Source organism: Gymnoscopelus microlampas, assembly GCF_963454915.1.
Source record: "Gymnoscopelus microlampas genome assembly, chromosome: 20".
NCBI lineage: Eukaryota > Metazoa > Chordata > Actinopteri > Myctophiformes > Myctophidae > Gymnoscopelus > Gymnoscopelus microlampas.
In genome coordinates this window covers 27,275,176-27,419,354 of record NC_139957.1, presented here as the reverse complement: position 1 = coordinate 27,419,354, position 144,179 = coordinate 27,275,176, and the positions used below count along the sequence as shown (strand labels likewise).

The following is a 144,179-nucleotide window of genomic DNA, read 5'->3' as shown; positions in this document are numbered from 1 at the left end:
CCATAACCTTTTACAGAGAACAGGCCATAGCCTGAATGCAAATGTGGCATTTTCAATTGAGAGTCAATTTCTGGCTATAGAATCACTTCATTATAGTGGATAGGACACAGCTTATATATATATAACATTCTGTAGAATGAAATAATTTTATCCAAACAGTGGGCCTAAATTGAGATTATTTGTTTTATTATTAATTGTATTCCTATTATAAGAACTACTCTCTAACAGAAAACAAATCTTAGTATAGGCAAGCTGATATTGTTTGTTTTACTTGCTCATCTGCTGAAGGTAGTGGCACAGACCCCAGTAGTTATTTCCTACTTTTGTTCATTTATCAATCATAGGCCATTTCAAGATCACTCATATTCCATTCCCCAAGCTTCTTGGAAAATGAATAGCAGCTAACACATCATATGTTTTTACTTTGATGAAATATTTGCCCCTTGTCAAAAAGACTACAAACAACAGACAGCATTAACAGGGATGACACCTGTCTGTTGTGGGGGGCAATAAATATTTTGAAAATCTGTGGAATAATTTAATTCTATGTACGGTATGTACATAGAATCACTTTGTGATTTGCTAAAATGTAAAGTGCGTTATAAATTAAATGTATTGTTACAGTATAAATCTTTAGTTTGGGAGAGTTTTTACTTTAATAGGTTTAAGAAAAGATAGGAAAAACGTTCCTGTTGCTTCTTGCCCACCTCAGCCGCATCAAGCAGAGACGAGGGCCCACTCCCTCAACGAGCATACTTAGAGAGTTACAAAGATGCTTTTGGGGGAACCCAATCTGACATCTGGCATTTGTCTGACTGAATAAAATAATAAGAGTTTTTAAAAAAAACTCAAAAAAGGTACAGTAGTAGGGCCTGGACGGCTGGCGTAGCGGTCCAGGCACCTAGGCTCCAAAGTAGCCTGACAACACGTCACGATTCGAGTCCCGATCCGGATGGCCTTTGCTGCATGTCACTCCCCATCTCTCTCCTATCCTATCAATAAAGGCATAAAAAGACCAAAAATAAATCTTTAAAAAGGTACAGTAGCTGAACACTGCTACAATTTAGTGCATCAACTGTACTTTGCATTGTGAAATAATGTTTAGAAGACAAGCATGCTAATGAATGCAAGAATAAATACTACAGAGACCTACAGAGACATAATAATAGTGACAAATTGAATAGATTTAGTAAGGAGGCAGGCACTTTGCTGAGCTGTCCTTGTTGTGACTCATAAGTGTTAGGTTTTATGTGCTGATGATGACGTGGGTGGATGTGTGGGTGGGGAATCAATGCTTAATTTATTCTCCACCCTATGATAATTGCATACCAAAAATAGTAGATCTATAAGCTCACAATGCGTCATGGATGTGAGTCATGTGACATGTTCTGAGCTTGTAGATTAGCTATTTAATTATTTTATTAGTATAATTCGGGCTGAGGCGAAGGAAACTGTAGAGACATGGCTGGTGTTCCCCAATAACCTTGTCATCAATTTATTTTAAGCTGCACTCAGTTGGCTGTTGCTTGCTTAAAGTTAAAGTTTAACTTCATTAAAGCCTGATTTATACTTTGTTGTACGACCATGTCGCTCTCCGAATTAGGCTTTAATGTAAGATGCTGGGACAAAAGAGATGACCTTCTGAATGAACAAACAAAAATGAACAAACTTTTTCTTTAACTTCATTAAGGAATACTCTATTATTTAACTGACTGTTAAATAATATCGCTGACCATGTTCAATGTCATGTGGTCATACCATAGTTCTCACATATTTACTACATATACTAGATTCGGATTCGGGGGCCATGCAAGTCGGGAGCGATGGAAGTCGGGAATACACGCTCACTAGTTGTACCTCAACTCAACTCAAATTTGATTTAAAGAGCACATTACAATGACCAAGGCCAACCAAAGTGCTATACAACACATCAAAACAACAATGTTACAATTCATACAGTGCAAAAATACAATATAAAAATACAAAATACAAGCGGCAATTAAAAAAGCTTAGCAGAAGATAGTGAGGTAGAGACAATAGTTGTGGTGTAACTGTGTAACTGTGTGTCAGCTCCATGTGCATCACGTTCTGTTTCACACTGCCGCTTTCGTTCGCTGTGGCTTCATTCACCCATGAGCACAGATCCTGTACTATTCCGGTCCATTGCAAACGCAGCCACTTATATTAGGTGATAGATATGTGTCCAAAACTCACAAATCAGTACAGAAAATACTAGATGTATAAGTCTTATAAGTTTGCTGGCCCTGGGTAGGCAACCCGGCCTGGCGGAGACCTGCATGTGCTCCAAGGAGCACACTGTTTTAGTTCAAGTTTTTCTTTAGCTTTAATAAGGTTATCTGTTTTGTTTTGTAAAATCTCTTAGTATCTAGAACGGCACTGTATAAGTTTGATGTATTATTATTATTATTATCATGTACCTTCACGCCAGAAATATCCATGTTTCTATCTAAACTATTTGGGGCCAAGCAACGATTAATCAATTCAACTTTCACTGCAATTGGCAGATTCAGATTGATACAATATTGTGGCTATTTTCCCTCTCTGGTCATCTGTTGCTATGGGCTAGGGTGAGGCAGAGTTCGAGAGCTGCCATGCTCATTAGAATCCTGCCTGCACTTTGCCTCTGGTATTTCCTCTGGTACTTCCACATTGGCAGGCCATTCTGTCTAGACCATTGTGTCATTACCATGGAGAAAAAGGTAATATGACTATGGGAGGCGATGTCTTGCACAGATCAAGCATACTCAAGGTCACAAAGGACAATTTCTATGGTTCCCTGTCACTGATAAGACCTTCCAATGCAACTACAGCACTGACTGCGAGAGATTTTTGCACATATAGATCCAGTCACGCACTTACTAGCAACTCATATAGGCTTCCCACAATCTGAACCATGGCTAAGGGCATCGGGATACACCTTCCATAATCTTGCGTAGCCAGATCAGAGACAGATTTCCACCTACTGATAAGTTTGGTGATGACTGGATAAATAACAGTGAATGTGCAAAAAATGGGAGGAAAAAAATTGGGAGAAAGAAAATAAATATAACTCCACAGAATCAGTGCAAAGACTTTATGGTGGTCCTTCATATGGGATGGTATTAGGATTGGTTTTCAGCAGTGGGCGTAGGTTTGTTACCTCTTGTTTTCAATGGCGTTCAAGCCCATTCAATTAATTTAAATGTCATCAGATGTATCCGTAGGCAGAGATCTCTGATTGTCTGGCTACGCAAGACTAAAAAATCCGTAACCGCTTTTATTAAATTGTGGGGGGAAAAAAAGAAAACTAGAAAAAGTGCTCCTCGGAGCACAGGTCTCCGCCAGGTCAGGTAGGTTATTGTGGGACAGCAATGGTCGGAAATCAGTCATTATAGAGGTGAGTGGAATCTGTAGAAGTTGAGGGATTAATGTTGATGAAGGTATTGCACAGACATGCAAACTTTAGATGCCAATCTTAGCCAATCAGGATGGAATGAAAATCAGACAGATCCGTCTTGATCATAATATGATCAAGACGTCTATATAGATAATGTGTGCCGATTTGCGTGATGTTTGGACAAAATCTGTAGGAGTTTTGTTTTACAAAAATCAGCCTGCTGGTGGCGCTATAATAGGCCAATGTGAAAAATGTGGCATTTCTTTCTTGGCCTATTGGGAATGTGGGCAACTGGTTCTGCTCTGGCCTCCAGGGAGTGTGCGTGCACAGTTTCACGCCAATCGGTCCAACGGTGCCGGAGATTAGCTGTTAACAGACGGATGGACGAACACACGGACAGGGGCAAAAACATAGTTTCGGCCTGGCGGAGACAAACACAAGCTCACACGAATCACATTGCGACATGTTGTGAGCTTGTAGATCTGCTATGTTCAATATTTTCAAAGATTCTTGAACGTTTTCGTCTATAATGACATGTCCCTGTCATGTTATCCAGGTTGAAAGTGGATAACATGACCCATCAGGTCTACACGGGTGTGAATCTGCCAGTGTATGGCGCAGACATGTTTCCTCCTAGACCTTCTTATGCTGCTCCTTGGTTTCATGAGAATGATAGCTTCTGGGGCAATCTCTAGTTCCTTGGTTTCACTTCAGCTCAGCTGCAGCTGAAAATTACCCTGCCACTGCAGTGCAATGCTTCAGTGCTTGAAACATTTTTGTCAGAAAGATTAATCAAAGCCAAAGTCTGTAACATTGTTCCTGCCCAAAGTGAAACTTTATCACTTCAACAGCACGGGGAAATTCTTGTTCCCTGAAGGGAAACATTTATAGCTGACAACTAAACAGAATCAATATTTCTGTTAGGGAGAGGAATAGAAAACAAGTTACAAATGGAAAAAGTTAACAGCGTCTGACAAGAGAGAGATAACTACTACTAGAGTATTGGGGATAAATTTGTTCTCAATAGCAGGTTTACTTATAAAGATCTTCCAGCAAGCCAAGGAGACTGTGATGAAAAGTGAGCTTGAGGGAGAAGAACAGTCCTGTTGACCAGTCAATATGACAGATAGGACTATTTGCTGGCTTGTTTGTTGCCTCACGGCCACTAATCATCACAGGCTAGCACGGTTGCGAAGGCCACCGACCCTCTTGGTGGTAATGTAGATGATGGAAGGCAGGGACACTGCTAGTGACTTTGAAAGACACCATCTCCCTGATGGAAATAGTGTATTTCCTTTGATTTGTACTCACTTTCAACCAGACACTCTGATCTATAGGGTAAACAGTTATAAGCATCGTTACAAGCATTGTTACATAACCTTTGCGGGGATTAGCCTACTATGGTTTGAAGCTGTAGATTATTTTGTTTCGAATACCTTTAATGCAGATCTTCTAATGATGACAAAATGTCAATGTCATTCTAAAGTACTATATTTATAGATTGAACAAAGACACATTTTGATGCCGAGCCCTATTAATTGAACTCTCCACAGACATCTCCCTGCATCTAAAATAGGTACAGTAGGAAGTCCACAGTGGAGGTGACAAGGGACAAAGTAGGCCAAGGACTCGGAAACACAGAAAATAGGCGCTGACTCACTGAGGGACTGGATCATCTTCGATGTTTGAGAATAAGTAGAAACTGAACAATGTGGGTTAACAACAAACGTAACAAATGTAGTTCTACAGTACTTTATTGACCCCATGGGGAAATTGATTTGTCCTCTGCATTTAACCCAGCCCAGGGGGCAGACACTGTGAGCAGCCCCCGGGATCAGCTCGTTTGGTTGGTGCCTTTTAGGAGTATAGCCCTAATCTGTGTCTCTTTTGGTGTGGGAGGAAACAAGGGGGAGCTTGCAGACCTGGAGTACAGGCAGATATACGGCCCAGGCAGTTTTACAACCAGGCACTTTCACGCCCAGACCTCTGCGTTATCAGAAAATAGTTTCTGTAAGTGTGAAATTAATCAATATTGAGCAACTGCATGGCCTATTTCTCGCCCAAAATGTTATCAGGAAATGATTCAATATCGATCAACTGCATGGCCTATTTCTCACCTAAAATGTTATCGGAGACTATTTTCTGATAACATTTTAGGTGAGAAATAGCCCATGCAGTTGCTCAATATTGATTCATTTCACATTTACGATTTGTTAACATTCGGGAGCAGAGGTGCATTTCATATCAACATTTCTAGAAGCGGCCTCAAAGTACTCTCATTTACTTTCATTGTCAAGTACCACCATGTGCAATTTCAAAATAGATTAACCAATTCCCCCCTATTGGTATGCAACTCGGACAGCACTGTGCCATTACACCGAGCAGAGTGACTGCCCCCCGTCTTATTCCGGCATGCCCCAAGAGGCTCAAGTTCACTTCTGTTGTCGCACCTGCCTTGTTTTGATTTAAAATGTCATCAGAATCAAAATGTTACCATTAACCATTTTTGTTGTTCTTTATAGGTTAAATAGTTACAGTCCTTGGTTATAGTCTTCCGGTTTTGACTTGGCTCTACACCTTTGGAGCTTAAGGGATAGTTCACCCAAAAAGTTACTTATTTTCTACACACACTCACCACATGAATCCTTGAATTCATGGGAGATTTTTTTGTTTTCGTCACATTCCTAAGCCAATAATTTGATGACCGGCGGAGTCTAGGAGACTCTTGTCGAACTCCGCCGGTCATTTTTGGGGTAAATTGTCCCTTTAATATGGTTATTGTGTTCTGGGTTGTGAAACTGCCTGCGGTGTGTACTGTATCTGCTTGCTCCAGCCAGGTCTGAGTGAACATGGGGAGAACATTTATTTAAACTCCACAACTTCATCTTGCTGTGAGGCAAACTATGTCAAACAAATAGGCCCACCAATGTGTGAAGAGAATAGAAGGTTCTATTGTCTCAATCATGGGATAATTAATCTTGAACCCTTGATTTAAGATCAGATTTTAATAGCATAAAAAAAAAGAAAAATCACACAAAAAAAGGCATATATAATAACATATTTCCCTCTCTTTAATACTGCTGGTTCATCATATTTAGATGCATGAGATTATATATACTGAAAAACATACACCTAACACACGCCCTATTGTGTGTTTATAGTATATATGTAATTGTAAACAAACGACTTTATTATTTCGAGAAGGGTTAAAAAACTACAGTCTAAGTTTCTCATTATTTGGAAATTACCATTTTATTTGGTGTCCCTACATTGCCACCTCATGGTGATTCAGTGCAACTGCATGAAAATGCAAAATGGTAGGCTGCTTCGTTCTTCTCTGATGCATATTCCAAGTAATTCATCACTTTTTCAAAATACCAGCCCATATTTATTTACATTTCAAAACAAGACAAACAAGACATCCACATTACAGCAGGACACAAACATACACATGGTGGTAGTAATCCTCACTAACAATGAAGTATAAATTAGCCTAAATGGATATGAGGTGGCATAGGCTGAACTAAAGGGGGAAAAATATAACAATTTTGTTAGGTTTGTGAATTATAAAGGTACCACTAGCAGACTTCTCGCTCCCTTTCACATGGTTTATAGGTTCAACAGCTCAAGTAAAAGACTACATATAGTTTAAGTTGAGTGAACTATGTCTAACATCACAATAACATAGTGCTCAGAAATAGACATTGTGCAATGCCAGGTTACTGAATATTTTATCAACTCCATCTACAGTACAAGAATGATGTTACAGAGAAGGCTAAAGGGTATTTCCCAACAGATGGGCATATTCTCTCACACTGCAAAACTACATTAAAAGAGTCACTCACCGGTGTTCCATGCGTAATTACACGTATAGTAATTGAAAGAGGAATTATAGTAAAAATATCAATCATTCTAACTTGATATAGTTGGACCTACAAACGACAGGCGAACAAAAGCTACTGGGGCGTAAAAGTCACTGTGCAATTAACACTCTTCAGCAGTAGGGGCAAATTCTGAGAAAATGTAATGTGGGTGAAATTGTGGCGGGTGGGCAGATTAAAAAATGGCTTTTGAAATGAACAATAACAGGGAATAAAATCAGGCAATAGGTTGTAGTAAGGCGTCAACAGGAAAACTCGTCATCATGAGTCACACAGGCGTCATACTCGCTTTCACATAACCCTGAATACAGAATATTAAAGCACACATGCAGAGTTTAGGAGTCTGTATGTCAAAGGAAAACCAGTGACATGGTAAGGTAAGTAAATTGTTTCTTTTTTCAACTTTGAAGAGACACCCTTTCTAAGCCACAGGGAAGTCACTGTATTAATAAAAAAAAACTGTACAAGTTTGTTTCTGGTGTAGTCTTCAACAGACATCAACAGCAGCACGCAGTAGATACATATTTCTGTCACACAACAGTAGAACAGTCATTCAGCAAGGTCTTGCTTGTTTTTATGCATCACACAAATCACTCCAGCTCAAACTATGTCACACACACGTATAGGCTTCCGAGTTGTGAGAAACTGTCATTTTACCCAGTGGCTCTTAAACTTAAGGTTAAAGGAAAACCAAATAAAGGAATGAAATTAGCAGTTTTATGGGTGCGGTGGAGTGGTTTATGAACAGGGAGCAACAGATATGATGCTGTGAACAGACTAAAGCATTACCAAACTCAATATTTCAATGAAAGACATTAACAGGCTCCAAAGTTTCTTCCATACAAGGTGTAATAAGTCATCACTGTTTGTTGGCTAGATCTTTCTGCTTGTACATAAAATGTTTTCAAGTATGTTGGAGGACTTTTTACATTAATTAAAAAAAAAACGTTTACTTGCATCTTCTCTTCTATAGAAAGTTTATATTTGTAAGAAAAAAATCCCAGTATACAACTTGACTCTTGCAATAGCAGTACAATTACTATGCTCTTTAGAGAATATAGCCTGCACAAAGGGCAAGTTATTGGCAGCAGTTAAATCAATCCGAGTTATGGGAACAAAGTAACTTCAACGTGAATAACTTCCTGTACCATTGTGCTAAGGTATCGTATATTTCAGGGAGACTTCATTGGATATGTGTTGATAAACTGACTGTTGACTGGATCAAGAGTAGGCAATTTCCCTTTCCATTGTACTAGGACAGTGGATTTGAATCATTTCTTTGTTAGTTTTGGTTTTGACCGTTTGACCTTGTGAATTTTCCTTACATTGCCATTGGTCAGAGAGGCCAAGCTGGGTCTTCATGGGTACACATTTCCACAGGCCAAGGCCTTTTAACAAGCAGAGACATTTCATAGAATGAGTGGAAACAATATATATTACACTTGCAAAGCTTTAAAACAAATAACCCAAAACAATAACCCTTGAATAAACAGCTTGTTGAGGTAACTTTTCAAGCATCATTTCAAAGCTATTGTCCTGTCCCGACTTACATGCTGTAGCGCTGAGAGACGGGAAGATTAGCTACTTCCGTTTCATGTCTTCTTCCTTCAGGGTAAACTTTTTCCGCAGGGCCTCTGAAATCAGAGTGGCGGAGTCCTCCTCTCTCAAGGAGGTACAGCCTCTGTTGTAGTTGTACCTGCATTGACACAGAGCAGACAAAACAGGTTGTAATCCAAGGACTGATTGATGGTGATAACATTTATTCAGAAGCCATTTACCTTCAAATGCTGCCCAAGGAAGCGCATCAGTATAGAAGATTGTTCTGTACTGTTGTGCTAGTGGTTGGACCAACAGGGCACCGCTCAGGACATTGTCTTAAGCAGTCATAAACAAATATGAGCTATGAGACACTTAAACCACTGGTATCGCTTACCTGTCCTTGCTCATTTTCATGCGGTTCATATCTTTTAGGATATCCATGACATCGGCAAAGCTGGTGGACTTGGAAAGCGACACGGTGTCCTCCTCTGCCTCTCGGAAGTCCATGCTGGGCCTATCCAGGTCAAAGGTCGCAGAGGCCGTCATTGAGACAGGAGGCAGGGGGTCGGGGACCAGCTCCGACACCACAGAGACGACGTCGTCTTCCTCATCTTCCTCCTCGTCCTCCTCTGTGACATCACTGATGACGAAGGAGGCGGCAGCGGTGGCTGCTGGGTGGTAGGGTGCCGTTTCGAAAGGAGCCAGGGAAAAGCTCATGCTGGTGTCGTCAGGTGAAAGCAGGTCAGGGGTCAGCGGGTTGGAGCCTGAACGGGAAGAACAGAGTGGGGCGAGAAATTGGTAGGTAGGTTTTCTATGAATTAACAAAAACATTAATTGGATAATCAATGGTGAGACATTCAGTCACTGAGACAACATGGCATTTCAGATGTCTGTGATAAAAGGCTGAAGCATGGGAAAGGTGGTGAGCAATCAGTAACTCTCCTGGAGTCACTACTACCACGTCATGTTACGTATTAGTGAGTTATTTTCGCTATACAGTACTCAACATAACAATGACCCTAACAATTAACATGGTAAAAATAACTTGCTTAATAACACAGATGGTTGATCATGAGAGACTGATCATATTACACACACCTCCCAAAATAGTCACACAATCTATTGCTTGGATGCATATAATAGATATGATGCAAATTCAACCGTATCTTTTTTTTTCAGTTGACACATTTAGAGCTGAATTACCGTATATTTCCAAATAGTGGCCCTACCGCAAATAGCCACCTGGTTCCTTCTAAATGCCCGGGGTCTGACACCATTTTGCGTATTAAACGGCCCGTCCAAATAAACGCCCCGTTCCTTGCAAATGCCGGGGCTATTATTTGCAGTTTCTTCAGCCTAATTTGGGTCCATGCAAAGCCGGGGCTATTATTTGCAGTTTCTTCAGCCTAATTGGAACTGTAACCAAATAATGGCCCGGTGCAGGCCGGTGCAAAAATAAATAAAATCCTGCTGCAAATAGCCGCCGGGTTTCTTTTAAACGCTCCACGATCCAAATCGATTTTGCGTATTAAACACTCAAGCTACTATTTGGAAATATAAGGTTTTAGGTCCCTCTGCTTGTTCGTCGTTTCTGCAAGTGTGGCCACAGTTTCACCCATTAGGCTTTCATGCCAACTCCAACTCATCTTTTTAACTCGGCAAGGTGATTGAGCAATTGTTCAGTAGAAAGGGCTCATATAATATCCTTTCCAAATTGTATTAGCCTTTGGTCGTGAAGTTAAACTTTGTAAACTACCTTCTTATTCTCATTACACATGAGAGTAGGCTATTTACTTATTAGTTATAACTAATAACGTTCAGCGGATCCATCGCGTGAGGAACTCGCTTGCGCTGATTTACAAGTTGTCACGTGGGTCCATTTGGATGAGTGATGACATTTTTCGTCTGAAGTTAGATGAATCGCACTACAGAATTGACGTATGCAATATACACAATCCTGTACTCCCAAATAAAGTCAGGAATTTACGACCAACAGGTTAGTGAATGAGGCCTGATGTTTTGTGCTAGGCCTATTTGACCATTACGCATTTTCAAACAACCCTGAGGTGCAACGATTATCGATGACCAAATGATGCAAACACATCTTACGCAGAAAACCCATCAAAAAAGCGTTGCACACACACACAGGTTTTTGCACGACTGTTATCGCCAAACCAGGACATCTGGTCATCCTATATGCAATGTTTTTCTATGAGAATACACACGGACAAGCATTTTTTCCCCCGCCCAGATCTTCACGTGTGCGAGCAGAGCTGCCAGTGAGAGCGGCTGGATTCATTTCCATGGAGTAGAAGAAAAGCGGTGTCCATGCGCTTATGCTTGCGCATCCTGTTGGGTGTCGTGCGTTAGTTGTTAAGATGTTTGGGAGAATCAGAACAGCTGAAGTGCCTCTTTACACGTATTTGACCCAGCACTGAAACAAAGTCTTAGCATAACTATTAACATACTCTGAGGGTTGATCATGCCAGGCTGATCCTGTTACACGCCTAACAAAGCAGCTTCATGGTCAAATGTGGTCTTCAAATTCAGGTTACATGGTGGACAAGCATACAACTCACAGAAAGATTAACCACAATTATCTAGTTGGGCTTCTTACCGGATTCGGTTGCGACGATCTTGGCAATCTGTGAACGTAGTCTGCTTAACTCATCCTGAAGAGCTGTAGTGCGGTTCATTGCCGTTACACCAGGCTTCCTTAGCCCCTCCACCTTCTTTCCCTCACGGCGGAAGTTGGGTACAGATGAGTTCCTATGGAGTACCAGGAGTGGTGTGGGTCTCCATTCATGTCTCAGAGGACGCGAGTCACTCCTGGAAACAAAAGCAAAGAATGCAAACCATGGAATAACACACTAAGCCAATCATCATTGAAAGATGATATTGGAATCACGTCCAATAATAACCTCTGTGTCGGTTGGGGCTAGACTGGGTCTAGACTAAACTTACCGTACTCTAGCATACGTTTCCTCTTCATCTGCGGCAATCCAAGCTATGTCTGCCAGGGTAGGAACCATGGGGCCATCCATAGGTCTTAAGGGGGGCAGGCCTGGCAGTTCCTAAAATCCAAGGTTAGATGTTGAGGGACAACGTCATAATATAGTTCGAAATTTGTAAATGTCATGGCAGATATAGGATATTATCGTCTTTATATAAGTGATTCACCATAGCCTATATGTACTAAAATGAAAAATTAAACATACCTGAAAGCATGCCCTTTGTGGAGGTTTAAGGGGAAGAGTGGAGCCTATTCTCCTCACCACACTACGGGTGGATCCATGTGGCTTGTTTTGCCAGATAGGAATAACTTCCTAAACGGGTGAAAAACCAGTTAGATACCACGCTACATTCCCATGTCAGCTAATAGGCAGGAAATATCAGCCATCTAGGAACAGATCAAGAGGCTGTGAGAGAGTGAGTTAAACTTACCGTTTCCGTTTCCATGGTTAAGAATCTGGGTCCACCTTTGCTGGTGCTTAAAGTGGTTGAAGATGGATGGAGCAACTCATTAAACAAACCCCACGTCAACCCTCTTCTATGCCTTCAGTATGGGGCAGCCAAGTCTCAGAACATCTGTTTTGAGCAATAGGCAATACATTTATCTATTACACAAAACAACCAAGCTAATGTGTAGTTAATGTGAAAACCCTTGCTCTTATCGTCAAATATTGACTAGAATAAATTGTGTTAAGCGACCAGTGTTTAGGTTGAACGAGTGACCCTGTGACTAGCGACTTTCAGCCAAACCACAGTCTGTGGTTGTCTACTTGATATTCTGTTGAAAACAGCTAAGAGCAAAGATTCTCTCACTTTTTTCATTTCAAGGACTCCCAGTTTGATATGTATTAGAAATTAGAATACTTGGCCCCTTTGATAAGATTTTTATTTTACGTTTTATCTCTGGGACCCATATCTATGACCAACATCATATAGTCTGTCAGTTGGTACAACATGCCTGTGCTGTCTATGATCTGTAGGAAGTAACTATCTACCTACATAGAGAGTAAAGGAATACTGTCATCACTCTACTGAAAAGATAACAGTGGAACACTGATCAAAATAGCCATTCCTGTGCATGTTCTAGTTGCCTTTACATGTAATTTATATTCATTCATCCAACCTTTATTTATTCTCAAAAAGACATTGAGGTTGCCCTCATTTGCAGTGTCGTCGAGATACATCACAGTACAATTTCATTTTCTCATCAACATTCACATCAATGATAAAACAAAACAGAAACGTTCCCCTAATGTGTGATACAACACAAGATTAAAAGCAGTTGCAGACATTTGTGGGTAGGTCTAGGTCTGCAATCAAATTAAATTGACCGTATGTTATGGGAGAACAGATCTTTAATTTCAGCTGTAGTGTAGGTCATTCCAAGTGGTTGGGGCACTAAAACAAAAGGCTGTTTTTCCAGTTCAGAATTTACTTTGGGGACCTTTAGCATGAGCCAGTCATTGGAGTGTGACCTATACGTTCCAGGATTCCATTCCAACAGAGATTAAATATACAATGGTAAAGTCCCATCAACTACCTTAAAAATACCAGTACCTGTACTGGTACCAGGTACCAGTGTTTGTTTCACCTGTCAGCCAAGGAAGGCCAACCCAATCTATCATACAGGACGCAGTGAGGAGTCCTATAATGTTCACCAGATACAAATCGCAGAGCAGCAGAATGATAAACATATGGTGACGAACATATGGACAACTATCAATCGTTTAGCTGGGGATCACTTGGACGTAGAGAATGCTACAACTGTCCTCGTGAATGCCCTTAGCTTGGTTCTTCTAATACAGTGGTTTTCAACCAGTGGTCCTTGAGGAGGTTCCAGGTGGTCCCCAGCTAAATGATGGAGTATTGGTAACCATATGGACCCTTATAGATCTTAAACTCTAGAGTTTAAAGTGAATGGTCCATTTGGTTTCATTTTACTCTCTCAAGAGTTAAAGTATTGATAAACATCTGCATTACTTCATTTGCAAGAAGTCTACACAATTATAGAATGTAGAAGAATTGTTATTTTGTTCAACGTTTGCCTGTCATCTCTCCAATGGTACCGACAGGCATCAATACAGCAGACAAAATCTCATCCACCGATAACAAAATATGCTTAGTCTTGGGTCTTGAGTCTAAATCTCATCAAATGGTGGTCCGTGGCTCAAATCCCGAATAAATAATGGACCTTAATAGGAAAAGGGTTGAAACCACTAATTACAGTATCAAAAACATACTCATCTCTGATTCATCCTTGGAGTCTTGTTTGATAAAAAGTGTCACGTACCAACAACACTGGTAAGTGACAATCTACTATCTCGGTGTTTTTTTTTTTACGGCATGCGAACTCATTCACGTTGTTATTCTGTACGCGTATTATAAGTAAAACAACCCATACTATGGTAACTAACTACGATAACCACCAAAGTATGCATTCGGCTGAAATAAGTCGCCAGTTCTAACAGGGTCACTCGTTAAACCAAACAACACCATCCCCCCTTCTGACAACAGTTACCGTAGGTTAACCTAGCTAGCTGAGCAAGCAACAGTAGCATCTGAGACCGTGGCCCTACCGGTGACCCTCTGCCTTATTACACTATGTCGTTGTTTTATTTGGCACAGCGTTCCGTACTTCTTCGACAAAATGTGAGTAGTATCACTAGCACATTACTTACCATGTATGATACAGTATCTGAAAGATGCAAAGCAGCAGATTATACCACAAAAACACCTTCCCCTCTTCGTCTTTCAACTCTATGTTGTCGTCTATTTTAGGCCGGAAGCTAGGGGGTCTTCCATTTCAGTGTTGCCAGATTTTGTAAGAGAAATAAGCAACCACGTCTAGAAAAACAAGCCCAAAAGAAGCAACTAGGGAGGCCATTATGAGCACTTTATACATTGAAAATAACAGGTCTACAAGCTCAGCTTGTAGATCTGTTATTTAAAAAAACACAACACAACACAACACAAATCTGGTACGGGGGTCCCTGGCACAAAACGTTTTCAGATGAAAGACATGACATGAACATATTTGTGAACCACTGGTTAAAATAATTAAACAATTCTGAAGTAAGCCTAAATAAGCAAGTACACTTTAGAAAAAAGCCCAAAAAACCGCAACTACCAATATTTACGAGTTACAACAGAAAAATAAGCCCAAAATCGCTTATAATAGAGGGACATGGCAACACTGTTCCCCTTTTGTCGTGTGATTGGTCGTAATTCTTCTTCTTGTGTCATTTATGGCATATGCTACTAACAGCTGATAGTGCATAGCGCCACCAACCGGGCAAGAATGGACGATGAACATCTGTTTCAGCCCAAAATAAAAGGAGAAAATAGAAAAGGAGATTAATTAAAAAGCATGTCCAGTGCTAATAAATCCGGACATACCCTGTCTTAAAGGTAGGCTATGTTAATTGAACAGCTTTAATATATGCCTCAAGTAGGCTACTGTTTAAATAAGCTTGCATTTTCGAGAAACCTTCCAGAAAAGAAAATATTTCACCGAATGGAAAAAATGTTTAGTTACGCCACTGTCTGCGCCCCCTACAGATCTGGTCAATGGAATTTTTCAATTTTTCCTAAAGCTCATGGAGAAACAGAAGATAAGAACTACTTAATTTAATAAACTTCTTAATGGAAAGGGTAGAGGCGGATGACACTAAAGGTTTTTGCTGCCATCACCATAACTCATGCTTTCCCATTTTGGCGTGAGTAAAAACAGCAGTTTCACAATGTTTCTCTCAGTTAGGCCTAAGTATAAAGTAAATAAAAACATTATTTAAGATAATACAAAAAAAAAGATTAACACATGTAATCACACAGCATTCTGCATGATCACAATCCAGCACTGCCACTCTCCACAGCACCACTGGTCCTTTAATGGGTGGAGCATGGATGCTGAAGAGTGTTGCCATAGTTTGTGAGAGAAATAAGCAACGGGTCTAGGAAAACAAGCCCAAAAAGAAAAAGAAGCAACAAAAACTCTTGCAATAAAATGTGGAATATTTCAAACTAATATTTTTGAAACATTCTAACAACACAAATGCTCCCTGTGGCACAAATCGTTTTCATGAAAATATTTGAGAACCACTGTTTTAAATAATAATTACAAAATGTGGAAAGTACACTTTAGAACCAAAGCCCAAAAAATACAAATGTTTATAAAGCAATTTAACAGAAAAAGAAGCCCAAAGTCGCTTATAATAAGCCGACACGGCAACACTGATGCTGAACACTGACTGACCGTGGTCTGCAGTGATATCACTGCAATATGAGGCGTTCATATGGTTGCATCAATAAGTCTCCATCCCCAAACAAACCGAGGTCAGTTTCTATTATTATTCTGCGATGTTGTCTATAAACGCAATGTTGTTCTTTATACCAGAAGCTCGTGTCTCTTATCTCTTAATGGGAATGAAGCTGCTATACTGTAATGTGTGTACTGTAACCATGCAGATAGGCGTCGCATGTCATCCTTTCATGTTAACGAAATGCTAACGTTAATATTCGCCACGATATGGTGGACCGTAGCACTTCACTTGATAATGATCTTCAGGCCTAAGTTCTAGAGAAATATGTAGGGCCAGGTAGGTCTGTCTTTGCAGTCCTTTCAGAGGTCTCTGGCGGAAATCACTATTAAAGTTGCATACATTTTGGCTGTTGAAGGATCACAGGTTCCGGTTGAGTTGTCTACCGCTGCTGCAGCTGTGGCTGTGCACACAACGTTACATAGTTTCATGTTAATTCATATTCTGTACGCATTATATTCATTGAATGCTAATAGTGATCCTTTTTTTATTTTTTCATTTATCATCAATCATTGCTCAGATACTCTGATTGTATACTAGTATGCACTGATTGACAATTTGATTAAATGGAAAAACTTAGGTCCATTACTTTTAAACCCCATATGGTTTGAGGAGTCCCTCAGGGCTCTATACTAGTACTTTTCTGTTTTATGTTATTGTGGGGAAAGCTTTAGCAGAAAATAGCCGATCGACAAGTTCACAATGTGACCCCTTGCGTAGCATTGTGAGCTTGTATATCTTCTATTTTCAGCGAAAGCTTTTTCCACAAAACAGATGCTGGGGTTTAAGTGGTTAAGTGAATAGATCATGTTAAAGAGCTGGGCAGCCATTGGCTGAGATTTTCTCCCATAACAAATCCATGTTTTCAATTCCCCTGGCTTTTACGCTGTCTCTCAGTTGCATCAGGTGCTTTAGCTGAGGCATGTTGGGCATGGAGATCAAGAGGAGGTGGAAGGATGATACTAGCTGAGCCCCTACTCACTGCTGCTCACCTCGGACTATAGGACCAAGACAATGGCTCAATCTGTGAGGAGGCCCGAGGTGCTTGGAGCCTTGGAACATAAACTCCAGAGGGACAAGAACAGAACCAGCTACTTTGGCAATGTCAAGACCAGGTCAGGCTCAATGTTAGGCGGATTATTGTCATAACAAAACACAGCTTGTTACAGGATTGGCTGGCTTTGACTCTACATATTTGGGTAATTCTCTCTCGCTCTCTCTTAACGTTGAAATGGTGAAAGTAGGAGTGTTGTGTTAGCAAAAAAAATCTATCCTTTTCGGCAGGCATACCTCCTTCCAGCGATGACCCAGACACTCCAACAAATGCATTACGTAGGCGATAACTACATGATTGCTTTGCCAGTCACGACTCTAGCAACTCCTACTCTCTTATAAATAACTCATATCAGAGTGTGAACACAGCTCTGAGCTATCATTATTCTTTATAATATGCCCACAATAAGCCTACCAAATCTACAAATACTTCTTAAATGGAAATTAAGGGATGATATTAAGCATATTTGTGTGTATATGTACACAAGAGCAATGGCATTACATAGTTGATCTTGCTCTTTTGCTTAGGTTGGGTTCCAAGTTGCCTGCAGGTGTCAGACAGCCACCAGAGTTCACCAAAGGCCCATACAGGTCTACACAGCAGCAGGTTCAAGCTGTCAACGATGCCACAGACAACTGCGCCATTCACCACCACCCAAATGCAGATCGCACCCTCAACCGTGTCCCCCATATCAGAAACCCTAAACTGCGGCAATACTACCTGCAAGGTACTCAGGCAATGTGTTGAAGTTTCTAACTAGGTCAGGACCTGGATTATTTGCATCAGGAAGAGCAATAAAGTAGCTGGTGGGATGAACATCATAGTTGATTTATAACTGACCAGTTTGCATTTGCTTATCTTGTATTAATTTTCATATGTGGCATATGCAGACAAAGGCAGGTATTGACTTATTGCTGTGCATGACTTCACATACACTGATAATGATGTACACTACAATGCACCAAAGACTAATAGGAAAACATTGTTTGACATGACATGAACAGGGGGAAACACACACACACACACACACACACACACACACACACACACACACCAACACGGTCTCATTCCCAAGTCGGCCACACACACACACACACACACACACACACACACACACACATATACCCACTATGATGACACTCAGAGCACATGACTGTCACAGCTTCATGCGTATCATGAATGACATGTGGTACCGCTGTTGACAGTCATGAGAAGACAACTGGCTAAGTGTATAGAGTGGGTTATGTTATTACTGGATAGTAAATGTCCTATGCTGTAGGTAAATGGATAGGTACTGTAGATGCACTGCAGGGGACACAAGCATTAATATAATATTAGCAAGTTGGAGAGAGAGTTTAGAGAGAGAAAAGGACACACTGTTCTTTGCCTTCTCAGGAATTTCATTGGAGCAGAATAATGTCCCAGTGAAGCCAGGGTACGAGAATGGACAGCAAAATGACAAACCGAGCAGAGAGGTTAGTAAAAAAATCTCAAAGGCCAAAACCTTGCTTGGTATCGTTTGATGCTGTGTTCATCTGGATGAGATCATCTGTTAAATGTCTAAACTGTAATCTATTGAGTCCAGCGAGGAGCAGGTGCAGCTACTTGAGATTATCGCTGCATCTCTTGTGTCATAGTATGTGCAATGAATACGTAACAATCTGCAGGCATGCGCAGCAAACAGCCTCATGCCACTGATCAGATAATAGCTGATACACCCAATATGTTGTAAGTGCATAAGGTAATTTATGGAGAGTCTGATAAACAATGTCCAAGGTTCATGGAAGAGCTGGGTGTCTCAGGAGAGTCTGAGTGGCCACAGCAGTTCTATCACCATGGGTAAAGAGGGTCTATTTCAGAATCTCTACCACAAGTACACCAGGAGGAATGTGTATTCTAAGGTATTGTCAAACATATTACTGTAAATTGATGCTGTTGTTTTCGGCATTGATAAAACAAAATCATGAAGAGCGTTGATTTGTGGCCTGTATGCTGTGAGTGATACTGAAATCTGCCTTGGTGCTCATATTGCGAAGTTCCTCTTTGGTCAGATTTGAGATATTAGGCTTTTTGATTGACATGCTTTTGTTTGTTTGCAAAATTTGTCAATATTTTAAATTAAAAAAATAATAGAGCATCTATGTACTATGTTAGAATCAAATTATCATGCATGTCTTTTAAACAATGAGGTTAATAATGATGTGCATCCCGCCTATCTATAGATGTAATTATTTTACATAAATATTTCTAATTCTGAGAAATTCTGGGTTTAGTCTACCAAGCGAAATTGTCTTAGAAGGGTCTTAAACAGTGTTGTAGGAAATCACACATAATGTAATTACACACACATTCACACCTACCCATACAATGTTCCCACAGCTACTCTATGTACTATATATGTATTATATATATGAACACAAAACAAATCTGCTAATAAAGATTTGATGATTGATGATATGCTTCTTGGGAAGATTGGGGAATTTGGTTTTATATTCATGTGTGTTGTCTTCACAGAACAGGTTTGTTGGGACTTTGGGGAGTTTGGTTTTGTATTCATGTGTGTTTTCCTCCAAGGGGCTCCCTGCGGACACCGTGTTCAGCATCAGTTCTCACTTGAATCCAGATCCCAGTTCGTCTTCACATGTGTCCACCTTATCATCTACCCTCATCCCTAGGCAGGTATGGGTCAACTGTAATGATGCTTTTGTAACTACATACTTCACACTTTACAGGAGGTGCACATACTCTTAAAATGCATAAAATATGATATGTGGAAATAGTCTTGTCAAATTTGTTTGTTTATTTTTTTTACATTTACATTTACAAGGCTGACTAGTGCTATTTTTCTATTTTATTTCTCTTGTTTGTTTTTTATGCTTCTAAAATGGAATTGAAATGCAAAACAAAACCTTTGCCTCGACAAGTCTGCCCTCTGCCGTCACTTGAACTATTTATGAAGTAGACACATGGTTAAGAAGTTAGTCACCCAGCCTCCCCCGCCCCTATGTGTCAAGACTAGAAACAAACAGACGGGGCATGCAGGAAGGTCAGTGGAAAGAGGAACTACTACTAAGTCATGAGATTGTGTTATATTCTTCTCTTGTCATGGCTGCCTTTTTGAAGCAACTACGTGTCCCAAAAGAAAACAAGACCCTCACCAGCCAAGGCTCGTCTCTATCAGAACTCAATCCAGACCCTGATCCTGAACTGAGGCTACAACCACAGTTAGCAGTAGCTGATCCTGGCTGTTCCCACTCCCCCTCACCAGATGCGGAATATGACAAACTACTGGTAAGAAGCAAAGTATTTTCTAACATATTTACATAGATGCAGAAGCTCTCCCTAAAGAGTGTTATGTAGTGCTAATGGTAATAAACAGTTAAATAATAGAAGGTGAGCTAAGTGGGAAGGGGCAACCCACAACAAGCAAAGTGTTCACATGTAATACTATATATTCCAGTTTTTGCTAAGGATTTGTTCAAATCAACTGAAAAGAATGTTAGAACTGACCTTGGTTTTCTTGCAAGCATGTTAACTTTATGCTTAGTCTGCATTGGTTTCCAATGAGTGACCAATTTTTTTTAGATCACTCTTGGTTTAGGGCATTATACAGCTCAGACTTGCTTTTAGATTGTGAATCCTTGAGTCGTCTCACGTCGTCTGGGACCGGTCTATCAACTGTTCCCAGAGTTAAAACAAAACATGAGGATCTGAGACTTGAATGCTTTTAAATCCAGGCTAAAAACGTGTATGTTCTCCATGCCATTTAAAAAAAACTTCAAGCTTTCAGTTTAATCAACACTTGTTTCTTCTGATGTGAAATGCTGAATTTTAATTTGTGAATTAAAGTCATAATTAGAACGGAACTGTTTTGCAAGACCTTGACAGGTGGTTCAAGTCACGCTGGTGTGTGTGTGTGTGACAGTTGTTTTGTGTCTGTTGAAGACAGACAAAGCTACATCAGAAGGATACATGATCATATGCACTATGATACACTTGATGATGAAGAGTCTGTTGCTTAGTGTGAGAAATAAAACTATAATTGCACTTTGTGTTTTATTCCTTATTTTATATATTCGTTTTAAAATGTGTTAAGCATTTAAATGCCTTTCTTTGCCTTATGTAAAGCACTTTGAATGGCCTTTTGTGTGATGTGCTACACAAATAAACTAGCCATGCATTGCCTTGCCTTAGTTTGGAATGAGTCAGGTTGTTCTGCATCTCAAGGTCACTAGAAACTGTAAAGTTTAAGTTGTAGCAACTATTGTAATTCAATAGTTCAATATAAGCCCATGTAGCTGAACAAAACAAAGTGGCATTTATCAATACATTTAGGATCAATATAGGTCCGGAAAGAAACAACTCTTAAGTGGTTAACCCTAACCCATTGATTGAATTTTCAAGGTGCTTCTCTTTGCTTTTTAAAGTTTCACAGTCAGCATTACAATAGATGTACTGTATAGTGTTTCTGTAGGGAGAACACTTAAACATGCATCAGGCTTGTTAACCATTTAAGCCCTATATACATCATTGACCTGCAGGGGTCTATATACTTTGCCCCCTCCTTTTTTCCATCTACACCAAAATCTCGTAACTGAAGCAGATCTTCAAGCTGACAATGTTTTGGCACTTTTTAAGCTTGAAAATCTGCTATTTTCGCTGTTTGTGTTTGAAATGTTTGCCTATTTCTTACTACATGTTCACCTATAATGATATTGCCCAGAATAGGGACGGTAGGGTTCAAGACTAGAAATCTGTATACTGTAATAGCAACAGGAGTGGAATGATTGAATTTTAAAAAAATCATCCACTGGGTTTGGAACAGGCTGATATAAACATTTTAGGGATGGAAAATCATTGCAAAACATCTATTATGAGAACTATTATGATTCATGCATTATAAATATTTTGGTTTAAAAAAACAAAACAGAAATGCAATATAAAGAGCTAGGCCTGTATTACTTTGCAACTCTGTGCCTTTCTAGGCTTACAGTTTTAGGATTAGTAATAGCTGTTGAACTAAGACATGCACAATCAGAATTTTGCCAACAGCATTGCTATACCGGACAATATTGTGAATCAATCGAAAGATCACTTTTGGATCTATGTCAAACCAAGCACTTTTTACTTCATATGCTACCATAATAAACATTTATTTTGTTTCTGACAGGATGTGGAGGCAGTACCAATGCCTGATGGACAGACGTGCCTATTGGCTCTTCCAACAGAGTGCACCGAAGGGGAGGGGCCAACGGTCATGCCATATCTCAAACTGTTCTGTCGCTATATCACTGACCGCAAGGTGAGTTTTTCCCTCTGTTATAGCAAAATAAGCAACTAATTTCAAGTGGGGGAAATAGAATAGAAACATGGATTGTTGGTAGCAAATGTATTGTATGAGAAATGTCTTATAAAGCCACTGACGGAAATGAAAGAATGAAAAAAATATTGTTCTATTGTAGTAGTTCATCCTCTCTCTCTCTCTCTCTCGCTCTCTTTCTCTCAGGGTGTGGTATCTGGTGTCTTGCTGGTGACGTCTACTAAGATCTTCTTTGATCCGTGTAAGACACATCCTCTGGTTATGGAGCATGGCTGTGAGGAGTACCTCCTGTCATGTTCAATCGACTGCCTGGCATCTGTCACCTTCTTTTCAGATATAACACATGTTCACTTCAACCCTTCCCAGCTCAGGTTAGCATGGAATTGCAGTTAGAAATACTCATGCATACACGTACACACGCACAGTACACGCATGCGCACGCATGCGCGCGCACACACGCGCGCGCACACACGCGCGCGCACACACGCACACACACACACGCACACACACACACGCACACACACACACACACACACACACACACACACACACACACACACACACACACACACACACACACACACACACACACACACACACACACACACACACACACACACACACACACACACACACACGCACGCACACACACGCACACAAATATACTATACACAAATACACAGAATGAGAATTGTCTCTGTCAATATGGGACGTAGGCTCAGCGTAAATATTGTGGTTTCGGTAGACCATGACAACCATTGACATTGTAAGTGAAGTGCATTTTTCTCTATTTCCAGGTGGAAAGGACCAAAAGGTGTCCAGAAGTCCAAAGCTGAGTGCCTCCAGGGTAGCTCTTCTAACCATGAAGCAGAGGCAGTCCCAGCCCTGGTGTCTGCAGCTATGTCAAAAGTGCAGTCCACCCCGGCTCTGAGTCTGAGCAGAGAGGTTTCTGAGGAGGGGACAGAGACCAGAGATATGGCAGAGACTGAGAGGCAGCTGGATGGCAGCCCACTGGAGGAAGAAGGAGCACAGTCTGCAGGAACACTGGGGGTGGCTGTTCTTAGCAGTGCCGCCTCCTTCTGCTGTGGAAGCCAAGATGTGGGCAGTAAAGTCAAAATGGAGCTGTTAAACACCGACAAAACAGAGAAGGGTTCTTATGTGAAAGATCAGACTGCAGGTGGGAATAATTGTCGAATCTAAACTGAACAGTTTTGTCTGTATTTCCATTCAAAATAAATTGCCACCTATTTGTGTGAGGCAGGGACTTGCAATGCAATGCAAAATCCTCCACAGAGCATGCTACATGGGTGCATGGCAGGCAAAGTTTTACTCCAACATAAGCGATGCATGTTATGTAATAGATGTAAGCAGTCTCCTGCAGACCTTGACCACCTGCTGTGGTCATGCCTGAAGCTAAATAAATACTGGGATAAGATATTTGAATTCTATCAGAAGGCTTTCAGTTTGACAACAGATCAAAACCATTTTTTTAAAATGACAGCAGTACTGCTATGCACTTCACGTTTTTGTTATAGGTGTCTCGTTTGACTGAAGTGGAAACATGGCTCTCGAGCTTCTATACATGATCATGTAATGCAGAAAATTATGTTCTCTGAAAGGGTCCTTAACACTATTTAAAAATACAGCATTTCTGTTGCGGGACATGTTATCACAAGACATTGACCTTTACTCCTTGTCTTTCAGTGCCCCAAAGACTACCTTCATGTTGTCCTGGGGATCTGATGTTTATCCGGCTGCGGGTCCACCAGGCTGCAGGGAAGAAAAAAACTATTGCAGGCCTTCGGTTGGGGACAGCCAAAACCCTACCCAGAAGGGACTCCTGGTTAGCCCTCTCACAAGAAAGGTACAGTAACAGCAAACCATTCTGTGTTGATTCAGACTGTCTAGCATTTGGTTGTTTAAGAGCTAATATAAGTGCATTAATGGGAGAACTGGACCAGGATGAGTATCATATTACTGATTTGGTTGTATAGCAGATTAGGTAAGAGGGTAGGTGTTTTATTATTTAGATTTTTTTAATCACTGTATATACTGTAACAGTCACTATAATGCTCGCACCTAAGATTTTGTATGTTGAGGTTTATCCTACACAAATTAACTTTTGACTGAATCCATCAGCGTAGTGTTGACTCCTCTACCCCTAGATCTGTTGCGTCTTAAAAAACGTGAATTGTAGGAATTGGATAACTCAATACAATTTTTTTTTAAACTATTAACGTCATAGACAGACGTCACTGAACATGAATGTGCTAGTATTGCCATAGCCTCAGCCAGGCAGTGTCATCTTGTGTATTGCCCAATGTCTCATCATGTTGACATAACTATAGGACTTGTTTGTCATTTCAACAATTTCTCTGTGCCAAGGATTCACAGCCCGTAACTGTATCAGGGAAAGCACTGGAGGCGGAGTTCCTTAACAAATTCCAGATCTTGTGACTGATACTAAATGTAACGGTATGCACTGTTTGTTCCCTTCTTTCTTTACTGTAGCTCAGACGAGCTGTACGCCTACCTAGCCCACTGGCGGCCAGACGTATGTATCCTGGAGGGAGGGGGGGCAGGTGGTGATGGTGACGAAGAGGAGTTTGTAGTGATTGAAGACAGAGAGGAAGAGGCAGACAAGGAGGAAGAGGTTTTCCAGAGCCACTGGTGTTCAGGGGACGAGTGGGAGGTGAGCGCATTAATTCTGGTCCTGCTGTGATTTTGGACTGACTTACTGAGTGATACTAGTCTGAGAACACCAGAAGTATGTCAGCTTGTGTGTCTTTGTTTAAAAAAAACAATACTAATAGTACTGCTAATAAATAATAATAAAAATAATAATAATAATACACCTTATTTGTATAGCATCTTCAATACTCTGCTTAAGCTCAGAGTGCTTAAGTAGGAAAGATAGATTAAAAGGATACAAACAAGAAAATAAGCAGAAAACTGTTCATTCTTAAGTAAAGCACATAATCAACCAATAACACATTTTAATCTAAAATGTCTTAACAATTGTGAGAAATGGTGCTATAGAAAGACTAGGTAAAAACGTATGTTTCTAAATGTCGGGTAAAGATTTCAATAGAGCCTGCCTCTAATTTCTTGAGGTAAGGTGTTCCATATAATTTCAGAGCATACAGTAAATGAAGAAAGTGAATATCCAATTTTCTTTTTGGTAGGGTTATGCACATCTAGCAAGCCTTCTGTGTGATGTACTGTAAGGGCTCATATAGGTACATGAAAAAACAGGGAGTCTGTGATTTAGGTCGGCCCTATCCTACCTGTTGAGAGCTTTATATAAGGACTTTAAATTTGAGTTTATTTTAGCAGCAGAGTGAGTAAGCCATAACCTTTCAATGGACATTTCAGGAAGATCCGTAAAAAGTACATTGCAGTAGTCCAACCTACTTAGTTAATATATAATTAGCTTTTCAGCCGAATGGCTTAGTTAGGAATGGTCATACTTTGGCGATATTTCTGAGATGAAAGAATGTTACTTTGGTCACTTTGTTTGTATTGGAATATAAACATCAAAACTCTAGTCTAAAATATGAGTCTAAAATAACACTTGGGCTTGTTACATTGCGAAAGAGCTCATCTATTTTTGTTTTGGGGCCAACTGAAAAGATCCCTGTCTTATTCTCGTTTAATGTGAGAAAGTTATTGCTTGTCAAGCATGTGTCGGCAAACAAGAAAAATATAAAGGAAAATAAAGCCTGGGGTTAAAAAGAACTAGCAGACAGAAATAATTACCCCCCCCATTACAAGCAGGAATTGTGTGGAGAGGTGGAGTCCATGGCAGAGGATTTAGAATGTGGAGGACTACCATTCTGTTGTCCACAGAATGGTAGTTGTACAGATTTCATCTGTCTGTGAAATAAAATATCTCAAATAAGCAGCCTTTGATCACCTTTAAAATATACTGTAGAATCCTGATGGTCCAGTTGTTATAGAGCATAGAGCGTTTTTCCGCCAGCAGAGTGTGCAAAATAAATTGTGTCTTCAAGCTCTTATAAAAGTCTTGTTTCGTATTTTATATTTTCGTATCACGTTTTGACGATTGATTACATTGATAAAACTGGCAGTGGCAGTAGTAATTGAGTAAATTATATATATATATATATATATATAAATAAATATATTCTTCATCTGTTTCAGATGGTGTCAGTGGAGGAGAGCTTGGCCAAACCAACAGTGGTCATTGACAAAGACCCTGAGGGACTGAGTGAAATTGTTGCTCAGAGCCGCATTTTAGAAGCATCACTTATTAGAGAGGTGAGTCACAGCAATACTGTAGTACTGTAGTACAGTGGTTCTCAATGTGGGGGTCTGGGGAACCAAATGGACCCATAAGGGTCTTTTTGGTTAAATGTGTACACAATGAGTTAACACACACGCACGCACGCACACGCACGCACGCACGCACACACACACACACACACACACACACACACACACACACACACACACACACACACACACACACACACACACACACACACACACACACACACACTGCCAGAATGAATAAAATAACTTGTAAATTAGGATGTTGAACCACACCATTGCTTGCTATTTCATTCTCAAGCAGTGTCTGAGACAGGGCGGAAGTTGTCTCCTATAATATATACAGTATAGGTAGAGCCTTTGGACCACAAGGTCATGGGTTCAATCCCGGGGACCGCCAACTCAGCAGCGTATGAGTAGCATGGCTTGGGTGTGGCAAGTTGTGCGCTAAGTACTGGGAGCTGATGGTATGTATCCGCCTCAGCATTCCATCTCCCAGGGGTCTAGCGCATTGTAACAGGGATAGTTCTCGGCTGATACCGACAATAAACCTCTCCGACCTACTTAAATCGCCTTGTTTGCTGTTGTTGCATCGTTTGTATTCTCTGCCTCACCCCCTGTCCTCTATCCATCCAGCTATGTGCAGAATTGCCCCCAAGGACAATAGGCCACACCTGGCATCTGTCATACAGCACGTCCTGCCACGGTTCCAGCCTCAAGACCCTCTACAGAAATCTCAGCAACACTGACTCCCCTGCACTAATTGTTATCAGGGATGCGCTTGATCAGGTAAAGAAAAAACCTATATATGTATTTATATAGGTACCTCCTGAGAAACTGCTTTTCACTTAATAGTTCTAGTGGTCACAATGGATTCAAAGACCTAAAGACATTTTTGAATTAATTTCATTAAAACTGTTTACTGTTGCAGGTGTTTGGAAGTTTCCTCTCCCATCCCCTGAGAATTAGTGAGAAGTTCTATGGCACAGGGGAGACTTTCCTCTTCATGTTGCATCCCCGCTTCAAGGTCAAGACACCGTCTTCATTGCTTAGCTCTTCTGAGAGAGCACAGATTAGATAATCAACCAATACACAATACACATAACTGTTTTCAATTCACTTTAAATTCTAAAATCAGTTGGGACATGAATGGGACACGGGTATCACAATATACACATATTCAGTTTTAGAAAAATGCACTACTTCATTTGATGCAGTAAATTGCTCCTCTTACTAGTACAGGCATCCATATTTCTAACAAATTGTAAAAAAAATAAAAAAAAGGTCCAGTGTTACATTAATAATAGATGGTTAACCTGAGCTTTCTTGCACATTTACAGGACTTATAAACTATATTGACTCTATCTCTGCTGTCCCTATTTACAGTGCTTCAGGTGGACTGGGGAGAACTCCTTTTTCATCAAGGGAGATATAGATTCCTTTGCCGTTGGTGGTGGCAGGTAATGCATTTTCTGATCGATGCTTATTCTCCATCCTCAATGTCAATGCTTATTGAACAAAGCCTGATGCAACACCTTGTATTGCATGATAAATTCAGTATTTGAGTATGGATGGATACAAAATTAAACTAACCCAGTTAAAAATATACTTTCTCAATCTTTGTGTCTCCCTGTGTCTTACTCCATTTCCCTTTCTCTGGCTGTTTCTCCTCAGCGGTCATTTTGGTCTGTGGCTAGATGAGACTCTATATTTGGGACGGAGTAGCCCCTGTTATACTTTCAATAACTGCTGCCTCTCTGAAACCGACGACTTCCGGGTCATGGAGATGGAGGTGTGGACATTCAGATGAGGAGACCACTTGAGCTTTGTCTTCTGATAGACTTTAGCAAGACAGCATTCATCAGTGAACATGCATTATGCATGTGCACCAACATACAAAGGATCATTCGATGGTCACAGCAACTTTAAAATATCAACTGCAATTGTTGGATTTGCCTCTTTGATCCAGTCATTATGGCTTTTAACCATATGAACTGAACTGAACTGAACTGAACTGAACTTGGTCTCCCTGAATGGGTTCTAGTCATGAAGAATTACATGGTAGACTCATTCCTGTGGGTATGCCAACCAAACTGAGGAGTGCTGAATTAATCTGAAACCAATTCTTAGAATGCTCATTTTTGAACGGAGAGGGGTATGGGGCTCAAGAAGAGTTTGCAATTTGCACAGGAATGCTACTTTTGGAAGCAATTCGACCCATTTCACTTATTCCTTAATGTACTAGGTATGTAAACTTACACCTATTTCTTTATTGGTATCGTATATCACCTACATCATTCAACTACAGCATATCTGCAAGGTACAAGATCAACATACATGCTTCATTCCTACAATGAATTTTCCACTCTGAAAGCCGATGTGCATGTACACGGTCCAGAAGTCCATACACACAACTCTTCTTCATAAGCCTTTTTGCACCAACTCTTCTCTTTGTGGCTTATAAACTAGGGTGTCACTTTCCGTATAAAAGAAGAACCTGGAATTAACCTGAAAAACTTAAAGAATTCCCCATTGAAGGCAATATCCCACTTAAAGGACATTTGGACTTTTTTGAGGCATTTGTTACCATAATATCCCTATACTGCACTTTTTAAAAATGTTTTAAGCGTGTACTGAACACTTTATCCAATAGATTTTAAATATTGGTAAAAAGCATGGGCTCTCACATCAATCCCATGCTTTTGAAACTACGTCGGGGAACAGATACACTATTAACACTACTACTAAGTCTATGGAGAGCTCATCTGTAGTCTGTAAAATAATTGAATGCAATCCAGTCATTCACCAATACTCAGCTGTGAGAGGCACTCACAGATCCTCTGACTTTCTCATATTGTATAATACTGTAGATTAAATAATAAAATTAGCACAATAAGACAAACAATGACCAATGACTTACTTGTCATTGGTCACTTACTTGTGATATGTCCGGTATGTTGCCCTGAATAATGTATGAATAATGTTGCCATTTGTTGTGATAAATAGTTTTATTTCATGTTGTTCAGAAGTTACTTTCCACAAAAGCTGCAAAAAAAATAATCAAATCACTAATTCCAATGGACCAAGAATGGTCTTAAGGCATTTCAGAGATCACATTAAAACTGTTAAGTTCCCATCAAGTCCATCTTTACCGACTGAATTTCAATAAGTGTCCTTCATCACAAATTTCTACTAGTTAAACTTACTACTCTCTTTACTCGTAATAAGAATTTGTTAAAAATTAGAAACGTATAGGAAGAAACAACTATTATTTTCAGTGATAGTAAAGAATTAGTGGCCATCAGTGGCCTCTTTTGGCCTATAAAAAGTCAGAGAGGAAACGGGGACAAAGAGATGGGGTTCAAATCTATCGTGTTACATGAAAATATCCTTGTGTACAACTTACAAGTAACTTACACAACGTACAAGTATTTCTCCTGAATATTATTTTGCTCAGCAGCTAGTCCACTGTATATGTACATTGTCTTTGGTGTGGGTAACATCATGTATGACATGTGGGCTATTATCTCACATTGGAAAATCTACAAAAGTATAAAAAACAACTGTATAACACCTTTTATGTGCCAGCACTATCCAGTCTTGTTTTTCCTTCTGCTTTTGCTGTCCTGGTGCAGAGATGTTCCCTCAAGAGGCCTCAGCAATGACATCAGGCCTTGCCCAGCCCACAGAAAGCTTTCAGGCAAGGCCTTCACAAACTACTTCAGCTCAATGGCAGGCAACAACTGGACCCTCCCTGTCCCTTGGATTATATGACTAGCAGCAAAAGTCAGAAACACACGCTGGCTATAGTTCTGTCTCTTAATATTGCACACGCACATCATTGTGTTATACAAAAATAAATGTGGAATGTTATGTTGCAAGCTTGCATGATATGGGAAAAACACAGGTTCAAGAATGACTTGGCAAACATAAGTTTAAATGGTTAATAACTAACTATAGCTGGGTGCAGGGCTACAGTACAAGCAGAGACACCATAGTTGAAATACAGTATGTCAAGCTTTGTTACTATTTAGTGTGCATGGACTTTGTACTTAGTTAAAAAATACTGCAGTGACAAGTGACAACAGTAAATCTTACAAAATATAATTTTAACTGATGTCTTGCTTGCACCGTTACACAAACCGAATACTGAGCAAATTAAAGGGCCTGAATAAATATTAGGAAATAGAAGAACAGGATGGGAAGATACAGCAAAACAAGTTTTTCAGCTGCCAAAACTATGGGAAATATATCCCTACACAAAACTGGAGTTTGTTCGTAATCTTTGATCAGTAACTAACTACTTCCATTTCCTCCAATTTACTCCCAGTCATGTTGTTTCTTCTATAAACAAAAATACACACAGCCACAAACACACATTAATTTGCTAGGTACTCCTTGGCTTTCTCCAAGGCTTCCTTGAGGAAGGTGATGTATGTTGAAGTGGACGGGTCCTCAAACCCCGCTGAGAAACTAAATGTGGCTCCTTCCTCTTCTGGCTTCATGGCCGTCTGGTCGAGGAAATAATTTGCATTGATGTGGTGGACCTAAAAATCATTAGAATCACAGATAGAAATTATATCAAAGTTGGACTGCAACTGTCGATTATGGTATTAACGACTATTTTATCTATTCATTTTTTGATTAATCAAGGAGGATGTTTTTCATGGCTTAGTAGATATTTAGTAGATGTATTAAATATTTTGCTATTCTTCGGATATTTCTGGAAAATTACAATACTTACAATAGTGCCATTGGGCAGTGCCACCATCATTTCTACTGGGAAGTTGTACTTCTCCAGATGTAGACGGGCCTTTTCACTCAGGAGAGGATTTTTCCCATCAGCCTGAAAAATCAGAACAGTAATAGGAAATTGAGAATGTGAGTTTTTGTTCGTTTTAATTTAGAGTTGTTTTGAGTATAATGTTTCACCAAGTCCAACCATCTGACGTTTAACCACTTAAACCATATACCATATACTGTAATCGTGGGGGTCCCCCAGGGCTCCATACTTGGCCTGTTCCTTTTTTCTCTCTACACTATATCTCCTCGGCAAAAATAGGCGATCTACAAGCTCAACACACACAAATGTGACGCGTTTTGAGCTTGTATATCTGCTATTTTCGCCCCGAAATAGGGACGCTATGGTGTGGTTAAAACCCTCTGGCGTCTGGCATTTTATTTAAAAAAACTAATTTTGGTGATGGTGGCATGGCCGACCTTAAGGGTTTAAATGTGTTTTTCTGTCATGTTTGCTCACCTGCATGTCCTCTAGCTCTTTGACCAGGGACCAGCTGCTAATGAAGCTCTGGTTGAGCAAGGCCAGAACGGGCAAACTTTCCAGGACTGTCTCCCGGAGAGTTCGCCCCGAACCTACATGGAATAAGGTCAGGAACAAAAAGGTCAGGAACAAAAAGCTGAGAGGAGCATACAAAGTTAACCTTTTAGGCATGGCAAACAACATGCTGTTGTGTTGTCAGCATATCAGATTTTTTGCTCCTTTTTAAATTTGAGTATGAGGCAAGACAGAATTATAATGACGCCAACACATCCCCATGGTTCTCACACACACACACACACACACACACACACACACACACACACACACATCTCTCTACACTGACCCATCTGAAATAAAGCATAACATGCCAAATATAAATCTTTAAAATGTCAATAAATAAAAACTAAAAACTGAGTATATTTCAAGTATTTATTCTGTAATTATCTCACCTCAGCAGGACTGGTCATCTAATGCACCCCAAAGGAGAATGGAGTGCACTAGCTTACTTTCTGCTTGTGCTTGATTAAAGACTTCATAAAAAGGTAGGTAAGGCACCTATGAGGCAAACACAATGACACAGTTTCACTGTAAGTGTACACACAAGTGTGAAACAGAGTGGTTGTAGATAGAGCTGGAGACAGTAAACAATTCAGACCAGACCACAGATGTGGGACAGAAATGTACCTTCTTAAAGGGGTAGAAGGTGACCTCCAGATGTCTAACAGCCTCCTGGTGGCTGATCTCTGAGGTCCAGTGGATGTCCTCAAAGATAAATTGGATGGGCTCACTCCCTTCGCCCCGGCTGTCGATGATGTTACCCTGCTCATCCTGGATGAATGCGGGAGTGGATGGACCAGTGGACTGTAGCTCCAACTACGAACACACACAGATAGCACTGAATACAACGCAACACAACACAAAACAATCTCTCCAAGATGTGCACCATATAATTAACCACCTAAGCCCTATTTTATAATTCACGGTATGGTAGTGTCGCACAAAAATAGCTGATCTAGCACCATGTTGCAATGAATGCAATGCATTGTGAGCTTGGATGATGCCTATAATGACATGATACCCAAAATAAAGACACCAGGTTTAAAGTGGTTAAGCAAGGCGGATGTCATACCACAGGATATAACACTGTTATACAAGCACCAGCCATTCATAAGAAGGCAGAAATGTGTGGTCAGCTTTTACCTGTGGCAGGTAACCAATGTCCACCTCCATGTTGCTACTTTCACTGGCCCCGTATAGCCACTCCATATCCACATTCAAAGACCTGGGAGACCAGAGGACATGTTACACTTGAAATAGTGGGGTGTCTGCTTCTATGTCAGTGGTTCTCAAAAGTTTTCATGTCAACGACCCCAAAATTTATATGTATTGGGCAACAGACCCCATTTGAACAGATTTTGTGCCAGGGACCACCATAAGAGAAGATTTGAAAGATGTCAAACTTATTACACATTTTTAAAGATTTTTCTAAATGCTTCCAAAATAGCCGATCGACAAGCTCACAACATGTCGCATCACAACGCGTTGTTAGCTTGTAGGGAAATTTCAAATAGCCAATGAATAAATTAGGATTAAAGTGTAAACTGTTCCTCATTTTCCTGGGGTCCCCCCTAGAACCCCACTCAGACCCCTAGTGGTCCTGGGACCCCACTTTGAGAACCACTGCACATGAGTGTGCACCTGTGTAAGACAGCATACTGACAAGACTAACCTGTCATTGGGTACATAGAGGTGGAAGTGACGGACATGGGACGCATCTCTGGACAGGACGATGTTCCCAGTGAACTGGCCTGGGGTGAACCAGAAGGGAAAATCTGGAACATCATTCAGCTGGAATTCTGCATGAATCCTGTGGAATGTGAAAGCAGTGTTGTTACTAAATAGGCCTCCAATATCTTGTAACAAGACTATCCCATGAAGAAATTCATCTATAATATTGAGGTGATAAATAAATGCACTACTCATTCCACTGCCAAGTCAAAACCCATTTATGCTACAATGGTATTACACTGTATAGTCAAGTCTGTGAAGAAATCACTACAGTCTTCTCCTGATTTAGGCTCAATTTATACTCCAGCGCACAACAGTGTTGCTTGCCGACAAGAATGCTTGCCAATCTTCAGGCTAACAAGCTGAAACCTTGAAGATCAGTAGACACAACTCTAAATGCATTGCTCTGGGTGGAAACAATTGGAGATTTAAAAAAAAACCTGCACTGCAGAACCAATCCAAATCTTTAAGGCGGTCCTTATTGGGGTGGTGACAGGATTGGTTTCCAAAGCAGTGGGTGTTTGTTAGCGGCTGTTCTAGCAACTAACTTTCATTTAGAAGTCGGTAGGTGGAGATCTCAGATCTTTTGGCAATGCATAAGTAGAAGATCCATTTTTTGGGGGGCTAGCGACCACATCATTGTGACGGAGTATAGATAAGGCATTGCTCCTCACCTGAAGACAATGTCATAGTAAAAGTCATTGCTGGCACGAATGCAGGCCACTGTGCCCTGAGGAGCAAAGCGTGACTTGATGAAAGGCCGAGGGTGGAACATACTCAGCAAGGTGTGGATGAGAACCTGCACAGGTAGGGGGAGAAAAAGTGAACTTATATGTAGACATTTAGATATGTATAACCATGTTCTGGCCAAGTATTAAATAGAACTAGGCTTTCCAAAATACCTCTTTGCCCTTCGGTGTGGGAGGGTGGTAACGGTTGTTAGGCAAGTACCCGGTGAAGATATTGAGCTCACTAGGAATCACCCACCAGGTGTCTCCCACATTGACCTTGTTCTTTGGGGGCAAGAAGGCCCGAAATTGGCTGGCAGGGAAAGTAGAGGAAGGCACTGCTGGGGTCTTCCATGACCGCAGTCCACTCAGAGAGCTATGAGCAACCTGGGAGAGACAGAAGCCAGGAATCACTTACTATAACCAATAGTTTAGAATAAAGCATTTTATCATAATGATCTATATTGTATTAATCTATGATGAAATAAATTTAGTAAGACAGCAGTCCAGGCCAAGAGTGGTCTAATTTTACACTTTCAGAGTCCTGTACAATAGGATACATGATGGGAGCCCATATGCATAAGCCTGCCTGGTTAGTCAGGTTAGTTTCTCGTCTTACCCCAAGGAACCCATCTTTGCTTTTGGTCATGGTGTCTAGAAGAAGAGGTTCCATTTTGGCCTCCAGTGTCAGAGTCTCTCCATTAGGGTCATGGCTTTCTTCTTCTTCAAACTCCACTGGAGCTGCGAGCCCTGCAGACAGACAGATAAAAAGGACCACAAATCAATATCAGAGTAGATGGCTAGTCAGAGTGTACTTTAGAAAGAGAAAGATGGAATCGATCACTCACACACACACACACACACACACACACACACACACACACACACACACACACACACACACACACACACACACACACACACACACACACACACACACACACACACACACACACACACACACACACACACACACACACACACAGAGAGAGGGGGATAGAGAAGAGACAATGGGTAAAGGCAGGGGATGTGATGACTGTGGCAAACCTGTGAGTTTCTCAGCAATGGGTTTAAACTCCTCGGGGCTGAGAAACAGGTCATGATCGGTGTCCAAGGACGAGAACAAAAAGAGCCCCTCTGCACCCAGGGCCTTGAGGCCGTCTTCCTATTGGAGGAAAGACACAGAAAAGGATTGTCCTTACTCATTACACATGCTCCACAGAATTTCAATGGCATGTGTCAAAACTAGCGCAAAATGGCCATATTGGTGGATAATCAACAACATTTTTTGTGCCTGACGAAAAACAATAAATAGAGGCAACAATGTGCCAAAGAGGGAGTGAGGACTTATTGAATAATTGTGACAGTTGGACTGACAAAGCTATGGCACTGAGAGGATGCGACCAAATGAGGAATATGGTACCAATCCTGCTCAAAAAGGATATTTTCTCAGTTCACATGAGAGGTTTTCATCTGTTCTACTTCCTATATGGTCCAAGATCAGCAGCCTTCCTTCTGTAAATTTTGGCACAGACGCCAGATAGCCTACTGCACTGCTGCAGGCAGCGGTGGCCTAGTGGTTAGAGGGGCGGCCTTGATACCGGAAGGTCCCTAGTTCGATTCCCCAATTCATCACATCAATCATGAATCACCGCTGAATAGCCCTTGAGCAAGGCTTCCATGCAGGGTCCGGCTGGAAACAAGCTTCGTGCTTAGTCCGACACCCTGGGTAAACAACAAACTTTGCTTTTGCTTTACTGATTCTCAATGTGGGTTCCAGGGGTTTCCCAGCTAAAATAGTGATTGATAGTTAGGAACCAAATGAACCCTTATTGGTCTGTAATGAGTGTACAAATAGAATTTGTAACATTTGATCTCCATTTGTACACTCTCAGAGTTCAACACCCATTTTAATTACTACAGTCCATTGTATTAAATTGTATTGTATTTTCATGTCCAATGTATTTGTATTTAAGTTCATATAATTACTAAATGCAGTTGAAGTTGGGGTTTTGAGGTTTTTAGTATACTACTGGTGAGAGAGTGCAGGTACGCCCCCTGGAGTGAGAGGGTAAATGCTGTCTGTGGCCCTCTCCATCAAAGTTGCCCGCAGTCGCAGCCCACCCCTCTAATATCAAACTGGGGGTCATTGATGAGAATCACTGGCCTACTACAGTACCAAGTAGATATGCCGTTTTATTGTGAGACCACCCAGTGGTGTGTTCAAGGCACAGTGACTGCGTGCATGTTGTAGCTTGTACAATGGAGGGAAGGGGGAGGTACAGTGTTGCCATGTCTGCTTATTATAAGCGACTTTGGGCTTATTTTTCTGTTAAGTCGCTTGTAAATATTCGTAGTTGCGGGTTACGTTTTTTGCGCTCGTTTCAAAACAGTTGATTATTTGGGCTAGTTTCCTAATGTTGTTTAAACCAGTGGTTCTCCAACATTTTCACGTGAAGGACCCCCACATTGGGATATTTGTCCACTCCACGCCACGGACCCCCATCTGAAATTGCGCCAGGGATCCCCGTACCAGATTTCTTTAGTAGTTGCTTCTTTTGGGCTTGTTTTCATGGACCTGGTTGCTTGTTTCTTTCTCAGAACCTGGCAGCACTGGGGAGGTACAATTAGAACTTCAGGGTAACTTTTGAAGGCAAACAAAGTCTGTATTGGAATAGTGGATGTCTGGCTGACGCCTCCAGCAGCTGTGCCAGACATCCAGCCCCCTAATAAAACGTGAAGTACAAATACCCCGCAGAGAGTTTGTTCAGCTACTGACAATACGTGGCAAAGTGCCGATGTATGTATGCTATGCAGTATTATCTATCGCGTATCAAAAGCAGGGCAGCACATGATGATATACATACATCTCTCTCTACAAATTGCCACGATACACATTTTAAGTTGCCTTAAGAATAAGAAGCCTAAAAACAGTTTGCCCTACACATGATAGCTCCAATCGGAACCTCTCTCTGTTCCAAATGGGACTACCCTACACACAATGTTTTAGTATAGCCTAGTAGTAATCATATAAGGATCTCAACCTTCACTGTAATAAATAAGAGATGTGATCTCACATGGCGTTTCAGGAGGAGCGTGTCTTGGTAATACTTGATCCCAAAAGCAAGGACGGGGACACCCGCGACCATCAGCAGAGTCCAAATGAGTCCGGTGGTGATCCACGATCTTCTTGTGCTCCTGTCTGAAGGGATCCCAGCAGCACCGTGCTGGTTCTCTGGTGGAGTCACATTGTTTTGGTCCTGGAGGATCCTCCTATCCACGTCCGCGGCCATCCTAGTACCCAGCTATTTAGATGAAGACATGGGTGGCCGAAAAACGTTCAATAGAATAGTTTCTTCCTCGCGTAATAACGTAAACGATGGCTAAGGTCTCATCATTTGGGCAGAATGGGCACGTCGTCTGAACTGAACCAGGCGCCTTTCCTCGCCGCTTGTCTGACTGACAACAGCTACAAATGTAACCACAAACCAAACCTTACAGTGTTGCCAGATTTTGCGAGAGAAATAAGCAACCAGGTCTATGAAAACAAGCCCAAAAGAAGCGACCAGGGTACATGAGCACTTTAAACCTATACGCATACAAGCTCACAGTGAGCATGTAGATCTGCTATTTAAAAAAAAACTCTTGCAATAGAATGTGGAATATCTGGATTTTTTTCACACAACATTCCAACAACACAATGCTCCCCTGGGGGCCTGGGCACAAAACATTTTCATGGAAAATATTTGAGAACCACTGCCTTAAATAATAATTACATTTTAGCACATTAGCTCTGGACCATAGCGTTAGAAGGAGTTAAGGAGAACTCCTTCTAACGCTATGAACCAGAGCTAGGGCCACATGATCAGATCTACAAGCCCACTGCGACACGGTTGTGTGCTTGTAGGTCTGCTATTTCCCCCCCAAAAATGGGGAAAATTTTGAATGGTACGGGGGCCTCTATGGCACAGTGGCACACAATGGTTTCAGAATGGGGCTATGCGCTGTCGCTACGGACGAATACATATTAATTATCCCAGTGAGCCATAGTCGAATATTAGACGTCCGTGTTTTTAAGACCTAAATTAGCTGGTCTAGAATCGGTTTATAATGTAGACCGAATTTAGCCGACTGAATTTAAAGCATTATTCCATAAATATTGATTAAAAAACAACTGTAAGTTGCATAACTGATCACCAATTATTGGACAAAAACAATTTGAATAGCCATTGATCATACAGTATAGTTTAAATTTAGCCAAGATTTAGACGTTTAAATCAAAACCATATATAAACGTCTACATTTAGACCAGTTTTAAACCATGACATTTATTTTATTTTTTAGACATGTTTTTGAAAAAGGGTTTTATTAGGACGCTAACAGTATGTTTAGAAGTGATAATATCTCACTATTATCGCTTAAATAATGGCAGTTTGCATTAATGGTGATAGGCCAGTAATGCAAATAGTCCTTTAAAATATATTTCTATAACGGCAGTTCGCACTATTTGCGGTCGAGGACAGCCTAAATCAAAATAAACTCGACGTGACTGCACACTGCATACAATTAAACGTTATTTTAAAAACACTGATTTGTGTATCAATGGTGATTGTGCAGAATTAACAGTCAACCTGTGAATATAAGTACAATGTCAGTCTGTGTGAGACAGTCTGTGAATAATATTTTATTTTATTTTAGGCAGCTATCTCCTCTGTGCCTTAATTGTCTGAAATTGCACCCTTCTACCATAATGGTATTAATTTAATGATTCTACCATATGAATCTGTCAATCATATTTATTAATGTAATTCACATTTTCACCCTTTATTCTCAGTAAAATATAATATAATAATATGTCAAAAATATGTAGGTATTTTTTTACTTTACTGGAGTATTTGCAATTTTCAGTACTTTTACTTCTCATCCATTACATCTCAGAGGCAAATATCATAATTTTACTCCACCACAATTATTTGAAAACTTTATACTAGTTAGGCCTACTTTGTAGATTTTGATTATTATCACTAAAGATACATTAACCACTTCAGCCCTATAAACATTGCCGCCATTTGAAAATAGCAGATCTACAAGCTCACAACGCGTTGCCACGCAACGCGTTGTGAGCTTGTAGATCTGCTCAGTGTCCACTCTTCGTTACGTCACCGCCCACGCCCATCGCAGGTGGCTTTGCGGGTGAGATCAAAGCCAGAGCGCCAGCAGCGTTTAGCCCCGCCTCACCCCCCCACACACACACACACACAGAGCGGCAAATACGAACGAGCGTTTGTGACGCAGCTCTGTTTAAATGTTTGGACGTAAAAAAGAGTGTTAAAAAGTTAACTAAACCACTCATAATGTAACATTATTCCACATGGACGTCGAGTAGAGTTAACCAGGGAGGTGGAACAAGCTGTTCAAACGCTAAAACAAGACAATTATCTCCAAGCAGGTGAGTTTTTTTTTATGGAATTGCGAGTAATTTCACAATTGCAACTAGTAGGATGTGTGAAGTGAATATATAATATGTGTTTTATTGAGCTGTGTTTTATTAGGCAAAACAATGTAAAACATCACAATTACATTTATAATACTTTGTCTAAAAGGCCTTGTTTTTTTCCATTGAGGTCCTTGGTATTCATTTCATGACAGGCCTAGTCAGTGCTGGAAAGTAACCGAGTACATGTACTCAAGTACTGTAGGCTACTTTGAGTACAATTTTGAGATATATATATATATTTTTACTTTACTCGAGTATTTCCAATTTGCAGTACGCTTACTTCTACTCCACTACATCCCAGAAATAAATATTGTACTTTTACTCCACTACAATTGTTTGAAAACTTTAGTTACTTTGTAGATTTTGATTATTATTACAAAACCTACAGTAACCACTTAAGCCTTATATATATATTTCGGCCATTTGAAAATAGCAGATCTACAAGCTCACAATGCCTCGCGGTGCAAGGCATTGTGAGCTTGTAGATCTGCTCATACAGTAGCAGCCCGCTTTGCGGTGAGAGATCAAAGGGACAGCAGGTGTTTGCCGCCTCGCTCGCTCGCTCGCTCGCGCTCTCTCTCAAAGCAGCAACAGTTTAAAAGTGAACTTTAACAACTCCTAAAGTAACATTAGTCCACATGGACATAAAAGAGATCAGTGTTTATTAGGCTGGTGAAGAGCAGACTGTTTAAAACACAAGTGAATGAATTCTCCATCCAGACAAACAGGTGAGCAGTGATTCTCAACCATTTTAATATCAAGGACCCCCAGTTTGACATGCATTAGGCTACGGACCCCCATTTAATGCCATTTCTATCTCTGGGACCCCACTACTGTAAAATCTATGTTAATGTAACTCTGAGAGTGTACAAATTTACCTCTCAGAGTTACAGACCCATAAGGATCCATTTGGTTACATTTGTACACTCTCAGAGTTACAGACCCATAAGGGTCCATTTGGTTACATTTGTACACTCTCAGAGTTACAGACCCATAAAGGTCCATTTGTTCCTAATCTATCATTTAGCTGGGGACCCCGTGGAACTCCCTCAAGGACCCCTGGGGTCGCCGGACCCCACTTTGAGAACCAATACACTAGGCAGTGTATGTTGTGACTGGCTCTCGCTCACTTGAATTAATTATTTCTTTCTTTCTTTCTTTCTTTCTTTCTCTCTCTCTTTCTTTCTTTCTTTCTGTCTTTCTTTCTTTCTTTCTCTCTTTCTTTCTTTCTTTCTTTCTGTCTTTCTTTCTCTCTTTCTTTGTTTCTCAGAGTGGAGACACAGACTGTGCTGAGGTCGTTCTTGTGTCCTAAATGCCCAGAAGACTGAGGTTCTCACAATAGAACATCCTACCAGAACATCCAGCTCTACACAGAGGTTATCTGGTGAAGCTACCTGAGATTTCTCTGTGAGTTTTTCTTTTTTTCTTTACATATACATATATATATATATATATATATATATATATATATATATATATATATATATATATTATATTTCCAATTTGCAGTACTTTTACTTTACTCCACTACATCTAAGAGACAACTATTGTACTTTTACTCCACTACTATTTGCAAACTTAAGTTACTAGTTACTTTGTAGATTTTGATTATTACTAAACATATATTAAACACTTCAGCCATTTCGGCCATTTGAAAATGGCAGATCTACAAGCTCACAATGCGTCGTGATGCGACACATTGTGAGCTTGTAGATCTGCTATTTTCAAAAGATTTGTATCCATTTGAAAACTTGTGAAACAGGACATTGTGCATAATGAGTACTTCTACTTTTGGGACCCATTAAGACCTGAAGCCGATTCTACATGTCTCCTAAATCCCTATTCTATAATATTCTGAAAAATGTATGTTTCTATATCAGTGGTGCTCAATCTGTTTCATGCCAAGGACCCCCAAAATTAAAGATTTTGAGATGGGGGTCCGTGGCCAAATACATATAATATATGTATTTGGCCACGGACCCCCATCTCAAAATATTTTGTTCCAGGGGGTCCCAGAAGCAAAGATTTGAGTTAAAAATGTTCGCTTTAAAAATATATATATATATTCAAAGATTTGCACACATTTTCACGATTTTTCAAAAATAGCAGATATACAAGCTCATAGCGCGGCACTCAGTGCCGCACTATGAGCTTGTAGATCTGCTATTTTTGAATAGCCAAAGTGTGAAATAAAGCTTTTTAGCTCAAATCTAAAAATGGTACAGATGCGTTCCAGGTTTTAAAGGGTTTTAAAGTGCATTTTGATGCCAACACCTTGTGGTGTGACACACACACACACACACACACACACACACACACACACACACACACACACACACACACAGACAGACAGCTGAGTCAAATGACTAATTGACATCACCAGCTGGTTTGGAAGTGACAGATCAATTGTGTTGCAATGTTTCCTCTGTGTGCATAATGACATTTTTGCCAGACCCAGGGGGTCGGCCTACATGAGGCTTTGTCGGTCGGTCGGTCGGTCTGTCCCTCTTTTCCTCTGCACACACGTCATGCAAAGCCATCCAGATCTCAACCACTAGGGGTCTGGCAGTACCAGGTCTCCTGGTTCCCTTGTTAAAGCAACACACAAGGACTAAAAGGGTTTTAAATGTGTTTATTGAGGCTGTTGACCCTGTGAGGAAGTTATATGATGTGTGGGTCACGTGTCTCTCCTCTGCAGAGCTGGTAGGGTAATCCTGTTGATCGGGAAAGGGCTGTAGAGCGTTGGTTCTCAAAGTGGGGTCCGGGGACCCCCAGGGGTCCTTGGGGGGGTTCCAGGGGGTCCCTAGCAAAATGTGTTGATATAGAATCACAATCATTTTATTTGCAACCACTTTAACCTTTTATACTTTGGCTATTTTAGAAAAATCGTGAATATTTGTGCAAATCTTTGAATATAATATTTTTTTAAAGCAAACATTTGTAACTCAAATCTTTGCTTCTGGGGGTCCCTGGAACAAAATATTTTGAGATGGGGGTCCGCGACCAAATACATATCATTTTGGGGGTCCTTGACATGAAAAAGTTTGAGAACCACTGCTGTAGAGAAGGAGGAGGGATGTTCATATTTGTATCATGTTTTGTCTTTTTATAATTTGTGAATGAACTGGGCCTGTGTGTGACATATAGTGGGATTTGTTTGGAAATTCCTTTATGATTAAGAGTCATTGTGTAGATAACATAATAGTTGAGTTAACCCATTCAATCCGGGAACACAACTGTGTCATTTTAAGATTTCTTTGGCTATTCAAAAACAGCAGATCTACAAGCTCATAGCGTGGCACCGAGTGCTGCGCTATGAGCTTGTAGATCTGCTATTTTTGAAAAAGATATTGTGAAAATTTGTCAAATCTTTGAATATGTATATTTTTTAAAAGCGAAAAGTCAAATCTTTGCTTCTGGGGGGGTCCCTGGAACAACACATTTTGAGATGGGGGGTCCGCTGGTTCCTATTTGTCTCTCAAGCAAGGTGGTTAAGATCATTGAAGGCTGGCTGAGCTTGTTCATTTGGAGCAAGAGACGGCCCAGGTTAAAATTATCAAAATTACAAGTTCTGTCTGGCCCTGAGGGTGGACTAGATCTTATAAAGTGGTATCAGGCAGCTGCACATTAGGCTCTATGCACAGCAGCCATATTGGGAATGAATTGGGCCCTTTCCTTATTTCCTTCACAGGTGTTGCCAATAATACTAATTAAGGCTCTGTTCCATTTAGTGTGGCACAGTGGTTGTCTTATTTTCAAGGACCCCCATAACTCTGAGAGTGTACAAATGGAACCAATTGGACCCTTACGGGTCCAATTGGTTCCATTTGTACACTCAGAGTTACACACAAGGGGCCATTTGGGAACCAAAATGGTGTGTTTCTAGTGAGCCAACATGCACAATATCAGCACCCTGACCAGAATGGAACAGAGCCTTCATTAGTATCATTGGTAACACCTGTGAAGGAAGTACGGAAGGGGCCCAATTCATTCCCAATATGGCTGCTGTGCATAGAGCCTATTGCGGTTTGTAGCGGCCTGGTTAAAGGGTGACCAGCCTTCAATTTGGCTAGATATTGAAACTGCACAGTGTGATTGTCCTCTCCGGCATCTCTTGTTTCTTACAGACCCTAAAACAGTGAAGAAACTTTGTAAAACCCCAATTGTTTCCAACACGCTTAGGGCGTGGAGGGTGACGAGGCTCCTGGAGGGCCGAGCCAAAATAACATCACCTCTCACCTCAATTCGGGGGAACCCAGACTTCCCTCCTGGCCTTAATGACCCTGGGTTTAATTCTTGTAAAGATGGTGGTATAACAACATTAGGAAATGTGTCTGAGGGTCCTATACTCATGTCGTTTGATCAAATACTAGAAAAATATGGTCAATTTTTTTATATTTTTTACAGGTGAGGGATTTCATTCTCAGGCGCACACAACACTATCAACTAACATAGGTACCTCTCCAATTGAAAGAGCACTGACTATGGATTTTACAAGGGGTTTTATTAGCATTCTCTATGGCCCGTTAAGATCCAATGTGACTGTTAACACCCTGGATACTAAGAGGAACTCAGAGTTACAGACCCATAAGGGTCCATTTGGTTCCATTTGTACACTTTCAGAGTTACAGACCCATAAGGGTCCATTTGGTTACATTTGTACACTTTCAGAGTTACAGACCCATAAGGGTCCATTTGGTTACATTTGTACACTCAGTTACAGACCCATAAGGGTCCATTTGGTTACATTTGTACACTGTCAGAGTTACAGACCCATAAGGGTCTGTATTTGGCCGGTATATGTATTTGGCCACGGACCCCCATCTCAAAATATCTTGTTCCCGGGGGTCCCAGAAGCAAAGATTTGAGTTAAAAATGTTCGCTTTTAAAATATATATATATATTCAAAGATTTGCACACATGTTCACGATTTTTCAAAAATAGCACATCTACAAGCTCAGTGCCGTGCTATGAGCTTGTAGATCTGCTATTTTTGAATAGCCAAAGTGTAAAATAAAGCTTTTTAGCTCAAATCTAAAAATGGTACAGATGCGTTCCAGGTCTTAAAGGGTTTTAAAGTACATTTTGATGCCAACACCTTGTGGTGTGTGTCACACACACACACACACACACACACACACACACACACACACACACACACACAAACACACACAAACACACAAACACACAGACAGCTGAGTCAAATGACTAATTGACATCACCAGCTGGTTTGGAAGTGACAGATCAATTGTGTTGCAATGTTTCCTCTGTGTGCATAATGACATTTTTGCCAGACCCAGGGGGTCGGCCTACATGAGGCTTTGTCGGTCGGTCTGTCCCTCTTTTCCTCTGCACACACGTCATGCGAAGCCATCCAGATCTCAACCACTAGGGGTCTGGCAGTACCAGGTCTCCTGGTTCCCTTGTTAAAGCAACACACAAGGACTAAAAGGGTTTTAAATATGTTTATTGAGGCTGTTGACCCTGTGAGGAAGTTAAATGATGTGTGGGTCACGTGTCTCTCCTCTGCAGAGCTGGTAGGGTAATCCTGTTGATCGGGAAAGGGCTGTAGAGCGTTGGTTCTCAGAGTGGGGTCCGGGGACCCCCAGGGGTCCTTGGGGGGGTTCCAGGGGGTCCCCAGCAAAATGTGTTGATATAGAATCACAATAATTTTATTTGTAACCACTTTAACCTTTTATACTTTGGCTATTTTAGAAAAATCGTGAATATTTGTGCAAATCTTTGAATACAATATTTTTTAAAGCAAACATTTGTAACTCAAATCTTTGCTTAGTTCTGGGGGTCCCTGGAACAAAATATTTTGAGATGGGGGTCCGCGGCCAAATACATATCATTTTGGGGGTCCTTGACATGAAAAAGTTTGAGAACCACTGCTGTAGAGGAGGAGGAGGGATGTTCATATTTGTATCATGTTTTGTCTTTTTATAATGTGTGAATGAACTTGGCCTGTGTGTGACATATAGTGGGATCTGTTTGGAAATTCCTTTATGATTAAGAGTCATTGTGTTGATAACATAATAGTCCAGTTAACCCATTCAATCCGGGAACACATCTGTGTCATTTTGAGATTTCTTTGGCTATTCAAAAACAGCAGATCTACAAGCTCATAGCGCGGCACCGAGTGCCGCGGTTAAAATTATCAAAATTACAAGTTCTGTCTGGCCCTGAGGGTGGACTAGATCTTATAAAGTGGTATCAGGCAGCTGCACAATAGGCTCTATGCACAGCAGCCATATTGGGAATGAATTCGGCCCTTTCCTTACTTCCTTCACAGGTGTTGCCAATATAATACTAATTAAGGCTCTGTTCCATTTAGTGTGGCACAGTGGTTGTCTTATTTTCAAGGACCCCCATAACTCTGAGAGTGTACAAATGGAACCAAATGGACCCTTACGGGTCCATTTGGTTACATTTTTACACTCTCAGAGTTACACACAAGGGGCCATTTGGGAACCAAAATGGAACCAACATGGAGTGTTTCTAGTGAGCCAACATGCACAATATAAGCACCCTGACCAGAATGGAACAGTATATTTGAACTGGGGACCTCCCAAATAATCATATGAACTGGGGACCCCCCCAACATAATCATATTTGAACTTAGTTTTTTAGTTTGACTCGGTTCCACAGATAAATATGACAATAGCCCATCTACAAGCTCACAACGCCTCGCACTGCGAGGCCTTGTGAGCTTGTAGATCGGCTATTTACAAAATGTTTTCCTTTCTTAGGTAATATTTGACAATCTGGCCAATGTATCACAATCTTTTCATAGTATTTGGTTACTTTGGACGCAGTGATTATTAGTTTATTTTTATCTGTCATTTTAGAGGAATTAAAAAGGTCTTAAAAGTCCTTAAATTGTTACTTTATAAATGTGCAAATACCCTGTTTACACTTATACTGTATGTTGGTTTGTTTACTGTTGAGTGAGAACATAATGTTGCACATTAAGCTTACCATCTGGGGTAACCAGACCCCCCAAAATAATTTGGGGGGTTCCCCCCTGGGAGTCCTGACCCCCAGTTTGGGAACCATTGTTCTACTACTCAATGCTCAATCTATGCATTATCATTGTGTTTTGTAATAAAATGGAATCATTTACAGTAATACAAATGTTTAAGACAATTTAAAAAAATGGTCTTATGATGAATCTGAATGCCCTCTACATGCACAATAGCTTAAATGTGCTCAAAAAAATAAAGTTTGACTTGATACACTAGGCTGTGTACAGTATGTTGTGACAGGATACAATATACATATATCTGGCTCTCGGTCACTTGAATTAATTGTTTTTTTCTTTCTTTTTTTCTTTCTTTCTTTCTCAGAGTGGAGACACAGACTGCGCTGAGATTGTTCTTGTGCCCTAAATGCCCAGAAGACTGAGGTTCTCACAGAGATGGCGGGAGACGCGCTGGAAGGCTCAACCCGAGGATGCCCTTAGAGATCTCTCTCTATCCATGGCTTCGTCTGCCTGGGGGGGGATTCCTCCGTGCGGTTGACCCTGGTCTTTGGTGGACCTCCACTGTGGCTCGATTGCTGAGCGATCAGATTTCTGGTCGCCGTACGGTGGTCTCCACTGGTGGTCTCCGCCAAAGACATCGGCCCGGCGGGGGTTTCCTCTGAAGACACCTCATAGTAGGACCTAATTTTAGGAACTAATGTTTCCATTTCCTTTGCTGGATGCTGCAGTTGCTTCATGCTGCAGTCTGTTGGATGGTGCTTGTGGCGTATGCATGTTGGATGCTGATTGAGTCGTATGTGTGCTGATGTGGTTAAAGATGTTGCTCTGCTGCTTTTTTTTTTCAGGTTGTGGAATCGACAATTGTATATGTATTTATTATTTTCAGGTTGAATCTAGAAGGTAGTTTTTTTCAGGGTGTAGTACGACTATGTTGGTAGTGTAACCCTAACCCTAACACGTTTCTTTCAGGTTGGAGTATGACTATGTTGGTAGTGTAACCCTAACACGTTTCTTTCAGGTTGTAGTATGACTATGTTGGTAGTGTAACCCTAACACGTTTCTTTCAGGTTGGAGTATGACTATGTTGGTAGTGTTGTGGCTGTTATTTTGTGTGTGTGTGTGTGTGTGTGTGTGTGTGTGTGTGTGTGTGTGTGTGTGTGTGTGTGTGTGTGTGTGTGTGTGTGTGTGTGTGTGTGTGTGTGTGTGTGTGTGTGTGTGTGTGTGTGTGTGTGAGAGAGAGAGAATTTGCATTCAATATATTTTTAGACATAAGCCTCTGTAAATCCAGGCCTGGACCTGGTCATTTCGTTCACATTATTATTATTATTTTATGAACAATCTAATGAGCATTTTTCTTTCTTTCTTGACCCAGATTGGACCAGGTGCTGAAGACGATGAGAGATTATCGCCTCGACATACTAGGCCAGGGGCATTCAACTAGATTAGACAGGGGCCCAAAATTGTTAAATGAATTGAGGTCGGGGGCCACAGGCCTATGAAAACAAAAGAAAATAACCAAATGTTCATGGTTAACCGTTTAACCGGTAACTGTTAAGACATTTGTAACCAGATAATACCAACGGTTAAATGGTTCATATTTATTTTTCATTTAATTGTTAGTGCAAATTCACCCCCCCCTCCCCGACATAAAGTGGTGCCTGGAGGCAGATGCACAGCAACCACATAAGACTGCAATTCTGCCTTAAGTTAAACACAGGGAAATAAAGTACCATGCGCACTTCAAGAAGCTGACAAGCTGACATAGACCTGAAGGCTGTGGGATTGGGAGGCATGCGTTAATCCGACAGACCTTTTCTCCGACTATGTGGCATCCGCGTGTGGTTAGGGTGCGGGTTTGGTTCGGGTTTACTGTTTAATGTCGGAGGAATGCGCTGTCGGACTAACGTATTGCACCCGTGGGATTTCCCTTTCAAAACATTTCACAGAATAACACCATGTTTTGCAGTAAAACTATGATCTGAATTCAAATGTTTTCTTCAATCAAAAATCTTGCAGTTTGATAACTGAGGTAATTATGTACTATGCATGATAATGCAGCATGGCAGATCTACAGCAGTAGGAATACATTTCCTGACACAGAGTGGAGGATCGTCCCCAAATATTCTGGAATACAACTGCTTCCAATAATGAATTAGTCAAATCAATTAAGCATGTGTCACTCCTCCAGCGCAGTGGGGACTGGGAAATTAATTAATAGTTGATAACACAATATACTATTGTAATTTCCCCCAAATTATCATCAACATTGACCATCATCTTCAGTTTAAAAGTATATAAACAAGTTCTCACTATAAACCACATTGTTTCAGAGGACATAAGACACTAATAACAAATACAATATAAATACTGACCCATAAAGATGAATGCCACTAATGCCATAGTCATAATCTTATCATCTGTACCAACCAAGTGTAGCCAGTGTTGGGAAAGTTCACTTTCTACATGAACTAGTTCAGTTCATAATTACACATTTTTAACTAAAGTTTATGGTTCCAAAAATGAACTATTTAGTTCATTTATTGTTCTTTTTTTTTCAATACGTTGCTGCGAGCTATTTGTAAAAAATATTGCCACAGCCTTATTAAACCACAGACAGCAATTATTTTCCTGTTTTAACACCTACTAGTACTAATAGTAATACTAGACACACACACCTCCCCTCTGCAGTGCTCTAAAGTTAATGCAGTCTGTCTCATTCCTCTCCAAAAGCCCTTGATGGAATATGAATAAGGATTACTGTGATTATGGTAAACTCACATTTCCTATCGCACACACCATACCTGTAACTTTAACTAACCCCCCCAAAAAAACATGTTTGAATTTATTTTATTTTTTTGGGAAAAAACATCCTGTCTACATAAGTGTCCTATCCGTCCTGTCTATATAAGTGTCCTATCCATCCGTCTTGTCTGTGTAAGTGTCCTATCCATCCTGTCTATATAAGTGTCCTATCCGTCCTGTCTATGTAAGTGTCCTATCCATCCGTCCTGTCTGTAAGTGTCCTATCCATCTGTCCTGTCTATGTAAGTGTCCTATACATCTGTCCTGTCTATGTAAGTGTCCTATCCGTCCTGTCTGTGTAAGTGTCCTATCCGTCCTGTCTGTGTAAGTGTCCTATCCGTCCTGTCTGTGTAAGTGTCCTATCCGTCCTGTCTGTAAGTGTCCCATCCGTCCTGTCTGTGTAAGTGTCCTATCCATCTGTCCTGTCTGTGCAAGTGTCCTATCCGTCATGTCTGTGCAAGTGTCCTATCCGTCATGTCTGTGCAGGTGTCCTGTCTGTGCAGGTGTCCTATCCGTCCTGTCTGTGTAGGTGTCCTATCGGTCCTGTCTGTGTAGGTGTCCTATCGGTCCTGTCTGTGTAGGTGTCCTATCCGTCCTGTCTGTGTCCTGTCCGTCCTGTCTGTGTCGTGTCCGTCCTGTCTGTGTCGTGTCCGTCCTGTCTGTGTCGTGTCCGTCCTGTCTGTGTCCCGTCCGTCCTGTCTGTGTCCCGTCCGTCCTGTCTGTGTAAGTGTCGTGTCCGTCCTGTCTGTGTAGGTGTCCTATCCGTCCGTCCTGTCTGTGTAGGTGTCCTATCTGTCCTGTTTGTCTAAGTGTCGTGTCAGTCCTGTCTGTCTAAGTGTCCTATCTGTCCTGTCTGTCTAAGTGTCCTGTCTGTCCTGTCTGTGTAAGTGTCGTGTCCGTTCTGTCTGTCTAAGTGTCGTGTCCGTCCTGTCTGTCTAAGTGTCGTGTCCGTCCTGTCTGTCTAAGTGTCGTGTCCGTCCTGTCTGTCTAAGTGTCGTGTCCGTCCTGTCTGTCTAAGTGTCGTGTCGGTCCTGTCTGTCTAAGTGTCGTGTCCGTCCTGTCTGTGTAAGTGTCGTGTCCGTCCTGTCTGTCTAAGTCTCGTGTCCGTCCTGTCTGTGTAAGTGTCGTGTCAGTCCTGTCTGTGTCGTGTCCGTCCTGTCTGTCTAAGTGTCGTGTCCGTCCTGTCTGTGTAAGTGTCGTGTCCGTCCTGTCTGTGTAGGTGTCCTGTCTGTCCTGTCTGTGTAAGTGTCGTGTCCGTCCTGTCTCTGTAAGTGTCGTGTCCGTCCTGTCTGTCTAAGTGTCGTGACTTGAATTAATTGTTTTTTTCTTTCTTTTTTTCTTTCTTTCTTTCTTTCTCAGAGTGGAGACACAGACTGCGCTGAGATTGTTCTTGTGCCCTAAAGAAGACTGAGGTTCTCACAGAGATGGCGGGAGACGCGCTGGAAGGCTCAACCCGAGGATGCCCTTAGAGATCTCTCTCTATCCATGGATCCGTCTGCCTGGGGGGGGATTCCTCCGTGCGGTTGACCCTGGTCTTTGGTGGACCTCCACTGTGGCTCGATTGCTGAGCGATCAGATTTCTGGTCGCCGTACGGTGGTCTCCACTGGTGGTCTCCGCCAAAGACATCGGCCCGGCGGGGGTTTCCTCTGAAGACACCTCATAGTAGGACCTAATTTTAGGAACTAATGTTTCCATTTCCTTTGCTGGATGCTGCAGTTGCTTCATGCTGCAGTCTGTTGGATGGTGCTTGTGGCGTATGCATGTTGGATGCTGATTGAGTCGTATGTGTGCTGATGTGGTTAAAGATGTTGCTCTGCTGCTTTTTTTTTTCAGGTTGTGGAATCGACAATTGTATATGTATTTATTGTTTTCAGGTTGAATCTAGAAGGTAGTTTTTTTCAGGGTGTAGTACGACTATGTTGGTAGTGTAACCCTAACCCTAACACGTTTCTTTCAGGTTGTAGTATGACTATGTTGGTAGTGTAACCCTAACCCTAACACGTTTCTTTCAGGTTGTAGTATGACTATGTTGGTAGTGTAACCCTAACCCTAACACGTTTCTTTCAGGTTGGAGTATGACTATGTTGGTAGTGTTGTGGCTGTTATTTTGTGTGTGTGTGTGTGTGTGTGTGTGTGTGTGTGTGTGTGTGTGTGTGTGTGTGTGTGTGTGTGTGTGTGTGTGAGAGAGAGAGAATTTGCATTCAATATATTTTTAGACATAAGCCTCTGTAAATCCAGGCCTGGACCTGGTCATTTCGTTCACATTATTATTATTATTTTATGAACAATCTAATGAGCATTTTTCTTTCTTTCTTGACCCAGATTGGACCAGGTGCTGAAGACGATGAGAGATTATCGCCTCGACATACTAGGCCAGGGGCATTCAACTAGATTAGACAGGGGCCCAAAATTGTTAAATGAATTGAGGTCGGGGGCCACAGGCCTATGAAAACAAAAGAAAATAACCAAATGTTCATGGTTAACCGTTTAACCGGTAACTGTTAAGACATTTGTAACCAGATAATACCAACGGTTAAATGGTTCAAATTTATTTTTCATTTAATTGTTAGTGCAAATTCGCCCCCCCTCCCCGACATAAAGTGGTGCCTGGAGGCAGATGCACAGCAACCACATAAGACTGCAATTCTGCCTTAAGTTAAACACAGGGAAATAAAGTACCATGCGCACTTCAAGAAGCTGACAAGCTGACATAGACCTGAAGGCTGTGGGATTTCCTTTTCAAAACATTTCACAGAATAACACCATGTTTTGCAGTAAAACTATGATCTGAATTCAAATGTTTTCTTCAATCAAAAATCTTGCAGTTTGATAACTGAGGTAATTATGTACTATGCATGATAATGCAGCATGGCAGATCTACAGCAGCAGGAATACATTTCCTGACACAGAGTGGAGGATCGTCCCCAAATATTCTGGAATACAACTGCTTCCAATAATGAATTAGTCAAATCAATTAAGCATGTGTCACTCCTCCAGCGCAGTGTGGACTGGGAAATTAATTAATAGTTGATAACAAAATATACTATTGTAATTTCCCCCAAATTATCATCAACATTGACCATCATCTTCAGTTTAAAAGTATATAAACAAGTTCTCACTATAAACCACATTGTTTCAGAGGACATAAGACACTAATAACAAATACAATATAAATACTGACCCATAAAGATGAATGCCACTTATGCCATAGTCATAATCTTATCATCTGTACCAACCAGGTGTAGCCAGTGTTGGGAAAGTTCACTTTCTACATGAACCAACTGGTAGTTCCTCATCATTGCTGCCACTTGTAATGTCTCATACATGGTTCTCACGTTCCACGGATGGATGGATAGGATACTTCGACCGACGGGGTGGATGGATGGATGGGACACTTCGACCGACGGGATGGATGGATAGGACACTTCGACCGACGGGATGGATGAATGGATAGGACACTTCGACAGACGGGATGGATGGATGGATAGGACACTTCGACAGACGGGATGGATGGATGGATAGGACACTTCGACCGACGGGATGGATGGATAGGAATCTTCGACAGACGGGATGGATGGATGGATAGGACACTTCGACAGACGGGGTGGATGGTTGATAGGACACTTCGACAGACGTGGTGGATGGATGGATAGGACACTTCGACAGACGGGGTGGATGGATGGATAGGACACTTCGACAGACGGGGTGGATGGATGGATAGGACACTTCGACAGACGGGGTGGATGGATGGATAGGACACTTCGACCGACGGGATGGATGGATGGATAGGACACTTCGACAGACGGGATGGATGGATGGATAGGACACTTCGACAGACGGGATGGATGGATGGATAGGACACTTCGACAGACGGGGTGGATGGATGGATAGGACACTTCGACAGACGGGATGGATGGATAGGACACTTCGACCGACGGGGTGGATGGATGGATAGGACACTTCGACCGACGGGGTGGATGGATGGATAGGACACTTCGACCGACGGGGTGGATGGATGGATAGGACACTTCGACCGACGGGATGGATGGATAGGACACTTCGACAGACGGGATGGATGGATGGACGGATAGGACACTTCGACCAACGATGGATGGATAGGACACTTCGACAGACGGGATGGATGGATGGATAGGACACTTCGACCGACGGGATGGATGGATGGATAGGACACTTCGACAGGCGGGATGGATGAATAGGACACTTCGACAGACGGGGTAGTTGGATGGATAGGACACTTCGACAGACGTGGTGGATGGATGGATAGGACACTTCGACAGACGGGATGGATGGATAGGACACTTCGACAGACGGGGTGGATGGATGGATAGGACACTTCGACAGACGGGGTGGATGGATGGATAGGACACTTCGACCGACGGGATGGATGGATAGGACAATTCGACCGACGGGATGGATGGATGGATAGGACACTTCGACCGACGGGATGGATGGATGGATAGGACACTTCGACCGACGGGGTGGATGGATGATAGGACACTTCGACAGACGTGGTGGATGGATGGATAGGACACTTCGAAAGACGGGGTGGATGGATGAATAAGACACTTCGACAGACGGGATGGATGGATGGATAGGACACTTCGACAGACGGGGTGGATGGATGGATAGGACACTTCGACAGACGGGATGGATGGATGGATAGGACACTTCGACAGACGGGGTGGATGGATGGATAGGACACTTCGACAGACGGGGTGGATGGATGGGTAAGACACTTCGACAGACGGGATGGATGGATGGATAGCACACTTCGACAGACGGGGTGGATGGATGGGTAAGACACTTCGACAGACTGGATGGATGGATGGATAGCACACTTCGACAGACGGGATGGATGGGACACTTCGACAGACGGGATGGATGGATGGATAGGACACTTCGACAGACGGGGTGGATGGATGGATAAGACACTTCGACAGACGGGATGGATGGATGGATAGGACACTTCGACAGACGGTGTGGATGGATGGATAGGACACTTCGACAGACGGGGTGGATGGATGGATAGGACACTTCGACAGACGGGATGGATAGGACACTATCGACCGACGGGGTGGATGGATGGATAGGACACTTCGACCGACGGGATGGATGGATGGATAGGACACTTCGACAGACGGGGTGGATGGATGGATAGGACACTTCGACAGACGGGGTGGATGGATGGATAGGACACTTCGACAGACGGGTTGGATGGATGGATAGGACACTTCGACAGATGGGGTGGATGGATGGATAGGACACTTCGACCGACGGGATGAATGGATAGATAAGACACTTCGACCGACGGGATGGATGGATGGATAGGACACTTCGACAGACGGGGTGGATGGATGGATAGGACACTTCGACCGACGGGGTGGATGGACGGATAGGACACTTCGACCAACGGGATGGATGGATAGGACACTTCGACAGACGGGATGGATGGATGGATGGATAGGACACTTCGACCAACGATGGATGGATAGGACACTTCGACAGACGGGATGGATGGATGGATAGGACACTTCGACCGACGGGATGGATGGATGGATAGGACACTTCGACCGACGGGATGGATGGATGGATAGGACACTTCGACCGACGGGATGGATGGATGGATAGGACACTTCGACCGACGGGATGGATGGATGGATAGGACACTTCGACAGACGGGGTGGATGGATAATAGGACACTTCGACAGACGGGGTGGATGGATAATAGGACACTTCGACAGACGGGGTGGATGGATGGATAGGACACTTCGACAGACGGGGTGGATGGATGGATAGGACACTTCGACAGACGGGGTGGATGGATAGGACACTTCGACAGACGGGATGGATGGATGGATAGGACATTTCGACAGACGGGGTGGATGGATGGATAGGACACTTCGACAAACGGGATGGATGGATGGATAGGACACTTCGACCGACGGGATGGATGGATGGATAGGACACTTCGACAGACGGGATGGATGGATGGATAGGACACTTCGACCGACGGGATGAATGGATAGATAAGACACTTCGACCGACGGGATGGATGGATGGATAGGACACTTCGACAGACGGGATGGATGGATAGGACACTTCGACAGACGGGATGGATGGATGGATAGGACACTTCGACCGACGGGATGGATTGATGGATAAGACACTTCGACCTACGGGGTGGATGGATGGATAGGACACTTCGACAGACGGGGTGGATGGATGGATAGGACACTTCGACCGACGGGATGGATGGATGGATAGGACACTTCGACAGACGGGATGGATGGATGGATAGGACACTTCGACCGACGGGATGGATGGATGGATAGGACACTTCGACAGACGGGATGGATGGATGGATAGGACACTTCGACCGACGGGATGAATGGATAGATAAGACACTTCGACCGACGGGATGGATGGATGGATAGGACACTTCGACAGACGGGGTGGATGGATGGATAGGACACTTCGACCGACGGGGTGGATGGACGGATAGGACACTTCGACCAACGGGATGGATGGATAGGACACTTCGACAGACGGGATGGATGGATGGATGGATAGGACACTTCGACCAACGATGGATGGATAGGACACTTCGACAGACGGGATGGATGGATGGATAGGACACTTTGACCGACGGGATGGATGGATGGATAGGACACTTCGACCGACGGGATGGATGGATGGATAGGACACTTCGACCGACGGGATGGATGGATGGATAGGACACTTCGACAGACGGGGTGGATGGATAATAGGACACTTCGACAGACGGGGTGGATGGATAATAGGACACTTCGACAGACGGGGTGGATGGATGGATAGGACACTTCGACAGACGGGGTGGATGGATGGATAGGACACTTCGACAGACGGGGTGGATGGATAGGACACTTCGACAGACGGGATGGATGGATGGATAGGACATTTCGACAGACGGGGTGGATGGATGGATAGGACACTTCGACCGACGGGTTGGATGGATAGGACACTTCGACAGACGGGATGGATGGATAGGACACTTCGACAGACGGGATGGATGGATGGATAGGACACTTCGACAGACGGGGTGGATGGATAGGACACTTCGACAGACGGGATGGATGGATGGATAGGACATTTCGACAGACGGGGTGGATGGATGGATAGGACACTTCGACCGACGGGTTGGATGGATAGGACACTTCGACAGACGGGATGGATGGATAGGACACTTCGACAGACGGGATGGATGGATGGATAGGACACTTCGACAGACGGGGTGGATGGATGGATAGGACACTAAGACAAACGGGATGGATGGATGGATAGGACACTTCGACAGACGGGGTGGATGGATGGATAGGACACTTCGACAGACGGGATGGATGGATGGATAGGACACTTCGACAGACGGGATGGATGGATGGATAGGACACTTCGACAGACGGGTTGGATGGATGGATAGGACACTTCGACCGACGGGGTGGATGGATGGATAGGACACATCGACCGACGGGGTTGATGGATGGATAGGAAACTTCGACAGACGGGATGGATGGATGGATAGGACACTTCGACAGACGGGATGGATGGATGGATGGATAGGACACTTCGACAGACGGGATGGATGGATGGATAGGACACTTCGACCGACGGGGTGGATGGATGGATAGGACACTTCGACCGACGGGGTGGATGGATGGATAGGACACTTCGACCGACGGGGTGGATGGATGGATAGGAAACTTCGACCGACGGGATGGATGGATGGATAGGACACTTACATAGACGGGATGGATAGGACAATTCGACAGACGGGGTGGATGGATGGATAGGACACTTCGACCGACGGGATGGATGGATGGATAGGACACTTCGACAGACGGGATGGATGGATAGGACACTTCGACAGACGGGATGGATGGATGGATAGGACACTTCGACAGACGGGGTGGATGGATGGATAGGACACTTCGACCGACGGGATGGATGGATGGATAGGACACTTCGACCAACGATGGATGGATAGGACACTTCGACAGACGGGATGGATGGATGGATAGGACACTTCGACCGACGGGATGGATGGATGGATAGGACACTTCGACCGACGGGATGGATGGATGGATAGGACACTTCGACCGACGGGGTGGATGGATGGATAGGACACTTCGACCGACGGGATGGATGGATGGATAAGACACTTCGACAGACGGGGTGGATGGATGATAGGACATTTCGACAGACGTGGTGGATGGATGGATAGGACACTTCGACAGACGGGATGGATGGATGGATAGGACACTTTGACCGACGGGATGGATGGATGGATAGGACACTTCGACAGGCGGGATGGATGAATAGGACACTTCGACAGACGGGGTAGTTGGATGGATAGGACACTTCGACAGACGTGGTGGATGGATGGATAGGACACTTCGACAGACGGGATGGATGGATAGGACACTTCGACAGACGGGGTGGATGGATGGATAGGACACTTCGACAGACGGGGTGGATGGATGGATAGGACACTTCGACCGACGGGATGGATGGATAGGACAATTCGACCGACGGGATGGATGGATGGATAGGACACTTCGACCGACGGGATGGATGGATGGATAGGACACTTCGACCGACGGGGTGGATGGATGATAGGACACTTCGACAGACGTGGTGGATGGATGGATAGGACACTTCGAAAGACGGGGTGGATGGATGAATAAGACACTTCGACAGACGGGATGGATGGATGGATAGGACACTTCGACAGACGGGGTGGATGGATGGATAGGACACTTCGACAGACGGGATGGATGGATGGATAGGACACTTCGACAGACGGGGTGGATGGATGGATAGGACACTTCGACAGACGGGGTGGATGGATGGGTAAGACACTTCGACAGACGGGATGGATGGATGGATAGCACACTTCGACAGACGGGGTGGATGGATGGGTAAGACACTTCGACAGACTGGATGGATGGATGGATAGCACACTTCGACAGACGGGATGGATGGGACACTTCGACAGACGGGATGGATGGATGGATAGGACACTTCGACAGACGGGGTGGATGGATGGATAAGACACTTCGACAGACGGGATGGATGGATGGATAGGACACTTCGACAGACGGTGTGGATGGATGGATAGGACACTTCGACAGACGGGGTGGATGGATGGATAGGACACTTCGACAGACGGGATGGATAGGACACTATCGACCGACGGGGTGGATGGATGGATAGGACACTTCGACCGACGGGATGGATGGATGGATAGGACACTTCGACAGACGGGGTGGATGGATGGATAGGACACTTCGACAGACGGGGTGGATGGATGGATAGGACACTTCGACAGACGGGTTGGATGGATGGATAGGACACTTCGACAGATGGGGTGGATGGATGGATAGGACACTTCGACCGACGGGATGAATGGATAGATAAGACACTTCGACCGACGGGATGGATGGATGGATAGGACACTTCGACAGACGGGGTGGATGGATGGATAGGACACTTCGACCGACGGGGTGGATGGACGGATAGGACACTTCGACCAACGGGATGGATGGATAGGACACTTCGACAGACGGGATGGATGGATGGATGGATAGGACACTTCGACCAACGATGGATGGATAGGACACTTCGACAGACGGGATGGATGGATGGATAGGACACTTCGACCGACGGGATGGATGGATGGATAGGACACTTCGACCGACGGGATGGATGGATGGATAGGACACTTCGACCGACGGGATGGATGGATGGATAGGACACTTCGACCGACGGGATGGATGGATGGATAGGACACTTCGACAGACGGGGTGGATGGATAATAGGACACTTCGACAGACGGGGTGGATGGATAATAGGACACTTCGACAGACGGGGTGGATGGATGGATAGGACACTTCGACAGACGGGGTGGATGGATGGATAGGACACTTCGACAGACGGGGTGGATGGATAGGACACTTCGACAGACGGGATGGATGGATGGATAGGACATTTCGACAGACGGGGTGGATGGATGGATAGGACACTTCGACAAACGGGATGGATGGATGGATAGGACACTTCGACCGACGGGATGGATGGATGGATAGGACACTTCGACAGACGGGATGGATGGATGGATAGGACACTTCGACCGACGGGATGAATGGATAGATAAGACACTTCGACCGACGGGATGGATGGATGGATAGGACACTTCGACAGACGGGATGGATGGATAGGACACTTCGACAGACGGGATGGATGGATGGATAGGACACTTCGACCGACGGGATGGATTGATGGATAAGACACTTCGACCTACGGGGTGGATGGATGGATAGGACACTTCGACAGACGGGGTGGATGGATGGATAGGACACTTCGACCGACGGGATGGATGGATGGATAGGACACTTCGACAGACGGGATGGATGGATGGATAGGACACTTCGACCGACGGGATGGATGGATGGATAGGACACTTCGACAGACGGGATGGATGGATGGATAGGACACTTCGACCGACGGGATGAATGGATAGATAAGACACTTCGACCGACGGGATGGATGGATGGATAGGACACTTCGACAGACGGGGTGGATGGATGGATAGGACACTTCGACCGACGGGGTGGATGGACGGATAGGACACTTCGACCAACGGGATGGATGGATAGGACACTTCGACAGACGGGATGGATGGATGGATGGATAGGACACTTCGACCAACGATGGATGGATAGGACACTTCGACAGACGGGATGGATGGATGGATAGGACACTTTGACCGACGGGATGGATGGATGGATAGGACACTTCGACCGACGGGATGGATGGATGGATAGGACACTTCGACCGACGGGATGGATGGATGGATAGGACACTTCGACAGACGGGGTGGATGGATAATAGGACACTTCGACAGACGGGGTGGATGGATAATAGGACACTTCGACAGACGGGGTGGATGGATGGATAGGACACTTCGACAGACGGGGTGGATGGATGGATAGGACACTTCGACAGACGGGGTGGATGGATAGGACACTTCGACAGACGGGATGGATGGATGGATAGGACATTTCGACAGACGGGGTGGATGGATGGATAGGACACTTCGACCGACGGGTTGGATGGATAGGACACTTCGACAGACGGGATGGATGGATAGGACACTTCGACAGACGGGATGGATGGATGGATAGGACACTTCGACAGACGGGGTGGATGGATAGGACACTTCGACAGACGGGATGGATGGATGGATAGGACATTTCGACAGACGGGGTGGATGGATGGATAGGACACTTCGACCGACGGGTTGGATGGATAGGACACTTCGACAGACGGGATGGATGGATAGGACACTTCGACAGACGGGATGGATGGATGGATAGGACACTTCGACAGACGGGGTGGATGGATGGATAGGACACTAAGACAAACGGGATGGATGGATGGATAGGACACTTCGACAGACGGGGTGGATGGATGGATAGGACACTTCGACAGACGGGATGGATGGATGGATAGGACACTTCGACAGACGGGATGGATGGATGGATAGGACACTTCGACAGACGGGTTGGATGGATGGATAGGACACTTCGACCGACGGGGTGGATGGATGGATAGGACACATCGACCGACGGGGTTGATGGATGGATAGGAAACTTCGACAGACGGGATGGATGGATGGATAGGACACTTCGACAGACGGGATGGATGGATGGATAGGACACTTCGACAGACGGGATGGATGGATGGATAGGACACTTCGACCGACGGGGTGGATGGATGGATAGGACACTTCGACCGACGGGGTGGATGGATGGATAGGACACTTCGACCGACGGGGTGGATGGATGGATAGGAAACTTCGACCGACGGGATGGATGGATGGATAGGACACTTACATAGACGGGATGGATAGGACAATTCGACAGACGGGGTGGATGGATGGATAGGACACTTCGACCGACGGGATGGATGGATGGATAGGACACTTCGACAGACGGGATGGATGGATAGGACACTTCGACAGACGGGATGGATGGATGGATAGGACACTTCGACAGACGGGGTGGAAGGATGGATAGGACACTTCGACCGACGGGATGGATGGATGGATAGGACACTTCGACCAACGATGGATGGATAGGACACTTCGACAGACGGGATGGATGGATGGATAGGACACTTCGACCGACGGGATGGATGGATGGATAGGACACTTCGACCGACGGGATGGATGGATGGATAGGACACTTCGACCGACGGGGTGGATGGATGGATAGGACACTTCGACCGACGGGATGGATGGATGGATAAGACACTTCGACAGACGGGGTGGATGGATGATAGGACATTTCGACAGACGTGGTGGATGGATGGATAGGACACTTCGACAGACGGGGTGGATGGATGGATAGGACACTTCGACAGACGGGATGGATGGATGGATAGGACATTTCTACAGACGGGGTGGATGGATGGATAGGACACTTCGACCGACGGGTTGGATGGATAAGACACTTCGACAGACGGGATGGATGGATAGGACACTTTGACAGACGGGATGGATGGATGGATAGGACACTTCGACAGACGGGGTGGATGGATGGATAGGACATTTCGACAGACGGGATGGATGGATGGATGGATAGGACACTTCGACAGACGGGATGGATGGATGGATAGGACACTTCGACAGACGGGGTGGATGGATGGATAGGACACTTCGACAGACGGGATGGATGGATGGATATTACACTATGGACCGACGGGGTGGATGGATGGATAGGACACTTCGACAGACGGGATGGATGGATGGATAGGACACTTCGACCGACGGGATGGATGGATGGATAGGACACTTCGACCGACGGGATGGATGGATGGATAGGACATTTCGACCGACGGGATGGATGGATGGATAGGACACTTCGACCGACGGGGTGGATGGATGGATAGGACACTTCGACCAACGATGGATGGATAGGACACTTCGACAGACGGGATGGATGGATGGATAGGACACTTCGACAGACGGGATGGATGGATGGATAGGACACTTCGACCGACGGGATGGATGGATGGATAGGACACTTCGACCGACGGGGTGGATGGATGGATAGGACACTTCGACCGACGGAATGGATGGATGTATAAGACACTTCGACAGACGGGGTGGATGGATGATAGGACACTTCGACAGACGTGGTGGATGGATGGATAGGACACTTCGACAGACGGGGTGGATGGATGGATAGGACACTTCGACAGACGGGATGGATGGATAGGACATTTCTACAGACGGGGTGGATGGATGGATAGGACACTTCGACCGACGGGTTGGATGGATAGGACACTTCGACAGACGGGATGGATGGATAGGACACTTCGACAGATGGGGTGGATGGATGGATAGGACACTTCGACAGACGGGATGGATGGATGGATAGGACACTTAGACAGACGGGATGGATGGATGGATAGGACACTTCGACCGACGGGGTGGATGGATGGATAGGACACTTCGACCGACGGGGTGGATGGATGGATAGGACACTTCGACCGACGGGGTGGATGGATGGATAGGACACTTCAACCGACGGGGTGGATGGATGGATAGGAAACTTCGACAGACGGGATGGATGGATGAATAGGACACTTCGACAGACGGGATGGATGGATGGATAGGACACTTCGACTGACGGGATGGATAGGACACTTCGACCGATGGGATGGATGGATGGATAGGACACTTACATAGACGGGATGGATGGATGGATAGGACACTTCGACAGACGGGGTGGATGGATGGATAGGACACTTCGACCGACGGGGTGGATGGATGGATAGGACACTTCGACCGACGGGGTGGATGGATGGATAGGACAGTTCGACCGACGGGATGGATGGATGGATAGGACACTTCGACAGACGGGATGGATGGATAGGACACTTCGACAGACGGGTTGGATGGATGGATAGGACACTTCGACCAACGGGATGGATGGATGGATAGGACACTTACATAGACGGGATGGATGGATAGGACACTTCGACCGACGGGGTGGATGGATGGATAGGACACTTCGACCGACGGGATGGATAGGACACTTCGACCAACGGGATGGATGGATGGATAGGACACTTACATAGACGGGATGGATGGATAGGACACTTCGACCGACGGGGTGGATGGATGGATAGGACACTTCGACCGACGGGATGGATAGGACACTTACATAGACGGGATGGATGGATGGATAGGACACTTCGACCGACGGGATGGATGGATGGATAGGACACTTCGACCGACGGGATGGATGGATAGGACACTTACATAGACGGGATGGATGGATGGATAGGACACTTCGACCGACGGGGTGGATGGATGGATAGGACAGTTCGACAGACGGGGTGGATGGATGGATAGGACACTTCGACTGACGGGATGGATGGATAGGACACTTCGACCGACGGGATGGATTCATGGATAGGACACTTCGACAGACGGGATGGATGGATGGATAGGACACTTCGACAGACGGGATGGATGGATAGTACACTTCGACAGACGGGATGGATGGATAGGACACTTCGACCGACGGGGTGGATGGATGGATAGGACACTTCGACAGACGGGGTGGATGGATGGATAGGACACTTCGACAGACGGGGTGGATGGATGGATAGGACACTTCGACCGACGGGGTGGATGGATGGATAGGACACTTCGACCGACGGGATGGATGGATGGATAGGACACTTCGACCGACGGGATGGATGGATGGATAGGACACTTCGACAGACGGGGTGGATGGATGGATAGGACACTTTGATCGACGGGATGGATGGATGGATAGGACACTTCGACCGACGGGATGGATGGATGGATAGGACACTTCGACCGACGGGATGGATGGATGGATAGGACACTTCGACCGACGGGATGGATGGATGGATAGGACACTTCGACCGACGGGGTGGATGGATGGATAAGACACTTCGACCGACGGGATGGATGGATGGATAGGACACTTACATAGACGAGATGGATGGATGGATAGGACACTTCGACCGACGGGATGGATGGATAGGACACTTCGACCGACGGGATGGATGGATAGGACACTTACATAGACGGGATGGATGGATGGATAGGAAACTTCGACCGACGGGATGGATGGATGGATAGGACACTTCGACAGACGGGGTGGATGGATGGATAGGACACTTCGACAGACGGGGTGGATGGATGGATAGGACACTTCGACCGACGGGATGGATGGATAGGACACTTCGACCGACGGGATGGATGGATGGATAGGACACTTCGACAGACGGGATGGATGGATAGGACACTTCGACAGACAGGATGGATGGATAGGACACTTCGACAGATGGGATGGATGGATGGATAGGACACTTCGGCAGACGGGGTGGATGGATGGATAGGACACTTCGACCCACGGGGTGTATGGATGGATAAGACACTTCGACAGACGGGGTGGATGGATGGATAGGACACTTCGACCGACGGGATGGATTGATGGATAGGACACTTCGATCGACGGGATGGATGGATGGATAGGACACTTCGACAAACGGGATGGATGGATGGATAGGACACTTTGACCGACGGGATGGATGGATGGATAGGACACTTCGACAGACGGGAACGATGGATGGATAGGACACTTCGACAAACGGGATGGATAGGACACTTCGACAGACAGGATGGATGGATAGGACACTTCGACAGACAGGATGGATGGATAGGACACTTCGACAGACGGGATGGATGGATGGATAGGACACTTCGACCGACGGGATGGATTGATGGATAGGACACTTCGACCGACGGGATGGATGGATGGATAGGACACTTCGACAAACGGGATGGATGGATGGATAGGACACTTCGACCGACGGGATGGATGGATGGATAGGACACTTCGACAGACGGGATGGATGGATGGATAGGACACTTCGACAAACGGGATGGATAGGACACTTCGACAGACAGGATGGATGGATAGGACACTTCGACAGACGGGATGGATGGATGGATAGGACACTTCGACAGACGGGATGGATGGATGGATAGGACACTTCGACAGACGGGATGGATGGATGGATAGGACACTTCGACAAACGGGATGGATAGGACACTTCGACAGACAGGATTGATGGATAGGACACTTCGACTGACGGGATGGATGGATGGATAGGACACTTCGACAGACGGGGTGGATGGATGGATAGGACACTTCGACCGACGGAATGGATGGATGGATAGGACACTTCGACAGACGTGATGGATGGATGGATAGGACACTTCGACAGACGGGATGGATAGGACACTTCGACAGACAGGATGGATGGATAGGACACTTCGACAGACGGGATGGATGGATGGATAGGACACTTCGACCGACGGGATGGATTGATGGATAGGACACTTCGACCGACGGGGTGGATGGATGGATAGGACACTTCGACAGACGGGTTGTATGGATGGATAGGACACTTCGACCGACGGGTTGTATGGATGGATAGGACACTTCGACCGACGGGATGGATGGATGGATAGGACACTTCGACAGACGGGATGGATGGATGGATAGGACACTTCGACAGACGGGGTGGATGGATGGATAGGACACTTCGACCGACGGGGTGGATGGATGGATAGGACACTTCGACAGACGGGATGGATGGATGGATAGGACACTTCGACAGACGGGATGGATGGATGGATAGGACACTTCGACAGGCGGGGTGGATGGATGGATAGGACACTTCGACAGACGGGATGGATCGATAGGACACTTCGACAGACGGGATGGATGGATAGGACACTTCGTCCGACGGGATGGATGGATAGGACACTTCGACCGACGGGGTGGATGGATGGGTAGGACACTTCGACCGACGGAGGATGGATAGGACACTTTGACCGACGGAGGATGGATAGGACACTTCGACAGACGGGATGGATGGATAGGACACTTCGACCGACGGGGTGGATGGATGGATAGGACACTTCGACAGACGGGATGGATGGATGGATAGGACACTTCGACAGACGGGATGGATGGATGGATAGAACACTTCGACAGAGGGGATGGATGGATGGATAGGACACTTCGACCGACGGAGGATGGATGGATGGATAGGACACTTCGACAGACGGGATGGATGGATAGGACACTTCGACCGACGGGGTGGATGGATGGATAGGACACTTCGACAGACGGGATGGATGACTGATTGGTCTCTGCAACGTCCTCTGCAGCCCCGTATCCAGAACCCTGTATCCATAACTTTGTATCCAGAGCCTGCAGCCCTGTATCCAGAACCCTGCCGATCTGCCGATCACATAATCACCTCTTAGTCCTGTACAGACCACCATCGGAGGCCGGCCTCTTTGATGTGGGACCCGAGATGAGGGCGTGGCTGCACGACCTTGAGCTGGACATCTAATGATGGTAAACGAAAGAAGAAGAAGCCTGAGTCTCACTTCTCCTTGTAATATATTGTAATAAGTGTAATAATGATTTATTTTTGTTCGTTATATATTGTAATATATGTAATATCTATTTACTTCTGTTTGTAATATATTGTAATATATGTAATATCTGTTTACGTCTGTTTGTAATAAATGTGACGTCCGTGTAAGTCTGAAATGTATCCAGAGCCTGCAGCCCTGTATCCAGAACCCTGCCGATCACATAATCACCTCTGTGTCCTGTACAGACCACCATCGTAGGCCGGCCGCTTTGATGTGGGACCCGAGATGAGGGCGTGGCTGCACGTTATTGAGCTGGACATCTAATGATGATAAACGAAAGAAGAAGAAGCCTGAGTCTCACTTATGTTTGTAATATATTGTAATATGTAATATGTATTTACTTCTGTTTGTATTATATTGTAATATATGTAATATATATTTACTTCTGTTTGTATTATATTGTAATATATGTAATATATATTTACTTCTGTTTGTAATATATTGTAATATATGTAATACGTCTGTTTGTAATGTATGTGGCGTCCGTGTACGTCTGTTTGCAATCCCCCCCCCACCCCCAACCCCCCAATCCCCACCCCCCCCCCACAGAGGGGGGAGTTGGGGGTGTCCCCACTCTCGGCCTGCACCTTGTCGTGGTGAGTGGGCTTTAAACCAAGACAGGCCATTTAACCCATTAAAACCGGGAAAGGATCTGTCATTTTGATTTTAGATTTTGAAAAAACATTTTCAGATGGGGGGGGGGGGGGGGGGGTCAGTGGTCAAATATATATATATATGTATCAATTTGGGGATCCTTGGCACGAAAAAGTCCCAGAACCACTGATTTAAACTCGCTTCCAAAAGCTGAGTGCCGTACATCGGAAAAACGTTGTACAAATGACCTTTAGTATATTGTGATATAATGTATATGGACGTCGCGATGCGACGCATTGTGAGCTTGTAGATCTGCTATTTTCAAAAAATATTTTTATGCATTTTATACATTCGAAAACTTTGTGAAATGGGATCTGCATAATGAGTACTTTCTACTTTTGGCACTTTAGTACATTTTGAATTCCGGACTTTTACTTTCAACAGCGTACTTCTACATTGCAGTATTGATACTTTTACTTAAGTAAAGAAATTGAGTAATGTTCCCGCCACTGCCTGTAAATGAGTCAAAGAGGTAAAAGACACTGGTATGGCACTCCTGGTTCACTAGGACGGGGTTCAAGTCCCTGAGGTGTCCTGATGGTTACATTTAGGTTAAAAGTGTATTTGTAAGTGTAGTCATTTACAGGTACCCCCCAAAATAATCACATCTGAACTGGGGACCCCCCACCCTGACCAGCACTTGGACTTGGAGATGTAGGCATTACATTTAGTTTGACTCGGTTCCATGGATAAACATTGTGAAAATAGCCGATCTACAAGCTCACAACGCCTCTCAGTGTGAGGCGTTGTGAGCTTGTAGATCGACTATTTTCACAATGTTTGCCTCTTTCTTACGTAATATTTATCAATTTGGTTTTAAAAAGGTCTTTAAAGTCATTAAATTGTAACATTATAAATGTGCAGATACCCTGTATGCGCTTATACTGTATGTTGGTTTGTTTACTGAGTGAGTAAACAATGTTGCCCATTAAGCTAATCATCTGGGGACCCCCTGGGGGTCCCAAACCAGTAGTGTGTTCTACCGTTACACGCTGTATATGCCGTATACAGTCCAGATTGTTTTGGGGAAAAGCGCATACAGTCTAATAACCATTTCATTGAAAACGTGCGAGTGTATACCCACGACCACGCGCATCGTATCGTATACCCTCCGAAAAAACTTAGAACACACCACTGTCCCAAACCCCAGTTTTGGAAACACTGCTTTAGAGGTACTAATGTTGTTCCCAAAACTAACTAACAAACTGACAAACTTACTAACATATTGACTAACTAACTAATTTACTAACTAACAAACTGACAAACTGACAAACTTACTAACATATTGACTAACTAACTAATTTACTAATTAACAAACAGACTTACTAACTAACTAATAAACATACTGACTAACTCACTAACTAACTCACTAACTAACAAACATACTGACTAACTCACTAATTCATTAACTAACTAACAGACTCACTTACTTAGCCTGGCATGGCCAGAACTAATATCACTGCGTAGATCATTTATTTTTGCAATGGCAGATTCGTCTGAAACCAGGCAACACTGACTGACTGACTGACTGATTGCTGACTGTGAGGTTCAATTCATAAAGGTCTCACAGGTAATTTTATTACCTGTGTAGGCCCTATAAAGAGAAGAATGCATTCGCCATCTGTTTTGAATAAGGGGTGTCATGTTTTGCAATTAATTAAGCTTACCTAGACTATTTCTGTTATTAAGGTTTTGTGATTTCTCTCAGACTGTGCAGGGCAGAGGCGTCTAATCTCTGAGTTAGGGTAACCGCATACCCTCGGATTAAAACTATTTCTTAATTCCATTTAAAGATGTATTTACACTATAATTTATAACTATAAAGCCGATAAAGTATAGTTTTGGACCATGACGGAGGCGCGCCGACTCAGCAGACCTTGAGGCTGAGGAGTCGCGCCCGAGCGCCTCCAGGCGCGAGTGCCCGCGACGACCAGCCGATGGGCTGCTAGTCGAATCAGCGCCGTCCGAGTTATGTACCGATAGGGACAGAATCGTAAATCTTTTTGGTGCGGACTGCGTTTGCCCCACTGACTGCGTTTGTCCCAACTGCCACTCAAAGTGACTACTGGCCAACTGCCTGGATGAGGCAGACTATTTCTGTTATTAAGGCTTTGTGCTTTCTATCAGACTGTGCAGGGCAGACTGACTGACTGACTGACTGACTGCATGGGTTAGAAACACAACATGGATCTAAATCCATTGAACTAATACAGTGTATTTTATTCAATACTACTGTATGCCCCCCCCCCCCCCCCCCCCCCCCCCCACAGTTAGACGCAGTCCAGTACTGACTCGAGCCAGGACCCCACAAGGTAAATTCTATTGATTATAGCAGAGATCACAATGGTGACTGTTAATAAGAAATTTAATTGCCTTTTCTCACCAACCCCCCCCCCCCCCCCCCACCAATACAGTTAAACGTGGAGGTAGAGGAGCTGTAACCCCACAAGGTAATTTCTGAGTACAGCGTGGATCACAAGGGTGATTGTGAAGTGTGTCTTATATCATACATGACTAATGGTTTAAGTAAGATGTGTAATTTCTATGCCTTTTCTCTCCCAGCAGATAATCGATGGCACACACCACCACCACAAATTAGGGCACCAGTCCAAATCAGAGGCAGGACACAAGGTATACATTTTGATAAGTATAGCAATGGTCACAATGGTGCCGGTGTAAGTTTGTAAAAAAAAATGTTTTACTATCCCCCACCCCCAACAGTGGATACTGACAAGACTCTGGTCCGCACCAGAGGCCGGACTCCCGAGGGTACATTTTGATTCACTCTACTGATTTATAGTAGTATGGGTGTAAGTAATATATACTTACACCCATACTACTGTGTGCCCTAAACAGTTCGACGCAGTCCAGTGCAGACCAAGGCCAGGACCCCACAAGGTAAGTTTGAAAGATTATAGCAGTGATCACAATGTTGACTGTGTAAATAAGACATTTAATTGCCCGACAGTCGGCGACTGAAGTTTTCGTCATCAACAGATGATATTCGCAGTACAGAGAAAAATGTTTTACATTTTATTTGATTATATAATAGATCTGTATGTGAAAGCTGTAACATTAAAACATTTTTTTTTTTTGCAGATGACAGCAACATCCGGCTTACTAGACTAGCCAGGGATGTTCTCTCACAGAGATCAAACTGTAAGTGTAGATGGCAAGGCTGACAGATTTTGAGATGGCATAGCAAAGATTTAATTTGGATGTATAATTTAATTGTTTTCCACCCCAGTGGACCGTGGCTATAGTTTCAATCAAAAAAACAGGACTATCAAAGATAGATTTGTATTTGCTGTAACAGTGATGACGATGGTGTAATTAAGATGTGCAATTTGATTTGTTTTGCCCTCAACAGGGCATCGCACTCCAAGTCGAAGGAGTCCAAGGCAAAGGACTCAACAAGGTAAAAAAGTATTTAGTTTCACAGTGATATACAGTGTAACTGGTGACTTTGTAAGATGAGTTACTTCCTTTACCCCCTCCCCCAACAGAGACTCCTAGCCCTCTCTCAACAGAGACTCCTAGCCCACCAAATAGACCGTCAGTCTTCAGAAATGGCCAGACCCCACAAGGTACAGATTGACTATAGCAGTAATCTTAAATAGTGATGTCGCAAGTATGAAATGTAATTGGCTTGTCTTTCACCATCAGGAAAGCGTGTTGGAAGTAGAGGGCCAAAAAGTCCCAGGATTACAAAAGGTACATTTTTATCAAGTTTGGCAGTGATCTTACTGGGGGGGAGAGAGGAAGATTTTGATCTTGGAAAACAATTAATTTTATGTATTGACAAGCCAAAAGTAAAGCAGCATCACATAGCCAGCCACACCAGACTCTCAACCTTTAATACAACATTTATTGTTTCATTCTATAATTTAACAGCAAAGAAGAAGGTGTACGACTACCCTATGCCCGAGAAAAGTAAGAATGGAATTATTTTAAGGTTTTAAAATAATTTGAAATAAAGTGGTCATATCTGTTAAGGCAAGTGTTTAGGTTAATATTTTGTTTTTTTACTCAGAGTTTCAGAAGGTCGTTGTGGAGACGCTGTTGGAGATCCTCGATGAATTGAGGACACTCAACAATCGGGGAGAAAGTGATGATGAGGGTGGAGCGTTGCCAATAGACGACGAGGAGGAGTTCAACCTCATGTCTAAGGAGCTGGAGAAGCAACGATTCCGACGTTCAATGGTAAATACAAAAAAGTATATGCTTTAAATAATTTGAATTCAAAACGATTACATCAATGTTGATAATTTGTAATATCATACAGATTTCAAAGCTGTCCCACATTGGGGGGTACGACGTGAGGGCATGTACAAGAAAGATCCTGGACAGGTATGAATACAAATTGAAGTTTAATAACATGACACTGTAGAAAAAGAAATATAATGTGGGGGGGGATGTGGTAGTCAGTGTATTATTGCTGTTCCGTATACATTGTCTTCATTACAAGCTGCTAGCGCATGCTGTTGAGAATGTATCTGCTTTTAAAAAAAATCTGTTTCAGACTTTTCACCAATGGCCTGATGCGGAAATACAATATGTCCGGTGGTGGGCAGCAAAAAAAGAGGGCGTTCAAGAGTACAAACTTCTTTTCCCTCATCCAGGGTAAATAGAACAATTGTCTGTGCTAGTTCTTTGTTGATGCTTCTTCATGTTATAAATGTGTGACTGACATGATGACATACATTAACAAATGACAATTTGTCTGGACTATATGTGGCAATCTCTGTAATGGCTACTGTCAAGTCTGAGAGTAGATATTTGTCATTGTTTTGATTGCAGAAGCTGTTCGGCAGAATTTTGCAGAGGCAACGGAGGCCCAGGTCAGCGCCTCAATAGCCGCCCACTTCAAGCAGGCGCCAGCTCGAAGTGGCGGGGGGGTACAAGAGGCCAAGGACAAGGACCCCAAGGACCCCAAAATGACTATCGATGTGTGTGTGTGTCATGCATGCATGTTCCTAGCCTTGTGTGTTTCTTTGTTGCTGCAAGCCATTTCATAATGTTGCTGCCACACTTTTATTCTCCTGGTCAATCATTTTCAAGATTTTTAAGCCAGGTCACTGCTTTGAAATGCAGTTTTTGCTTTGTTTCACAATCTCTGTGCTCTTTGGCCACTTTCAAGAATTGATCAACCTGTGAGGATTGATAGTGATAATATCACAAGGATTTTTAACAGGCTCTAAAAAATACCTCTTTCAGGACAAAGATATACTGTAGGCCTAACCTTTCAAAGTGGAATGTGGAGATATATTTGATGAGTATTGTATGGTGAGAAGAAGAATGCCTTAGATTTGTCCCTGGAGGCAGTGTTCAAAGGCATTAACTTACAAGTTATGTTTGCTTTAGCTCCCAGAAGACGCACATACCGCCGTGTTTCTAAATCCTATCTAAAACTTAAGGCAGTTCTAATTCAATTTCAGAGCACAGCATGTTTTCACAGTTTTGGGCAAAGTGCATTTGGGAAGCTGGCTGCTGCTTGCCTGCTATTTACGCAGATGCAGAGTGTGTGTAATAAACTGAGTGTGTGGGGAGGGATCATGTGTATGATAGTTAAATATATATGTGTGTGTGCTTGTCTATAGCAAAGTATAGTAAAGTTCAACAAATTGTTATATTTGGTTTGGTTCTTGACTCTTACCTGCACCTCCATTGTTTCACTCAATATGAGTAGAAAAATAAGTTAAGGAATAAAAAAGTTCAATTTTGAAAAATTGTTGAAACATGTTGTGATTGAAATGTAGTTGAGGGATAGTCAAATCTTAACATAAATACATTTATTTATATCCTGTTGTACAGTACAAATGACATTAGTGTTACACTCAAAGCTGTTTAAAATATCCATAAAGATAACAATGTAAATACATTGTCAGAACATCCTGGGACTACATTACCACATTTATCAAGGTAAGGATAACAGGTTAAATTTGTTCCCTTTAGTATTTTTTTTTTAAATAGAGAAGCTGGATCTGCATTAAATATTGAGGCTTTTAAATGAATATATGTCTTGTAAAGGTAGTCTATCTAATGCTAATACGTTTAGATCTTATTTAAACGTCTGGGTTTAATTATAAGTATTCATATCCTTATAATTAAATGACGTCTAAATAACGTATGGGGTATACATTTGATATAAAAATAAACGTTTAACAAACGTCTAAATATAGCTTTAGACGTATATTAGCTGAGCTGAGACGTCTAAGAGGTATATATATATAGACGTTGAATAGACGTCTTTTAAACGGCTAGGCTAAACCTATACCGCTAAAAAAAACTTTCACCAGTAGACCAATTATAAACCTGTTTTAGCCTAGCCGTATAGGGGCCATTTAGACGTGTTTTATACGTCTATTAGACCGAAGGGATTAGACCAGTGGGATTGCTTAAACAATAATTAAATCATTAGGAAAACAAGCCCAAATAAGAAAGCAATTACACTTTATAAACAAGCCCAAATCGAAACCACCAATATTTACGAGTAACTTTACAGAAAAACAAGCCCAAAGTCGCTTATAATAAGCAGACATGGCAACTGCAAACCTAACTGCAAGACATGTAACCTATCTTAAAGGGCCAGTGTATACATGGCAGGAATGTGAGTTTGGTTAGTCATCAACCATAATTATGTTATTCCGGAAATGTTCCCCCCCCCCTAAAAAATCATGCCTCAACTTTAGTCAATGCTGTAGAAGTAGAATTTTGCGATTAGCTTCAAATAGAATATTTAAATGGTTTAATGAAAATAATACAATAATAATGGCGGCAACTTCCACTCAATATCTTATTTTAGTTTATTAACATGTGCAGAATTCACATTCTCTACATACAGGTCATGTTTACATCTACATGTAAAATGTTGCAAAATAACCAAATAACCAAAATGAGGCAAGGTTTTCTTAGTTCTGGATGGGAGCCCAAGGCATAACATAACTGAAGGAGAAAAGACATATCTATCACAGAAAGCATTTAATGAAGCATCAGACATTTGGTGGCATATTCCAATGTATCTGTGATTGAGTAAATCAGTCCATTAGTTGGTGTTGTTTGTTCTTAATCCATTTCCTCTTCCACAGACTGTGTCTTCACTTTGGGCCCAACTTTGGGGGCGATGTAGGAGCCCATACCTGCTGCTCGATCTGCCTCTGCCTGGGTATAAGGTTCCTCTCTGAGCTCTTTTAGCCTGGATGGTGCAAAGAGTGAGTTATGAACATCTTATGACTCCTCAGTTATTCTTCTTACAATTATAATATAATTATTATTACCATGCCTTCAATCAAGAGTTGTAATGTAGAATGTAGTAAATACATAGGGGATATTACCGTCTTTTATGTGCTTTCGTTTTAAAGTGCTCTTTCAAGGTTTTCATGTCAGCAAAATATCTCCTGCAGGGCATAAAAAGCAAAATGTTAACATTTATGTATGTCACATCTATGCGGATTCCCTGAAGAAAATATTGGTCTCTTTATAAATAACCGTACTCTTCTGCATCGTGGCTATGAACCGCTGTGTGACCTCTTCTTTCATATTTATGCTTTTGCACCGTAGTCAGCACCTCTCTGCACTATTGGTGAGCACACTCCCTGCTTGTTTGTTTGCCAATATCTACGCCACAAAATATTTGAACCCATGAAAAGTGAAGAGAAGTGCTGCATGGACACAATATAAACTTGATGTCAAAAAATGGCTGGACTGGAGGTGCTCTTTGGTGCAGTAAATTCAGGAAGCTCTGAGATATATTAAAGTAATTTTATATTTAACAGTCGAAAGGCTTCCAGTGCATTGCAAATATATATATGCCCAAAATAGGGATGCCAGGGTTAATGTGTTTCAATAAGGAAAACACTTACGCGCAATGTAAACAGTAGTGCTGGGCACATCCTGTCACATCAAAGTCTTCCTCCTGATTGAGCAGCTTCACTGCCGTCTCAGGCTTCATATCAGAGTGGATCTGATCCAAGTCCTTGGTCCTGCGCTTTGTCTTCCATTTCTTCCCTTCTTTCTTGGTCTTGTGGTTTCCTGTTTGCGTGGACTTCCCCATGGTTCTAGGCAGGAAAATGATGTAAGTAAGTATGAGGCAAAAGACATCCATGTATGGTAATCTTATTCCAAAGTATGACTGATTATTGTGGCACAAGAAGACATCCATGTAATCTTATTCCAATGTAATGACTGATTACAATTTTCATCGGAGAAGGAAAAATTGCTACTAAATGTCTTTTAATAGGTTTGTTTGATACAGCAGATAACGATGAATAGTATACAAATAAAAAAGTAGAGAGGGTATCAAATGGAAAGTGATGAAAAGTAAAGGAATGATGGAGAGCATCCTGCGAAGGTTATAAGGAGTCTGACGCTGATCTGAAAAGTTGAAATAACTAGATAAAGAGTTCCAGGAGGATGCAAAGTCGATCTCACTGAAACAGTATTTTGGCTGAACAGTCTCCTTCCTCAGTAAACATCGTGCAATTTCCCCCTTATCCGCCAGCTAGCCTATGTTGAAATTCTCTGCCAGGACACTCTTTCCAGACATAATCATAACACTGTGCACTAAAAATTAACGGATTCAGGCTACAGTCATGAAAACGTTAGAAAATAGCTCAATGAAAAAAAGGGTAATGAGTAAATAATGAAACCGGAATAACATTGAAGTTTCGTTACAGCTACAGCAGTAAATGCCTACTTAGCCCTGAATGGCTGTGATATTACACGAATTTCAGGTATTCAAGAAATGTATGTAATATCACAGCCATTCTAGGGCTAATGCTAGCCCTGGTCCCGCGCACTAACGCTCTGGACCAGGGCTAGGCTAATGCCTATACTAGAATAAGACTGCATACGCATAACCATGCTTTTTATGATCAGGAGACTTTTCTTTTTATCGAAGCCGGTCACCGATCAATTTCTTAACGTACTAGTTTGTTAAACTTTGTAAGATACAAATCGCTGATTTTGCTAAGCTAACAAAATGATACACTTGCATGAAAGTTACACCAGACGACCTAGCCCTGAACAAGCGTCATGTGAACCATGGCTACAGACGACCAAACAACAGAACACACACAACACGTCTATAAAATGGACTTTTAAATGTTATAATTCACACTATATTTACAGAACTGCAAGACCGAAAACATATGCCGTTAACTCTTTATATTTCAATATTTAACAGTCAGGGGTCTTTGCTGCAATGTGTTTTGGATTTGCTTACCTTTAACACACGTGTTTATCGAAGAGGATTTATTTCCGGTTCAAAGGGAGAAAAAACAAAAACAAGTAAATTGCACGCCTGGAGAGGGCAGCACACACACGCTTTGGCAGTGGTTTGTGGAAAGACTGATGATGCGAGGTTAGGCAGTGGTAAAAAAAAAATACTCACATTTTGTACCTAAGTAAAAGTATCAATACTGCAATGTAGAAATACTCTGTTACAAGTAAAAGTCCGGAATTCAACATTTACTTGAATAAAGGTACAACATTATTGGTATCAAAATGTACTTAAAGCAACAAAAAATAAAGTACTCATTATGCAGAATGTCCCATTTCACAAGTTTTCAAATGTAAAAACATCTTTTGAAAATAGCAGATCTACAATAGCAGCTCACAACGCGTCGCATCACGACACATTGTGAGCTTGTAGATCGGCTATTTTCAAATGACCGAAATGTGGATAATGCCCACTCATACAAATGGGTATAATGTATGTTTTGTAATAATAATCAAAATCCTAAGTAACTAGTATCTAAGGTTTTCAAATAATTGTAGTGCAGTAAAAAGTACCAAATTTTCCTCTGAGATGTACTAGAAGTAAAACTACTGAAAATTGGATACACTCAAGTAAAGTAAAACCAAATACCACACAATTGTATATAAGTATACTTGAGTAAATGTAGTAGTTACTTAGTTTCCACCACTGCTATTTGGAATATGAAAACGGCAGAATACAGTACTAAATTGTCTTTCTCACACGTTAATTTAATATTTGCATTGGTGTCTATTTTATCCACACACAGTGTGTAATACTGTTGTAGTAAACAACACGGTCAATGTGCGTCAATTCAACTTCATATACATACAGCTCCGTCGGAAATGAGTTGCTTCTGCTTTCAAAATAATACTAATATATTTACAAAACACAAAAACATAAAAGGTATAGTACTAAATATCAGGATCATTCACAGAGTGAAAGTCCAAAAATCATTATAAAATGTGTATTAATCAAAAATCATGTTACATTACTTGACTGAGGTAATCTCTGCCTTTATTTTTATATAAACATATTTATATAAAATATGTTGATAATGTTTTATGAAATAACTCAAATTCGTGGGACACTTGCAGCAACCAAAAATAATGTCACACTCTCTTTTACACATGCAAACTTGTCATGTGACAAATAAAAGTGAATGAAAAAAGTTAAGTCGGAGTAAATAGTATTATCATGGTACTTGGTTATACAATGCAATTGCAATGGGTAATATAAGTTCAGACTTCTGGTTTTATTAGACTTATCTTATTTACTGTAAATAGTTTTGGAAAACTGCTAATAATAATCAAGATCTACAAAGTAACTAGTAACTAAAGTTTTAATATAATTGTAGTGGAGTAAAATTACAATATTTTCCTCTGAGATGTTGCAGTGGAGTAGAAGTAGTAACAATATACTCCAGTAAAATAAAAATACCTCAAAATTGTACTTAGGTGCAGGACAGTTACTTTACACCATTGGTATTTATTTTGACGGGAACTACGGGAAGTTGGGTTTTTATTGAAGCTGGTTTGACGCCAGTGTGGGGGGGCATAGATATCTATGGTGGGGGGGTTCACATCATGATCACATGACAGAAACAGAAAGCAGGGTTGCCAAGTCCGCTTATTATAAGCGGGTTTGGGCTTGTTTTTCTGTAAAGTTGCTTGTAAATATAGGTAGTTGCGGTTTCGGTTATTCTGGGCTTGTTTAAAAGTGTATTTGCTTATTTAGGCATGCTTCCAAATTGTTTTATTATTATTTAAACCACTTGTTCTCAAATATTTTCATGAAAATGTGCCGGGAGCATCATATATATTCATACATATTCCACATTTTATTGCAAGAATTTTTGAAAATAGCAGATCTACAAGCTACAAGTTGTGAGCTTGTAGATCGGCAATTTTCAAATAGCCGATCTACCGGTTAGAACCGGTAGAACCGGTTGCTTGCTTCTTTCGCACAACCTGGCAACACTGGAAACAGAAAGCTGCATACGCGCCGTGGCGGAGTGCGAAGATGGCGGAGAACAGCAGCGTTGAGCCCTCGGATCATGAGCCCGAGGAGGAGTGGCGGGGCGACCGGCCCCTGGACACCGCCGAGGACACTCTGGTGGCCATGGAGACCCTGCTGGCCACACTGAAAACCTTCGAAGACGTCCTCAGACAACAGGACATATCATCGGTGTCTTCCACTGAATACTGCGACAACTTCTGCCAGGTAGTGTTGTGTGTGTGCGTGTGTATGTGTGTAGGTGCGTGCGTGCTTAAAACCCAATGCTAACCCTGTGGCTAAAAAAGCCTGGGCTTTAGTTGCACAGCGGTGTCCGTGTTGCGTGAAAATAGCCGATCTGCAAGCTCACAACGCGTCGCGCTGCTATGCACTGTGAGCTTGCAGATCGGCTATTTTCGGCTTGGTAATAACACATAGCGAGGTTGTTTCGCTTTCTAGTTTCTGCAAGCTGCTGCTACACGACGACTGCGGTGTTGCCAGGTTTCGCGAGAGAAACGAGCAACTGGGTCTATGAAAACAAGCCCAAAAGAAGAGAGCCCGCCTTCTCCCCTTTAACGTTTTGCAATTTGAAAATAGCCCATATACAAGCTCAAAACAAGCTTTAAAAAAATCTTGAAGAAAAAATTGGAATATTATAGAAACAGTTTAACAACACACTTGTATGGGCAGTCCCTGGGATAACATATTTTAAGATGGGGTGGGGGGGGGGGGGGGGGGGGGTCCTTGACTTGTGTTTGAGAAACACTGCATTAGGGAACAAGCCCAAATAAGCTACTACACTTACGAGTACCCAAAAAACCGCAACCACCAATATTGACAAGCAACTTACCAGAAAAACAAGCCCAAAGTAGCTGATAATAAGCGGACATGGCAACACTGGACGACGGCCTGGCCGAGCACTTCTTTGGCCCGCTAGCTTCTTCTACCGGGATCAACAATAACAACAATACTTGTTTTTCTTTTACGGTTTGCAATCATGCACATCAAATAAATCATGTTTTTTTGCCATATGCGTTGGGCAAATAACGTTCATGCATTGGTGGTTAAGCTTCTTACGCAATGTTGACAATTCTTACGAAGCCCTGTTTGTTTGGTTTTTTTGCTCGTTTGCAAAACTGCAAAATGTGCAATTTTTTTTTATAGTTGAACTGTCAACTAGGGTTTAATAATGGACATCTTCATAATATTTCAAGCCGTGCATGCACGTCAGATAACAATAAACAAAATGTGAGTTTTGCAGTGTACTGAACTGGAGGAGATGTGCATGTGTGGGGCGGGGCGCACATTATGCACAAGTAGCCAGTTATCCCCAAATCATGTTTGAAATAGCCAATGGTGGATAAATCTACTTAAAGCAGTGGTTCTCAAACTTTTTCGTGCCAAGGACCCCCAAATAGACATTTATTAGACCGCGGACCCCCATTTGAAAAGATAAGCCCAATTCATATAGTAAAATCAATGTTAATTTAACTCTGAGAGTGTACAAATGGACCCGTTACCAAATCACTCAGAGTTACAGACCCATAAGGGTCCATTTGGTCCCTGTCCATCATTTAGCTGGGGACCCCCTGGAACCCCCTCAAGTACCCCTGGGGGTCCTCGGACCCCACTTTGAGAACCAATGACTTAAAGCACCAAAAAAAAAGAAAGTCCTCATTATGCTGAATGCAGTAGGTCCCGTTTTCAAATATATAAAATGTATACAAATCTTTTGAAAAACTTGTAGATCGGCTATTTTCAAATGGCCTAAATGTATGTAAGGCTGAAGTGGTAAATGCATGTTTTGTAATAATAATCAAAATTGTACTTAAGTACAGTACTTGAGTAAATGTACCTAGTTACTTTACACCACTGATTATTATTATCATTATTGAAGTGTCAGTTTAGTCGGTTATTTAAAAAAACTGCAGTATAAGCCTTATGAATAAGCTCTAACTAATAATGTATGCACTGACTGTGCAGTAAAACAGGTTGGTTGAACTAGTTCAAATGGGAAGCATTCCTGTGTGATGTCATGAGTCATACCTCTTGGGGGTCTCCAGAATTAAACCACGTTCGGCAGGTCTCCTGGAGGAAGGCTTGTATATTTAGACTGAGGGGAATTAAAATAGTAGCTGTTATATAGACTAGAACTAACCTTGGGCACCAAGGTGTCTGCCACCTGGCAAATGAGACTCTTGGGATACTGATGGAGCCGGGATGCTTTGTGTTTACCTTTCGCAATAAAGGCAGTGGTGTAAAGTAACTGATACATTTACTCAAGTACTGTACTCAAGTACAATTTTGAGGAATTTTTTACTTTACTGGAGTATTTTCAATGCTTTTTACTTCAACTCCACTACATCTCAGAGGCAAATATTGTACTTTTACTCCACTACAATTATTTGAAAACTTTAGTTACTTTGCACTACATTTGACAATACATCTCAATCCCATATATTGAATACGTATTTTATATCTGCCATCTTTTATTTAAACAAGAGAAAGAGGAACTCTTAATTTTGTATTTCTTTTTTACACTATGTACATTTGATGGGTTAAAAATATATATTATTGTTATATTACGATTTATAAATGTAACTGTAGGTTGTGGCTTACAAATAAATTCACCCACTCCTTTACACTTGTTAACTTGTGATGTGACAAAGTGAAGTTGATTTGAATTGATGGCACCACAATAAAGTGAAGTTGAGTTTAAGTTCTGCACCAAGACTCGTTTGACAGGTTGCGATCCAAACATCATTTAGATATTCAGATGCTGTTTGTTTTGTCTGCTGTGCTGGACAGTCTGGGGTTGTTGTCCTTTGCCTTAAATGCCTTAAAAAACTTCATAAGAACAGTGTTGGCGTAACGAAAAGTTTCTCTGGGAAGATAAAATAAATACAAAATGATATCTATATACTGTACACACACACTATTTGTCTTTGTTGAGATATGCAGTATATACCTTTTTGTATTGTAGGTCAACAGCAATAGCCTTAGCCCTAAGTAACTTTCACATTCTCTTAATAACTTTCACTTTCATTTTGTTGTAGAGACAACTTCAAGACCTCTGTGCAGTGTCAGTGTGGTTGATATGCGTTTAAAATGTATTTGTTTAAAGAATCTCTCACACTCAGCAGTAGAAACGTTGTCTCTCCTGTGGGGGTTCAAATCATATAAATCTTACAATTGAAGCTTTAAATGGTATTTTTTATACCCAATATTATATCTTATGTCTATTATGTCTCTAAATTGACAGTGATCTTTTTCACCAATAAGAAAAATGTACTTTACAATAAATATGTTGGTGTAGCCTAACTTGCTATAAAATAGAATGTGTACATTTTGCTAGTTGTTTGAACATGAATCATCAAATTGAAGATTATATCAAATACTTTATATTATCAGGCAAATCTGGAAAATGCATTCTGGAATAATCAAACTGAAAACATTGTCTTTGTAAACGGCAATGAGGTTAGCTTTACTTGTTTTTCACATTTGTTTTTAATAGTTAAACTCAAGTTACTTAACCCATTTAGACCTGAGGCCGATTTTAAATTTGCCTTCTAAATCCTGACCCTTTTCAAGTTTTCTGAAAAACATCAAATATTTATTCCAAAATTACAAAAAAATATGTTGCTATATACTGTACATAGCAACAAGAATCCCAAAAGGGGTTCCTGGCTTGAAAGGTATGGTTACGTAATGGGGTTCCAGGTCTAAATGGGTTAATGATGACAAAAGCCTTGCAAGCAATTACAATGTGATTTAAAAAAAAAATTCTAATGACACCCAAGCCTGCCTGTGTCAGGTGTTTTTATAGTTAGTAGATGCCTTACATTTGAATACCCTTAGGCCTAATCAGGAGAACCTCACACAAGACAGAACGTCAGCTGGGAGCAATTGGGTCTAGACTGGCATCTCTCATGGGTGTCCAACCCCTCTCATCTAATCTTGCCATCTTTGTGACTCTATCAGTGATAAACAAATGCAAAGTTCACTAATAAGTCTAAGAGTGTAAAAGCCCTGCTAGCTACACTGAACTGGGCCAAAGTGTTTTGAATGAACCAACATTTTCATCCTTAGAACCCTATGCTCTCACTAGTGCAACTAAACATTTGGGTCGGGGGAGGTTAAGATTAACAGTACTGTGTGCGGGGGGGGGGAGGGGGCGTGCGCTGCCCTGCTGCACTCAGGAAGTTTGACGGCCCTTTAGATTTTCAGATCCTGTCTACAAGTGGATGAAGGTAGCATATTACATTGCTATACCCATGACATCCTGCTCTTGTGACCTTCATCTAGTGAGCATACCTTACCATGTCATACGTCTTGTAGCCACAACATAACAAACTGATCTGAACATGGGCAACTGACAGCCCAATTAAAAATGAGAAACTATCTGTGTTATATACTTTTGAGGGGCACTTGAACACAATGTCCAGACAAATAGAGATATCGTTGCTGTCCACATATGTCCAAAACGGTTCATTTTCAAGAAATAGAAAAAAGAACCTGTGTTCCCCCATGGATCCAAACAAAGTAGTTATTATTCAGTCACAAGCACTTGTTAATACTTTCATTGGTTCAATATTTATAAAACCCAGAGACACAGTTAATTACTTTTTTTGTTAAAAAAAATAGTTCTATGAGCTCACAAGCTTGTAGATCTTCTATTTTGCTACTTTTGTGTGATACTGTATTATGACGAAGTAGGTCACTCATTTACAACACAAAACATAAAAAGTTGAAATATGGAGATACGTTAAGTTTTTTTTCCGACAGCAACGATCTACTATTTGACTAGTTGGCTGTTGGACAGCTAGACAAATATTATGACCCAACTCTAATGTCTGTGTTTGTTTATAGGCACTAATGCACTATGCTGGGAGCAGAAACTCAGTAGAACATGGTCTGCCTCTGCTGGAGGTCTACTGCCTGTCCATAAACTGCTTTGCTGCCGCCAGGAACCACCTCACCCCAGAGTCAGACAGCGTGGCCCTCGTATTGAAGAGACTTGCTTTGTGAGTACTAATGATTTTGACATTAAACAAGGTTTCATTATGAGATGAAATATACTTTAGGCTGTCCCCGACTCAGTATTTATCTAGTTGAGTCGGGAGTTTAATGCGACTCGTCAAAGTCAACTTTTTTTTATTTAGAAAATAGGTTTTTATGACCTTATTGGAGTCTACAATTGCAAGTGGAAAGTGGAACAGAGCCATATGAATATTGTTTTGAACATTTAAAAGCAATGAATCCGTTAACTACATGACGACAGACTGCTTCTTTTAATTGCCAACAATCCTGTGTAGGACTATATACAGTTGGGAGCACAACGCTACTGTATCAAAGAGCTATTTTGCAGATACAGTAGTCGCTGGTGCAGGTGGTCTCGACTGACTATTCGATTCGTCGACTTTCAGGGGACAGGCCTAATATACTTTATTTATTTCTGAGAGAATACACTGGTGATAGCCCTTACTAGATATATGTATATGTATATATTTGTATATATATATATTTGTATATATCCTCATACCGATACGATAACTAATATTAAAGCTTAATATTATTTATTTTAATGAAAATAACAATATTATTGCTATGTGTAATGTTACACAAGGCTGTAATACACACAGCACTTCTCATTAAATAGCAAATAATGTACATAAAAGGCATGTTATTTAAATTCAAAGCAATTTATTGTTGAACTGTAGGTTAGTAGGCTCCGTATCTCTCTAATAACCCAACTCGTGGAATTCTGGGAGAAAACTAAATTGTCTGCTGAATATTGTAGAACTGTTTTATTACTAATAGACGGGAGTGTTTTTGAGATATATAAGCTTATGTGAATTATAAGCAAACTTAAATGCCCCTGTAGTGTGGTAAAATTGCAGGGTCCATTGACTGGGGACCTAATTATGCATGCCTGAGGGAACACATTTTCACTTTTGTGCTTACAGGAGCTGTTTTGAATTGCTGCTGTCAGTGCCTGAAAATGACATCCCGTATGAAGCTTGGGATCAGTTTCACCATGCTGTCCAGGTAAAGTACCCGTTCTTCAAAACGGTAGATAGAAGAAATTGTAAAGAAAATATTAGTGATGATGATGCACCGAAGTGAAAATTCTTGGCTATAATAAGGAATCACTTGGCCGAATACCAAAATACCATCGATTTGTTTTGCTTTTTAATTATATCTTTATTCGCCAGTTTTTTATACCACTGCTCATGGCTGTGACGCTGTGAGATCGCCAAAAATGTCCCCCATTGTTATGGAAAATATGCACCAAACAACAATGCCCGTTTTTCACTTTCCCAAAATGTAAGCGTTTTTTCTATGTACCATTCATCCTAAGATATCATAACATCATAGAAAAGGTAAGAAAACCGTCGCCGCCAAAATTCCCCTTTAAAGCATAATATATAGCAATCAGTAAAGTATTCATTTTTACTTAAAAATACAAATTATAAAAATAAACGGGATGTATTCGATTCTCCTTAAGTTAAGGACCTTAACCACTTGCACCCCAGGAAACTTATTCTGGGGGAACATTCAGCAAAAATAGCCGATCTACAAGCTCAAACTTGTAGATTGGCTAGATCGGCTGTAGGTGTAAACGTGAAAAAAGTATGGTTGTAAGATGCATTTTACTAATTAAACTATTATGTTTCCTAAATAATGAATTGCATGTTTTGAAAGATCAACCCTAGTTTTGTATAAATCTATTTGAATAGATCACTCCGATCTAGCACAGTACCAAACTAATTTGGTAATTAAATTCAAGTGGCATCTCCGCTACGCTCAATATTGTACTTTGCTGTAACCCACACATGCATTTGCGTCTCCACACGTTCATAAGGCAAACCCAACGAACGAAAGTAATCCAATAACTCGTCAGGATAGATCAATAAAAAGAATCCATAGCAATCGATTATTGCCAATAATCTGACAGAAGCTATAAAAAAAAATCTCACTGGTATAAAGACTCATTGATAGATATTCCTGTATGTTCTCTCCACTGATTGTGGCATGCAGTTATACAGGTATATTCCACAAATAGGCAGAGGCCTAGCAAATTGATAGCCCATATGGTCTAACATAGTCTGACTTCACAAATAATTAGCATAACAAATAGCCAATCTGCAAACTCACAAGCGGTCATGATGAAGTTGTGCAACCTATTTATTTTCATTATTTGATGTACAATGAAGTATAGGGCTTAGATTTAATGGCAATGTGTACCGAAGTTATTGTAATGCAGGCTATTAAACATAAGGCAAAATAAACACATACGAATGGAATAAGTGTGAAAAACTCAATGGTTTGTGATCAGATTGACAGCTTAATGAACAGTAAAGGCACCAGGATGAGTTAAGAATAAATCTCCATGGTAACTAATGTGGCATTGCTTTCATGAAACCGATTCATGGATAAACATATCCAGGATAACTGGCTAAATTAATCTGACGAGATAACTCGGCTGAAACCGATTAATCGCTTAACCAAGATAAATTCATCCAGGATGGCTGATAAATCCCGGGTTCATCTGGCATCTAGGTTTCGTGAAACAGGTCCCTGGCTGTCGCTGCCCAGCTTAGACGGGAACTCCCCAGCCGACACCCTGGTCAGAACAAAAGAATCACCCGTGGCCATTGATCTGCAAAATGGTTGATTGAATCAAGACAGGCCTTCAGGTCAATGTGCCACTCACACCCTAGCTTGACGTGACCAGTCAGAACAGTATGGAGCAATATACTGCAAATATTATACAAATGAACAACTTCATATTTCCCATTACACCTGTAAAATGGGGTTGTGGCATTAAAACATGTATATGTATGTATGTAGATTGATATCTATATATATATATATAGATAGTAACTTACTGACTTAGGACTACTGCAGATAAGAGCAACTATTTTGAGCAGTGTCACGAAACCCTCATTTTCAAATGCAGTTTAGGCTGTGAGCTACAGCTCTTCTGGTGCACTCTTTATGTTGGGACGGACCCCTCGCTGTTGTTACGCTAAACGGTAACATTGAGTGACGTTCGAACATTGTCGTTGCAAACTTTGCAAATAAACTTTGTTTGCACCGTGTAGGTTTTGGAATGTCAAAACCAGTTCCGAATTATTTAGGGACCAAATCCTCTGTGTTTTTGTCAGTCCATTGATTGCTTCTGCCACTGCGCTGCCTACAGCAGCCAACACTGAAAAAGTTTATAGTTGTCGACCTGTCCAAATCCCCCATTCTTTGTTGTTGTTTGTCTGGTGGCAAGACTTTTAAATTCCATCCCCACCGGAAAATAATCATGTCATTTGAATCGGGTGCAGTACGTTAGTCCGACAGCGCATTCCTCCGACAGCGCAGCGCTCCGACGTTTCAATACTAAACCCGAACCAAAACCGCACCCTAACCCTAACCGCACGCGGATGCCACATTGTCGGAGAAAAGGTCTGTCGGATTATCGCATGCCTCCCATTTGAATCGCAGGAAAAGCACTGCTGTTTTTCTGTCATGTCATGAATATAGAATGTGTTTTGGCTCATTTAGATGAGCTGGTGTGATCATCTATGTGCTCAATGTAGGTACACATTCTAAGTAAGTACCAATGTGTACAGCCTGAGCTCAGGCTGTACACATTGGTACTTCAAAGACCGTCAGCCATGCGCAGTTTGGTCCAATAAAGACCACTAAATAAATCCAGTGTTTTGACAGCAGAAGTAATGCCTGAGTCACTGTGGAAGCATGAGCATAATCTTTACCTTCTGTGTATTGCAGCTTGCACATGACAACTTGCTGCACTATGGGAGCACAGACCTCCAAGCCTTGCTCCAAATCACCGGAGAGGGTGGAGCATGGTGCAACCAAGTCCTTACTGCCCTGTTCACCGGTCAGCATATCAGTCCAGAAGAAGGTTGGTATCTCACTTGAATGCCAAGATTTAGATTCTGATATGGTGTGTGGGAGGTGGTTTGTAGTGTCTGTGACATTATTTCACCCTATCCCATATTTCTCATTGCCTTTCTATTCTCCCTCTCTCCCTAGTTGATGCATACATAAGCTTAGAGGGGGAGGGCTTTATGGAAATGCGAGTGAAGCACCTGGAGAAGATGGGCGAGGTGACCAAGGCAGTAGTGCTTGCTAAAGCCTGTACTGACTGTTGCCTCATCTCCAACCAAGCCACTTTCCGTCATACCTACGTTTCCCTGCTATGCCATCTGCTGCCCAGTGAGGAGGCCATCACAGAGGTATTAATGACATCTAGGATGGGAATCATGTAAGGCTGTATCAAATAGTTTGATGCTTAATTCATAATGTTGACATTCAAATTCTTAACCAACCTTTGAAAATGTTTGCAAAACACTCTTTTATTTGATCAATTAACAATTGCTGAGCCTCCTTCAACTTCTTTAAGTCCAGTAGTCCACAAGGTTCCTTGTTTTACTGACTAACATCTGTTAATGTCATACTGCATGATTACTGCCTAACGGATGTTAGGTTAGGCAGTAGTAATCATGCAGTTTGCAACTGTGTAACTCTCTCAAGTGTCACTTGAGAGAAAAAAGCACCGTCCCCAATTAAAGGATCTACACCATGATTTTTCTTTCTTTTTAAATATTTAATATCATATTGTTTATGTTCCTCAAACGTTTTTTTTTTCTTCCTAAGTTGGAACTGAAAAACAGGAGGGATTGTACCGCTAGTGACGTCACTTTCGGGGCCAAATCAGTTTGGCCTGTTTTGAGACCAATTTACATAAAACCCCAGATATGCTGTTGAAAGCCTGAGTGCTCAAACTGGAGTATGTTTTGGCATAGAAGAGAGGAAGGGGAGACCAAAAACACACAAAAAAGAAGGAAAAGTTAAAATTCATGGTGTTTAAAACAAGGTAGGGTGGAGGCACCTGCATTTGTAGATTTGGCCGTTATCCAGTTTGTGTCCTTTCAACTGCAGTTTTCACTTGATATTTGATCGTCTTTATTTGCAGTCTGACAAATTCATTTTTGCTAATAGAAGTGTTTTTAAAGAGCTAAACAAACACACTATAGCAATGATTACTATCAGAATATGGAGCTTAAATGTAAACAAACCTTTTTGTTTTAACAAAAATATTTCACTTGGAGCACCTTGAAGGCATGAGTGGAGAGGAGTGACTAAGTTCCCGACTGTACTAAACAGCAGTGCTTGTTCTGCAGATGCACGTATTCCTATCAAAAGGTAGCGAGTTGATTCTGGTTATCTCGGTAACACCCGTCAGGGTTCCCACGGTCATGAAATTCCTGACCATAGTATACCATTCTATGCTTAATTCTTTTGTAATACTATATGTACATTAACACAGTAACCCTTGCGGCATAGCATACTGTAAGTAAGAGCCTCATTATTGTGTCATATAGGCCTAGAAATCAAGTCAAATATTGTAGAAATGTTTTTTAAATGAATTGGTAAAAATGTGTGGGAACCCTGACACCAGTGCAACGGTTCATTGTTTGCATCCAGGTTGTGCTCCTGAAGATAATGTGTCAACTAACTCTTAATCAATGTACTCTCAGGCATGAGAGACGCAGTTGATGATGTACTTTGACTTGTCATTTTAAGGAGATCTCCTTAGTTTCTTTTATTCCAGGAGGGGGCACACTATCTCCATCTTTGATAGCAGCAGCTGTCGGATTGGCTTCAGTTTTGTCGTTGGCTGCCAATATCTCTGAAGACAGTAGTGCATATTTGGTGTTCTTCAACTGTTTACCCCTATACCAGGGGGTCTGTAATTCTTGGCCAGCAGTTATTTTAGAGACCTTATTTACCATACCATAGGGTTAGGCCAGACCATATTTTTCGCTTCTCTCTTATTTTCCATGTGAGTTCATTGTCTTTGTCTCGCTTGATCAAATTCCCGCTAGCAGAACAGGATTTACAGAAGGGACGATGACATAATTCACCCGTTGGATGTCCTGCCAGTTTTGTACAGTATAAGATGCCCACATCTTATTTTACTTTTTAATTTTTTTTAATTTTACTATCAGACACGCAAGATGTGAGCAACCTCTTGTGCCTATTATTTTTGTTCCCCATCATGTTGTGCAGTCCTGTGAAATGTGAATGATATTAGGATAGGCTAGTGGCAATAGTGTTTTTGGCGGGGAGAGTAGGGAGTAAGAAATAAAACATTAAATAAGCATATCGGAGAGAAAATAAAAATATCAAGATATCTATATACACATAATATAGGAACATTACAAATAATATTCCTGGTGATTTACCAAGGGTCACACACCTCAGAGAGATTAGTAAAAGGCTTGTTAAAGTAAATACTGTGTGGCCTTTTCAATTAAACAAGTTAATTTTGATATAATCTTTCACTGGTATATTTTTCCGCTGAATTCCACATGAACAATTTTTTGCCAAAGTTTCTGCCCCTCGACACGGAAATGTACTGGAAATGCATTTATTTATGTATTTTAAAGTTGAGGCATACTGGTTCTATCCTCTGTGTTAGGACCCTGCAGCTTTGGAGTGGTACTTTCCCAAATTAGTTAACAGAATTCTGGGAATCGCAGTTCTAATCGACAACAGAGCTACTAGAGGTGCTGTCAATAAGACAACTAAAATGGATGTTACAAATTATGACTTGAATCAATTATTAAGTTTCAAACCATCTGTTTTGCTCAATATCTTATTGTCATTTACCGCTTTGGAAGATCTGTCATCACCAGAGGAAGAGGATTTCAGATTATTAGTATTTTTTTACACACACATACACACACACACACACACACACACACATCTTAACATTCTTATTTATACTTAGTTTCATTGTATTTCTAAAGTTTTACTTTCAGTTTTTTTGGGGGCTCAAGAACAGCAAATCAAAAACCAGCACACAAACAAATGCTCACAACTGCCTGCCTCTTGTCTCATAACAGATATCTAGACTTGACTGTAAGGATGTGCTGGAGATCACATGTAACATGGAGACAGAAGGGGAGGAGAATACAGCCTTCATTCTGTGTACCACTTTCCTGACACAACAGCTTCAGCAGCAAAGCCTTTACTCCTCCTGGTGTGTACTGTGTATAATATGATGTCGTATTAGGTTTGTGGTGTGTGAAAGCAAGTCAATACATACAGTTTCTATGTTTCCTCCATGTTTAGAAAGCCTTCATTTGGTGTATTATGAGGTGTAGTCATACAGAGCTGGTTACATGTGCTGATATGTCGTGGGTGTGCTGCAAAGTATAAATGAAAGCCTGAGTGATACTTTGTTGCACGTCGGTGTTGTGAGCTTATTTTCAGTGCACGACACTATTGTACAACAAAGTCTAAATCAAGCCTAAGCCTGACTGTGTTTTCATCTTGTCCAAAGGGAGTTGACACTGTTGTGGAGTAAGCTTCAGAGGAGGATTGACCCTTCCTCGGAATCTCTTTTGGAGCGGTGCCTTCAGCTAGGTGCCATTGCCAAAACGGTCGACCATTTGTTGTACCTGGTCCGAGTTATACGAACAGAGGTAAGAATAGGAAACTGTTTTTCCATTTTGATATTTTGGTTAAATTATGAAGCATCTCTGACACCTAAGCATGGCCGTAGATCCAAAATGGCTTATGTTCCATTTCTGGTGTATCCACAATTAAGTGTGTTTCTACGGCCGTGGGTCTAAATTTTAAATGAAATGTATTCTATTAAGTTTTAAGAAACACTGTTCTAGTGTAATGAAATGAATAGGACTTTGGTATTTAGTGTCCTGAGCGTAATGACCGTGCCAACAGTATGACCATATAACCATTTCAGTTATAATAGTTGATGTCTTCGATCTCCGAACAACTGCTGGATATTAATAAGATGTCACTCTCTTTTCAGGCAGAAGACTTGGGACTAGCTTCATCAGTGGAGCTTTGTGTTAAAGCTCTCCAGCTTCCAAAGCAAAATGACTCGGATACGAGGATCTCTGTCTGCAAGACAGTTTGCGGCCTTCTTCCAGGTGACCTTGAGGTGTTGCGTGCCTGCCAACTCACAGTATTCCTCCTTGGCCCTTGTCAAGAGATCTTTGGCTGCCTTGAAGAACTGTACCTGCGCCCCGACCAGAAGTATGACCAAGAAAATGGAATTATCCCAAACTCGCTGCGCTGTGAGCTTCTCCTTGCTCTCAAAGCGTACTGGCCTTTTGACCCTGAATTCTGGGACTGGAAAACTTTGAAATATCACTGCATCTCCCTCCTAGGGCTGGTGCCTGAGTCAGAGGGAGAAGAGGAGGAGGGTGGGGTGGAAAGCTTGACAGGCGTTAAACATGAGCCACTGCAACAAACACAGGAGATTGTAGAACCTGAGCATCAGAAGGAGTTATGTTGCAATATTGATGATCAAAATGACAACATGGATGTCAAAAAGGAATCGTCTGATAAGGCAGAAAGTTTAGGTGAATCGCATCAGACCAAGAAAATGAAGTTATACTGTCGGCTTTGCAAGAAGTTAGTTTCTGAAAAGCAAATCCTTACCCATTCCAGACGGCATGAGAAAGACAACGGCCACAAGTGCCCAGTCTGTATGGCCAGGTTTCCCAGCAGAAAGGAGCTTGTTCCTCACTTGAAACAACACATGCAGAATCCAGTAAAGAATTCTACAAATGATGGAAAGAAAAAGAAAGATTTGCAGAAACAGATGGAGGAGGATGACATTGAGCCAGGCGAGATCACCATTGACCCCTCTGTTATGCTTTATTACCAGTCCACACATGATCCGGATGTGCTGCAGCACCTTGTTCAACAAACGAAAAATGTCCATTTGAAACCGGTGGATGATGATGAGCATGTCACCTTTGATTACATCCACAGTCACTTTAACTTGCAGAACCGGGATGAATATCCATGCCCAGGCACTCACTGCACAAAGATCTTTAAACATTCCAAGTACCTATCTATCCACTTGAAGTCTGAGCACAAGGAGGATGACAATGTGAAACATTTCCTTGAAATGAGAGATAAGCGGGAGAAGTGTGCGTTTTGCAGACGCCATTTCATGTCTGCTTACCACCACCGCAAACATCGCAGAGTGCACAACAGTGATAAACCTTACATGTGTGTGGTTATAGGTTGTGGTGCTCAGTTTGAATCTTCTAATGAACTTGTCACGCATAAACAGACACATGGCTATCAGCTGAACTACCAGTGTGAGCTCAAAGGTTGTTATGTTACTCTTGCTGACTTGGGACAGATGTACCACCATGAAGCGCAGCATTTCCGAGATGCAGCATTTAACTGCACTAGTCCAGAATGTAACAGGTTCTACTTATCCAAAAAAGAATTAATCCAGCATTTAGCCACACATAGCATTGTTTTCTCTGAAGATGACTTTGAGAAACAAAGAGCTAAACAGAAACTTCCTCAGACAGTCACTGAGATGCCCAGCTCTAAGAAGTGTGTGGATTCTAAGACAGAGGAGTTGGTCAATGGTGACAACCTAACCTCTCACTCAACCAGTTGTGCCTCCTCATCGCAGTCATCCAGCAGCAAAGAGCCCAAGGGTATGATAACCTCAGTGGCTGTGTGTTTTGATGGAAGCAAGTTCACCTGTGGATTTGAGAAGTGTGGCATGACCTTCTCCAGAGCCAGAGATGTCCAGAGACATCTGAAATGTGCCCACCCAGAGCACCTCAAGTTGGAGAACAAAGAACACAAACATGACAAAGAGCGAGGCTCAAAATCCAAAAAGATAAATTCGGGAACTCCGCTGAACACTGAGGAAAAGGTAAAATATGATCTTGCAAATCCAATTCCATCCACTGAGGCAGGGAAAGAAAGAAAAGTAACCCCTCATCTCGGCCTCAATGAGACTTCAAACCTTGCACACACTGATACTCTAAGGGAGATACTAACTGGACTCAGCAAATTGGACCTGAACTCTTCTACCTGTCACAATGGCCCATGTGAGCCCTCTACCTCAGAGAACAATGTGTCACAAGACTCTCTCCACCAGGCTATCATGGCCAATTCCCCAGTTGTATTGCTTCCTAAGAAGCCTCCACACGTGGGTGAGGAGAGGGTGAACCTAAAATCAGAGCAAGCATCAGAAAATGGCAAAATAAACAATGTTGAATTGCCTGGCACTAGGCCATATGTCTGTGAGTTTCAAGACTGTGACTTCAAAACTGGACTGAGTTACAGCTTATCGCGTCATTATAACATGGTGCATGGCCGCACCAGGAAACAGGCCAAGGAGATGACTTCTTTTAAAACCACTTCCTTTAGACCCTTTGTGTGTCAAATCTGCTCTAAGACTCATAGAGCGATGCGTGCATTGAAGGATCACTATATTAAGGTCCATAATCTTAACAAAGCTACAGTGGGCATAGTAGACAATGTGTCTGTAAAGATTGACAGAAGTAAAACCACAGAGCCTAGAAGTAAAACCACAGAGCCTACAATGCACACATCTCTATCTTTAGTTAAAGATAGACTTAAAGTGAAGAAAAAAGAGGTTCCCAGCTATCAGCAGAGCTACAAAATAAGAAGGCCAAGTGTGACGGGAAGAGAAAATGTGAAAAACGTCGACAATCCCGCTGTTGAGGAAGGAGAGGATGAAGCAGAGGTGGGGGATGGAGAGCAGGGTAGTGGTGACGGCAGTGAGCAAAAGGTCGAAAATGAGGATGGAACTTCATACCAGGGCAGAGCAACAAGACGGTTGGTATCTAAAGGTAATTTGTGTTATATATTATCCAAATTCAACAAGCCTTTCCATTGTGTAGTTAAGGACTGTGATGCTGCTTTCTCAAACCAGGGAGGGCTTGTCCGACACCTACAGAGTGTGCATCACTATAATCGCTCACAACTCTTGCTGGAAAATGACTTGGATGTCCATCCCACCTCTGAAGAAAGGAAGGACCCTGGAAAAAAGAGGCCTGTCTTACACTCAGACGAACCTCAGCCCCAATACAAATGTCACTTTGCCAACTGTAATGCCTCTTACCACCTGAAAAGCAGCCTGGTGCGTCACACTCGTGACTTTCATTGCCAACCACCAGAGCCATTGCGATGCAAGTATGAAGGCTGTATGCGAGTGTTCATTAATGCCAACGCACTTAAGAAACATCTTCTGTATTCCCCCAATTGTGGATACTATGACTCACTTGTGTTGCGTCTGCAGAGCACTCACAAGAAGTCAATCAGTGGATGCCAAAAGAAGCTTATAGTTGCACCCCCTAGTCCCCAGAAAGAAGAACCTCCATTAGATAGTCCTGAGTCTGAAAAGGATGCCCATTCAGAGGTGACCTGTGAGGAGGATGTTGAAGAAAAAAAAATTGATATCCCAAGTATAAAACCGAAATCTAAAAGAGATCTAAAGAAACGCTATGACTGTTTTATCTACCGATCTCATGAGGAGGCATTACAGATGTGCCAAGACCCATCGATGATCTACCCATGCATGGTTCAGGATTGTGATTCGGTTGTGAAGTATGTAAGGAGCATTCAACGTCACTACGAAAGTGTTCACCGTATGCATAAAGATTATTTCTCTCAGAATGAGGACAAGCTTGTTATCACTGCAGAACAGTTAGAGGAACTGATACAGAGGAAATCAGCCCGGTCAACCTCTACTGCAACATGCGCACCCAATGGGGTTCGTAAAATGGAATATCAGGCAGAACCAGACAAACCAGGGGGACTACCCACACCCATGAGCCTACATTCCATCAATACAGACACATTGGCTAAGAATAACCATGAGACATTGGGCTTCCCAGAGGAGGAGCCACTTCCTGTAGAGAGAAATAATGTCCTGGTTGGTGCTGATGACGTGCTATATGGTGAACCAAGCACTGGTGGGCACAATGAAGAGCCAGCTGCCACAACACAAAATGGTTTGTTCCGTGAGGAGCGACCAAGAAGGCAGAAATCTAACATGCCTCTTCCTGCTGACACTGTTGATCTCTCCCCACCATCCTCACTACGCATCACTATTGATGAGTGCTTCCAAGGCGCATCGGTCAGCAAAGATGGCAGCAATGTGCCCAACCCTCCAGTGCGCCAACCGCTGAAACGTAAAAATGAGATGTCTGAGCAATCCTCCAATCAGAAGGATGCCCAGCCTCACTGCCCCCCACCTCGTACTTTTGACATTGCCACCTACAAGCCTATAGGCTTTGAGTCCTCTTTTCTCGAGTTCATACAAGAGACCAGTCCTATGGATAAAGAAATGACATCGCTTAAAAAGCGTGACTCTTTCAGACGCGGTTTTTCTGTCAAGGAGAACAACCGGTTGGGAATCACACTCAACCGCAGCAAATGCACTCGCCCCCCACTAGTGAAGCCCCTTGCCATGACTGGGGATTTCACATCAGTCCAAAATCTGAAATCCATTCTGGACAAAGCCCTAGCCGGGTGTGGGGACCTGGCCATTAAGCAGCTTCAGTACCTCAGACCCGTGGTGGTCCTGGAGAGACCCGTGGTGGGCCCGGACAGACCCGGGGTTGTCATGGAGAGACCCGTGGTGGTCATGGAGAGACCCGTGGTGGTCATGGAGAGACCTGTGGTGGTCCTGGAAAGATCTGTGGTGGTCCTGGAAAGACCAGTGTGCTCCCTGCCTGATGTCTTCCCTTCAGATTCTAACAGTAGCAAACTACTTTTTGGAAATAATTTACATTAGCACCTTTTTAACATTACTGAAAAAAAGCAGCTTCTTTTATCCTACTTTATGTCACAGTATTATTATATTTTTTTCCCTTTCAACAATATTAGCGAAATGATCGTATTATACTACTTTTAAGTTGCCAAACTGAAGACATTAAAGGAGGAGTTCACCCAAAAAATTACTTATTTTCTATCGATTGCACACCCCATGAAGCCTTGAATCCATGGATTTATTTTTGTTTTTGTGGCATTCCTAAGCCAATAATTTGATTCCTGTCTCCTACCGGCTAATGTATCCGGTAGGAGACACAAAGTAGATTATTTGTGTCTCCTACCGGATACACACCCGGTCATCAAATTATTGGCTTAGGAATGCCACAAAAACAAATCCATGAATTCAAGGCTTCATGGGGTGTGCAATTGATAGAAAATATGTCATTTTTTGGATGAACTCCTCCTTTAACTCACACAAGTGAGTACCATGTATATTTTTTTAAATATCATGGCACTGTTTTTTTTTTCAAAAGGTATGAAAATGACAAAACCCTTATTGATTCTGAATTCACATTTCAGTTAACTCATAATTATCAAAAATGAAATAGGCTTACATGTTGTACAAAAGTTCAGATTACTTATAGAAAAACAGGTCAGTAGCCTAGCCTATGGCAATGACTTGTTTGAAAATGTTATTCCCACTGTAAAGTACTTGGGGAATATGTTGAATTTCCATTTTACTTTGTATCAAGACAGTGTTTGGGTGCAGTTGGCAGATATTGCCTGAAATGTATGTAACTCTTTATAAAAAAAATAAATGTTTGAACAGATCCCTTTTGGAATTTATTTCATTTTCTTTATATGGGTAAGAAGCAAATTTGTTAGGTGGTCATAATCGAACAATGTAAATATAGCATTATTTCAATTCCAAGTTGTTCCTAATTTATTCAGATTAGAATGCATTTCAGACCGTCATTAAATTAAACCAAATGGGGAACTGCTGCTATTCTTTACCCATTGTCATCTGCTCCTTCAAGGGACCTTTTTAGCAGACTTGTGAATTGAATGGATGTATTTGCCTTAAACACACGCTGGACGAAGCTGTTTGATCTTGGCCATCTGGACCTGCCTTCGTAACCACTCGTGGTTGTGCATCTGGTCAAGTGCTTTCATCCAAACATCTCGTAGTACCATGATGGTCTTTATTTTTAACATGGGTGGTACTAAAGAAAAAAAGATCCTTAACTCTGGCAGTGTTGATACTGTACACATCAAGCTACACTACAATGACACATTCAAATTATAATTGACTCAAAGTTTTAATGTTTTCATCCACTGGACATGACACAAGGTTATATTTTTGTCCTCGGTGTGATAATTCCCGTTATCTCTGGCCTTGAGATTGACATTCCAGGGATTTTGCATGCATTCCAATAATCCATTGGCATGAAAGTGGTGTCTTGATGATTGTGAAACCTTCTTTATCTGGACTAAATGGGCTTCTTTAATTACAATAGGATATGTGCAAAGGAATCATCTGTAGACATGCATCCTCTGCATGACAATTTTTCAGCGGTTCTGGGTGTTAATCATTAGATGGACGGAATTTATTGGTATATTATTTAACATTTTTGTATTTGAGTTCAGTTGTAAACAAATGTTCCTTCGCTGGGTGAAAACATGGGTGGGCGCCTGTATTCGCTAGAGATGGTGGTGGGTAATTTGACTGAAAAGATAGGTTTGTGAAAATATTCAGTTATTGTGAAGCATGGAAATGGTCTCATCTGTTTCAGACACTAAATGGAGACTCTTGTGTCATTCATGAGTACTATGAGATATAGTTTGCACATGAATCTCACTAATTTTTTTGTCCCCTAATAAGATTATTAAAACATTGAAAAGTGTTATGTAGAGTTGAGACATAGAATAAATATTAGGCAGCAGGAGGAAAACATTGGCCCTCACAGAGACTGAACAAAGGACAGAAAATATAAATACAATGTTATGACCCAGGTGAACTTAAAATAATGAATGCGGAAACATAAGGTGACACATGGGTGACATCTAGTGGACAGTCCAGGGACACCTACCACTGCTGTTCGTTGCTCGTCATCATATCCATGTCTGTTTTTTCAGTCCCCTCAAACCTGGAGCTGCACCTAGAGTTTTCACTGTGTAAATTGGGGTCCCACAGATGCATATTGTATCAAACTGGGGCTCCTGAGGTAAAGAGATCCCAGATGCCATCTGGAACCATAGTATTGAGTGTATCACTATCCATACTTCACCATTTTGTATTAGACATGGTCTTATTCAGTTTAAGGCCTTTCATCGGTTACACCAGTGATTCTCAACCATTTTAATTTCAAGGACCCCCAGTTTGACATGCATTAGGCTACGGACCCCATTTAATGGCCTTTAAGCAATGTTAATTTAACTCTGAGAGTGTACAAATGGAACCAAATGGTCCATTTGGTTCCATTTGTACACTCAGAGTTACAGACACACAAGGGTCCATTTGGCTCCTGTCCATCATTTAGCTGGGGACCCCCTGGTACCCCCTCAAGTACCCCTGGGGGTCCCCGGACCCCACTTTGAGAACCAATGGGTTACACTACTCAAAGGAGAAACTGGCTAAAATGTATCCATACATAGACTCCCAATTAAGTGCCCAAGATGTAGACATAATTATGTTCTGGTCCTGTCAATCTTTGACAGACATCTGGTAGGTGTGAGGGCTGCTCTGCTTGGCAAGATACAAAAAAAGATTTATTTTTACTGAGCGGTGGCAGTGGGCTTCCATAATTTGGATATCCGCTGTGCTTCAGAATCCAAAGGTAAGGCTTCCACTTATTTGTTCCTATTGTCTTTCTCCCCCTGGGAGGTTGCTACCATGCAGCAAGTGGCCACTGGGGGTCCAACCAGTAGCAATTTACGTATATATATTCTCCTGCTGTCCCTATAAGGGACCTTATCTTTCTGTACCTCCAGGCCAGGGAACATATGGCTACCCTATAGCCCCAGGCTCAGGTGCTGATTTTCCAGCAGCGCAGCCACCTATTATTGATGAGGTTTCCAGAACCTTCACACCCAACATATTTTAGGAATATGGTGGCTGGGGCTCTCCGCAGAGAAGGGGGAATAGGTCATCGAGAAGGGATAGACTGTCTAGACAGGACTGATAAGAGTAAGAAAATGTAAGAGAGTGTAGTGAGAGAAAATGGGGTAATGCTGAAGGACTGAAATCTCACACACTTGATGTGCACCTTCTTGAACCCTACTGATTTTGTTGATCCCATGATCCTGTAATGCCACCCTTGGGCCACAATTCCCACTATATTTCAAAGTGCTTTACATAATGCATAAATGTAAATTACATTTATTTAAAAGCATAGTTAAGATGAGTAACTGTATATGTGCAAATGCAGAGGATGAACTCCACAGAGGATGAACCATGACCTTATTTGCACTCAACATCTTTTTTTTATTTTTTATAATTTTTATCCCACGATTTTGTAACCCACATTTTTTCACCCAGTGCCAATTGCCTATGTAATCCTGGGCACTACCTACCCTCTGCCAGCCTAGGGAGAGCACAAGCTGAAGCTCATGCCTCCTTCAATGCATGAGGAGCAAGCAGGCCGCTTCTTATCACCCGACAGGGGGGAGTTTCCCTGGTTGGACATAGCGCGTGGAAGGAACACGTTATTCCAACCAGTTCCCTTCTCCTCCATCAGGCGCCCCGGCTGACCAGGGGGAGGCAGTATAATGACCAGGATTACTACATGTTTTTGTGAGGGTATTAAGAGACACGGGGAGAACATGCAAACTCCACACAGAGTAGGCCCTTTCACCAACCCCACCTAGGGTATGGGCGCCGATGACGTGGAGGAGAGAACACGCCCCCAGCGCCCACAGCGTCCCTGGCGGGAATCGAACCCAGGACCTTCTAGCTGTGAGGCGACAGCGCTACCGTGCACTCAACATCTTAATAGAATAGGCAGATAGGAGGAACAATATGATTTTGTCTACCCCATTGCCTTTCCACCAGTACAGAAGTGCAAAATATTGGGTTGTGGGAGATAGCTATTGGGTTGTGTAATTGTATACAGCAACTCTAAAATGTCAATGTACCGGTAGGCTATACAACCTATTTTAGTTAAATGTTAACTTTTAAACATAAATCATCTTTGGCCACTGATGTGTCAACAGATATGAGAAAATGATGAACAGCAGCAAATAGTAAATGCAATTGTTAATCCAGTAAATATTCTTTTGTCACCTTTAACACACTTCCCATTAATTAATATGATCTTGTATTTGACATAGAAAGGCATGTAAGCAATCTAAACTATATAGGCTCATTATATAAATCTATATTATATAGGCTCAAAGATCCAAGATTAAGTTTTTCATAAAATCATTTATATATTTCATCCTAAACGAGATGATTTAACCCAGTGGTTCTCAACCTTTTCAGGCTGTGACCCCCAGGGACCCCACCCTGACAAGCATTTGGAATGGTATTGTGAAAATAGCCGATCTACAAGCTCACAACAGCTCACAGCGGGAGACGTTGTGAGCTTGTAGATCGTCTATTTTCAAAAAAAGAAATTGACAATTTGGCCAATGTTTGACCATTTTTCATAGTATAGTTTGTTGATTACTTTCGATGCAGTAGGCTAGGCTAAGTGGTCTTTTTTCTTTTATTTCTTTTTCTTTTTTTGTGGGTGAACTTAAAAAGGTCTCGAAAGTCCTTAATTTGTCACTTCACTGTCTTCTGGGGACCCCCCAATCCCCAAAATCATGTGGGGAGGTCCCGACCCACAGGTTGAGAACCACTGATTTAACCAAACGTTTCCAGCGGAACCAAAGTGATTGGTCCTTTGTTTCAATAGCGACAGAATTATTGACGCACTTTTCCGGCGAGTCCGCATGAATGGGGCTGAAGCATAGGGCTGAAGACGAGGCTCTCACTGGAATGGGAACTGGACGCAATAGTGACCAAGTTCATACTTTTCACCTAATGTCTAGAAATAAAGTGAAGTCAACAGGACTTTACGTCAACTAAAACCTGTCTGAAAATTGCGTTTGTGTGTACACGTCAAGTGGGGAAGCAGGCACTTATTGTTAGCTGCTGGCTAATGCTAATAAACATTCAAGCTAGCTAGTGTTAGCTTACAAAGCTAGCCAACCCAGCTTGAATAACATAGGCTCAGAACAGACAAAACAAGATGATTGAAACTTTATGTGACCTACCAGTGGAGAAACAGATATTTTATGCTGTGCTGGGATTCTCGTGGACGGTATACCTATGGGAGGCATACCTTTCGTACAGACAGGTAAGTTCACTGTCAAAACAGGAGAGTACAGGCCAATGGTTCAAAAAACTTTAAAATGTCAGTCTCCCCTTATTTCTGACAGTATAACGGTTCTATTTGTATGCTGTCAGAGTTACAGACTTGTAAGGTTCAATTTAGATAGAACCTCATCAAGGAACCCAGAGAGTCCCTGGAATCCACTTTGAGAACCACTGGTATAGGCTACGTCTGGTTGATCATTGACAGATCATGATGTGATCCCAATTAAACCACAATAACACAATTCGAATCAAATAACTAAATGCTGACCAAGCTTTGTGAGTTAGGGAAAAGACATCTTGACAAATCAACAATGGTCGTCTTCACAATTTGTCAAAATGCCATTCTTTGAAACTTAATGACATGCCCAAAATAGGGATCCTTTATTATTAAATTATCCATTATTTTAAAAGAAATTAAATCGATTGGTTCGATTGCACCCCTAATGTCTTGTCTGTCTACCTTTGTAACCTCACAGAGGAAGATATACAGAACAGTCACACACGTCCCCCAGGAGCTGGGGAAGATTGTGGACAATGAGACATTTGAAAAGTCACGGTTGTACCAGCTGGACAAGAGCAACTTCAGTTTTTGGTCAGGACTCTACTCTGAGACTGAAGGAACGGTAAGGTTTGACTTTTGCCAGTGTTGAATTTGATAGAAGATCTACAAGCTCACAACACCCAACATGTTTTTAGCTTGTAGATGTAGTATTTTCGGTGCACGACACCGGTGCACAATGATAACGACAATGATATCATCAATTCAAGTTTACAATCACTTGCCCACGTAGTTTTATAGGATATTATCATCATAACATTCCTGTTCTGTCCTGTAGCTGATTCTGCTTCTTGGAGGAATCCCCCTCCTGTGGAGTGCGGCTGGTTCTGTGACAGCCTGGGTTGGATTTGGTCCAGGATATGAGATCACCCAGTCCCTTGTGTTTCTGACCTTGGCTACCCTTTTCAGTGCCTTCACTGGCCTTCCGTGGAGCATTTACAGCACATTTGTCATTGAGGAGAAGCATGGCTTCAATCAGCAGGTAAACTGTCCTTAAACATGTACATATGACCTCATCCTGGCCTCTTGAAGTTGCTGCCACGTACAGTGACTATAGTACAGTAACTAATTTAAGCTTTGCAAACAGCAAAATATTTATGTAACATGCTTTGCAGACTGTGCTAACAATAACAATACAGTATATAACAAGATAATGATATTTAAAAAAGTACAGGTTAAGAAAAGACAAATAAAGGTCAAATGTTTTAGCGGCAATTGTGAGTGTAAAGAAGATGAAGGGAGAATAATTTACTAGACGGATATATAGAATATGAAGTAGGAAGTGTATACAAGTACAATTCTGTGCAATAGCACATTGAAAATACATCATATGTGTTGCACAACACAATTATTTATGACGAGGTATAAATGATGTTGCGGTCAGACCAGATTTGGTTGTGTGAAATAAGCAGGAGGAGAAGCTTTCCTTGAAAGATGTAAACATTTTTGTAAGAATGAAAAATCAATCCTTCCTACTCTCGGTTTCTGGTTGAGCATTGTTGATTGACGTCATTTTGCAGGTCCACGTTCAGCCGGATTGTCCTCTAAATTCAAATTATTGTTTTTTGCACTGGTTTGACTGCATGCTTAAGGCATCATTATTTTTTGTCCTTTTTCTTATTTTCATTTTTCACATTGCTGTATCTTAGACAATGGGGTTCTTCCTGAAGGATGCTGTAAAGAAGTTTGTTGTCACCCAGTGTATCCTGCTGCCTGTGACATCTCTGCTCCTCTACATCATCAAGATTGGTGGAGACTACTTTTTCATCTATGCCTGGCTCTTTACCTTGTGTGTTTCTCTGGTTAGTGATACTTTCACCTCACCAGCCTTGATCGTTGTGTTGAAATGGACAATATTCTACCAAAATCAGTCAGATGCTCCAGAAGCTCACTGGGAGAACATTGAAATGAGCTGAATTCTAAGAACAAAGCAAAGAAAATATGTCTTTCGTGATTTATAGATGCTATCATTTGGATATAGTTTTGAAGCTTCTTAATGATGCAAGGTGAAGTGCTAGGTGAGAAGAATGATTTAGAAGGCAACACGCTAACCTGCTGTCAATCAATAGCAGTAATTCTTGCTTTGGTGTGATGTTTTCCTTTGTTGACAAGACTAGTAATAGAAACCACATGAACATGCATCAGATTAGCAGTGGATCAGCTTTGTGTAATGTCAGTGTTAAAGGCAAACTGTTAACACAATTGATTTGATCTTGTCTGTCTGTTCTGTGTTTTCTCTCAGGTACTTGTAACCATCTATGCCGACTACATAGCTCCTCTGTTTGATAAATTCACTCCATTGCCAGATGGGGAACTGAAAACGGATATCGAAACCATGGCCAAATCTATCGACTTCCCCCTCACGAAGGTTTATGTAGTAGAAGGTATTAAACCCCATGAACCCCCTTTACACCAGTACGCACACAAGGTGCTCCGATTGATCGGCCAGGGACCGGCAGATAGTTCATGTAAATGTGTGATCGGGATAATAATGTCTAGGATCAGTTTGCGCAATCGGATTAATGAAGCACTGTGATTTGACAAAGTATAAATCAGGCCTGTCTCTCACAGGTTACGCTACACCCTCCTGCTCGCAAAATCGTGATTGGAGCACCCTTAGTACGCACCTATACGTAGATGGTGAAAAAATCTGACATTGGCTTCAACTTTGTTGAACACAAATTCTAAAATGTTTACCATATATTTAAATGTCTGTTCCATCTTCTAACATCCTTAAAGGACGACTTCACCTATTTTCTTCTTCATATAGTTGGTCCTCACTAACGCTCATTATAAGATGGTCCAAATTCTTTCTACTTGGTCTGTGTCTCAGAGGAGGACTGTAGACAGTTCAGAAACCCGCCTACCAGTGACATCGATGGTGAATCCCATCTAATAGAAACTGCAGGTTTTCTATTATATTTCTCACGTTAATAGAATTTTTAAATCTTGTTTGAAAAAATAATCTGCCTAACAATGATGTCACTGGTAGGCGGGTTTCTGAAGGGTCCACAGCCCTCCTATGAGGCACAGACCGAGTAGAAAAGAATGGTACCATTTTATCATCATGAGCATTAGTGAGGACCAATTATATGAAGATAGTTTGAAAATGGGTGAAGTCGTCCTTTAAATGGGTAGACCTACCCAATGTAGACTGAAACTAAACTACTATTATTCTTCCAGGTTCCAAGCGTTCCTCACACAGCAACGCCTACTTTTATGGATTCTTCAAGAACAAGCGCATTGTGCTGTTTGACACTCTGCTGGAGGATTACTCTCCTCTGAATAAGCCCGGAGAACAACAGCCAGACCAGACAGAGGCTAATGACACACCCAGCGAGCCCAAAGCCAAGCCTAAGGTTACAATGCAAAACAATATATTGTCATATTAGTCATCATGCAACTTCTTACTGCAAGACATACCGCACCATTAACAGTACAGTAAAGTAAACACACAATCAGCGATGGCAATATAACCTTTATTTCATTGTCATGCAGAGGATACACAATATTCTTTTGGGGTGAAGCCCAAGAACCTTAAAAACCTGTCCTGTTGCCATCTAAACAGTATTTCTTATTACCTGGCTGAACCTGAATGGGATCATAGCCGGAGAAAGGATAATCCAATTAATAAGTGTGGAATATTCCAATTTTATTTTTGACCAGTGCAGTAGCAGTTGTCAGAGTACTTAGTGCAGCACCTGTTATCAGAGTACTTAGAGGCCAGTCTATTCCTACCGTGAGCATTACAACAAAACAATACAAAAAGTTATAAACAATTATCATTTTTCTGTTTTTATTTTATTTTGATAAATGATATTTTTGTGATACGTTTATTATTATTACACCTTTTCTGCTTGACTTGACCATTAGCCTGAAAAGAAAGTGTAATTTTGATAAAAGTTGAATTTTATTTGATGTATGAAGTATGTACTACTTTAATGTACATTTTTATTTGCTTTTCTGTTTCTAAGAACAAAAAGCAAGGCTGCAACAACCCTGAGATCCTTGCAGTTCTGGGTCATGAGCTGGGCCACTGGAAGCTTGGCCATACTGTCAAGAATATTGTCATCAGTCAGGTGGGTTTTCAGAATAAAGGATCCTTTATAATAGGAAAGGAAGAAAATGGCACACATTGACTCATATCATTGTCAACACATTTTCTGTAAAAGGAAATCGTAATTTCTGTCTCTGGTTAGAGTCCCAGCCGGGCGGACCATTTTGCTGCATGTCACTCCCCTACTCTTTCTCAGTGTTTTCCTGTCTCTCCACTGTAGATATCAAGTAATAAATTATAAAGTATTATGTCTTGCCCTAAGCATTTTAAATTTGTTTACTTGACCATTGTCTTATCCAATGCTTTTTGTTTAATGTTTTATACACAGCAGTAACGCAGTCAAATGTAGCTATACTAATATAATATGGATTGAATGTACACTGGATGTAAGTGTTCCTGCTATACCAATAACATGAGTTGGGTTTTTTTCTTCTTCGCTTGCACAGATGAATTCCTTTCTGTGCTTCTTCCTCTTCGCTGCTCTGATTGGACGGAAGGAGCTGTTCCTAGCCTTTGGTTTCCATGACAGCCAGCCCACCTTAATTGGCTTGATGATCATCTTCCAGTTCATTTTCTCCCCTTACAATGAGGTAACTTTTGTTCTTCCAATCCTTGTAATTATGTTTGCTAAAATTTTAAAGAAAAGAAGCAGTGTTATTTTGCTTTTGACATCTGTCATTGTACCACTATTGAAATATATATATATTTTATACCACTATTGAAATATACATTTTATTATGCATACTGTATACATATCAGTTGCTCGTCGTTAATTGTCATCATTGTCCTTTGCAGCTCTTGTCATTTTGTCTGACGGTCCTTAGCCGCAGATTTGAGTTCCAGGCAGATGCTTTTGCACGGGCTATGGGGAAAGCTTCTGAGCTCTATTCTGCCCTCATCAAGCTCAACAAGGACAACTTGGGGTTCCCTGTGGCTGACTGGTTATTTTCCATGTGGCACTATTCCCACCCTCCTCTCCTGGAACGCCTCAGAGCACTGGGCAATGTCAAGCAGGACTGACATTCCCAAAAGGGGGAGTGGTTGTCGCCTCCACCCAAGAGCCGCCGGAGACCACTCCTGGCCCTGTGATGTTCTCTCTTTTTTTTTAAATATATATAACCTCCCTCTTTTTCTTTTGTTTTTATTTGATTTTCACACTTGACCATAATTTTCTTACGGTTCCCTTTACTTCGAATTTTATTTGTTTCAAAGAAAACCAAAAAAGAAATCAGCACAAAGCAGCCTCAAAAGCTTACCAAACCTGGGATGAAGTCTCTGCTTTTCCTTAAGGCAAATGGAGGTAATTTTTACATACACTTGGACATGTATCAGAGTATGTATAAAGGAATGCTTTCGTCAGAGCACGTCAGATTTTACAAAGAGCTTATTCGATTTTTATTTGTCAAAGTTTTTTTTTTATCGTTTTATTTGTTCAAGGGGTTTATTGATTGTTTTATTTCTTAAAAGGGGTTTATTTTTCATTCAGTTTTATTTGAATGAATTACATTATTTTTTATTAAATTCTGAAAATAAATCATTTAACCTAATACCAGACATTTTACTTGCACGGTGTAGCCATTAGCCTATACAGCTGTCTTGCTTAAGTTGATGCAGTTTCCAATTATTAAGCATCAGTGTTTTGATGGAGAACAAATGGACAAGTTCATCCTACAGTATACTGTGCACAAACTAACCAATCAAATCTTTGACTGTAGGGTTAATTGGTTTGTTGTGTGAAAACTAAAAATAGAAAAGTGTCCTGTGCTCTTCTCACCTACTCGTTACTAGGTTTTGGATTATACAGTCCATAGTAAATGGAAATTATCCCAGAACATCCCATGTTTGGTGGTGCTTCTCCAGACAAGCTCAAATGAATTAACATACTAGATTTCAAATCCACATCTGGCAGATAGACTACTGCCAATGCTGTAGTGAAATAATTTTGAGTGACCTGTACATTTCTACAATGGTTAGCTTTTCTGGGCTAGGGACACATGGCCAAGTATTATGACTTTGCCACCCTGTTTCACTAAAGGAATAATCATTAAAATGTATATTTTTACTTTGGTTTTTACAATATTTTCTTTTTTAATGCACTTAATTATTACCAAGGGCCCGATCAACCTCTACATGTGTAATTTTGATGAAGAGCATAATTCCATGTAACTGGTTAGAGAATGAACCGTGGAAAATATTGAATGTGGTTTGAAATCTTAAGTTCCTATGTTTTTTATTGTTTAGTTTCTTCTCTTTGTTTTGGTGCCTATTTGTGAGCCCAAAGTTGACTAAAGAATCAAAAGATTTATTACAGTCATTGTTTGGTTTGATAGTAGAGTGGAGCCCATACTTGCAGCAATGTGAATAAAAACCCTCAAAGCATGTCTGTTGTTTTCTCTCTAAAGATAGAAATCATGAAAAATTTGGTCCACAAATTAGCTGCAACTAAATTATAATGGGTATAGTAAAGACACAGTGGACTTTTAAAATAGTTGTCCAACTAGCCTACTGATCATGATTTGTATTTGTTATTGCTACACATTTTTGAATTAAACTAGAATTAAGGGGTCTATATCAGCAGTTGATTTAGAGAGTATGTGTTAAGTGAAATCACCACGATGAGAGATAAAAGATTAAATTATTCACATTATAGGGCCTGTGTGTGCAATCCACCTCAAGATAGAAGATACATACCCAGCCCACTTCGCTCCATGTGTTAGACCTGAGACCGATTCTACAAATGTCTTCTAAATCCTTAGTTTTCTGAAAAACTATTGTTGCTATATCAGTGGTGCCCCCCAAATTGTATGTATTTGGCCGCGGGCGGCCATTTCAAAGTATGTTGTTCCAGGGACCCCCCCCCCCAACAAATGCTCGCTTGAAAAATATATATTTTCAAAGATTTGCACACATTTTCATGATTTTTCAAATATAGCAGATCTACAAACAAGCTGCTGCAATGAGACCATACTATTACAGAGAGAGGGGTACTGACTTCTGTCAGTTACACGTTTCACATTGTTTCTGCTGTTCCATAAGCGTTTAGAAATGCAAAATAAATGTCACACTCGTCGGATATCTTCAAGATTAGATTTGGATTGTTATTTGACTCATTATTTTTATTTAATTGGTTGTTTTCGTTAATTGACTCCCCTCTATATAGGCACGCCCCTTCTGGTCAAAGGCTGTGTTGTGTTGCCAGGTCTGCTTAAGCGAATCTGGGCTTGTTTTTGTATAAAGTTGCTTGTACATATTGGTAGTTGTGGATTGCGTTTTTTTGGGCTTGTTTCTAAAGTGTAGTTGCTTATTTAGGCTTTTTTCCTAATGTTATTTAAACCAGTGGTTCTCAAACATTTTCATGTCAATTGGGACCCCCAAATTAATTTGTAGACTCACCCAAGTACAACCTTTTGAAAATATTTTGTGCCAGAGACAAGATTTGTGTGGATTTGAAAATATTTCAAAATGTTGCCTCTTTTTTTTTTCAAGATTCTTCTAATAGAAGAACTACAAGCTCACAAGGCGTCGCAGGCTTGGGTTAGAGCGCCCATGCGACCTGGTTGCTTCTTTCTCTCGCACAATCTGGCAACACTTGCCCCAACGGTAACCTTCATATTGTCAGCTGTGTGCGACTCGGTGTAGGTGTGACTGAGCTCAGTCGGTCAGTGTTGTTCATTTAGAGAGCAACAATGGCAAGATTCTTGAGGCCCAACGTTAGGAACTTTATCAGCGCACAGTTAAGAATGGCATCCGACCATCAGGTAAAATGAACTGCTAGACCATACTTCATGAATGTTTAGCTGCCAAAATACAGTTCATTTCAATGAATCATTGTGTGTTATTGACTGGTTGTTGACACGTCCACTTGTGGTGGCAATAACGTACGTATCATGTCATGTTCTTCTTGATTGGGGAACGTAATTAACTTGACAATTGGAAGCAGTTTTGAGTATCGTTGAACAACATCGTCTATGACAAACATGTTGTATTGATATTTCAATATCTGTTTTAAGTGGCAATGTGAACTTTCGGGCTACTTTCTTTGAAACCGAGCCAGGCCTGTGCATGGATACGTGTTGTATTCAGTTGAGTGCATTATATTGTTGAGAAACATTCTGGATTATTCCAAAGACCTCTGTGGCCGCGTGGATGACAACAAAGGGGAATTTCTCTCCTTTTTTGTATGGAATAAATTCTAATTTGACCTTCAGAATGGTGTCGCACTTTCAGTATCCACTAGCCTAACGTTACTGGTAGAAATTGCTGTTCTACAGGTGGCAGATAAGATAAATGTCACGTGAGCAAATCAAGGTGGCTATAATAATAATAATTGTATAGGGCCTATATTTCTTTCCTCTTGTCTTAGATGGGTGATCAGGGTGGAGGTGCAGGAGGAGGTGGTGGGTCTGTCAAAGAATCAGGTGGAGCCATGGGGAAGAAAGTTAAGACACAGGCTACTCAGGAGGAGATGTACTTCAAGTATGTTACTCTCTTTTAGACCACTAACTGCATAGGCGTACCTCATGTCGTTTGGTGATGTAGGATTGTACTATACATGCTGTAGCTTTTAACTTCCTCATCCAAGTTTTCTTTTCTACTATCTTGTACTTGTACTACCTCATCCCTTCTTCCCCATTCTTTTTTTGTCTTTCATGCCTACCCTTTCATCTCTCCTGCACAGACGTAAAGAGCAGGAGCAACTTGACGCGCTGAAGCAGCACCACCAAGAGGAAATTGACCACAGCAAGAAGGAGATTGAACGTCTGCAGCGTGATATTGACCGCCATAAGGGAAAGATCAGGAAACTGAAGCACGATGACTGAGACGAAACCACACAGCAATCCCAGAGTCTCAGTGATTCGCAGTGCCAAAGAATTCCTACTACTCAATGTTGCTGCATGCACTGCCTATCCAGGCCCACTGTTGATATGTCGTTGATTCATGTTCTGTAAATGCTTTTAAGTTAATAAAGAAAGTGCTAGTTGTCTCCGCTAGGCTAAAGGCATGGCAGAGACTGTGTTTGTGTGTGTGTGTGTGTGTGTGGTGCTAATCTCCGGCAACGTTGGCTTTATTGCAGCAAAACAGTGCACACACACTCCCTGGATGCCAGAGCAGAACCTCTGCCCCAAATTTTTCACATGGGCCTGTTATAGCGCCACGAGGAGGCCGATTGTTGCAAAACACAGTACTCCTACAGATTTTGTCCAAGCATCACACAAATCGGTACACAGTATCTCTATAGTCATTAAACGATGATTTTTCATATTCCATCCTGGTTGGCTTCCAAAGTTTGCAGGAGTGCTCTGTTTTGAACAAAATGCCTTAAATCATGAACACGGCGTGCAATTTCCGTGAAATTTTGCACGCACATTCCCACTAGGCAGAGGAAGAAATGTCACCCTTTCAACATTGCCCAATTATAGCGCCACAAGGAGGCAGATTTTTGATAGTACTCTTACAAATTCTGTCCAAACATCACGCAAATCGGTACACATTATCTCTATAGTCAAGTGATCAAGACGGATCTGTTTGATTTTTCATATTCCATCCTGATTGGCGAATTCAGAAAATTGCTGGGCCACAGTAACCTACCTGACCCGGTGGAGACCTGTGCTCTGAGGAGATTTTTTCTAGTTATAGTTAGTGTGAGAAGGACAGTGCATACTTTACTGGCCACAATTAAGATGTCCTCTGAATTGTTCAATACTGCACCATCAACAATAATCAACTTTTATATTGCAATTTAAAATGAATATCTTAAAGGGGTTTATTTTGCATTCAGTTTTATTTGAATGAATTACATTATTTGCATTAGATTCTGAAAAGAAATCATTTAACCTAATACCAGAAATGTTACTTGCACGGTGTAGTCATTAGCCTTTAGAGCTATCTTGCTTAAGTTGATGCAGTTTCCAATTATTAAGCATCTGTGTTTTTGATGGGGAACAAGTGGACAAGTTCATTCTACAGTATACTGTGCACAAACTAGCCAATCAAATCTTTGACTGTGGGGTTAATTGGTTTGTAAAACGAAAAGTGAAAAGTGTCCTGTGCTCTTCTCACCTACTTGTCACTAGGTTTTGGATTATACAGTCCAGACAGAGTAAATGGAAATTATCCCAGAGCATCGCATGTTTGGTGGTGCTTCTCCAGACAAGCTCAAATTAATTAACATACTAGATTTCAAATCCACATCTGGCAGATAGACCACTGCCAATGCTGTAGTGAAATAATTTTGAGTGACTGTACATTTCTGCAATGGTTTGCTTTTCTGGGCTAGGGAAACATGGGCAAGTATATGACTTTGCCACCGTTTTTCTCTAAAGGAATAATTATTGAAATTTATATTTTTACTTTGGTTTTTTACAATATTTTCTTTTTTAATGCACTTAATTATTATCAACCTGTACAACACATGTGTAATTTTGATGAAGAGCAGAATTCCATGTAACTGTGGTTAGAGAGTGAACCGTGGAAAATATTGAATGTGGTTTGAAATCTTAAGTTCCTATGTTTTTTTATTGTTTAGTTTCTTCTCTTTGTTTTGTGAATAAAAACCCTCAATTCACCTCTGTTGTTTTCTCTCTAAGGCTATCATGAAAAATTGGATCCACAGCAATGTTTAATTGGCTGCTAGCTCTGGTCCATAGCATTAGAAGGACTTCTCGAAGATAATTGGCTGCAACTAAATTATAACAGGTATCAAGACACAGTGAACTTTTGAAATAGTTGTCCAACTAGCCTAATGATCATGATTGTTTTTATTTATTCATTGCTACAAACTTTAATTAAAAAACTAGAATTAAGGGTTCTATATCAGCAGTTGATTTAGAGAGTAGGTGTTAACAAGTGAAATCACATTGATTGTTTATTATTTATTAAGGATCACCATTAGTCTACACCTTAGTGGAGGCAATTCTTCTAGGGTCCAGGCAAAAACATCACAATACAAATCATAAAATGCAGCACAACATAACGTTGAGAGATAAAAGATGAACATTTTCAGTGGTTCAGGCTGTTCAGCATGCTTCAAGTTCACTCCCCATGATAGACCCATAGAGTTTTATAATATATCGGTTAGACCTGAGACCGATTCTACAAATGTATTCTAAATCCTAATTCCTAATAGTTTAATGAAAAACTATTGCTGCTATATCAGTGGTGCTCGTTTTCATGCCAAGGACATCCCAAAATTATATGTATTTAATTTGGCCACGGACCCCCATCTCAAAATATTTTGTTCCAGCCGCCCCCCCGCCCCCCCCCCCCCCCCCCCAGATGAGTTATAAATGTTTTCTTTAAAAAAATACATATTCAAGATTTGTAGAAATTTTCACAATTCAAAAAGCTGGTATATCTGCTATTTTTGAATAGCCAAATACATTTTAAAATGACACAGATGCTTTCCCGGTCTTAATGGCGTGAAGCCAGTAGCTACGCAGAGCGGGTGCCCTGAGACCATACCATTACAGAGAGAGGTACTGACTTGTATCAGTTACACTTTTCACATAGTTCCTGCTGTTCCCTAAGCGTTTACAAATGCAAAAATAAATATCACCCCCTCGGGTATCTTCAAGATTACATTTGGATTGTTAATTGACTCATTATTTTGTATTATTATTATTTTAATGTATTTGCTCCCCTCTATAAAAAAAATAGGCACGCCCCTTCTGGTCAATGGCAGCGTTGCCAGGTCCACTTACTATAAGCGACTTTGGGCTTGTTTTTTGCTTGCTTGAAAGTTGCTTGAAAATAGCTTATCTCCTAATATTGTTTAAACTAGTGTTTAAACCAAGAAAGCCTATGGCTTGTTTCCATTGGGGTCTTTTGAACTCAATTCATCGAAACATTTAATGACAGACAAATATGCACTACTATGCAAAACATCATATAAACAGTTAGAAAACCAAAACTAAAATATGTACAGTAAAGTAATCTCTATAAGTGCTCATGTTGCCTTGCTTCTTTGGTGCTTGTTTTCATAGACCCATTTGCTTATTTCTCTCGCAAGATCTGGCAACACTGGCCCCAACGGTAACCTTCATAAGTCAGCTGCCACTGAGTGCGAGTCAGTCAGTGAATGTTGTTCATTTAGAGAGCAATTATGGCAAGATTGTTGAGGCCCAACGTTAGGAACTTTATCAGTACACAGTTAAGAATGGCATCCGACCATCAGGTAAAATTAACTGCTAGACCAGACTTCATGAATGTTCGCTTTTAGCTGCCAAAATACAGTTCATTTCAATGAATGATTGTGTTGTTGACACGGACTGTCCACTTGTAGAGGCAATAACGTACGTATCATGTCATGTTCTTCTTGATTGGGGAACGTAATGAACTTGACAATTGGAACCAGTTTCGAGTATTGTTGAACAACATCGTCTATGACAAATATGTTGAATTGATTTTCATTTATTTCAATATCTGATTGAAGTGGAAATGTGAACTTTCGGACTGATTTGTTTGAAACAAGAGTTCAGGCCTGTGCATGGATACGTGTTGTTCTCAGTTCAGTGCATTATATTGTTGAGAAACATTCTGGATTATTCCAAAGACCTCTGTGGTTGCGTGGATGACAACAAAGGGGAATTTCTGTCCTTTTTCTATCAAATAAATTCTAATTTGACCTTCAGAATGGTGTCGCACTTTCAGGATCCACTAGCCTAACGTTATACTGGGAGAAATTGCTGTTTTACAGGTGGCATATAAGCTAAATGTCACGTGAGCAAATCAAGATGACAATAATAATAATTATGTTGGGCCTGTATTTCTTCCCTCTTGTCTTAGATGGGTGATTTGGGTGGAGGTGCAGGAAAAGGTGGAGGAGGTGGTGGATCTGTCAGAGAAGCAGGTGGAGCTATGGGGAAGAAACAGGCTGCTGAGGAAGAGATGTACTTCAAGTATGTGTTTCCTTCTTTTAGACCACTAACTGTTAGGCCTACCTCATTTGGTGACGTAGGATTGTACTAACGGTTTACTTTAGCTGTTAACTTCCTCATCCAAGTTCTTTTCTTCTATCTTGCACTACCTCACCCCTTCTTCCCCAATCCCCATTGTTATTGTTTTGTCTTTCATGCCTACCCTTTCATCTCTCCTGCACAGGCGTAAAGAGCAGGAGCAACTTAACGCGCTGAAGCAGCACCACCAAGAGGAAATTGACCACCACAAGAAAGAGATTTCACGTCTGCAGAGTGAGATTGACCGCCATAAGGGAAAGATCAGGAAACTGAAGCACGATGACTGAGACGAAACCACACAGCAATCCCAGAGTCTCAGTATTTCACAGTGCCAAAAAAAAACTACTACTCTATAATCTTGCCGCATGCACTGCCTATCCAGGCCCACTGTTGATATGTGGTTGATTTATGTTCTGCAAATGCTTGAAAGTTAATAAAGGAAGTGCTTGTTATAATTGTTGCCATTGAACACCTGTTCAGACATTGGCCTAGGGAGGTCTGAAACTACGCATTTTGTGAGTAGGACAGTGCATACTTTACTGGCCACCATTAAGATGTTCTCTGAATTGCTCAATACTGCACTATCAACAATAATTAACTTTTATATTGCTATTTTAAAATGTAGGCATCAATAACTTTTACAAACTTGAATGGCAGCTATTTTGCTTTACTCATCATGGTAAACACCTTGTACAGAAATGTAAATGCAATACGTAAAATACATTCATTAAAATACATTATGTAAATCGGCATCAGAATCCATTGCTTTTGGGTTCAAACATTACCTCAGTAATGTAAATGCAAATGATTTCAAGGTTAGAGTTGACAAAGAGGTTACCTATTTGGGCTGACAGGTGAAAGTATGCCATCAAAGGTGATCAAAAAAGTAAAATGAGTTTTGGTCAGAATTTCCTCTTTAGTCAACAAGTGCTCTCAGGACCCTTGCCGGAGCCCTCATTCGATGCCACTTTGACTATGCTTGCACCTCTTGGTTCTCCAACATCCCAATGTATGTCACTACAGACTTAATATGGTGCTGTTTTTCCTTTTTATTTGACGATGGGTTCCCAGATTGCTAAAGACTATAGCTTCAGAACCCCCAACACAAACTGATTCGACTATTTCTCAGCCTGGGACCCATGACCCACCAAATTCCAACACATTTTGCTAGTCTGCAAATGGCTCAGGGTAGAAGACGGGTTCAAACAATTAAAAATGGGATTGTTTTTTAAGATAGTCAATGCCCACATACCTGACTAACTACTTCAAAAAGGGAGTCACAGCCACAATACTAGAGGGAGCGACAACAACGATCTGGTGCCACCCACCTAGAACAAACTTGGGAAAATGCTTCCTACTACACTGACACCAAAATGTGCAATGCCCTGACACCATCCCTTTAAAACATTTTGATCACTGGCTACCTTCAAAACTTTGAAAATCCATCTTTCAGGTGACCACAAGGGGAGGTAAACTCAACCCTTAGAAAGGAGATGGCATTCACTGCTGTCATTTGTCTCTTCCCCTTTTCTACTTTGTACATATAGTGTTTTATATTTGTTTATGATATTGTATTTTGGTGTTATTTGTATACTATGTTGATTAATTGAATACATAGGATAGGACCACAATGGAAACAAGTCCCCAGGACGTTTTTGTGTTATCCTTTTAGCCCATATGTCTGACTATACCTTGTGCTGTTTACATTTCTGTCTAATAAAGTATTCAGTCAATCAATGTATAATCATGAATTAGAACAAGCCAGTGCACTCAGACTACCTATCTTAATAAATGCATAACTAACTTTAAGCAAAATTGCTATGTTAAAGTTAAGCTGATTTATAAACCTTTTTATAGACTGGCCAGGATATAATAAAATGGTGAGGATTCATTTAAACTCATCTGACTTCAATAATCTCAGTTTAATAGTTTACAAATACACTAGATTTATGTAATCACAAAATCAAATTGAAGTAATGAAATAGAAGAAACAGCAACTGTGATACATTTCCCCCAAGCTATGCCTATAATGCTAGCGATCCTAGCCCTGGTCCAGAGCGGATGGAAATTATTTATTTGACTACACTGCGCCTTCTACAGATCTAATCTGGTCAATATAAATGACCATTGACCAGATCTGTAGAGGGCGCAGTGGAGTAAATACAATAATTCCCGTCTGGTGGACATATTTTATTTTCTGCCCAAAAAGTGTATTATACAGAGAAGGTGGGGTCCTGAGAGACTTCCCACCCTGGAGAATAGACTTTCAACAACACAAAACAGGCTTTGTTTTGGTGAGTAGCGAAGTAGTTTTGTTTATTTTGACTAAAGACGGAGCCCTCGCACGGCAGTGGAATTTTCGGTCTATGAGCAGAGCAGCGCGGCTGGTAGGGCATTGGAGAGAAAATAACTCGCTAACGCTCTGGGACAGGGCTATGCCTATCTCTAGCTAGCTCTATGGCCTGTCCACAGGGTGGCGTTAGAGGGTAATTTTTTATGATATATGCTTTTAGGAAGTAAAGACGTCGTCATGTCCGCTGAAACCCTGCTATAATAAGGGCCAACCCCGCGTGAATCTTTCTTTGAGCACATCATGGCGAACCAGCGCTATAAGGTGGGTAACTGGACCTGCAGCTAGAGCTAGACTGTCTCCCTTTGGTGGCTAAACTAAGAACTATTATCATAATAATGACTTGCTTATCGCAGTTTTGCTTGACGCGACTTGCAAGAATTCTTAAGACATGGATGTTATGTGTGTTGGACAGCTAGTATTAACTGAGTAGAACCAACACTAGTTAGTAGAACTTAGCTGGCTAACGTTAGCCTCGGGCCCAGTGCGGATTTAATGTATACATACCATGTGTACAGAGTACAGACTGTACGTGTAGTGTACACTGACTTTAATTTATCTTAAGCTGAGTACATGTTTTACTCAGACATCGCATTTGGGTCAGTTGACTATTGGCATGTCTTACTTTGCAGCACGTGGCTAAAGGTGTCTTGTTTCGTGCATAATGGTGTCTGGTTGGGCTAAAGATAGCTCTGGTCCATAGCGTTATAGAGAACTCCTAACGCTATGGACTAGAGCTAGGTTAAAGATATGTTTTGTCCATGTGCAGCCAAACCTCAGAACAAAACGAATGCTAATAATATGCAATGTGGACCTAATAGACTTGACAAGTGCACCTATTGTTATTTAAGGTATTGTGTATATCTGTCTGTCTCTTATGTCATCATGATTTGTGTGCATGGGGATCTCATCTTAAACAAGCTCGGTGCTTAATGAGTCTCCCAGTTTAGTAGACCTTGTATTGTGAATTTTGTACTTCCATGTACTGATCTCATGTCTTACTAAATAAAGTACATCAATCAAGGAACGTTCTGATGCTTCGTACTGTGCACCATTTTGCTGGTAAACGCTGTGCTGCAACCATGCCCATCAATGAGTCGTTATGTCTGTCATTCTTCTGACTAATGTGACCTTATTCCATGTAGGTTCTGCTGCTTGATGGCAGACGGCATCTACTTGGGCGTCTTGCTCCTGGGGCTAATCGGGTACTGCTGGGTACGTGAAGGTTTGATTCAAGTACCTTGATTCAAGTACCTGTCTAAGAGGATGAACACCAATCCCTGCTGAGAACCATACCACTTCAGAGCTCCTATAGTAACCTCTTCTAGAGGACTTACCTGTCAGAGGTGAGCTTGTAGATGACACATGAATCTTCCCGTCACGCATGTCTACTGTAACAACACCTGACTATTTCCTTTAAACACATTTGCCGATCTCTAGAATTGTCTGCTGTATTGTCTGTCACTGATTACACTACTCGCCTTGGTTGAGTTTAACGACCATGAAAAAAACTCATGCACTACCATCTGAGACTGACTGCCACCAATAAGTGTCAATGTTGTTCTTGTCTATTGACATTTTAAGACATGTTATTTGTTTCTTCCCTTCCTATAGGCCACAAGATGGTAGTGGTGTAACGTGAGGGCATTAACATCTCTGTAAATAAAATTTCTACCGCAATAAACGTCAGTATTTATTTTATTAATACATTCAAATATTGTAGGCTGCATCCTACATTCAAATGTAGGAAGCATCCTATTTGACCTGCTTATTGACTAATTTGAGTTAACCATGAGAATACTTAACATGCACTGCGATTTGAGGCATAAGCGTTGCATTCTTAACAAATGCCAATGTTGTCTTGACCCACTATCATTCATGTGCAAGGATATCAAATTGTGTTCGTGTGCTTTTTGAACAGTGAAGTGGTCTTGGATATTTAATGTAAGGTGCTATGAGCCTTATAGCATTTATCATAACGCACCCGAATGGGTGTCATGATCATGCCGATTGTCTATTGCTTGACAATGATGAGTATCCCGAAACTGATCATCTATTGATGAGACACTATCGGATCTGACTCCTGAGTTGAGTCATAGACAATCTTGACCATACATTTTCAAAATAAGCTTCACAACATTTATAATTTTCGATCTGTGTAATTGGATGATTTTTTTTCTTGTGACAGAGTTCTAATGTTTCCTTTCTTTGCCTTCAAACAGGTATGCTCCCTCACAAAATGAATCGAGGAATGGCTGCACTGGACGGCCTGAAGGTGTTCCATGGTGTTCCCACACTGTATGACAAGGTGATTTAATCTTCCAACTGAGAATAACCCAAAGGGTTACCATGCCTTGTTTGAGTCTTGACTCTGAAACGATACACTTGTCTGAGACATGCCATTTACTCTTAAGTGTGTCTGCTGTTGGCTACTGTACCTAATATTGATGTATTTTACAGAGGAAAGAAACCTCATCCCATCTGCATTGTGCACCTGAAGCCCACTTGCAAAGTACTGGATAACAAGGTGGGCAACTGACTTGCAGCTAGACAATCTCGCTTCCGTGGCTGAACTGAAAATGATTCTAATAAATACTTGGTTATCGCAGTTTTGCTCTAGAATTGTCTGTCAATGATTACACTACTCGCCTTGGTTGAGTTTAACGACCATGAAAAAAAACATGCACTACCATCTGAGACTGACTGTCACCAGTAAGTGTCAATGTTGTTCTTGTCTATCGAAATTTTAAGACCTGTTTGTTCTCTCTATAGGTCACAAGGTGGTAGTGGTGAGATGTGAGTAAACGTCTGGAAACTTCTACCACAATAAACGTCAGTATTATTAATGCATTCCAATACTGTAGGATGCATCCTACATTGAAATCATGTAGGAAGCATCCTGTCTGACCTGCTTACTGAGAAATTTGAGTTGACCATGAGACTACGTTACATGCACTACCATCTGAGGCATAAGCGTTGCATTAACAAATGCCAACCTTCGTCTTGGATATTTAAAATAAGGTGGTATGAGCCTTTATAACATTTATCGTAGCGCACCCAAATGGGTGTCATGATCATGCCGATTGTCTATTGCTTTACAATGATGAGTATCCCGAAACTGATCATCTATTGATGAGACCCTATCGGATCTGACTCCTGAGTTGAGTCATAGACAATCTTGACCATACATTTTCAAAATAAGCTTCACAACATTTATAATTTTGGATCTGTGTAATTGGATGATTTCTTTTCTTGTGACAGAGTTCTAATGTTTCCTTTCTTTGCCTTCAAACAGGTATGCTCCCTCACAAAATGAATCGAGGAATGGCTGCACTGGACGGCCTGAAGGTGTTCCATGGTGTTCCCACACTGTATGACGAGGTGATTTAATCTTCCAACTGAGAATAACCCAAAGGGTATTAAACGGGAACATATTTAACACTGCTGTCTGTGATGTGACTTTTTAACCTTACCATGCCTTGTTTGAGTCTTGACTCTGAAACGATACACTTGTCTGAGACATGCCATTTACTCTTAAGTGTGTCTGCTGTTGGCTACTGTACCTAATATTGATGTATTTTACAGAGGAAAGAAACCTCATCCCATCTGCATTGTGCACCTGAAGCCCACTTGCAAAGTACTGGATAACAAGGTGGGCAACCGACTTGCAGCTTGACAGTCTCGCTTCCGTGGCTGAACTGAAAATGATTATAATAAATACTTGGTTATCGCGGTTTTGCTCTAGAATTGTCTGTCAATGATTACACTACTCGCCTTGGTTGAGTTTAACGACCATGAAAAAAAACATGCACTACCATCTGAGACTGACTGTCACCAGTAAGTGTCAATGTTGTTGTTGTCTATCGAAATTTTAAGACCTGTTTGTTCTCTCTCTATAGGTCACAAGGTGGTAGTGGTGAGATGTGAGGAAACGTCTGGAAACTTCTACCACAATAAACGTCAGTATTATTAATGCATTCAAATACTGTAGGATGCATCCTACATTCAAATCATGTAGGAAGCATCCTGTCTGACCTGCTTACTGAGAAATTTGAGTTGACCATGAGACTACGTTACATGCACTACCATCTGAGGCATAAGCGTTGCATTAACAAATGCCAACGTTAGGCTTGGATATTTAAAATAAGGTGGTATGCGCCTTTATAACATTTATCGTAGCGCACCCAAATGGGTGTCATGATCATGCCGATTGTCTATTGCTTTACAATGATGAGTATCCCGAAACTGATCATCTATTGATGAGACCCTATCGGATCTGACTCCTGAGTTGAGTCATAGACAATCTTGACCATACATTTTCAAAATAAGCTTCACAACATTTATAATTTTGGATCTGTGTAATTGGATGATTTCTTTTCTTGTGACAGAGTTCTAATGTTTCCTTTCTTTGCCTTCAAACAGGTATGCTCCCTCACAAAATGAATCGAGGAATGGCTGCACTGGACGGCCTGAAGGTGTTCCATGGTGTTCCCACACTGTATGACAAGGTGATTTAATCTTCCAACTGAGAATAACCCAAAGGGTATTAAACGGGAACATATTTAACACTGCTGTCTGTGATGTGACTTTTTAACCTTACCATGCCTTGTTTGAGTCTTGACTCTGAAACGATACACTTGTCTGAGACATGCCATTTACTCTTAAGTGTGTCTGCTGTTGGCTACTGTACCTAATATTGATGTATTTTACAGAGGAAAGAAACCTCATCCCATCTGCATTGTGCACCTGAAGCCCACTTGCAAAGTACTGGATAACAAGGTGGGCAACCGACTTGCAGCTTGACAGTCTCGCTTCCGTGGCTGAACTGAAAATGATTATAATAAATACTTGGTTATCGCGGTTTTGCTCTAGAATTGTCTGTCAATGATTACACTACTCGCCTTGGTTGAGTTTAACGACCATGAAAAAAAACATGCACTACCATCTGAGACTGACTGTCACCAGTAAGTGTCAATGTTGTTGTTGTCTATCGAAATTTTAAGACCTGTTTGTTCTCTCTCTATAGGTCACAAGGTGGTAGTGGTGAGATGTGAGGAAACGTCTGGAAACTTCTACCACAATAAACGTCAGTATTATTAATGCATTCAAATACTGTAGGATGCATCCTACATTCAAATCATGTAGGAAGCATCCTGTCTGACCTGCTTACTGAGAAATTTGAGTTGACCATGAGACTACGTTACATGCACTACCATCTGAGGCATAAGCGTTGCATTAACAAATGCCAACGTTAGCCTTGGATATTTAAAATAAGGTGGTATGCGCCTTTATAACATTTATCGTAGCGCACCCAAATGGGTGTCATGATCATGCCGATTGTCTATTGCTTTACAATGATGAGTATCCCGAAACTGATCATCTATTGATGAGACCCTATCGGATCTGACTCCTGAGTTGAGTCATAGACAATCTTGACCATACATTTTCAAAATAAGCTTCACAACATTTATAATTTTGGATCTGTGTAATTGGATGATTTCTTTTCTTGTGACAGAGTTCTAATGTTTCCTTTCTTTGCCTTCAAACAGGTATGCTCCCTCACAAAATGAATCGAGGAATGGCTGCACTGGACGGCCTGAAGGTGTTCCATGGTGTTCCCACACTGTATGACAAGGTGATTTAATCTTCCAACTGAGAATAACCCAAAGGGTATTAAACGGGAACATATTTAACACTGCTGTCTGTGATGTGACTTTTTAACCTTACCATGCCTTGTTTGAGTCTTGACTCTGAAACGATACACTTGTCTGAGACATGCCATTTACTCTTAAGTGTGTCTGCTGTTGGCTACTGTATCTAATGTTGACCTCTTTCACAAGGAAATGCATGGTCGTCCCAGCTGCCTTCAAGATTGTTCGCCTGCTGCCTCACCCAACGTCTGAGCTGTCAGTTGTTTCCCATGTGGCACTAGTCCTTTCCTCCTTTCCTGGAAGGCCTCGGCGCACTGTCCACCAGGACTGATGGGCCCAGAAGGGCGAAGTTGCAACTGTAGCCTCCCCGCAAGGGCTGCCAGAGGCCACTCCTGGCCCTGTGATGACACTTTCATAATTATAGTTTCTTTACTTACAATGCCTTCTAAATCAGTAGTTCTCAAATGTTTCGTAATAAAAATTATTCAACATTTTTCAAACTATTAAAAAAAAAATGGCAGAAGTACAAGCTCACAGCACAAAGTAACGCAACACTTTTAATAGCCAACGCAAAGATGACGGATGCTTTCCCGGTTTTAATGGGTTAAGAAATCTCAACGCGACAGCCTCTCAAAGGGGTGCCGTAGGTCTGATATGCGTTGGTTGTATCCCTGTCACCATGCACTGTTTGTAATGTATTTCTATCATGAAATGGATAATAAAAGCTTTTTAACTCATTCACCAGGAAGTGCCTTTTTTTTCCTTTTGTATATATTTAAGATGTGCTTTCCAACTATAAAGCATCATACAGTGTACACTAAAACTTTCCGTGCTTTTCTCACCTAATTGGTTAAATTAAGTTCCAATTGCAGCTTCAATTTACTGATTTCAAATCTACATCTTGCAAATGGACCATTGCATAATTATGCTTTACTGAATGGGTTGGAGTGACTACATTTTTACAGATGGCTTTTCTGGGCTAGAGAAATACTTCAGCATTGTCTAAATAAAAATTGCATGTTTTATTTTTTATTAGCTTCATGACTACATGTCAAGCTGTACATGTGTAATTTTTTTTTTTTTTTTTTGCTCTTGTACCTGTTTTTGGGCCCAAGTTGACAAGAATCAATATTTTCTTTGGTTAGCGTGGAGCCCAGCAATATGAATAAACACCCTCAAATCACAGCAGTTTAATGTAATTGTCATCAATATGCAGATGGAGCCATGGGGAAGAAAATGCTGAGATTGTGTTTCCCTCTTAGACCACTACTGTAAATGTAGGCCTACCTCATCTGGTCACTTATGATTCCATTTGTATTTCATGCTTTAACTTAATCCATGTTTTCTTTTCTCTTTTGTACTACGTATATGCATCATTTTATATTCCTTCCTTTGTCCTTCTCATCTCTCATTCCCCCCCACGGTAAATCCTGATTTTTCATCATAAGGATGAAATGAGCAATTACTCGCCATGCTGAAGCAGCACCTCCAGGAGGAAATTGACCACCACAAGGAGATTGAACATCTGCAGCGTGAGATTGACCGCCATAAGGGAAAGATCAGGAAACTGAAGCACAAAAACTGAGAAGAAAACAGCAATCCCAGAGTCTTAGTGATTCAACTACTACTGAATAATGTTGATGTATTCACTGCCTATACTAGCCAGGCCCACTGTTGATATGTGGTTGATTAATATACTGTAAATGCATGAAGGTTAATAAAGCAAGTACTTGTGTTATAAAAATGGATGTTGCCACATGGCCTGCATGGTCAGACATTGGCCTAAGGAGTTCCGGAACTACAGATATACCTTTTCGTGTAAGACAGTGCACACTTTAAAGGCCACAATTAAGATTCTCTGAATTGTTCAGTACTGCACCATCAACAATACAATATCAAAGTTGATATTACTATTTAAATATAGGCATAAGCTTAAATACAATGTTTACAACAAAACAACAAACATACAATATAAGAGGCAGAGCCACTTTCTTAAACACCTTGAACAGAGATTTCACAAATAAAACTGTAAATACATGACATAAATGAGGCTCAATCACAAAAGTAAATACATGTGTAAAAGTATAATCATGTATTAGAACTAGTCACACTGCAGTGCATTTTACACACTACTCGAAAACAGCACATTTCATATACAAAGCATATATATATATATATATATATATATATATATATATATATATATATATATATATATATATATATATATATATATATATATATATATATATATATATATATATATATATATATATATATATATATATATATATATATATATATACAAAATAGAAGTGATTAAATAGAAAAACGGCAACTGTGATAATAAAAACCCCTCTCTGTCTATCCAGAGGGTGGCGTTGTAGCACCATGTTATGCTTTATGACATAATCGAGGAAGTAATCGTTGTCGTCACATCCGTTAAACCCCTGCATTATACTGCGGGCAACCCCGTGGATCTTTCTTTTCGGACATCATGGCGGACCGGTTCAATAAGGTGTGCAACTGCGGAGTTATTACAATCTATTTATTCGTGCCGCAGCTGGATATACATCTCTCCTTTAGGGCTAAACTGAAAACGATCATTATAATACGTCTTACCGTATTCGCAGTTTTGCTTGACGTGTCTCCTTACAAGTGTTTTAAGCCGAGAATGTTGTGTGTTGGACAGCTACTGATAACTGAGTACCGCCTGTATCATGGACATGGCAGCCTCCTAGCAAGACAACGTTGTTAGCAGCTGGCTAAAGTTAGCTTAAGGCCCCGTGTGGATTTTAAGTCTACTGTGTTCAGTGACTTAATGTACCGTTTTTAAGTTGAGTACAATTGACACAACCAGAGACATCGTATTCGTTGCAATTGACTTATTTTAGAGCACACGTGGTATAGTTGTCCGCATGCTACGTGCATAATAATGATGCCGGGCTGAATGTCAGCTTTACCGGACCCAGGATGGGTCTGGGCACCTCAATGTAAAATTGCCTATTTTGTCCGAAATGGTGAAATGAAATATTAGAAAAATTGTCCTATAATGTAAAGTGTACATGATGTGAACATGAACTGTACATTATCACACTTCATTTTATCCTTCAACCCAAAATGACTGGGTATACAGGTTTTGTAGCAATTGTAGACATATTGGACCTTAATTGTCCAATGTTTAAGCATGTTCTAATCATATATACTTAACTTAAACCATTGTTCTAATATTGTATTTAACATTATGGGAAATATAGCCAATCGAGGTGCCCACCTATCCTGTTAACGTCTTGTCCATGTGCTGTCATAAAGCTCAGCACTTGAAAAATGCGAACAGTGCGAGGTGAACCACATAGTTTGACATGTGCGCGTATTGTTGTAGTTTATCACATTTCTTTGTGTACATGCTGCCAATAGTAGTGCCTGGTTATTCAACTGTGTGCTGGCTACCATGCCTATCAACGGTTGCCTATCTGGGAACATTTCATCTTGACTAACGTGTCCTTAATTCATTTAGGTTCTGCTGCTTGATGGCAGAGGCCATCTACTTGGGCGTCTTGCTGCCATTGTGGCTAAACAGGTCCTGCTGGGTATGTAAAGATTATTTTGGCAATTATTAGCCATGCTAACATGTTACTATGATCATGACGATTTCCTATAAAGACATTTGCCTAGTATCTCTAGAATTTTCTGCTGTATTGTCTGTCAATGATTACACTACTCGCCTTGGTTGAGTTTAACGACCATGAAAAAAAACATGCACTACCATCTGAGACTGACTGTCACCAGTAAGTGTCAATGTTGTTCTTGTCTATCGACATTTTAAGACACTTTTTTTGTTTCTTCCCTCCCTGTAGGCCACAAGGTGGTGGTGGTGAGATGTGAAGGCATTAACATCTCTGGAAACTTCTACCGCAATAAACGTCAGTATTATTAATACATTAAAAAAAAATATATACTGTAGGATGCATCCTCTTTGACCTGCTTACTCTCAATGATGATGATGTTTACAATTTTGAGTTAACCATGAGAATACTTACATGCACTACCATCTGAGGCATAAGCGTTGCATTCTTAACCAATGTTATTGTCTTGACCCACTATCATTCATGTGTAAGGATATCAAATGTTTTTGTTCATGTCCTTTTTGAACAGTGAAGTACCTGGCTTTCCTGCGTAAGAGGATGAACACCAATCCCTCCCGTGGACCATACCACTTCAGAGCTCCCAGTAAGATCTTCTGGAGGACCGTCAGAGGTGAGATTGTAGATGATACAGAAATCTGGATTTTGACTGAAATTATACAGACCCTGGTCCATGACTGCATGTCACACTGGCGCCAGAATGATTATGAAACATCTTTTCTCTTGCATGCGGTACCTTTACTTGACTGCTTGTCTTTAGGAGATGAAAAATGTTTAAATTCAGACCCCTCCAACTAGCTTGGGATAATTTCAATTAGTGTAGTTTCTTGGTTGATGTTAACCACTTAAACCTATATGCTAAGTTGACCGTATAACAAAAATGTGCTATTACAAAAAACTCTTGACCAGAGTCTGCCCGGGTTTTTTAATTACATTTCATGTGGTTAAGGCTGAGATCCCTTGGCCTAAAAATGCATCTAAACAAATGAAGTAAGGTTACCTGTACACAGTATCTGATTATCTTGGATATTATGGCAAAATAAGTTCAATAAAAGGTGGCAAGATTAGCCTTTGTTGGAAGACCTTAGGCCATGGGTCGGCAAATAAGCTTGGCCTTGGGCCAAACCTTTTCAAAGACATTAGATGGTGGTGCCAGAACGCAATCAATGGCTTATTTAGGACCTGGAACAACCTTATATACAATAACTATTGTTATAAAAGTTACTACATAAAGATGTGGTATAACAATTGATAGGAAAGCATGTGGAATCATTACAGGTGCACACAGACATGCTTATGTAATCCTTTTTGTGCAGGCTTCATCCTTGAATGTTCTACTTGGAGGATATTTAGTTCATCAAAAAGTTTAAAAAGAACATTTTATCTGGAGACAGTCATACTCCTTTTCGAACAAGAGCTCTTTCATGGTTCAAGGTCTCTTAGAACGAATAGAAACAATGTATCATTCAAGCATGTGAAACACAGCTTTTGTTTTTTTAAACGTGAGAAGTTTTTCATCCATGTCTCAAGAGGAAAGTTGGCAGTGAAAACATAACATTCAAAGAATGGAATGGAACTATTTGTTCATCATGCATGATTTCATCAATTCAAAACTATTGCTGTCCATAGCCTACCGGGACTATAAATTATTTTTAGAATTTGTCGAGCCAGACAGATTGTCGCTGGCGGGCCAGTTCTGGCCCACGGGCCGCCTGTTGCCTACCACTGCTTTAGGCTAACCTTTCTTTTTTTAAATAAGACGCTCATATGGCTATCATTATCAGACATGGGTATCATGGTTTTGGTGATTGTCCCTTGCTTGACATTCATGAGTCTTTATTCCGAAACTGATCATCTATTGATGAGAAACTAACGGATCTGACTACTGAGTTGAGGCTTGGACACAATCTTGGCCATTGGATATTTTCATCATCTTGGCAGCACTTATGCTATTGGATCTGTGTAATGTTTGAAAGCAATCATTTGTGACTATAGATCTAATTTAACTTTTCTTAAAACCAGGTATGCTTCCTCACAAAACTAAGCGAGGACAGGCTGCACTGGACAGACTGAAGGTGTTTGATGGTGTCCCCCCTCCATACGACAAGGTGACTTAGTCTTCCAGCCAGGAAGGACCAAGGGTGTTCTATTTAAACCTGTGCTGTCTGTGATGTTACTTTTTTAACCTTACCATGCCTTGTTTGAGTCTTGACTCTGAAACGATACACTTGTCTGAGACGTGCTATTTTCTCATAAGCGGATCTGCTGTTGTAGACTGTATCTAATGTTCATGTCCTTCACAGAGGAAGCGTATGGTCGTCCCAGCTGCCCTTAAGATAGTGCGCCTGAAGCCCACTCGCAAGGTGAGCCTATTATAAATTTTGAGTTGAGGTGGATATTGATTACCCATTGTATGCACACTAATGATGCCTAAATGTAGCTTCACTTATTGTGCCACTATGTTCTTGATTGACTGAGCTGTTTATCCCATAGCTGATCATTTGATGACACAACTTTACAACTTCACACAATCTTCAGATTTGAATCAATAACAACAGACATATCTTTATAGAGATGGTGTAAAATTTGTCAGTTTTGCAAATACAGTAAGATTGTGTACTGTAGTAAAGTGTCAACCTCTGAAGCAGAACAGGGACAGTGGATTTTACTAGTAGATGTTTCCATACATTCTGATTGTTTTTTTCCCCCTCATAGTATGCCCTCCTTGGGCGCCTGGCCCATGAGGTCGGCTGGAAGTACCAGGCTATCACAGCCACTCTGGAGGAGAAGAGAAAAGAGAAGTCTAAGATCACCTACAAAAAGAAAAAGGCCCTGATCACCATGAGAAAGAAGGCGGAGAAGATCGCAGAGAGCAAGCTTGCACCATACACAGCAGTTCTCAAAGAATTTGGAGTCCTTGTCTGATTTGGTGGCCAATAAAGGTTCTAAACGTTTCTAGAACATGTTTTGACTTATTCCTTTCCCGAGAAGATCGCAGTGAGCAAGCTTGCACCATACAGTGGTTCTCTGAATTTTGTGTTCTGTCAGTTGGCCAATAAAGATAATGTTTATAGAGCATGTTTTGATTTATTCCTGAGTTTAACTTTATTATGGAATAAAAGGGATTTCTTGGCAATTATGTGCACATATCTGCTCATCGGACGTTTAAACTGGTGGATAAGGTACCGTAGACATGGTGTTTACACTTTGGCTTGCCTTGAGGATGGTTCACCTTGACTGACATTAAGTTTTGACAGGTAAGATTGTATATGTGGTGAAACAGTTGTCGGCATCATTGGACTCGATCACAAAGGGCAAGAGCTAGTTTTAATACCACAAGGCGTGGAAATCAGCGGTCATGTATTGTATTGGAGAACAAGTGACTGCACCACAAACGACTTGATTACACTTGTTCAGCTCCTGATTTATAGTAAACCAATGATGACTCCTAAAGAATGCCAAAAGTGCAATTTCAAACATTTTTGAGTATACAGGTTTAATTGGAAATTTAATGCTTTACACACCTGCAGTACAATGTAGGTCAATAACTGGCATACACTAACCTAAAATGTATTTTCTAAACTGATTATTAAACCTTTTAACTTCAAATGTCTTATCCAGAGTTAAAAAAAGTGGAGAGATGATACCAAATGTGATATTACATTTGTCTTGCAGCTTCTGTATTGTCAGTCGTCCTTTGTACTGCAGTACATACATTGTACTGCACCTCGGTATGACATCAATGGCAAATCTGTATACTAATTCAGAGGGTTTCTGCTTTACTTTCCCCACATTGTCTTAAAATAATGTGATGCTAAATTCAAAAATGTTTAATGTGCAACAGTAAATTACTGCTAAAACACGGGCTTGACCTCATAGTGAATAACAGATGACATAGAAGTCCTTTAGTGACCTTTCATGAGAAAGATATTTTATACCATTACTTTATCATTGAAAAAAATGTATATAGGTGAATATGAGTCAATGACACCTCAGACTATAGAGTAGGTCCCTGGCCCTCCTTAAAGGCCTGCTGACCAACAGGAGGTGTTTGTATAGAGCCAACTAATTAATAGCATGGTTCAAGCTCTTTCCAGAAGATGGGGACTATGATATTGCCTATGTTGATTTTTTTTTTATTAAGCTTTTGCAGATACAGGCTTTATGAAAAAAACATTCAAAGAACCTATCACTGATCTGCAGCTACTCAGTCAGGGGTATGTATAAACTGAATGTTTGATGATTTAATGTCCTTGAGCTTCATGGGATTACAGTCACATACTACTGAGGAGGTGTTTGTTCAGCCTCTTCTTAAAGGCATGAATACTACTTGATGTAATGTCTCCAATAACCGCAGGGGGAAGGCTGTTCCATGTTGTGATAGCAGAGTGGAGAAAGCTCCATCAAGGCATTTGGTGTTTGACTTGAGGATGGTCAGAGCGTGGCTTGGTAGTATCCTCCGGATGATACGATTGATTGTAATTTGTTGAAAACTAATTGTTTCTGTAAGTTTAATTGTTTTCAATAAGTCGCTTATTCATTCAACTCACTCAGGCAGGTATTACAGGGTCCCCACGGTCATGACATTTCTGGAAATATTTTGAAATTAGAAAAAACTTTTTCCAGTCCTGGAAAAGGTTTGGAATTCATCAAGGGTCCTGGAATATCCTGGAAAAATATTTGGCTATGCATTGTTTTTGGCTATTGATTTTGTTTATAAAAAACGTTTTCCAAAACATGTATATAACACGAAATATGTAACATTTTTCGCCGAACGGGCTGCGTGATTGCAGCCTAATACATCAGCCAGGTCATAGTACTGTAACATTCAGCCCAGCGGGCGGCAGTGCTGCATTCATCAGTCACACACAAAACACCATAACACTTGGCGGGAATTTTCAACATTTCAACTTCTTTTCTTTTCAAAAGCCACTGGCTGGATGGACGGAGCAAAAAAACGCCTAAACTCGCTGGTTAATTTACAGACGACGTCACACTGGTTGCACGCGTCATACTGGTTGCAAATGAAACCCATTCTGTCAGTTTTCACTAGGGCGCGCAGCACTAGCCAACACACAAGAGGGGGTTGGAGTGCGCGAAACAACAGATTGAGAATTGATTGCATGAAACAATCACCTGTGCATCCAGTCTCAATGTTGGTAAACAAATAATTGGTCTAGGCTTGCCAAAAAAAGATCAGTTCAAGCTACCAACTTCATATAGGCTTCAGACCTTGTCAAACAGCTAAACTTTGCAAGAGGAAGACGAAAGAGGTAAGAAATGGTAAACTTTTCTATATAGAACGAACACACCATTCTAAACAATAGAGTGACAGAAAAGAACATGGCAGCCGTGTCCATTGACTTGAGTTCAATGGAGAAGTGGCGCCATGGTTTATTCTGTTCCTCAAGCTACATACTGGTTTAGCTCATTGTTGGATAAGTGCCTGGGTCTGACGCACAATGGATTGTGCACTTGATGAAAGTTTCGGTAGCACTAAAACCCATGGCATCATGTCTTCTATAATTCATTATAAACATAGCCTACTTATAATGCCTTGTAATATGCTTATAAAGCTGTAGCCTATTATCATAGTTACATTAAATTTATAAGCACTCATTTCATAATAGGCTAGGTTTTGGGTGCGTTTAAGTAGGAAGTGGAAAGAAAAGCATAACATATCTGCAAGAACAACACCTTATCTGCTATAAGCCTTGGATCAATATGTATTTGATCAGGTCTGACTTTTGCTTTTGTATCTATGATATAATAGATACGAAAGCAAAAGTCAGACTCAATAAAATACATATTTGATAGTCTTGATCCAAGGCTGGTCTGTTTAGATAGGAATGTCATTTTCTATGGTCTATTCATACCCATAAAAGGGTGCTTTCCTGACACACACTTGCATTGCAACCCAAGCATGTTTTGTTTTTGCATGTTGGCCCAAGGATCTCTATGAGTCTTAATCCTAATCCTAAACCGTCCCGGGCAAGGATATATTTAAATGTTATTAAAACTGCTATTTATTTATAAATTCATTTCAATTGATAAACAACAATTCTGAAAATAAATTGAACTTTCTCTCTTACATACGGTAAGTCAGTAGATTTGCCGCTTTATACAAATGAAAAATAGGGCTTCACAAGTTAAAGTGCATTAATACAACTAAAATACTGGTGTTGTGGCTGTTGGCACCATATGAGTTCCTGAACTCGTTTTTAACCAGTGAGACACTAGGAAATGGAAAACATGTAGAACACTTTAGAGGAGTTCTATGACATGAAATTCCACTCAGTTCTCTTAAACACATACACAATTCTAGGCCCAAGACACGCACACGCTCACGCACACACACAGGCAATTCAAAGGGCCTTACACACAACATTAAGCATATGATTCTCTCTCTCTTAACAACGTTTCTCAACTGGAAGAATTTAAGAAACAACCCTTGTCACTTAACCACTGAAGGACAAGTCATGTAGGCCTACTTATCCTTGCTGTCGGGTGGAAACCTCTTATGTCCAAAATCTTTCAGGAAATAGAAAGAATAACGTGTTCCAATGGATCCAATGTAGTTATTGGTCGCAAGCACTTGTTAATACTTTTAATTGGTTCAACATTAATAAAACGGTGATTTATGAAAAAACATAACAAGTTGATATTATATGATATATAATATCAACTTTTTATGTATATATATATATGTATATATATATATATGTGTATATTATACTAATATTAAGACATACAAGGTTTCTGATACTCAAGGCTTATGGTGTCCCTCCCAACCTACTCTGGGCTTTTACATTGACCCTTAAGCCTGCCCTACAGAAGTCCCTGGCCACTGTACTGCATCAGAATGCTATGAGCAAAACATCAACATAAACATCAACCACCATGAACATGTTACTAACAAGCATCTGTATGGATGGGTGCCTATAGGGTGCGTGAGAAGATGGCATTGACACCGGGAGCTCCCAGCAGGGGAGGAAAGTACTGGCGAAGCTAGCCAGATATATGGAGAATGGAGATGACCGGAGTTGCCGCTGGAGGGCTTATCCAAGGACGAACTAGATAGAGGGGGCTCCATCGCTCTATGATGAGTTCCAAAGTTTGACCCTGGCCATCACTTACTCGCCTGATGAAGTCAAGTAGAAGACTGCTCAAGGTAGGAACCTTTTTATTCTTCTTTGATGCTGCTGCTTGTGTTGTATGTTGTGTCTGTGTATACTAATGTGATTCAAGCTGTTGTACTATTTGCTGTCATTTTGGGACCCAATGACTGGGTGGTAATCCAACATGTTCAAGTTTCATACAGTAGTTCAAAGGAGGCCTGATATATGCTTGTTCAAATTTAGCATTTCAATCAATTGCTATAGTGCCAATTTGGCCAATTGGAGGAAGCTTTGTTTCAGTGCCGTTTGGCATGACTCTCTACCAGAGCGTAGAAGAGAGAGTAATGACACGCTTTGATCTCGCCGCAAAGCAGGCTCCTATGGGCTATAGTTCCAAACATTGGAACTATCTCATTGAGATAGACAGAGCACTTCCGCATTCTTACGATAGGAGTCGACGCTAGTGTCAGAACTCTCTGTATGGCTTTGCTCTCTACCAAACCGCAAAGTTTTGTAAAAATGTGATGCTGCATTTATATAGTTTTGGGTCAGAAGATTTTTTTTTCTATATAAAACTACAATATTCATTGGCTCATGGAAGCTCCATTTTCTTTTACGTACAAACTTCTCTTCCGCTGGGTTTTTAGATATCAGTCCATAGTTTGTGTGTAGAAAGTTTCACGCAGATTGCAAAAAAATCCCAGGAGGAGTAGGCTACAAGTTTTTCATAACATTCTAAATGGTGGAAGATCTAATGGTCAGAGGTCATAGCCATAGGTCACAGTGGCAACGTTGTGAATGTAGGTCAAACAGGGCATGAGTTGTACCTGTTCAAAGTTAACATTTTCAATTGATTGCTATAGTGCCACCCTTTGGCCAATTGTGAGCTTCATTTCTTGGCTGTTTTGCACGACCCTCTATCATTACGGCAAGCTTCTGCACGGACTGCACGGTTAGGCCACAACGGCATAAAACGGCAGAAGAATAAAACAAGAACAAATACAATAGGGTGCCTACAAACTATGTGCTTGGCCCCTAATAAATCAGAGAAATAAGATCGTAAAATTACAATATTTTACTATCTTAATGAAAGACGGCAGCAAACAGAATGTTTTTTTTAGCTTTGATTTAATAGAACTCAGGGTTGTTGCAGCTTTCTGGGAGTTCATTCCATATGAGTGGTGCAGAAAAACTGAATGCTGCTTCTCCGTGTTTAGTTCTGATTTGGGGACAGCAAGGCAGGTTTATTTGTATAGCACATTTCAACAACAAGGCAGGTCAATGTGCTTTACGCACATTAGGATACAATAAAAACAAAATAAGTAAAAAATAACAAGTACAATTACAGTGCAGAAAAGAAAGAAATAAAATAACCCAATGAAAGGCAACAACAAACAGAAATGTCTTTAGCTATTATGTAAACAAACAGCAGACCTGTCCCAATTGACCTGAGAGGTCTGGATGGTTCATGATATTGCACAAGTTCAGAAATGTGTATGTTGGCCTTCAATGCTTTATAAACCAACAGTAGTATTTTTAAATCGATTCTCTGACAGACAGGCAGGGAGCAAGCAGGTGGTCAGAGGCTCTTCTGTCCTCCTGCCTTTTGCTTCAGTACTGCTTTTTTAATGACCTCAATCAGAGATAGTTAGTTTGATGGCAAGAATTGTCAATTTGTTCATGTCTCTCTTTATTGTGTTATGATGTCACATCCCCCGTTTCTATTTCTGTCTACAGTAATATTTGGAGTGTTCATTCACCTCAGAAAGTGTAAAAATCGACTTGTAAGTTGGATATCCTCTGTCAAATAGGGGCTTTACAGAACAGCCAGCACTTTACATTGTGATTCTCAATTGAATCATTTAAGTAGAGACTAACATCAACATTTCACCATGCATTGTATACATTAGGCTACACTACACGTCCATGTTCTGTTTTGTGAACAACCTATAAGCCTATGTCGCTGAGACATGGAGTTATTGGGGTAGACTACTTCCTTGCTTTTTGTCAGTTGCAATAGTATAAACAACGGAACAGAACACTTTCTGTTTAACAAGTGTCATTCTGGTTTGAGTTTCTCTTAATAATCATACCCTGAATAATAACTTAAAGGGATAGTTAACCCCATAAGTTACTTTTTTTCTATCTATTAGTCACCCCATGGAGACTTGAATTCATGGATATCTTTTTGTTTTTGTCGCATTCCTAAGCCAATAATTTGATGTCCAGTGGACCGGTAGGAGACACAAAGGAGACACTTTGTGTCTCCTACTGGAACCGCTGCCAACTATTTGAATATGTATTAGTAAACGTCAATATATAAATTCAAAGACAAACTAACAAAACTGATTATTTATTTTCTAAAGATGATTACTCGAATACAGTTGCTCCATTTTACCAGAAGAGGGTAGTATTGCACTTAATGTCTTGTGGTTTGTCAATTTTCTCTAAGTTTTCTCTTTATATTTTCAGTTAAATCATGATCCAATCACAGATGGATCAAAACATGTATTTATGATACAACATGAACATTTGGAATCTGGACAGTTTCCTTTATAACAGTAAGCAAGAATGTCACTGGAAGGAAGAGGCTATGTACTATAATGGTTATATTTTCTCAGTGCACTCATTCCAATTCTTAATCCAACATTACTTGGGTGATAGTTTGATGAGATCGTGTGTGTGCGTGTGCATGTGCTTACGCTGAGGCTATAAAGAGGGAATATGAATCAAGGCAAGTCAGTGACATGAACTTGAACTCAATGTCTTGGTTCGTTGAAAGGGGCAGGCAGTGTCAACTGACAATATAAATTCCAGCATTACATTCTAATCACCTGGACCATTCGTTTAAGTTCTGTATGGCAATGGGCGTTTGCTTTGGTGCCACAGACCTGAAAGGAACCACATGCCAGGTCTCCACTTATTTTGTATTAATTGCATTTACCTTGCCTGTGCAATTAACACTTCATCCATTTACACTTCAGCCATCAGATGTTTGTATGTATTAACTTCCATTATAGACTGACTTGTAAAATGTTTGAGACAAAGAAACACTTGCACTGCAAATCAATCTAGACTTCAATTTGAAGTCAATAATTTGCATCTCCAAATGTCATTGTAATATAATAAACCCACGTGTGAGGAATGTAAAAAAAAACATCTCAGCAGCACCCATGAAATCTCAGTCTTTTGTCTTGAGTGTATAAGAATCTTTCATCTGGTTTAGGCTAAATTAACATGACACCAAGGAAATGGCTGTTTTCTGTTTTGATTGTATAAGATCTTTCCTTTGGTTTAGGCTAAATGAACATGACAGATAGATACCCACTATGTCAGTGGTTCTCAACCTTTTCAGGCCACGACCCCCCAAAATAATCATAATTGAACTGGGGACCCCCCAAAATAATCATATTTGAACACGGGGGACCCCCCACCCTGGCAAGCACTTGGAATTGTAGGAGTTGAGACATTACATTTTGTTTGACTTGATCCAAAGGTAAATATTGTGAAAATATCAGATCTACAAGCTCACACCTCGCAACGTGAGGCCTTGTGAGCTTGTAGATCTGCTATTTTCATATTTTTTCCTCTTTCTTATTTGACAATTTGGCTAATATTTGACCAGTTTTTATAGTAGGCCTATAGCTGTTGATCACTTTTGATGCAGTAATAGTAATTTTTTCTATCTTTTTTTTTGTATTAAAAAGGTCTTAAAAGTCCTTAAATTGACACTTCACTGTCATCTGGGGACCCCCCCCCCCCAAAATAATGTGGGGATCCCCCTGGGGGTCCCGCCCCACATGTTAACCACTGCACCATGTCACTCCTGTTAGCTTGGTCTGGATTCTGACAGTGCTGAATGCTGAAGAACAGGCTCCACCTCCGTATTCCCTATATGCTTCTCTCTATGAGGAAGAGGTGAGCATCTTGAGATGTGTTAAATACATGAATGAGCATGTGTTAAGGTGAACATAGTTAAAGTGAAAATAGTTGGAGAGATATGGTGTTGAGGGAAACGAGGAGGGTTTAAGTGGTAATCAGGTGCAGATGTGAGTGGGTATTGTAGTTGAAAGTATTGACAATTGGAAGGCGATGCATTGCTTATCTGCTTACTTTCTTCTTCTTATTATTTTTTTAAATCAATTCTTAAAACAACTGGAAGCCAGTGAAGAGTTGCCAGGACTTGTGTTAGTCAGGAGCCTGGTGGCAGCATTCTGGACTAGTTACAGATGGGAAATAGATTTCTGGGTTAGGCCGGTGTAAAGTGCATTACAATAATCTAAGCGTGATGTGATGAAAGCATGAATGGCCTTTTCTATGTGTCTTAGCTGAAAAAAAGCAACTTAACAACTATTTTAATTTGGACATTAAAACTTAGGTCAGAGTCGATGAAGACCCCAAGGTTTTTGGCCATTGGGTAACATTCATGCCCAGGCTACAGCTATGCTATCTTTTAAAAGGTTGATGGCGTTTGGACGGCCAACTTTATCTTCTGTGGAACTGCAGGACGGAGTCCAGAACAAATGTCCTTACGTGGACATCAGAGTAAATCATGTGTTATCTTGACTTGTCCTCATGGGCTATTGATAGAGAGCCTGTTATCTCTTGATTAAGATGTTGCTGACCTACAAGCATACAATACTGAGTGGGTGTATCTCTTGCATTTACTTATACTCATATAAGCTACGTATATATTCCACTGACTTCTATTCCTCATTAAAATCATGTCTTGGACTCACACCCACACAGAAATGCACACAGTCATGTACAAACATATAGATACTGTATGTCCGCACCTCAAAGACCCACCCTCCTCCATCTAGATCTGTCACTATCATGACATTTTAGTTGATACATACACATACACATACACATACACACGCAACATCCCACTCACAAAGTAAGTGCCTTTAATAAAATCTGATTCAATGATGCATGTACTGCTGAGGCATGTGCGGATGTGATAACGTATTCTCATGAACGTGTGATGAATGTGATAGATTAAGTGGCCATCATGTCCCCTATACCTTGTTTATATGAAACAGCTGCACACAACACTGGAATGAACTGGAATGACAGAAATATAACTCACTTTATTCAATCTTGATGTCACCATGTACGTTCATTAATGGACTAGTAGGATTTAGAGTGGAGAAAGCACAGTAATAGATTGCCATTGCGCAAGCAGAGCCACAAATAATTGTGTTCTGAAAATGAGCTCCCGGAGAAGAGCAAAAGCAATCACAGAAACCCTTATCAACCAGACTTTAATGAAATACCTTGGACATAGTACTCTCTCTCTCTCACACACACGCAGCCACGCACGCACGAACACTAGCACGCATGTACACACATGTACAAAAGCACAGCAGTGACCTTGCTGTAGGTGGAAAGTGACAGGTTCCTTCCATGTGACATCAAATGTAGATCCATATCACAGTGTTCTGAGCAAGACAAGTAAACCTAATGCTGCATGCAGTTTGAGGACACATACAAATGACTGAACCTGTGCTAGTGCTCTCTGGTGAACCATAAATCATTAATTACACTAAAAAGCTCGGCTCAGATGACAGGACTTTTAAAATCTTAAACAATTTGGAAATCTGGTAGCATCACAGGATCATCTTATAAGATTCCCTTATAAGATTGTAAAATAATGGGCCATCACACACTGGATTGTGAGTGTAGTTATAATAACCTCAGCTTACAACTCACTGAATGGTGAAATTAATATAAGTGTGTGTGAAATCATAAAACAATGCTTTAAAATGAAACCGTTTTCCCCCAGGGGGGCGATGACGCCACCTCCTTCCTGTCTCCCCCGTCGCTCTCTCCGCTCCAAACTCAGAGCATACATGGGGCTTTAGACTGCAGCTGCAGTTGATTCAGAAGGCTGCTGCTCGAGTCATTCGTACCAAGGAAGTGGATATCACTGAATTTCTCAGATCTTTAAATTGATCTACCAAAAAAGGATAACCCACACAGTTGTTGCTGGAGCTCAAGGTTGCCTCTGTTAATCTTTTGGAGCAGCTGTGAAAATATAGCCAGGAGAAATTATTTTCTTTACCTCTGTACATTACAATAATTTCTGCTCCAATTACGAAGGCGTATTAGGGCCATCTATACAACGGCGTATTAGGCCATCTAGGTGAGAGAAAAACAAGTCGGAGGGGGGGGGGGGGGGGGGGGGGTAGCCGATCTACAAGCTCACACGTTGTGAGCTTGTAGATCTGCTATTTTCAAATAGCCTAGATATAAAATAGGTGGTTAATGCTAAAGTGTTTAATGTATGTTTTATAATGTAGTAGTTTATATCTGCAAAGTAACTAACCAATCAAATAATTGTAGTGGAGTAAGATTACAATCTTTGCCTTTTGAGATGTAGTGGAGTAGAAAGTATTGAAAATTGGAAATACTCCAGTAAAGCAAAGATACCTCAAATTGTACTTAAGAACAGTACTTGAGTAAATGCACTTAGTTAGCAATTTGGACCGCCTCTGGTTCTCTATTTCTTTATCATATTGTTTTAATTTGGCCTTAGGTTGGAGATTTAAAACACCTGATGCACGGCAACGGGCAACTAAATCCTTTTTTAATGCATTTGAAACAACAATATCACGGTCTAATAAATCCTGTCTTAACTGAAGAACAGTTAAATGACTGAAATGATCGTCTCGTCTGTCATCTTGCCGTCATAGCGCACTATAGCCCAAGACTATCAAAGCAAAGAGATGCGGGTAGGGACCTTTCTTATCCCATAATGCTTTGCGCATACCCACAATGCAGTTGGGCATATCAAAGATGGCGGTATTTGCAAAACGGCTTATTGGTGGGGGCGGGTTCCAAAGGGAGGGGGCTGCAACTGAAAAAGCCCTGTCACACCAGGTGCGTTTGTTTGTTTTTGGGGGATTTCCAGGACGTTGGCATCACCAGACCTGAGGGAGCGGGAGGGGACGTGGCGTTGGAGGAGGTCAGAGAGGTAGCGGGGAGCCTGGTTATTGAGGGCCTTGTAGGTGGTGATAAGTATTTTGAAATCGATTCTGTATTTTACTGGGAGCCAGTGAAGGTCGTGGAGGACTGGGGTGATGTGGTCTCTGGATCGGGTTCTGGTGAGGAGGCGGGTAGCAGAGTTTTGCACATATTGAAGTTTCTTGAGAACTTTGGAGGTGGCAGGCTTTTGCACTCGAAGTCGAGTCAGACTGTGCTCATGACTCGATGCTAATTGAGTAACCGCTAATGTCACTGTTTTGCGCAACATCTCACCACTATTCTGCTATAATATTGTTCACTTCTATCACTCTGTGTTTTTGTTCCAGGCTGTTGTGTAATTACACTGCTGTTACTCTCCGCCACACAGCTGGAGGTGTGTGTGTGCGCGTGCACGTGTGTGTGCGCGTGCACGTGCGTGTGTGCGATTCTCGGTTGAGTGCTAAACCCAAAATAAGTAATTGTATAAATATATTCCAAACGGTATGAAACATTCTCCAACAAGTCAAAGAGGATAAAATACTCACTTATGTGAGCCAAATAATGACTCGCATCTAAAACACAAACACGAATAAATGCTTTCCACATTTCAGCAAAGAGTCTATTCCTTAGAGCATTTTTGATAGAAAAACTTTGGCCAAATACTTTTTTACACAAATTCTTTACTAACTGTAGTAAAAGAAAAAATATCCTGAGGCATTATGGCAAATCATCATTATGGCAAATCAAAGTCATACTCATAGGGAGGGGATGAAAGGAATAGACAATCCCTCACCAATAAGAAAGCCTTGTCTTTGTCAAGACTGATTTATACTTTCACTGCAAAAAAAAAAAAAAAAATCTCAGGCTGTTTTAAGCTTAGGCTTTAGTCTGTCAGCATCAGCAATAGCATTACTGGCAGTCAGAATGAGAAATATAATCTATGAAGAACTGTTGAGACATGATTATTTCTGATTAAAACTTTTTTAGACGGTTCCTGGTTTTATCTCAGCTCTTCATGCTGAGGTGGTGAGAAGAGAACACAAATGCAGGACAGGTAGGATCAAAACCCAACACTGGCTTTTAATATAGGTAATATAGGTAAACATCTTAGACAACAGAAAGTGCGATCTACAAGCTTGTATATGTTGAAAGTGGTTAAAATGGAGACGCTGTGACTGGAAGAGGCCTGAAATTACTCTTCATTAGTTTAAGAGTGGCCTCATTGATTTCTTAATGTTTCCAATTTAGTCTGCAACTCCACTGATTATTCAACCTGACTGTACTCAATGGGGTGAAGAGTGGTACGTTTCTGTGCAGGATTATCACAGGTGATGGATGGTGTCTATTTTCAATATTGCTTTCTGTGATACAATAAACAAGTGCTTTTGTACTAGTTCTTGTCCATGCTGCTGTTGCCACATAAGGAAAGCAAACATGGCCAAACTGTATTATTCAAACTCAACACAATGCAATGCGAGGGTGTGAACTAATAGCCAACACCAACAAAGAACTCCTGGACAGCCACCTTCCACTCCTTCCTATCCAGCATCAGGGTCTGAACCTCTGCAGTGTTGCTAGCTCTGCTGTCATGTGTGTCCCCTCGTAGCCTTGGGTTGTCTCCCACAGTAACAGTGGGCTGACTGAGCTCCCCATCAGTTCCGGATGGATGACACAGTGCCCAGCCAGCCTCATCCATTCTCTCTCTGACCTTGACCGTGACCCACAGAAGGCCCCTGTGGAGGTCCACGTTTCTGATCTGGTCCTCCCATGTGACATCAAGTGCCATTCGTAGCATTCTTGTTTAGACACCCAATCACGCCATCCAGGGCCTTTTCCTGCTGTACTGTGATAGCCTGATTGTCAGACTGAAGCTGCGTGGAGCTTCAGTCTGACATTGGCTCCAGTGTAGGCGATTACAAGGGGGAGGGGATTAGAATTTCCCTAAACCAATCACAAGGGATCCCCACCCACACCTCCGACTCTCATTGGACGGTACTTTTTGTACCGAATAAATCCTAGGTTCACATTCACCAGACCAAGAGGGGCAGTCCACTCAGAGAGTGGGCAGGGTCTATGGTCTGGACCCAGGCTAGTACTGTGAGCGTCCATGTCTCGGCCCAGTACAGCAGTACTGATTCTACTGTAGCCACGAACAGCCATCTCTTGAGGTCATCTCCCATCCCATACAAGGCATTCCAGGAAGGGCCTTCTGGACCTTCAGATCCTGTAACTCAGAGGCAGTCCAGGCACCGACATACCGTCTTAGATCTGTCTAAGACAGATCTTAGCTGTCTTTGCAACCAGTTGGCTTAAGCTAGCCTGGTTCCAGACCATAGACCCCGCCCACTCTCTGAGTGAGCTCCTCTTGGTCTGGTGTCATAATGTGAGCCTATGGCTTTTCACGATCGAAGAAAAATCTGTCAAATCAGAGTCGGAGGTGGGGGTGGTCTAACGACAAGCCAATCAGCGAATATCTGCTAAAACAAGCTGTGCGATGAAGTCAGATGTTGACGGATCCGTAGATCTCTTGTGATTGCTTTAGGGAAATTTGAATCCCCTCCCCCTAGTAATCGCGGACATTGCAGCCAATTTCAGACTGAAGCTCTACGCAGCTTCAGGCTGATAATCAGGCTAGGCTTAAGCTGATGCCCCGATAGTTGTCCGCCTTGTACCAGAACAATGATCATTGTACGCCACAACTCGGGTAGCTCGCCAATTTGTAGATTAAAAGACACACACACACACACACACACACACACACACACACACACACACACACACACACACACACACACACACACACACACACACACACACACACACACACACACACACACACAGTCACACACACACAGTCACACACGCAAATATGCACGCAGACACATGCACACTCCTTTTCTCGCTCGCATGCAAACACACTGGGGAGTGGGGTGTAGCAGATATGATATTGCCCTAACGAAATCTGTCAATATAGG

The 144,179-nt window shown here is 41.6% G+C and overlaps 10 protein-coding genes and 1 long non-coding RNA gene across 17 annotated transcripts; 8 read left to right on the top strand and 3 right to left on the bottom strand.

Moving 5' to 3' along the window:
• Window positions 1–7,494: 7,494 nt before the first annotated feature.
• mtfr1l (mitochondrial fission regulator 1-like) lies at window positions 7,495–14,625 on the bottom strand. 4 transcript variants are annotated; one of them, XM_084045833.1, is made up of 8 exons: window positions 14,508–14,625; window positions 12,262–12,405; window positions 12,036–12,143; window positions 11,782–11,891; window positions 11,435–11,646; window positions 9,212–9,581; window positions 8,829–8,974; window positions 7,495–8,666 (listed from the first exon to the last, which is right to left on the bottom strand). In XM_084045833.1, the coding sequence occupies exons 2-7, from the start codon at window positions 12,274–12,276 to the stop codon at window positions 8,860–8,862; spliced, it is 930 nt and encodes a 309-aa protein (XP_083901959.1). In that variant the 5' UTR covers window positions 12,277–12,405; window positions 14,508–14,625; the 3' UTR covers window positions 7,495–8,666; window positions 8,829–8,859. The 4 variants fall into 4 exon arrangements, with proteins under 4 accessions (XP_083901959.1, XP_083901960.1, XP_083901958.1 ...); XM_084045834.1 differs by having other exon boundaries at window positions 7,495–8,974; window positions 12,262–12,296; window positions 12,347–12,405; XM_084045832.1 differs by having other exon boundaries at window positions 7,495–8,974.
• Window positions 14,626–16,126: 1,501 nt separating this feature from the next.
• LOC311035629 (nuclear receptor coactivator 7) lies at window positions 16,127–28,646 on the top strand. Its single transcript, XM_084043939.1, has 16 exons — window positions 16,127–16,161; window positions 17,043–17,260; window positions 17,727–17,926; window positions 18,595–18,674; window positions 19,774–19,878; window positions 20,323–20,490; window positions 22,370–22,501; window positions 22,706–22,890; window positions 23,317–23,696; window positions 24,224–24,383; window positions 25,031–25,211; window positions 26,684–26,800; window positions 27,449–27,601; window positions 27,744–27,839; window positions 28,199–28,272; window positions 28,487–28,646. Exons 2-16 carry the CDS (start codon window positions 17,160–17,162, stop codon window positions 28,620–28,622), a joined length of 2,268 nt encoding a protein of 755 aa, XP_083900065.1. The 5' UTR covers window positions 16,127–16,161; window positions 17,043–17,159; the 3' UTR covers window positions 28,623–28,646.
• A 1-nt stretch (window position 28,647) lies between these two features.
• Window positions 28,648–38,086, bottom strand: selenon (selenoprotein N). The gene is made up of 12 exons (XM_084043940.1): window positions 37,687–38,086; window positions 35,657–35,774; window positions 35,229–35,359; window positions 34,784–34,996; window positions 34,556–34,680; window positions 33,823–33,960; window positions 33,294–33,375; window positions 32,778–32,966; window positions 32,543–32,648; window positions 32,073–32,185; window positions 31,557–31,658; window positions 28,648–31,359 (listed from the first exon to the last, which is right to left on the bottom strand). Exons 1-12 carry the CDS (start codon window positions 37,900–37,902, stop codon window positions 31,192–31,194), a joined length of 1,701 nt encoding a protein of 566 aa, XP_083900066.1. The 5' UTR covers window positions 37,903–38,086; the 3' UTR covers window positions 28,648–31,191.
• Window positions 38,087–70,404: 32,318 nt separating this feature from the next.
• Window positions 70,405–73,325, top strand: LOC311036068 (uncharacterized protein; the record flags this gene model as incomplete). Its single annotated transcript, XM_084044593.1, has 15 exons — window positions 70,405–70,480; window positions 70,583–70,618; window positions 70,734–70,799; window positions 70,890–70,937; window positions 71,025–71,066; window positions 71,268–71,327; window positions 71,539–71,586; window positions 71,675–71,755; window positions 71,835–71,882; window positions 72,063–72,101; window positions 72,202–72,371; window positions 72,454–72,518; window positions 72,691–72,791; window positions 72,969–73,055; window positions 73,309–73,325. The coding sequence occupies 15 exons, from the start codon at window positions 70,405–70,407 to the stop codon at window positions 73,323–73,325; spliced, it is 984 nt and encodes a 327-aa protein (XP_083900719.1).
• Window positions 73,326–74,950: 1,625 nt separating this feature from the next.
• znf593 (zinc finger protein 593) lies at window positions 74,951–77,446 on the bottom strand. Its single transcript, XM_084044144.1, has 4 exons — window positions 77,392–77,446; window positions 76,031–76,225; window positions 75,503–75,565; window positions 74,951–75,363 (listed from the first exon to the last, which is right to left on the bottom strand). The coding sequence occupies exons 2-4, from the start codon at window positions 76,219–76,221 to the stop codon at window positions 75,234–75,236; spliced, it is 384 nt and encodes a 127-aa protein (XP_083900270.1). The 5' UTR covers window positions 76,222–76,225; window positions 77,392–77,446; the 3' UTR covers window positions 74,951–75,233.
• Window positions 77,447–79,404: 1,958 nt separating this feature from the next.
• rlf (RLF zinc finger) lies at window positions 79,405–97,269 on the top strand. The gene is made up of 8 exons (XM_084044038.1): window positions 79,405–79,647; window positions 84,289–84,443; window positions 85,386–85,467; window positions 88,207–88,342; window positions 88,474–88,676; window positions 91,353–91,489; window positions 91,793–91,934; window positions 92,285–97,269. The coding sequence occupies exons 1-8, from the start codon at window positions 79,447–79,449 to the stop codon at window positions 97,061–97,063; spliced, it is 5,835 nt and encodes a 1,944-aa protein (XP_083900164.1). The 5' UTR covers window positions 79,405–79,446; the 3' UTR covers window positions 97,064–97,269.
• Window positions 97,270–101,963: 4,694 nt separating this feature from the next.
• On the top strand, window positions 101,964–108,915 carry zmpste24 (zinc metallopeptidase, STE24 homolog). Its single transcript, XM_084045481.1, has 9 exons — window positions 101,964–102,383; window positions 102,880–103,026; window positions 103,240–103,443; window positions 104,111–104,263; window positions 104,704–104,845; window positions 105,645–105,820; window positions 106,436–106,540; window positions 106,965–107,108; window positions 107,314–108,915. The coding sequence occupies exons 1-9, from the start codon at window positions 102,276–102,278 to the stop codon at window positions 107,536–107,538; spliced, it is 1,404 nt and encodes a 467-aa protein (XP_083901607.1). The 5' UTR covers window positions 101,964–102,275; the 3' UTR covers window positions 107,539–108,915.
• Window positions 108,916–110,127: 1,212 nt separating this feature from the next.
• On the top strand, window positions 110,128–111,529 carry LOC311035617 (ATPase inhibitor, mitochondrial-like). Its single transcript, XM_084043919.1, has 3 exons — window positions 110,128–110,276; window positions 110,882–110,994; window positions 111,197–111,529. Exons 1-3 carry the CDS (start codon window positions 110,205–110,207, stop codon window positions 111,336–111,338), a joined length of 327 nt encoding a protein of 108 aa, XP_083900045.1. The 5' UTR covers window positions 110,128–110,204; the 3' UTR covers window positions 111,339–111,529.
• A 3,039-nt stretch (window positions 111,530–114,568) lies between these two features.
• Window positions 114,569–115,927, top strand: LOC311035616 (ATPase inhibitor B, mitochondrial-like). Its single transcript, XM_084043918.1, has 3 exons — window positions 114,569–114,691; window positions 115,303–115,415; window positions 115,618–115,927. Exons 1-3 carry the CDS (start codon window positions 114,620–114,622, stop codon window positions 115,757–115,759), a joined length of 327 nt encoding a protein of 108 aa, XP_083900044.1. The 5' UTR covers window positions 114,569–114,619; the 3' UTR covers window positions 115,760–115,927.
• A 2,135-nt stretch (window positions 115,928–118,062) lies between these two features.
• On the top strand, window positions 118,063–124,214 carry LOC311036651. 4 transcript variants are annotated; one of them, XR_014599871.1, is made up of 14 exons: window positions 118,063–118,086; window positions 118,968–119,168; window positions 119,437–119,507; window positions 120,045–120,130; window positions 120,283–120,349; window positions 120,595–120,618; window positions 121,118–121,203; window positions 121,408–121,474; window positions 121,722–121,781; window positions 122,245–122,330; window positions 122,535–122,601; window positions 122,849–122,908; window positions 123,372–123,457; window positions 123,663–124,214. It is a non-coding gene; the product is annotated as an uncharacterized lncRNA (long non-coding RNA). The 4 variants fall into 4 exon arrangements; XR_014599872.1 differs by having other exon boundaries at window positions 120,595–120,654; XR_014599869.1 differs by lacking the exon at window positions 119,437–119,507 and having other exon boundaries at window positions 120,595–120,654.
• Window positions 124,215–125,924: 1,710 nt separating this feature from the next.
• Window positions 125,925–130,193, top strand: rpl13a (ribosomal protein L13a). The gene is made up of 7 exons (XM_084045782.1): window positions 125,925–125,991; window positions 126,991–127,063; window positions 127,331–127,396; window positions 127,629–127,730; window positions 129,140–129,225; window positions 129,421–129,480; window positions 129,833–130,193. The coding sequence occupies exons 1-7, from the start codon at window positions 125,971–125,973 to the stop codon at window positions 130,040–130,042; spliced, it is 618 nt and encodes a 205-aa protein (XP_083901908.1). The 5' UTR covers window positions 125,925–125,970; the 3' UTR covers window positions 130,043–130,193.
• The last annotated feature ends 13,986 nt before the right edge of the window (window positions 130,194–144,179 follow it).

Bases quoted from the DNA above. Each gene is read 5' to 3' on its own strand.
- LOC311035616 (XM_084043918.1), top strand. From the start codon at position 114,620: ATGGCAAGATTGTTGAGGCCCAACGTTAGGAACTTTATCAGTACACAG. The intron at 114,692-115,302 runs GTAAAATTAACT...CTCTTGTCTTAG, and splicing joins GAATGGCATCCGACCATCAG to ATGGGTGATTTGGGTGGAGG. The intron at 115,416-115,617 runs GTATGTGTTTCC...TCTCCTGCACAG, and splicing joins GAGGAAGAGATGTACTTCAA to GCGTAAAGAGCAGGAGCAAC.
- zmpste24 (XM_084045481.1), top strand. From the start codon at position 102,276: ATGATTGAAACTTTATGTGACCTACCAGTGGAGAAACAGATATTTTAT. The intron at 103,444-104,110 runs GTAAACTGTCCT...GCTGTATCTTAG, and splicing joins AGCATGGCTTCAATCAGCAG to ACAATGGGGTTCTTCCTGAA. The intron at 106,541-106,964 runs GTGGGTTTTCAG...TCGCTTGCACAG, and splicing joins AGAATATTGTCATCAGTCAG to ATGAATTCCTTTCTGTGCTT.
- znf593 (XM_084044144.1), bottom strand. From the start codon at position 76,221: ATGGGGAAGTCCACGCAAACAGGAAACCACAAGACCAAGAAAGAAGGG. The intron at 75,566-76,030 runs GTAAGTGTTTTC...TATGCCCTGCAG, and splicing joins CACTACTGTTTACATTGCGC to GAGATATTTTGCTGACATGA. The intron at 75,364-75,502 runs GTAATATCCCCT...TGCACCATCCAG, and splicing joins ACGAAAGCACATAAAAGACG to GCTAAAAGAGCTCAGAGAGG.
- LOC311035629 (XM_084043939.1), top strand. From the start codon at position 17,160: ATGGCTCAATCTGTGAGGAGGCCCGAGGTGCTTGGAGCCTTGGAACAT. The intron at 20,491-22,369 runs GTAAGAAGCAAA...TGTTTCTGACAG, and splicing joins CGGAATATGACAAACTACTG to GATGTGGAGGCAGTACCAAT. The intron at 22,891-23,316 runs GTTAGCATGGAA...CTCTATTTCCAG, and splicing joins TTCAACCCTTCCCAGCTCAG to GTGGAAAGGACCAAAAGGTG.
- rpl13a (XM_084045782.1), top strand. From the start codon at position 125,971: ATGGCGGACCGGTTCAATAAG. The intron at 125,992-126,990 runs GTGTGCAACTGC...TAATTCATTTAG, and splicing joins TGGCGGACCGGTTCAATAAG to GTTCTGCTGCTTGATGGCAG. The intron at 129,481-129,832 runs GTGAGCCTATTA...TCCCCCTCATAG, and splicing joins GCCTGAAGCCCACTCGCAAG to TATGCCCTCCTTGGGCGCCT.
- LOC311035617 (XM_084043919.1), top strand. From the start codon at position 110,205: ATGGCAAGATTCTTGAGGCCCAACGTTAGGAACTTTATCAGCGCACAG. The intron at 110,277-110,881 runs GTAAAATGAACT...CTCTTGTCTTAG, and splicing joins GAATGGCATCCGACCATCAG to ATGGGTGATCAGGGTGGAGG. The intron at 110,995-111,196 runs GTATGTTACTCT...TCTCCTGCACAG, and splicing joins CAGGAGGAGATGTACTTCAA to ACGTAAAGAGCAGGAGCAAC.
- mtfr1l (XM_084045832.1), bottom strand. The intron at 11,647-11,781 runs GTAAGTTTAGTC...TTTTGTTTCCAG, and splicing joins GAAACGTATGCTAGAGTACG to GAGTGACTCGCGTCCTCTGA. The intron at 8,975-9,211 runs GTAAGCGATACC...GTGTCAATGCAG, and splicing joins ATGAAAATGAGCAAGGACAG to GTACAACTACAACAGAGGCT.
- rlf (XM_084044038.1), top strand. From the start codon at position 79,447: ATGGCGGAGAACAGCAGCGTTGAGCCCTCGGATCATGAGCCCGAGGAG. The intron at 84,444-85,385 runs GTGAGTACTAAT...TTGTGCTTACAG, and splicing joins GTATTGAAGAGACTTGCTTT to GAGCTGTTTTGAATTGCTGC. The intron at 88,343-88,473 runs GTTGGTATCTCA...CTCTCTCCCTAG, and splicing joins GCATATCAGTCCAGAAGAAG to TTGATGCATACATAAGCTTA.